This window comes from Ruditapes philippinarum, unplaced genomic scaffold (genome assembly GCF_026571515.1).
Source record: "Ruditapes philippinarum isolate M1 unplaced genomic scaffold, ASM2657151v2 ctg2402_1_1_1_1, whole genome shotgun sequence".
Classification (NCBI taxonomy): Eukaryota; Metazoa; Mollusca; class Bivalvia; order Venerida; family Veneridae; genus Ruditapes; species Ruditapes philippinarum.
This window is the reverse complement of record NW_026851700.1, coordinates 177,538-314,265: the sequence shown is the minus strand read 5'-3', so window position 1 is coordinate 314,265 and position 136,728 is coordinate 177,538. Positions and strand designations below refer to the sequence as shown.

Sequence of the window (136,728 nt, the reverse complement as noted above, 5' to 3'; positions counted from 1 at the left end):
ATAAGATTGTTTGAGAGAATATGGCACATATTCTAGACCAGGTATATTAGGTCTGGTATCAAAGAGATCCTTCAGGACTCGACAGGTGCCCGTCTTAATGACGTAAATCCAGTCGGTAGCATTACTGTCCTTACAAAGTAAAACACCACGCCTGAAAAATAAAACATCGTTAGACATTTTTCTGAATTTCACAGTAACATGGATACTAGGATTGCATAAAATTTAATGCATACTGTATCTAGTTAGCATACTGTCAAGAAACTGAAGTTCTAACAATGTCGATGCTAAAATAATTGAAACAAGATATTTATTTTTTGTGTACCTTTTGAAACAACCGTTACCTGAAAAAAGTGAAGAGACATATTCTAGGATTATTATGAGGTAATTTTTCCACGGGCCAGCCGCGGAATACGTCGATGTTACGTAGAAAACTGATGTGATCTGGTTCTTTGTCTTTCTCTATATGCATGAATATATCAATGAAGTCTTCTCTACTGACCGCTAGAAGTTCAACATTCGTCTGGCACGTGACTGTAGCGCTCCGTTTCGCTCCGTGCATTAAAGCGAGTTCCTGAAGAAATGTACAAAGGCACATTATCTAACGTAATCTTAGAGAGGTGGTGACATTGTGATTCGACGTTGCAGATGCGTTTTGCTTTTATATATAAAAAGTCGAGAATATGTTCACTTTATTCCTTTGGTCTGTAAATTAGGATCACTATTATTTCTCCATGTTGTAATATACTCTTTAGACACTTTATTATGTTATAGTTAAGGTCATATAGTGTGCTTACCCCAAAACTGTTACCTTTCCGTAGGAACGCTACTGTTCTGACTCCCTCTTCACCAGTATCCCTGTTTGTTTCTAGCAATGTGACAACGGCTGTAAATAACACAAAGTTGATATGTTTTGACACGCTAAACACCAAACTATATAGCATTTGTCACCAGTATAAAGCCAGCCGCTAGCACATTTCTGATAATTTGTTATTATTGACATCACTTAAAATTCGAATGGACTGTTCCAATTTCAAAATATGGGAAATCTTTTACACAAATTTAGCAATATTATTAATAGGTAAAAGTTTTAAATTATGTCAGTTATAAATGTTCATTCAACATACAAGGTATACACAATTTGTGATGAAACCTATCAAAAAAGGCAAGCAAATACCATACAAAATAATACCTAGTATTCTGTATAAAAGTTAAGCAGAATTAGAAAAAAAAAATTCTACCACATACCTGTCCCTGAGAGAATAAAGTAAAAATTATCAGCCATATGTCCCTGACGAATGATCACCCTCTTTGCCTCGAAACTGAAAGTAATAAAATAAGTCGTATAAATACTAGAAGGGATGGTATATAAGAGAAACTATTATTTTATTTTACTTTTTAGATACAGAAAAACAAACGAATATGTGTGCATTTGTATTCTGTAAAATAGAAATGCATATTTTATGAATCTAAATGATATTTAGAGTTCAGTTATTTTATATTTTTAAAAAGTTGTTCAATCATTATTTGTAGGGCTTCAAGCAAAATAATAATATATGAGACTGATTTTAAAATGTAATTTACATAATTACTAATTGCAAAAGACTTTGACAGTCATCGACAAGAACCAAATTTAACTACCAATTTCACTATGATTGTGTTATATTTGAGCTGCGACATGACAAAAACCAACATAATGGGTTTGCGATCAGCATGGCTCCAGACCAGCCTAAGCATCAACGAAGTCTGGTCAGGATCCATGCTGTTCGCTTACAAACCCTTTAACAAGAACATTAACTGACAGCGAACAGCATGGATCCTGATCAGATTGCGCGGATGCGCAGGCTGGTTTGGATCCATGCTGGTCGCAAACCCATTATGTTGGTTTTGTCATGGCGCGGCTCATTAGATATTTGTTGTGACTCACTTTTCATACCAGCCCACACTAGCTAGTGACTTTTGTAATTTGATTGGGAATTCTCCGAAAGCTTCTACAGTTTGATTGAGGGCAAGTAACGCTAGCTTCACCTGCTCGTCCGACCTGTCGCCTGGATACATTGACATTATCACCTTAGCCTCGTTACTTAAATACTTCTGTAAGGTTAAATTTGGTATCATATAAAATAAACGGATATATCAAATACACCACTCGTGTGTTGTTATTTATATACATAAATGCTGTTGTTAATGCAACTTATTATGTTTGTTTAAAACACGGTACTGCAATTTAACCAGTTAAATTCTCAATTAAATCAAAGTAAAAATAAATGCGCAGTATTATAAATACGATGCACGTTTTAAATACCATAGGCAGGTTATATGATCGTCCCTACACTAACAGTGTGTTGGAGCAATATAACCGTTTATATTTGGGTCATATAACCTTTCAAAATGTTTATTTCATATAACAGTCTTATGGTAGAGTATATGATGGCGAGACGGACGGGATCAGTAAGGATTCTATTTCTATTGTAAGAAAAAACAAAACACTACAATAGACCATTCATTTACAGAGTAGTATATCACCATCTGACTTCAAAAACATATTCTAGGTTAGTACAACAAACGACTTCAAGGTTCACCATCATTAACTAGCAAACAAAGTAATTCTTTAAATACTACGTTCACCGTAACGGTTAAAGTAAATGTATTCTTATAAAAATTCAGAATTTATCTTATGAAATCATGTATTGATGTTGTTAATAATAATTAGCATTGGAAGTAAGTAAATGACGTCTTTACCTCACGTTTTGCCTTGAACATGGATGGATCGAATGATATCCCAAACAGGTCGTACGTTCGTTTTGCTGTGCTCTGTTCTTCCGCAAGTTGTGACCAGGATTTGTGATCTTGATGACCTTGACTTGCATGTCTACAACAAGTAAATTTCTGGATAACAATGTCACGCACGACATGGTAAACTAATGTTACATGTTTTACTTTAACTGGAATTGATTTTACTTAGAAGGACATGTTTATTGGCTAAAATTTGTTTCCTTTTTTACATCAAAATCAAACTGTACGATAGAAGATGTATAGTCCAATTAATATAATTGAATGTAATACTAAGATCCAATCATTATGTAAGAATATATGTTGATTAAGAATAGTAGTTATATGAAATAACAAATAGATATTTCTGCTCAAAATTCTTTTCTTTTTTTCCATTAGATTGTTGTCATTCATTGTCTTATGTGAATAAATTGTTGCATTAATTGTAATTTTACCTGCTGCTTGCTGTTGCTTTCAGAAGAAGCAGAACGATTCTCGCGGCCCTTCGAAACTTCGCCAATGGCTGAAAATAAACAAAACATCATTTCTGTACATGATTGTCGGAGATTTATATATATTATGCTATATTCAGTAGCGTTTAAAACGCACGTTTTACATAGAGGATGTACAGACATGCCGTAAATCTTTTTCCATACCTCAATGTTTAGAAAACAAAAAGCTGAAACATGGAGAAAAAAAACTTACATAATGCTCCCTTTTACGAAGTACAGTTATATTTCAACACAAATTAATAAAATCAGGAGTCCTTAACACATGATAGCTTTAGATAGAGACATTTAGTTAATCGTTAGATACATAAGTTAAAGCAAAACTAATAGTTAAGTACACTTTGATCAAACGAAATTTGACAGTCACTCGCAATAAATTCGTAAATTGCTAACATTTATGTACAGGTAAACGGTATGATATAGAAAATATAACTAGTATAAATTATTACATGTTTAATTTAAAATTTTAATTAAAAATGTTTTTATTGTAAAGCCAGACATGGGTCCGTGTGTCAACAAAATAACATGTTAAAGACTGACTGAAGTGATTGAGTTTATACAAAAATATTTTTTCCATGTCCCTTTATTTTAAAAGCGTCCTCGTATCTACTTATATTACTAAAATATTACATTACTAACATATTACATTACTAACATATTACATTACTAACATATTACATTACTAACATATTACATTACTAACATATTACATTACTAACATATTACATTACTAACATATTGCATTACTAACCTATTGCATTACTAACATATTACATTACTAACATATTACATTACTAACATATTACATTACTAACCTATTACATTACTAACATATTACATTACTAACATATTACATTACTAACATATTACATTACTAACATATTACATTACTAACCTATTACATTACTAACATATTACTAACATATTGTAATACTAACGTTATACATTAATACATACACAAAGCTTTTCTTGCTTTTTATCTTTTTTATATTTAGGTATAATGCAAGTTGAAATGTTGGGTTCTTTTTAATTTCTTTTGCTATAAACAGTAGTCATAATATGATCTTCAAAAAAATACGAAGAAAAAAGAACAAAATAATGACCATAATCACTCTGGTTAGAATCATAGTTTATATCCTTATCGTATATCATTATCAGAATTAAATGAGATGATATATTACATATATAATTTACTCAGACAGTCTGTGTATTGTAACCGAACTATTGTTTTAGAAAGTATGGATTAACCATCATTACAGATGCACTAACAGGCTTATATGTTATGTTTTCGACAGAGTTCGACAGAAAAGAGTATTTCAGATTTATTCAGTATAAAACAAAATATATTTTGAATAGTTACAGTGTAACAAACTTGGATAGCTCCTTCAGTGACGAAGATGAAAATCAAAAGTAGTAAAATATTACTGTAAGTGGTAAGGCAAAACATTTTATTTCATTTTTTATAGTACTAATCAATTCAATTATTATAATTACCGGCAACATTTTCCTGGAGGTAACATTTGATAATTCCCTATTATTATCTCTCAGAAATGTTTCTATTGACCTAACACTTTTACTGACATGTGCACTGTTTGATTTTAAAGATGATTCAATTCGCGGGCTTTTATTCTCTCCTTTGTCACTGTTCTTTATATATTTAACGCTTGTATCATCATACACGGCACGTGCGCACGAGCCTCTAGTGTTACAATTTGTGCTTGTTTTCTCACCCTCAACACTCGAGATGCTCGAGTCAATTATTCGTGGTTTTATGTCATCTTCATGTTTTTGTTTTGTTAATCGATTCTTTTTTAGCACAACTTCACTCCCGTCCGGCCATTTTCTTGAAGACAGTATATCTTCCCAATCTTCCATAGTTTTATATCTTTGAATTTCTAATATGTCCCAAAACAATACCAACAAACCGAACGTTTTGCTAATGCAAAATGATACAATGGAAGCTTTAAAACGCAACAGAATTAAATAACTAATGTTTTAACTTTTTTCTTTTCCTTACGACTTTTTATTATTAGAACATTTCACATCAATCATTTTCACAATGTGTCTTATCCAGATCAAAATGAGCATGTTAAGAAATATTCTTATTTACATAGGTAGCCAAAGTAAGTGATTTACAATATCGTATAAAACATCTATATAGATGTATGCATTGCTGTATTTTGACAGTAGATAACTTCTTATGAAGTATTTTTGAAATTTATGTTATTATTGTATATTATGTCGACCTGGGTCAACCAGAAAGCAAACGGAACTATAAAACACTGGATACATGCCAGCAAAAGTATCAAAATAGAGTAAAATATTACGTGGTGTATTCCACATGAATTTCGTATAATAATTTATAACCATACTTTAAAAAGAAATTGCTTGTTTAAGTTTTTACCACTTTACACTTGTAAAGACGCGATGAAAAAAGTTAATCCAGTTTTGATTTATTAAAATTTCCCTTTTTGGAAACTAAATATACGACACATATTTTCCATTTCTGTCATGTTTTACGTGTGTTCGCTTCTAAAAATCCCCGACCGTTGATGCCACACAAAAATTGCGTCGTTTTAAGCGAAAAAAACAGGTCGCGTTTGGCTAATATTAATACATATAATGATGAAACAAATACATTAGCACGAGTTACAACACGTACCCCTGTAACATTTATATTTTCTGCGTTTCATGGAGAGTCATAAGTTAATCCTAAATCCTAGGACTTGTGACCAACTTTAGGATAAAAAGTTTTTCCACTTAAGACTGTTTCAAGTAACTGTCCTATCTTTTATAAAACAAACATTAGTTTAAAAGAAAAAGAAAAATACCAAACATTTTATATCTGCGAATATTACATTTGCTTAAATACGTGAGCCCTATGTAGATAAAGCAAGCTACACCCCTGTATGAAGTGTGCATTGACCAACTTTAAGCATAAATCAGATCAATTCATCGTTTTATTGTAAACATTTTACAATGTCAGATATTGAATCTGGTGTGAAAATAAAATAATTATATGATTTTATGGCTATGTATAGAAATGTCTAAAATATTTATTTACATAGGACATGTCAAAGTCATAAAAAGGTATAAAAATGATAAAATCGTAAAGAATGGAAGTACCGAATAACTACTTTTGAACAATTAATTTTCAAATTGGCTTACACGATTGTGGTAGGTGGGTTTTATTTAATTATACATAGCGATCGTGAATTTGATATTTACTAAAAAAAGTTGTTTCTATACTTTTTTGATGTTCAGTAAAATACAATACTATGATGTATGTTCTCTTTCTATATTGTGAACTAATTGTGAACTAATTGTGAACTACTGTATGATAAATCATGGCAGTAAATATTATCTCTACAAACATCGTTGTTCAATTACCACATTGGCACACAATAATCTCATTATAACATGCGACCTGTGTTCGATCATAAATAAAATGACTTTCAGATAGGATTTTGTAGAAACATCAATTAGCATCTTAATACACGTGTCACGTGCGGTTCAACCCATGACAAAATATTCTAGCGAGTGGATAATTACATACTGATGGAATTCTATAAATAAATACGCACATTGTGTAAAATGTGGTATGAATAATAATATCTGTCATATGTTGCGGCTCGGACCGGAAAATCCGTCCCGAGGCAAGCGACTCATTTGGCACCCCCATGCCAGATGAAATTTCCGGCATGGGTAAAACTCACGGAAACGCCAGTCTGATATGCAAGAAATACGCACACTCCCCTCCTTCCCCCCCCCCCCCCCAAAAAAATCTCTTATTTATAAAATGACGAAAGAATTTACACATCTGTTTTATTTTTTAAAATCTATTTATTTCAAAATCCTTTGATATTTCTCATAAGGTTTAAAAATTCGGACATGGAAACATTAAATTCACCAATGTTTTATAGTTATGTCTAATCTGAAGATTCCGCTTCAAAACCTAACTGATAAACAACAACAACAACAGCAGCAGCAACAACAACAATATTTACTTGAAACCCATTTGAGAACTGACATGAGCCTAAAAGGAAAAACATGACAATTTTTTCAAAGCGATTTGATGAGGACTAAACAATCTATCATATTATACAACATATTTTTCAACAGTGTTTTTTGTGTGAAAGAATCTGATAGAGTTGTTATTTTAAATGTTCTTATCTACTGATTAACGGTGATGATAAATATGTTCCTAATCGAACAACTCTGTTAACCCTAAATCAAACATCCCTTAATCGATACTTTTACTTAATGATCAACTTTGATCGCTTATTGACAGATCAATAATCAATAACATAGATAACAACTGATGTTTAATTATAGAGAGGTTAGTAAGATCTTCCAAATATCACTTATGGCTTTTTTTTTAACTTAAAATAAATATCATTTTTTTACAGATTATTATTTATTCCAAATTAAAAAATTTGTAACTACAACTTCATAATGTATTTTTCTTTGTTTTGTTTCAACCCAAAAACTATAATAAATTTTATTAATGTTTGTAGCTGTAATAATTTTAAGGAATCGTAAAAATCACAGGCAATTGTTCTAAATTGACATACAGTACATATTTTGTAATAAGGGAAAACTTAAAATTTAATTTTGAAAATCTTAATTGTTGTTATCCTGATTTTACGGAAGCGTCCTGGTGCCAATTTAACATCTTCTATAAAAAAGATAACTCCTACGTAGGACTTTGTAACTCCTACGTAGGAGATAAAAAAGCCTAATTAGGAGTTTATAACTCCTACGTAGGACTTTGTAAGTCCTACGTAGGACTTTATTAGTCCTACGTAGGACTTTATAACTCCTACGTAGGAGATATAAAAACCTTATTAGCAGTTTTAAAGTCCTACGTAGGACTTACAAACTCCTACGTAGGACTTTATAACTCCTACGTAGGAGATATAAAAACCTATTTAGCAGTTTTAAAGTCCTACGTAGGACTTACAAACTCCTACGAAGAACTTTATAACTCCTACGTAGGAGTTAAAAAAGCCTAATTAGAAGTTTATAACTCCTACGTATAGGACTATATAAGTCCTACGTAAGACTTTATAACTCCTATGTTAAAAAACCTAATTAGGAGTTTTAAAGTCCTACGTAGGAGTTTAATAGTCCTACGTAGGAGTTTATAACTCCTACGTAGGACTTTATAAGTGTTCCTCTACGTAGGAGTTATAAAGTCCTACGTAGAAGTTATAAACTCCTAATTAGGCTTTTTTTATCTCCTATGTAGGAGATTTTTTTATAGAACATTATGAATTGGCACCAGGACGCTTCCGTATGATTTACTCACCTAATTTTACATGCAATAGTTTTTTTGTTTATTTTTAAAGTAATGTACTTTAATTATAAATGTAATGAAATATTAGAAATATAATAAAATATTACGAACGGAATGAAATAATATACGTAAATGAAATATTAAAAATGTAATGAAATATTAGAAATTCAATAAAAAAAATGTAATAAAACAAAGAAACGTAACGAAATATAAAAAAGGTAATGAAATATTAGAAAGTTAAATGTAATAAAATATTAGAAAGTTAAATTAAATGAAATATTAGAAAGTTAAATGTAATAAAATATTAGAAAGTTAAATGTAATGAAATATTAGAAAACTAAACGTAATAAAATATTAGAAAGTTAAATGTAATGAAATATTAGAAAACTAAACGTAATAAAATATTAGAAAACTAAATGTGATGAAATATTAGAAACGTAATGACACATTAGATATGTAATGAAATATCCAAAATGTAATGAAATGTCAAAAATGTCAAAAATATTAGAAACGAAACTAAAATTTAATATTAGAGACGTGAAATAATGAAGAATTAGAACCGCTCATCATTTTCTTTGTACATCGGATCATAAACTGCTAGCTTTTGCCAATAAATATAGAGCATGGCCGTGCAGTATGACCAGCTTTACTGTCTGGCCAACCTAAACACTCGTACAGTCTGATCAGGTTTTACAGCCAGGTCAGCCTGAACAACCCGTAAAGTCTGACCAGGCAATGTATTGCTGGCTCAAATTTTGTAGTTTCATATTGTAACAATCAAAATTAACAAAATATTGTCCAACTTTAAAGCAGGACAAATCTGCAACAAAAATATATCAGCCGGTTAAGTCTTTAAACGTGAAGGGTTAGGGTTAGGGTTAGCCCTAGCCCTAACCCTAACCCTAACCCTCTCTTTAAACGTGAAAACATAACGAAAACTTACGTCAAAACGCCGTCTGCTCTGTCTGGCTTTTAAAACGCTGTCAAACGTCTGTAGGGATTTAATCTTTTTTAATAATTTCCGTCTTTTATTTAGGTTAATCTGACCTTTCGAATTTCTCTTCTGGTCATCGACCCTTGTAGATGACCCGTTGAAACTATTCAATGATTTCGTTTTCATAAAACGTTTCTCAAAGTTTGACAGAGTGTTAGTGTTATATTCTGAGCGAATGTCACGTGGTAAAATTTGAGATTTCTGTAGAGGTACTAAACTTGAAGACCTTTGTTTTTGTGCTATAACCGACGTCTGGCTGGACAAACTGAGATGACGTGATCTCCGTGAAAGTTGAGCACCAAGAGAATCTCGTGCAAGATATCTGCTGTTACTAAATACCAGATCAGATAGTGACCCTCGTCGACTTGTTATATAATCTGTGATTGATTCTCGTCGGTACATTTTATTGTTCTCTAACGGCAAGTCGGATTCACTGAGAAACTGTCGTCGGCTAAACATTGTCATAAAAATGTATTTTTCTCGATGAGTTATCCGTTGAATCCTATGTTCCGTGAATTTGTTAATTTTTCCAAAGGTAAAAACTTTATAAATTTCATCACCGGTGTCAATCTGTGCATTGTCATTATAAAGCCAGATTCGTCATGTATATATGATATAGCAGATACGGCAACAATTAATACCACCACAAACACTTTTAGAACACTGTTTTTTCATGACCTTTCATAATAACTAAGTATAAGACTATATATTTAATCAGATATGATTTATTACTTTCATAACATTAGAGTCTACAATAGCGTTTGATGCGGCGTTCATGCCGATGATAAGACCAGTAGATTATCGTTGCGGGTCTCCCAGGCATGATGACACGGGCGTTCATGGCAGACGACAGCAACGTTTGCTTTATGAGCGTTTCTATAATCTCAAGAAGACTACAAAGATTACTGTAATCCTAGTAAGATTATTGCAAATAAATCACACATTGAACTAATACTTTCCTTCTCTCCCAGTCGCGTTGTATGAATGTGATTTAGCATTATTTGAGTTGTTAAAGCCGTGTATCTTGATTGTTTTACACATGTTTCTGAAGTACCTTTTATAATGTTATTCGTTCCAAAGTACTTTTATTTTGTTTAGAGAAGTACATCAATAAAAAGATTTATGCAGGATAAAACAAAATAATTCGTAAAGAAGTACAGAGGGCAGCATGTACTATTTGTGGTTATCGACGGGTAATTTATCAACACTGTATGGATCAATACAGTTGCTCAAGAGTAATTTATTTCCCGTTGTTTCCTAACATCACCTCACAAGGTTTTAACGTACAAGTGTTTAGTAAACATGTCTTCCTTATGTTCAACAACGTCGTATTTATTATAGTTGTATTAGATGTGATAAATAATTTCAGTTGCATGACAACCCTGGACATCACATATTTAGCAACATTTAGGTAAAACGAAAAATGTCACTTTAAATGTGACTAAATGTTAATTCTTTAGGCTGCTTAAGTTACTTATAGGGGTGCTTATTGTAAATAATGAGGCGATTGTATGTTAATTATAAGGTACCCTAATGTTAATTATGAGTTTGGTTACATGATATTGTTATGATTCTTAATTTATTATAGATTTACTTTCAGGTTAAAGTGTCACCCTGAAGAAGGTATACTAAATGCAACACAATTTTCACACATTAAAGATTTGTGAAATAATAAAAAAAACTGTTGCTTGTATCATTTTATATTATACTGAAGGTTATTTGGATAAGAATTGAATTACAAGGGAAACAATTTTTATATTCATATATTAAATCCCGTTATTTAGACACTAACACGTTATTTGTAATTAAGTTAGTATAATTAATAACGAAAAATCGCACGATAAGATATGCCCCTAAATTCGAAACTACCACGAATGGCTACTTGTGTATAGACACAACGAAATGTCATGGTTACTGAAAATTTATGGTTTATTATATTGTTCTAAACTGTCACAAAATTGTTTTGCTACGTTACTTTTGGAATAAGGTTAAATTCCACATCTTTCAATAATAAATGATAATAGCAACAACTCTGCTATGACTATCACGTGTTACAGACAGCAACAAAATCGTCAAAAACCATCCATGGAAAGGTCATGCATACTATATTTTTAATCATAGAAATGACTAATAATAATAACTAATAATTAATTTCTAGGACTACACGTCTCATACATATCAATGCTAGCGAAAAGTTGTATAAAGGACTGATATAGACAGGTGTATTTATCTACAAGTTTCCCAAATGTTTTTGTGTGTTTCGGCTATGTCTGCGCTACCTTACCACTGGCACCCGAACCCTGGCTAGCGGAGAGTGACAGCATTCGTCTACAACACATTGCCAACACTTTTTGGGAACCAGCAGAAACGGCAAGATCTGAGCTAATCCAAACTGTAACTTGGTGTTCTTTGACGGAAGTCTGTACACTTTTAACATTTTTTAAAAAAATTCAATTTTTAAGTTCATGTTATATAATGCCGATATATAACAGAAATATTTGATGGAATCTTTGGTAATTCTTTTTCGCGTCAAAGCCTATATGACACAAGCGTGCGTTTTCAAATTCAAATTTTAAATTAATTTAAAATCGTAAAATCGTTCTTGTAGACACACTGTAACCTATACTTACTCTTAAAAAGTTACAAAAACATTGTTTTTGTGTGTCGATTTACCATCAGAACGTCAGGGCCAAATCGATCAAATATAAATGAGCCGCGTCACGACAAAACCAACGTAATGCGTTTGCGACCAGCATGTATCTAGACCAGCCTGCGCATCCGTGTAGTCTGATCAGGATCCATGCTGTTCGCTATCAGTTTCTCTACTTGTAATAGGGTTTGTAAGCGAACAGCATGGATCCTGATCAGACTGCGCGGATGCGCAGGCTGGTGTGGATCCATGCTGGTTGCAAACGCATTGTGTTGGTTTTGTCGTGACGCGGCTCATATAAGTATACTAGATAAACATACTTTATATGTCCTCCGTGTGCAATTTTAACAAGTTATTACAGAAATTTAGAAGGAACACAAAACATAATTTATAAAACTTGCAACTTTGGGTTTTCAAGTAATGTAGATTTGTGTAATATTGAATATGCTGTTTTATACAAAATTAAATGCGTTATAAGTTACATACTAACATTAAATTATGTCGCCAACAATGCTCTGGCCATTCTGTAAACCAATACCATCTGACTGGAACTTTATTCAGGTACATATATCAAATGTTCAATTGGTGATTTGTCTGTATGATTGTGATATTCAAATTTCATCGAAATACGCTGTTAAATCAGAATCTAGACGCCAAGTGTTTAATGCTTCAACTTTTTTTTAAATGTGAAGTTCGGTTTTCTTTCTCTTTCTTTTTCTTGTTTAATTATCACGTTTCTTTCACCACGTGTCGTTAATAGTTAAAATATATCATTGCACGTTTTTTAGAGTGTACACTCATTCAAAATTTATTTCAATGAAAAAACACAAGAAAACCACGCTTATCATCGATTATGGAATGTTCGTTTTCTTTTGTTTCTTTATTTTTTTCTTTTTGTTTTGTTGAATAACGGATAAAGCTATTGTTTTGCAACCCGCAGTCTGTACGTATATAGTAGGTATGATAGTTTTTATTGTTAAACATGCTGATATTAACCCTTTAACCCGCGTAGCTTGTGTAGTGAATTTTCCCTTTCTGAAATTATATGGATTTTAAAACCACAGTACACAATCAACAGTGTAGAACCTGGTCAGATACCACGGATGTGCAGGCGTAACACTGTACTGAAAGCAACTTCCGGTACCAGCAGGTAAAGGGCTAAATACCTACTAGAAAACATCTATAAACAATCTGCTCACTGATACGGTCTGGGGCGTATTTTTCTTGTCATATTTATCATCATGTACTTGATCTGATAGTTAATAATTTTTAGCTTGTACTGTTAATTAATTCTGTCGCCTATCATATCTAATACAACAATAATTATTAAGCACATAAATTACGGAATTCTTATAATTCTATTTCTGTATAGTATTGAATTAAACTCGAAGCAAAGCCCTTACCACTGAACATTCGTTGCCATGGTTTTCAAGAATGACCGGATGCGGCACCTTGTTTGCGTTCCCTCCCGTCGTTGCCATCTTCACCAGTCGAATAATGTCACACATATTTTCATATAATGAAGGCAAATTTCCTCACTTTAAATGTCGGATTATTTAAGATAATATTATAGTTGAGTACTAACTCATGATACATTGTTAGAACTTCAACAACTTTATCACATTCAACATCCAAATGCCATTTGATATTTTAGATGGTTCGGTATTTGACTTTTTACCATGTACATAATTAAATGTTTTACAGCACTAAAAAGTCAGTTAGATTTTAAAGCATGTTTTCCTTTTTTTCCAAATGCATCTACTCGACTTTGAGACCCCCTCACGCTTTACAAATAAAGTAGCCTAAAATAGACCGTGTAAATTATTTTTTGTGCTAAACACGCCTATAAAATCTTTGAAAGATCGCAAGTTGATTTATGACAATAAATCAGGTTTTTTTGTTGAAAAACAACAAAAACAAACAAACATATAACGTTTCGTAGTCAAACAAATCTTTAAAACTGTCTTTTTTTGTCATCGAAAAAAATTATTTATTTCCTATACGTCACTTTATATGAGCAATAAATTCAAGTGAATAGTAACTTTTGCCGTTAAAATACAGTCCTTCACAATTGAATAAATAAACATTTTGTTACGATTATCAATTTTGAAATAAGAAAGACACTCGAAACTTGATGTGAATGGTAACTACTAGACAATTGCAGAGCAAACTGTATGAATAAATGAATGTACATTCACAATACATAGATAGAAAAAGGTGTTATCAAAGTAAACACGAGTAATCTGTGACCCTAACATTTCTATTGTTGTCATACAAATGCCATCCTTACATTTATTAAAATTACGCGTTTATCTTGGATTTAAATAAAATCATCAAATGAATTTTGTGAAAAGTTTCGATCACTTTATCATTCACTTTGTCTACTGTTTCCAAAGTGTTGAGATCAGGAAAGGATTTCGAAATTAAAATACATCAAACAGAAAACTGGAAAACGCTTGATAAATGAACTTATATATGACAGTTTAATGTATTTAATGATATTGGATGGTAGTATGGTGAGGCGTGATGTGGTGCATGCGATGGGTCTTGTTGCAGTGTGGTGTAGTGAGGTGCGATGTGGTCCGGTGTAGTGAGGTTCTATGTTGTGTGGTGCCGTGAAGTGTGATAAGGTGCAATGTTTTGGATCGCGAGGTAGGGTGCGGTGATGTGTGGTGAGGTGATGTCCGATATATTGCGGTGCAGTGTCGAGTATAGTGCGGTGTGGTAAAGTGATGTGCGATGCGATGTGGTGTGTTGTTGCTTGATGAAGTGACGTGTAATGTCGTGTGGTAAGGCGATGCGGCGTTGTGCTATGTAGTGTGGTTGGAATATGCATATGCAAGGTTTGGAAGGCATGGTCAGGTCTGGTATTATTATGAACTATCCGGGACGGTTGAGGAATCGCCGTCGTTTATCATCGTCTGACAATGTACAGAGTTGCGCAATGTAGTACGAACAGTCATAATAAAAGCGTTCAACTGAAGTTTCATGTTTCCAAACAACCATTTGTAACATTTGTAATCTCAGATATTAAGAATGTTAAATATGTAAGAAGAAGATAAACATGTATCTTGAAAAAAACTGGCGTTCTTTTCTAACCATAGCCCTTATATTGAATGTACTGTTGTATTTGACAAAATGTTCGATTAGTCACACACCAATAAAACATTACAATATATATATAAACTCAAAAGGCAAGCTGACTCAAATACGACGAAAGAATTTCATTTATTTCGTAAGTTTCAGAAAGGAGGAATTCTTTTGTAAAGAAAAGTTTCCTTTACTCTCCTTAATTAAACTGACAGGATTACCATTTTATCATTTTTTCAACTTGTTTGAAATGTTCAACATGAACAGAATTAGGGTATACAATTTCTTTATCATAAAGTCTATGATATATTAAAAAAATTACAGCGTTAAACTTTTAAAAAGTCTATGATTATTTTTATATTCTAAGCGTTATATCTTCAAAATTTCTATGATTTTTTTTTTATTTCCAGTGTTAAATCTTTAAAAATTCTTTGATTTTTTTATATTTCCAGTGTTATTCTATGATTTTGTATGTTTCCAGCGTTAAATCTTTAAAATTCGACAATTACTATAATCTAATTCCCGAGCAGACGTTTGGTTATCTAGAGAGCATGTCTTTTATATTATAACTATCATCCTGTATTTGCTCACAGAAAAAGTGATACGTTAATATATTTACTACCATTTATTATTTACTTTTTACGACAAAACCAACATAATGGGTTTGCGACCAGCATGGATCCAGACCAGCCTGCGCATCCGCGCAGTCTGATCAGGATCCATGCTGTTTGCTTACCAATTCTATTACAAGTAGAGAAACTGACAGCGAACAGCATGGATCCTGATCAGACTGCGCGGATGCGCAGGCTGGTCTGGATCCATGCTGGTTGCAAACCCATTATGTTGGTTTTGTCGTGACACGGCTCATTTACTTTTTCCACGTAAAATAAATTCTACAACATGTATAGATGATCAATATAAATTTGATTACCTCACTCTTGTTATTACACGTCTGACGTTGACTTCTCCGACATAATTCTGGTAACCTTTTACCAAGTTGTTTGTCCGTCTGTGTGCGTTTTACAGGGTTCGCCGAGGGAGAACTACCTCGCGAAGTTTTGCTATGTAATCTCGGCTTTGTCCGTGCAAGAAACGTTAATATGTGGGCTGACGTAAACATCTTCTATAAGTTATGATGAACAGTTAAAATAAGTTTAAATACTTCAGTTACAGACTTTATCATGAACTATAGTATCCAAATATGAAAACATTCTCATCAAAAATCCTTTCATCAAAATCTCTGAAAGTTTGTCGCTTGAAAATGTTGTTTATAAATTGTCTGAAAATATCACCTTCACGCACATATACCCCGCAAAATTAGATAAGACATGCATTTTCCTTTTTTCAATATTTAACCTTTCACATTTTCCCTACCTACTGTGCTATTAACGAGAAAAGTGCGCATACTGTCATTTAGTAAATGTGAGAACAATAAGTCAATATTAGAAAATAACAGATAACGAGCTGATAAATTGTATCTTTATGAGTTTTCCCTTCAATAAAAATTATCACCAATTTGTCGTCATTATATATCATCAATAAATGTCCAAATGTTAAATGTTAACACGCGTCTTGTCAATGTTGCTGTCACGGTTGACTGCATAGCTCAATATTTTACTCGTGCGCGATACTGTAAAAAGAATTCTGAATATTGTCGCTTTAGCGTTTCTAAAAGTAAAATGTCTTTAAGATGAATGGAGTGGAATAGTTGGTGTACAAAATCACCTGTATAGGTTACAGCGATCAAAGGAATTCTCCAGATCAATTAGTTAGTACTTCTAATGGGAGTTTTCTATTCATGTAACACAGTATGAAATATATAACAGACTTCCGTGTAACATAAGTTATTCATCAGAAAAAAAACTGTTTTATAGAAAATAAGTAAAAGGAAACTGAGAACCGATATTTTCAAAGTTAAAAAATGTATAGTCATCTTTGTCGATATAAATACCTACAAAGTGATTGAGATAATATTTTTAACGCTTAATTCAAAAAGTGGAAATGAAATTACTAATTAAAGTTGTCTGATAATATTCTCCAACTATTTGTCTTTTACTTTCAATATATGCTTGCGTCACAATGCTTATAGACAGTCCATTGGTGATAAACACAATAATGCCAAACACACCCCCTATATATGGTCAAACACATGAAACAGTAATATTTTTGTATTCCTTTCCGATTTTTAAGTGATGATTATTTATTCATTTTAATCAGCTAATAACGATTAGCTGTCCAATGGACAGCTATATGGTACTTATGTTGTGAACTTGTAGTGAACTATAATATAGCATTGCAGAATTATGTATCGGTATCAAAGGGAGCCTCCTGCTATATCATCAAGTGACTTCTACTGCCGTTGGTTTATACAGAATTTATTTTAGTTTGATTGTGTAGGAAGCTATAAGCTTATAGACACACTTTCGAACCCGTTCCTGGAACCAACCATGCAGTACTTAGCAATGTGTGTAAAGTTTCTTGCTCAATGAAACAACGACTTGCCCCTGACAGGGTTTGAACTCATGCGGCTAGCGATCATTAGATTACTAGTCCGACGCGTTAACCACTCGGCCATGCCGCCACACTGCCGTTAATGTTTAAAAGATATCACACTAGTAAAATTTCATAATGAACATTTAACAGCCGAGTCATATCCAATGTCTCGTGCTGTACTGATCAGGGGAAGTAACCGTTGCGAGAAGTGAATTGTATCAACAACAGTTACTTCCCCTCATCAGTAGCAAGGTGCGAGAATATATTTACTGATATGAGATAAGAAATCGTTGATTTTATAAATTTAGGGTTAAATAAAAATGTTGAGTAGGATTAGAAAACATGTCATAAATTAAAGTGCACAACTATAATTACCTGAAGCATACCATAATTGGGTCTATATTGCGGCAATGTAAAACTTTGGGAAGATATTAAATTAATTAATGGGTATACAGTCGATCATTTATTTATACACACCGTATGGAGCGGTCGTTTAAGAGAATATTTCTAACAACCATGGATAGCTACAGATATTCTTATGAATTTCAACAGTTGATTATACTAGTTAACTTAAGTATCACATAATTATCTGTTTAACTTGATAAATTTTATGTTAATGCGGAATGTTTCGGACATATCCAGCTCATCATGTTAAGCCAACCACCATCCAGGAGCTTATACTGGCCCTCTTATAAGAGTGGGTTCGAATCCGACAAGACGCCATACATGGGTTTATCAGTAGCATGAGGAGACTGATATTGACAATATCTTTATACTTTAGGCTCACTTTTAAAATCATTCAACTTGTATCTCCCATGCAAAAAAAAACACTAAAAAGCCACCCTTATCCAGATTACACCGTTGTCACGCTTCAGTGATTCGTCAGAACATAACAAAAAACAACAAATTCATAACAAAATATCAAAATTAGCAAAATATTACTTTTAACTTATTAATTGTTGTATACCCATAAAAATACAGTATAAATTCCCTTAACTGGAAATGCTCTGGACCACCATAAATGTTGTTGATATAAACATATATATGTGTTTCACTACTTTGAAGTTATGGGCACATCTGATATACATTGTATATTTTATTCAAACATTAATGTTTCGTGCATATTCTAATATACTTGTATTTCAGCACTGCTATGCATAAACTGATCTATTTTGATACCAGCACTGTAATGTTTTGTGCATATTCTAAAATATTTGTATCCAACTTTATCTTAAATATTTATTGGTTAAAGTCAAAATGGCGATAATTTAAACTTACTAAACAAATATTAGATGAATACAATGTTGCGTTGTTTAAATTTTATCAAAAAATAAATTAGATAAAACTAATGACGAATAGCAACACATAAATATAAATATTTGCTGAAGACAAAATATCGACGCTTTTTTTTTATCTTTGTTATACAAATATTTGTTGAAGACAAGAAGACAAGATTAAATTGTTTTTAACTTTATCATAAAAACATTTCTTAACTACAATTTTTTTTTTTAAATTTATCATATCAATATGTGTTAACGACAAAATGGCAATGTTACCACGGTTTTCATGTTACGATGGTAGTTATAACGAGTTTTAAACAATAACTTAAATGTTATATAGTTCATGGTAAACAATTAATAATGACTAAATTTTGAAATTAAACAAATATTATAAACATAAACAAGTAAAATGGCAGGACTGAAGTAGTTCCAATGTGTTGCCTTATTACTGAGAAGCATAAAAGCCGAGGAGATTCGATTGAATGCGACTTGTTCTTTACAGGCTTTGGATCAAATGGTTCTCTAGTGTTTGAAGGGAAACTGATTTCACCAACTAGGTAACTGTGACATTAACGTTAGAGCAAACAAGCTCAAAGCAAGAGAGGTCTTATTATCAATGAGGATCATCATCCTATGAAGTTTGAAGGTTATTATTGAAAACATCGTCTATGTTTTAACCTTAACGAGTTTACTGCGATCTTAAACTATCTTCGAACAAAAAACAAAAGGTGCCTTTTCCTTAATGAGGGTGGTCAGTAGAGTCATTTGACCCATAGCCTTACAAAACCTTAAGGTCCACTTCTAAGGCTAGGTGTCCAATGGTTCTCTAGTGTTTGGGCTCAAACAAAGTGCTCTACTGACTAACATTTGGAAAGAAAAATACAAATAGTAACTGTTAAAGATACTTTATATCCTACATACATGGTAAATATGCACGCACCGATATGAGACAATTACAGGTGGTGGATTCACGCACGGATATCAGACAATTACAGGTGGTGGATGCACGCACGGATATGAGACAATTACAGGTGATAGATGCACGCACGGATATGAGACAATTACAGGTGGTAGATGCACGCACGGATATGAGACAATTACAGGTGGTGGATGCACGCACGGATATCAGACAATTACAGGTGGTAGATGCACGCACAGATATCAGACAATTACAGGTGGTTGATGCACGCACAGATATCAGACAATTACAGGTGGTAGATGCACGAACGGATATCAGACAATTACAGGTGGTAGATGCACGCACAGATATCAGACAATAACAGGTGGAAGATGCACGCACGGATATGAGACAATTACAGGTGGTAGATGCACGCACGGATATGAGACAATTACAGGTGGTGGATGCACGCACGGATATGAGACAATTTCAGGTGGTAGATGCACGCACGGATATCAGACAATTACAGGTGGTGGATGCACGCACGGATATGAGACAATTACAGGTGGTGGACGCTCTCACAGATATCAGACAATAACAGGTGGAAGATGCACGCACGGATATCAGACAAATACAGGTGGTAAACGCACGCACAATAATCAGACAACAACAGGAAGATGTACGTAAGGATATCAGACAATTACAGGTGGTGGATGCACGCACGGATATTCGTATGTGGAATACACACGCATGGATATCGGACAATTACATATGGGCGATGCACGCATATCAGACAATCACATGGGGCGATGTACACATGAAGGACGGATATAAGACAATCACATGGGGCGATGCACACATGAAGGACGGATATCAGACAATCACATGGGGCGATGCACACATGAAGGACGGATATAAGACAATCACATGGGGCGATGCACACATGAAAGACGGATATAAGACAATCACATGGGGCGATGCACACATGAAGGACGGATATAAGACAATCACATGGGGCGATGCACACATGAAGGACGGATATAAGACAATCACATGGGGCGATGCACACATGAAGGACGGATATAAGACAATCACATGTCTGAACACTTTATTTCACAAGATTCCATTCATAATTATAGTACAAGACTTAGTCAAAAGGGTGGATATTGTCTACCTAAGGTCAAAGGCCAGGGTTCTAAATCCTTTGCTTTCTCTGGTATTAAATTATGGAATGATTTACCTGTAAAGTTAACGGAGATCAACAGGTTACAAAATTTTAAGGTTGCCATCAAAGTCATCTTATGAACAGTATTCAAAAAAAAATTTTTAAACATGTTTTTACATATTTCGGCTCAGGATTTTAAATTGTCTGCTATTTATCTTATTAAAATTTTAGTAATGTGTTTTAAATCCTAGCTGTAAACAGGAGTATCATTAACTCAAGATTTGACTGTGATATACATTTTTATGATTTATTAGTTTTTTTTAAACATGATTATATTTAGGTTTGCCTCTCTATGTCATGCCGCCAATACAAAGGACCACAATGGAAATAAGAGCTTTTTTGCCCTTTTTTGTGTTATCCTTGGTTTTGGTGAGCATGTCATAGTTTTACTCGTATGTGATATAGTATTTAAAAATGCTCATTATTTTATCCTATGTTATATTGTCAACTATGTATATGCTTCCTTTGCCGAAATAAATCTATCTATCTATGTGGGCGATGCACGCATGGACGCTTTTCAGTCAATCACATGTGGGCGATGCACGCATGCAGGACGGATATCAGTCAATCACAGGTGTTGGATGCACGCATGGACGCTTATCAATCAATCACATGTGGGCGTTGCACGCATGGAGAACGGATATAAGACAATCACATGTGTGCGATGCACGCATGGACGTTCATCAGTCAATCACATGTGAGCGATGCACGCATTGACGCTTATCACTCAATCACATAAATGGCGATGCACGCATGGAGGACGGATATAAGTCAATCACAGGAGTTGGATGGATGCATGGAGGACGGATATCAGAATGTCACAGGTGGGCGATGCACGCATGGAGGACGGATATCAGTCAATCACATGTGGGCGATGCACGCATGGAGGACGGATATCAGTCAATCACAGGAGTTGGATGGATGCATGGAGGACGGATATCAGAATGTCACAGGTGGGCGATGCACGCATGGAGGACGGATATCAGACAATTACATGTGGGCGAATGCACGCATGGGGGACGGATATCAGTCAATTACATGTGGTGGATGCACGCATGAAGGACGGATATCAGTCAATTACATGCGGGCGATGCACGCATGGAGGACGGATATCAGACAATCACATGTGGGTGATGCACGCATGAAGGACGAATATCAGTCAATTACATGTGGTGGATGCAGGCATGGGGGACGGATATCAGTCAATTACATGTGGTGGATGCACGCATGAAGGACGGATATCAGACAATTACATGTGGTGGATGCACGCATGGGGGACGGATATCAGTCAATTACATGTGGTGGATGCACGCATGAAGGACGAATATCAGTCAATTACATGTGGTGGATGCACGCATGAAGGACGAATATCAGTCAATTACATGTGGTGGATGCACGCATGAAGGACGGATATCAGACAATCACAAGTGGTGGATGCACGCATGGGGGACGGATATCACACAATTACATGTGGGTGATGCACGCATGAAGGACGAATATCAGTCAATTACATGGGGCGATGCACGCATGGAGGACGGATTTCAGTCAATCACATGTGGGCGATGCACGCATGGACGGATATCAGACAATCACATGGGGTGATGCACAGATGAAGGACGGATATAAGACAATCACATGTGTGCGATGCACGCATGGACGTTTATCAGTCAATCACATGTGAGCGATGCACGCATGGACGCTTATCACTTAATCATATAAATTGCGATGCACGCTTGGAGGACGGATATCAGTCAATCACATTTGGGTGATGCACGCATGGAGGACGGATATCAGAAAGTCACAGGTGGGCGATGCACGCATGGACGCATATCAGTCAATCACATGTGGGCGATGCACGCATGGCGCATATCAGTCAATCACATGAGGGCGATGCACGCATGAAGGACAGATATCAGTCAATCACATGTGAGCGATGCACGCATGGCGCTTATCAGTCAATCACATGAGGGCGATGTACGCATGAAGGACGGATATAAGACAATCACATGTCTGAACACTTTATTTCACAAGATTCCATTCATAATTATAGTACAAGACAAGAGTCAATCACAGGTGTTGGATGCATGCATGGAGGACGGATATCAGACAATCACATGTGGGCGATGCACGCATGAAGGACGGATATCAGTCAATCACAGGTGTTGGATGCACGCATGGAGGACGTACGGATATAAGACAATCACATGTGGTTGATGCACGCATGGAGGACGGATATCAGTCAATCACATGTGTTGGATGCACGCATGATGGACGGATATCAGTCAATCACATGTGGTGGATGCACGCATGGAGGACGGATATCACACAATCACATGTGTGCGATGCACGCATGGAGGACGGATATCAGTCAATCACATGTGAGCGATGCACGCATGATGGACGGATATCAGTCAATCACAGGTGTTGGATGCACGCATGGAGGACGGATATCAGAAAACCACATGTGGGCGATGCACGCATGAAGGACGGATATTAGACAATCACATGTGGGTGATGCACGCATGGAGGACGGATATCACACAATCACATGGGGCGATGCACGCATGAAGGACGGATATCACACAATCACATGTGGGCGATGCACGCATGGAGGACGGATATCACACACTCACATATGGGTGATGCACGCATGGAGGACGGATATCAGACAATTACATGTGGGTGATGCACGCATGAAGGACGGATATCACACAATCACATATGGGTGATGCACACATGAAGGACGGATATCACACAATCACATGTGGGCGATGCACGCATGAAGGACGGATATCAGTCAATTACATGTGGTGGATGCACTCACGGAACACCAGGAAAGAAAAAGAAAATCTAGTCCGAATACCTTGATATAATTTATCATACATTGATAATACACTCATAACACTCATAACATACACATTCAAATACATAGCAAATAGGATTACTTTAAAGCGATGTCTACATCCCAATCTTGTGTCACTTGACCTGACTTATATCACTCTAGCAATGATAATCACGGCTAAAACATCATACATTAAAAAAGTAAACAGTTCAGGAAGTGATGTCACAAAGTTGAAGAAAAATAGAGTTATTGTGACTTTTTTATTCTTGCTGTCCATAGCATGTAGCTATGTGTCATCTGTCTTAGACAGATGGTCTCACTGAATTTCAAATAATATGTCATTCTTTGTTGATTTTCTTGGTTTGAAAATAAACTATATCACCGATACTTCAAGTATTTGTTTCTCACATACAACTGTAGTTCACATATTCATTTATTTATTTTATATTGAAGATGTGAATATAATTGTCACCATGGCAACCAACGATGAGTCGGTCCTTCTTCTGACTCACAGCAACAGCGAGTGGTTTTTCTATATCAGAGGCAATTTTCTTCAAACTGCCATAATCTTGAGCAGAGCTTTCATACACACATCTAAATGATGGTGAACAAGCGTATAAATTAGCGGCCTTGTCAACATAAAGTCCTCTTAGGTCAATGGAGCAATCTTTGTTAGCATTCAATGTTCGCACGACCTCAAGACTTTCAAAATTCGTCCTATGGTAGATGATAATCCCAACATATTTATTTGCTACTATTATCTCAGTTCCAATTGTGCAAATACTGAAATAATCATTTTCAAATTCGTCTTCTTCAGTTTTAAATATGTTTGCTTCAAGAAGAACCTTGCAATCATTGTCTCTTCTTATTTGTATATAGATTTGGCTTGCATTACTTCCGTCAGCCTTGCATAGAACTGCATAAAACTCTTCATCCTTAGTAATTGCTACATTACAAAATTTGGTTTTCCAGCTACGTTCAAGCTTTGCCGTTTTCCCATCGATTGTAAATCTCTCAATGAGTTTCACGTCTTTATAGACTAAAGAAAATGTCTTTGGGCCAACTTTGCATAAATCAACTGGTTCGGCTTCAAGCGCGTGAACAAAGATTAGTTTGAAATCACCAGAACTGAAAACCTTTATTTTTCTATTGACCTGGTCTATCACCACGAGTCTGCCATCTTGAAATATTATAATTCCACTAATACAACAATCATTTGCATCGTCAGGAGATCTTGCTGTAAAGATCTTTTTCGTCTTTTTCTTTCTTCGCGCTTTATTAGCGTCCTTTGTCGGTGGCTTTCCATTTGTCTTTCCGGCTTTGTCCCCCTTTTTGGAGACACACGTTTGCGAATCAATGATTTCATCGCTTGAGGCTTCGATACCGGCAATTTGTGTATCATTTGCTAAATCATTTTGGCAACATGTCAGGTGTCCGAGACTTTTCAATTTAAAAAGTGATTTATTTGGCTTGAATTTCAAATGCACGTCATCTTTTTGTTGTTGTTCATCAAGAACGTTGTTGATAACTGCAAGTTTCTGCTGTATATCGACCGTGACAATATCAAGGTCTGTACAGCTGAAATGTTCTTTGACAGTATTTAGGAGCTTTTCAAACACTTTTCGTTGGTTCTGCAGCTGTTCACAAATATCCACATCATTTTTCATAACAGCGAGCTGCGCATGCGTTAGATTCTCGGATCGAATTATAACATCTTGCTCAAGAAGTGTCAGGTTTTGCTGTAGCTGCTGAAGAAGAGAGGAAGTTTCTCTATGTATATCATTTTGCTCTTCGACTAAAACGTTCATGTTTTCTTTGCGTTTTTCGACAATTCGTTCAGATTTCTCTTTAATCTCCTCCAACACACCGGTTGTTTTCAGCCAGTCAGACTCACTGCCGCTCCGTTCTTTTTGTAATTCCGTAACATGATCACATTTCCTATGTGCCCCAGCAATGCACATGACACACACATACACCCGATGATCTTCACATTTATGAGATACTTGTATGTCCGGATGTTCTGTACAAGACGTCATTTCTTTAACTAATCTAAATACTGTAGCATCTTCAGGCAGATTGTCCTTTATAATCTTATGATCTCTAGTCACTTTACTTTTCTTGTGATCACGGCAACACCCTTGACATAGATATTCTACACAAACTACACAGAATCCGACTGCTGACTCCTTTGTGTCGTCGTATTGACATGGATCACAAAGATGTGTAGCATCATCCGTTTTCTCAGCATTGGGTAATACTGTGTTTCCAGTTGTCCGAGACATTACATCAAGTTCGTGTTGAAATGTGTGTGTGTTTCTTTTCTTCGTTTACGCGCAACGTTCTTTTATCCCTTTAAAACATAATAAAGTTTATAAACTGTGAATACATGTATTTTATTTAGTCGTCTAGCATGTAATCTAGTCGTGACACTAATGGGTTATTTGCAGTCCCGTGTTTGCACTGAGATAACAAAAGCATGTATACATGTACATTCCGTTGTATTGATAACAGATAAAGCCGAAATTATTCATAATATAAAATATTGTGTTGTATGAATGAGGCTCCAAAGGGAATTGAATATTTTACATTTTGAAAAAAGAAGTAACGAGTTCTAATTAAAATTAAACTGCTTGGGTTTAAACCAAGAGAAAAAACACTTTATACTGAACCCTCTACATCAAATTACAATAAAATGCAAATAATTTTCTTACCTGCATAAAAACCCCAGATATAGCCTCTTTTTTATTATTGATTACCGGAAGTCAACTCTAATAATGACGTTAATACAATAACATATATAAAGGCGCGTCACGACGCTAATATTGGCGCAATATCTCTATACATGCATATGTTGGCCACAATGCTTGTTCAAAATCATACTAAATAAAATAATAATTGTACAAACTGAAATTCAATGAAATGAAAAATTGTAACTTAAACTTTGAAATCAGATATATATCTTTTGAATATAATTAAACTGCAAGTTTGATCAGTCAAACCAGTCCTGAACTGTCTCTGATAGTAAATGACATTTACAGTATTTCATTATGTAAAGGTCTCTCAATTTAAACCACTATTGCAATTAGTTTCAAATCACTGTTATTATTCTCTTACTGTAATAAACCGGTAAAGGTTCACCATGAAATTACCATGGAAACTGCTGTCTTTAATAACACGGGGCCTGGTGTGGTAGTATGAGCAGAATGTAATACCGAAATGGAGATTTTTTTTCTCATTGTTGATAACAGGATACTTATCTGCAGATTTGACAGCTATTTCTACTCCACAAGTACTAGTAAGATGTCTGCGTGAGCATATTTTACATTTGAATTTAGACTTACAGTCTGTAATCTTGTGGTTTTCCAGACAATTAAAACATAGATTTCTTTCCTTCGCTATATTCATTCTCTGGTCACGATCTTTAAATTTTACACAGTCTATACAAGAGTGCTCTCCCTTACAAAACACGCATCTCTGTCTATGTTGTCGTAAATTGCCTGGTATGGATGTATTTTTATTTGTTTGGGTCGTCAGACCAAACAAATAATGGTAGCGAAATTTCAGAGCCGAATGTTGTTAATTGCAGATGCCTAAAGTAGTCCACTTTTTTGAAGCGGTTACTTCCCTTTATATGTACACTAACGCCGAAAAATTCAGGGGAGATCAATGCGTAAAGGTTGTCAAATGACAGGCGCATTAATTTTTCAAGCAAAGTAGTTCCCGAATGGTCGAAGATTTCTAATATTGTTTCATTCTTTATAGATATACATGCTTACAGTAAGCTCCATGATTATTTACATCTGTGTTTAGCGTCGAAATAATAAGAGTTATAAACTCTAATTTAGAATAATACGGTTTTCTTCGGGCCGTCAACATATAAATTCACCTTGGCCGAGGGGTTTGCACGCTCGCTTTTGAGTCAAGAGGTCTCGAGTTCAAATCCCAGTTGAAGCAACACATTTTTCTTTCTTTTTTTAAGTCAAATAAACATTGAATTGGCTATCAGTGTTGCAGTAAGTCTTTCAGCCAATTTACTACAGTTAAAACACTGGAAAGCATTGGTGGCACTATACAAAAACAAATTGGTTTATAATCTCACAACCTTCACCTTTCCGACATTCTGAGACCCAAACAAATTCAGCGCCTTCTGTGCTTTGATTTCTTTCCGGTTTACTTGAATCAGATTTTTTTTTAGAAAAGTTGCTGTAGGAACGAAGTCTTGAGGGGTATTCAGCAAATTTCCAGCGTCTAAAATATTGATTTCATTCGGTATACATTGCATCCATTCATGCAAAGACCGCGACTTTAACCCGTGCGCACGTGTAATGTTTGTTTTGACCTCTGGCGGTAGTTTTTGAAGGATAACGGGGGTAAGTATTGAACCATAGGTAGTCTCATTCTGATTCAATGAAGCTAATGCCTGATATATGTCTCTGTTGTATCATAGAATTTTCTAACACTTTGTACAGTGTACATGGGTGCTGGAACTTCTAGTAATGCTTTCATGTAAGTTTGTATACTTCTGTCTTTTTGACCATATCTCTCATATAATAATGAAATAGCCTGTTCGTAAGTGATATTCGTTAAGGCAAATCCAGCTATATTGTTTGCAAAGCCTCATTTTCAAGTAACTGAAATTCTGTACTCCGCTAAGTGAAACATTCGTGTGTATAGCGCGCAATATTGGCACAACACACTGTCTTACCGGTGCATGTAATGACAGATTGCTGCAGTGATAGAAAATGTACTTATTATCACAGGTAGGGTATAAATTTGGCTTGTATATATTGATGTTGTACAAATTTCACTGCTATGAAGTTTATAACTGTCCATTGATTATAGAGACTATCAGGTAAATCTGGATTTATTTTCTTGAATTTTCAAGATATTATAAGTGGGTTAAGAAGTGGGTTAAAAGTGACAGATTTGAAAATATATTTTTTTCAAGTTTGATATAGATAAAGGGATTCCGTTTTATATTTAAAAAAAAGCATTTATCACTGAGGTATCTATCCAGATTGTCTTTTCTTTTCAAAATGTAACAGGCGTGCTGTTGGAGGCCAAAATGTTATTTTCGAAGCTGCCGATGATGGCAGAAACGCCCTGAAAGAGGCTAACATTCTGTCAGAAAATCAAAAATACTCTTTGCTTAATTTCTTTACGTATTTTTTGTTTAAAACTGTTACATTTTTCTAAAAATAGAAAAGTAATGGATGCGGTAGTTGCATTTATAAGTTTTTTTATGACACGCCGTCGCCGTCAACTTTATTTGTTCTATTTCTTTTTATATACGCAAAATTTCTTTAAAAAAAATAGTGGTATTTTTCAGAAGAAGTGTCAGTCAGTAATTGAAACTGAAAAGGTTACACAAAATACATGTATTTAATGGAGTTCTACAGTGTTTCATTAGCACAATCGCGTTTTCTCTGAGAACGAAAATCGAAAAGCACGGCAGTACGATGGTGGAGTGCGACAGTACTATGGTGACAGTATATAAATAACACATGGGTTTGTGGGTAACAGTAAAAATATCATCCCGAGGAAAATACTGTTACCCGAGGCGTAGCAGAGGGTGTTTTCGCTGATAACTGAAAGCATGAAGTAGGACAGTGAGATGACGACAGTACGATCTCGTATTATTACCCCTCACTTTTTTGATCACAAATGACACTCTGGATAAGAAAATTTGGAATTTCAGGGTACATTGCATTGTCAGATACATCAAAATCAATGTATAACAACAAATCAAACACACGAAATCATTTTATTAACTAAATGTTCATTTTATATACATGGTGAAACAAATACTGGAAATAACAAGATACAGCAAATACACACTCCATTAAAATATAAAACTATAAGAAAAACTATAAGAAAAGAAAGTAAATTCACTTGAAATGAAAAACTATTTACAACTATTTACTAAGTACAAGAGCGATCAGTGATCACATGTGTCGCCTAATGATAGCCAGCTGCATGTTTCATCTACAGCGTTACAGTAGCAGAGGAAACAAACAAAACACGTTTGTATTCAAGGGCCATAACTCATCCAAAAGTTATTCAACCGGAAAACCCGCGCGCGAATTGAGCTACTGGTCATTCCTGTATAGATTAATTGAAATTGCAATAGTGATACAAGAGGAGTAGTCCGGACAAACTTTAAAAACAAAAATTATTAAAGGGCCATAACTCTGACAAAAAATCATTCGACAGGAGTTGCCGATTATATGCACAACTAGACTTGGTACTTATCATACCTATTATAAAGTTTGGATAAAATTGCATCAGAAGTTTTTGAGGAGTATTCCGGAAAATTTTAGTGACGGGCGGATCCTACGTACAGACGACGGAGAAGTAATCCCTGTATGTCGCCATTACTCTGTACTACTCTGTAGAGGCGACACAAAAATACTGCATTTCAGTAATATATCATCTTTAGTACGTTTTCACATAAAAAAGCAGCATGAAAAAATGCGTTGATATTTGTTGTAAATACTTTAACAAGAAAATTCCACATTTAAGTTGTGATAAGATTCAAATTGGAAAGGAAATATGATAAGAATAAATGCATTGAATAAATTTAAGGGAGAATTATTATGCCAAAGAGAATTTATTTATTCACCCTAGAAAGGAGAAAGACAGCAGATAAATTGTAGTTAAAACTCAAGTTGCGTTTTATAACATATTTCGTAATTAAACTTTTTTGGCCATCTTATGCACAGGGTAAAATCAGTTTTAGTTGACTTTCACACTTTTGTTACACACTTTCATCCGAAAGTTTCTAAACTCTCATAAAGGCATCACAAGTTAATACCATAGTAAGCCTTATGTCGTTTTTGTTAGTATTTCTACTGTTGCAAAACATCTACAGTATTACTTCCGAAACATCCGACTATAATCCTGTTTCTGTTGTGATCCCTTGCAACAGACAGTGGCACTGTAGCTTTTAAAACTACTGGCTTCTCCCGATCTGTTAAAAAATGATAGACACATCCTGAGGCTGGTGCGCATATATATATATTTCCGTTTGCATCGCTTGAAATGTGCCTTGTTACATCAATGTCGTCACCGAGTGCCATCACCGGAATAAGTGTATAAGTGTTGAATTTCGCCGGTACGAGAAGTGAAACGCCTATACTTCTCCCAATAATCACTAGGTTACATTCAATATAACATATACCGAATTCTTCCCGATTTGCAAAATGAAATGAATTATCAAGTGATATTTCGTGGATAATTTTTCCTCCAACATTTCGAATTTGAATATTATTTCTTGACGTGAAGCCCAAAGAATATAATAGAGCTATTTTCTGGTATTGTGGACTTGCTGTTATACGGCTAATTTCAAACTTTGTTGGCAGTTCACGGTAGTGTGAAATAACTCCAACGTTTATCTGCTTAAAGTCTATCCGTTTTGCGACCTTGTATATAATTGCAGCTGTGTTTATGTCTGTGATACAAATATCTATTGGTGGTGCTGTCAACAAATTTCCAGACAAAAATATGAAGTCGGAATCAAACACCTTGATCTTTCTGTTTTCTTCGTCAATAACAACAATAATACCGTCGTCTAAAATAACACAACCCGTAATGGAGCAGGAATAAAAGTCATCTCCAATTTTCACGGTGAATCTGTCTGGTTGAGCATTATTATCTTTCTCATTTGCGCAAGTTGATGATTCTCCTTTAGCTACCTCTTCAAGCACATAGCTGTTATCTTCGTCTTTGACTAAAACATTTTCATTTGCCAGGTTTCTTATTTGCAGTTTGCCGAAGTCACTCACGACAAAGCATTCTTTATTTTTAATGAAATTCAGGTGCATTGGTTCACGTTTTCGTAGTTTATCTTTTTCCTGGTCCATCAGATCAAGCTTTTCTTGTGTAATCATCAAAATTGTGTCTTTCTCGATCTCATTTCCGTACTGGTCTATCGTTTCAATAATTTCACAAAGGAGTTTGCATTCGTCTTCCAGTGCTTTGCATTTGGACACGTCATCTTTTAAAGCTTTAAGGTAAGATTCTCCTATCAGATCTGTTTCATTTACAAGTTCGGTTTTCTTTGCAACTAGTTCAGATGTACACTGTTTAACGATTTCGGAGGCTTCAACTTTGACATTGTTCTTTTCAGTCGTCAATTCTAGAACATTTAAACTTTTTGTTGAAGACATCTGCTGATTATCGACTTGGTGTTGCTTGATTTTCAAAAGAATCTGAGATACTGTGTTACCGGACGATGTAATTGCGTCCGAAATTCTGCAAACATTTTCACATTTTCTATGAGAATCGGCTAGACAAAAGCAACAGATATGTGTATTGTGATCGACACATTTATGCGTAACGTCTATGTCACTGTGAATCGGACAAGATACCATTCTTCGTATGTGCTTGAAAATTTTAGGATCATCTGGTATATTTTCCAACAATAGTTCATGATCTCTCGTTGTTTTATGTTTTCTATGATCTCTGCAGCAATTCTTACACAAATATTCAACACACACAATACAGAATGCACATGCAGTCACTTGTGTATTGTCAAGTAAACATGGATCGCACTGGCATGCCGCTTTTTCTGTCCCGCCTTCATTTGCATTACCTGCGTCATTTAAAACAGCTGGCTTCGTTACTTCCTCAGCATCAGCGCAATCGGAAGAAATATTTTCGGAAGACACAGGAAAATCCTTTTTAGTTTCTTCTAAATCACTGTCTGTAACAATTATTTCCGAATCCATGTTTAATATGCACTGGTTTTTAATTATGCAAGACTTAGATTATATGAAATACCGAAGTTTCAAATACAACTGATATATCTATTTTTCATCTAGTAATTGGTTGCCTTTGTTGGCAACAAGATACAAGATAACATTTCAAAGTGACAATTCAATAATGAAACGTATCAAATAACACGAAGCTACATAACGCCTCGACGGTTCAGCTTATATATATATATCTCATTTGTTAAAAACCGTCTGATTTATAGTTAACTATAGTTTAGCTACTATTAGTTATACGGTTATACGGTTGTAATACAATAATTATAATAGCTTACTAATACACACAGGGGCATATAAAGGCGCCATGAAAACTTGATCCACCATTGTCTGACAGTATTGACATGTGCATTTATTTTGTCAGTGCCTGAATCTTTTGTTTTATGGGAGTATGGTTTTCAATGTAACGAACATTAAACGGGATTTGGTGCTCTATGTGTAAATGTAGTGATTTCGTAAGGTATAAATCCTCTTTACAATAGGAAAATTTTATAATCTATAGATTTCAGTTTTCATATTTGCAGTGTTGTGTGAGCAGCTTTTCTTAACTCATTGACCCCTGATAGTAATTATCCAATTGCCCCCTGATAAGAACTGATAAGCCATCCCCTGTGTATGTTATTGATTTTATCTACACTGTCTCCCTGAGATTAATTTTATTGGTTCACTGTTTATTGGGGGTACTTTACTTGAATGGCTATGATTGACACATTTATGATCCAATTAACAATAAATTTGGCACACATGCTGACATTTGAATTAGCCACATGATGATATAATTTTAATGTATGAGATGTCAGATAAACCCACACAATTAAAGAGGAAAGAAGCAACTAACAGTTATTTTTTTATTATTATTAAATATCAACAATAATTAGTTTTAATTCATTGTAAACCTTTAATAAACAAAACTTTTTTTTAGAATTTTATAAAATGTTTTTCCACTTAAAGTGTTTAATTCATGGTATATAATAATTATAATTTAATCCATTATCATTGTAATCCTTGCAAAATATTTCACACCTACACCCAAATTTACGCTCTTTCCATTTTAGGTAGAATTCAAAACAAATATCTTTTAATTCTTTATAATGATAATAAATTAAAAATTTTCTCTGTTTTAAATAAATAAATTATATACAAGTTAAAAGTAATAAACTCCATTTTATTACAGTCATGCAAATAGTTCACAGGACTATTTAATTATTTTTAATTTTTTAGTTGGTGTACGGACATAATCCCCTTCAGTCAAAATCCCTACTTTCATTTTCTAAACTACTTTCTAATGTCAAATTCAAACTTATTTCATTATCAGAATCCAATGGATTATCCTTCGTATCGGTCTAAAATGTAAGCTCAAATACTGACGGCCGTTTTCGTCGTTTTCCATGATTTTTTAACTCAAATTAATGTTATAACCATTCAAGTTACAAATTTTTTTTCTTCTCTCCGTGATCATCAGTTTTTCGATTCAAAATGTAACACAATTTCTGATTGGCTAATATTTAAATACTCTTGGGGAATACCTTGAAAACAACCAATGATTTACGACGCTACAACGTGGCGACCGGGAAGTAAGGCAAGTCTTATCTAGCCGCATATATGTGGCATGCAGGACAGGTGTAAAGTCGATATTGACTCTTTATCGTGGCGTTAGGTATATGAGAGAAGTTTAAACCGACGCATTATCGTGGCGTTAGGGGTCAATGAGTTAAGTCTGTTTTTTTTTGGTTATTTTTTTTAACAAATTTAAAATCTGAAACAGTGTTATACTCCATGAGTGAATAAAACCAACACATACATTTTGTTTGCGAAATTGCATACCGTAAATATTATTTTAGTCTATTTGTACGAAGTATGGCGTAACACTGCATTAATAAATTATACATATCTTTCAACCAAAAGAGAATTGAAGCAACTACCTTATACGATAGGCTCACGGGCAAATATCAAGATAAGACCATAGTTGTGACCATAGTTACAGCGGGACCTTAATTGTTATTATTTCTGATGGTTCATTCGATAAAAATCTTGATATATCGTTCAAGGGAGATGACTCTACAGTTCACGAGTATCGAGCGTATTTCCATTCATCAGCAAAGTTGAAATTAAACTTATTTCCTAAAGTGAATTTCTATCAAACATATAACAATGCTAGTTGCATACAATTAAAGGAAAGTTTTCCATTAAGCATATAATGCCCTTTCTTTGCGTGTGTACGAGGGATGTTCGGAAAAAATAAAAGTTGCATTGAGGACAAACATTCTTTTAATCGCAGACCGAATTGATAACATAAAGAATAGCATGATTAAACACAACGAACTTAAGAACAAACTTGCTGAAGTTGAGAAAAATCTACAAAATATGTATAAGTTAGAAATAAAAGAAGAAATAAAAACGTTAAAAGATGACTCAACGGAATTGTTTAATACATTTTCTGAAAAGTTTGATGAATTCAAAGCACAACTAGAACAATCTGCTTCACAAAGAAGCGATGCACAAGATGGAGAAATTAATAATTTAAAAGTTAAATTAAATCAAATGAAAGATTTCCTTACTGATAATCTGCAGAAAGAAATTACCAGACTTGATATGGATGTTAAAAATTCAGTTACGATTCTGAAAAGTAAAATAGAAGCTCTCGAAAAGGTGCAAAATAAACGAGCTGATGACTTAGGTAAAAATAATACTTGATACAACCTCGGACCTCTCAGTAGTAAAAAAGGAGATTTCTGATATTATTAACAACAAAATATATCATGTTCCTTTATTTCATATGCGGAATGATTCTACTTCAAGAAGTTAAAGTTTTACCTACTACTTACGAAATCGGTAAAAATAATCGTTATATTAGAACTCATAACCTATTTGAGTTTTTTAAGACTCATTCTTCACCTGTTGTAAATTATAATGATTATATAGAAGAGGAACGTGAATTGAATATAGGTGACTTTAGAAACCGTGAGTGGTTTTACAACTAAAAAAAGAATGGAACATACTACATTAATATAAAACTTATAATAAAGGGTAAAAGCGACTTTTTATTGATATGGCAGGAAAATTACAGATCTGAAAACGAAGACAGGACTCATGAAGTACTTTTAAAAAGACCAACGGATGCAGATGTGTTTGAAGACGTTATAAAGCAACAGTTTTTAAAGAATACATCAATTGCAATTTTTCCAGTCTCGGTTACTGACCAATTATTTACTATTGAAAAAGGTAGTTACATTAGATTTAATTATTCTTGGGAATGATTTCTTTTAAATTGTATTCAAAAAATTCCCTTTAAAAATGAAGCCACCAACAGCTTCGGATCCTTTATATCCAGAATTACCAGTAGAAGATGGTCAAAATTATAGATTACAGAAGATATCAGAAATAGAAAAAAAATTAATTAATGAGAGGGATACTCGTAAATCATTATACAGGAAATATAAAACGCGGAATTAATATTACTGATGGTGTTGATACAACTCTCATTTCTGGGAGTGTGGTTATGGGTGGTATTGGAATCGTAGTACCGTTTATGTTGCCATTAGAAAATGTGGCAGCAGTTTGTGGTGTAGCGGGGTTATGTGTAAAGTTTTATTAGAAGGAGACTGCATTCAAAAGCAAAAGAAGCATGATGAGATTAAAACTATTGCTGATAGTAAATTAAATAGTATAAAAAAAGACTTAATTTCTAAGGCTTTGACAGATGGGCAGATATCTGAAAATGAATTTAAATTGATTTTAGATGAATTAGATAAATATAATAAACTAAAAGATAGTATTCGTTCAAAACAAACAGGATTGAGTGAGACAGAGAGAAAAAAACTTATTGAAGAGGGAAAAGCACAGGCTTTGAACGAGTTAAAAAAAAAAAAGGAAATGTATAATTTTATTTAATAAAGTTACTATAGTAAATGATCCACCGCCGAAATATAAAAGTTAACCAGACGTTTTATTATTTTTTTTTATTATTTTTTAACAATGAGTAAAATATAAATACATACACAAACTTTTAAAACGCATTTAAATACAAACTTTAAATTCACCCGGTTATGCATAACCGTTTCTAAATATAGCATTGAGAAATACAAACTTTAAATACACCCGGTTATGCATAACCGTTTCTAAATATAGCATTGAAAAATAGTCACTGGGAAGTACACCGGTTATGCATAACCGTTTCTGAATATAGCATTAACAAATAGTCCCGGTTATGCATAACCGTTTCTAAATATAGCATTGACAAATAGTCACTGTGGTTGTATGATTCAATTGTATCAATCCTACGACCCCATATTTTGATAGAATATTCTATGCTCATTAATCAATTGTTTTTCGGTAGAAGTCCATTGTTGTTCTTGTTGCTGTTCCTTATCTGTAAAATCACATATTTCACGTTCTAAAGAACTAAAATCCACTGTATCCTGAGACATTATGAAAGTTCTTCATTTTCTGGGAATGTCTGCTCTAGCCATGTCACAAACCCATTGAAGTCTTCTTGAAAGATTTTGAATGTTTCCTTATCCCTGAAAATAAGAATATCATAGATTATAGATATAGATTATAGCGATTATAGATTATTTCATGCTTTCTAGGTCGAAGGAATATTGGTTATATTGTATCTATAAAACTTCTCTCCATTAACAATATAGAACACAAAATATTAAATAAAATGCAGTACTTACATGGTTTAGCCCTTTGATTTGCCTTTTTTAGAAGTTAATTTAACGTGTTGTTGTAATGAATGCTGTTAACAAGAGGCAAGGTAAAAACGTCTTCTCACACTGATAATTTGAAATGAAAGACCGGACCCTTTACAAACCGGTTTTCAATGTAAAACCACAAATATCCACGCATTACTACACAATACGCTTGGCTTGTCAATGTGAATTTTACATCATTAAATTTTCGTTTTATATAATTTCCTATTTGTCATACCACAGATTTATTTTTTTTGGGGTGCGGGTTCGAGTCCCGCCGGGGATAAAAAAAATTTTTTTTTTAGGGATGTTGGAGAAGAAAATCTTTTTAAAAAAGTAGGTTATAAAAAAAGGGGTATAACTGGAATTTTTTTTTTTTTATGGTGGGATGGCCTAGACTCGCTCAGTTGAATTACTACTAACGTTGACACTCAATTTTATTAAGATAGATTATACAACGCTTACTCGTATTCATTTTTTGTGCAAAATTACGGAGCATCTTAATTAAAGTGAACACACTTAGGGAAAAATGCGGAAAAGATTTGGGATTAAAATTTCGTTTTTGTTTTAAAGACACAAAAAATAACCCAAATGCCATTTTTCGATTCCATATAATTTTTGAAAAAGTTGCCGTACGGCAGCCAATACAGTTGTGGGCCAAGGCTAAGTCCGTACCGTGACTCAACGTTACGGCTTTAGAACCCCTTTTTTGGCTTAGCCGTACCGGCTAGCCACTTCCCTTGACATTTTATGCCTTTAGTTATTTTTTAAAAATCCCCTTCGAGCATGACAAAGTTAAACAGATCCCGGACACAATTTAAAGTGGGAGAGTCTGGGGAAAACCCACAGACAGAAAGACGGACGGGTTTTGCGGCATTTTTTTTGCCACCCTTTTCAGGGGCATTAAAAAACCATAGGGAAAAAAAAAAAAATTCAAACACGCCGTTTTTTTTTTTAAAACAAAAACTTCATATGAAAAAACGGCATTTAACAAAAAGTCTACTATTTCCCCTCGAAACATTTCCCTCTATGTTATTCTAGGCTTTAATGAAAGTCCACCCGAATTTGCACACCAAAGGCTTGCACAAAATTGTTTAAACAATTCTCACTTATATCATTAAAAAATGCCCTTTACAGCGATGGTTTGGAGAATAGGAACATCCTGTTGTTGTATTTTCTTTTAAAACCTTCCCCCCGGATATCATTTGATTTCCAACACGAATTAAATACCGGTGCTTAGTATGGCATGGGGAGTTTGTCTCCAATCTTTTATCTGTAAATGAACAGAACTCATAAAAGTCTTGCAATGTTCACCTTTTTTTTAATTTCATTTCTTTCAGGAATCTTTTCCCCAATTTCCAGGTTTTTTTCTAATAAAGCCTTTAAACATTCAAACCCAAATATAATTACTTAAACTGGTGTGAAAAAAAAAACGAGAAACAAGAATATTGTAGGTTTCTAAAATGTTTTTAATGACTTTTACGGAATATTTACCAATTTCACATACAGATGGACAAGACGATAAATTATACATGTATAATAAAATTGGTCCACCAGATTACAACATTTAAATCATGTTTAAACTCCCCCACGATTCTTTGTAAACAAACACTATTATTAAATGTTTTTTACTAATTAAACATTTTGATCACTTTTTCTAAAAATTTCACTTCCGTAATCTGTCCAGTTGTAGTTGTTTTTTTAAATCAAATTAGAAGTCTTATGTAAGAGATTCTGGGTATTTTACTCAACCCTAATATGTTGCATTTAAAAAAATTTAAAAAAACTCCGCATGTCTCTTTTTTAATAAAACAATTCACAAAGGAAAGAAAAAAAAAAAAAATTTTTTTTTTTTTTTTTTTTTTTTGCCGGGGCAAAAAATTTCGAGGTTTTTGACTTTCCTGTAAAGCCCTTAATTTGTCTATTCGAGATTGGCCAATTTTAAAAGTTTTACTTTATTTCTTTTTTCTTCGACTTGGCCTCCACTTGCCTTGAAGGGGTGTCTGCCCTTACGTTTTAGCCCCGCCTGAAAAAATAGTTAAGCCAATATTTATTAATTTCTACATGTTTCTATAAACATTCTTACTTTCATATTAACAATCACAAAAACCATCAAAGCTGTATACATGTATATAAATACACAGGGGTGATGTAATAATGAATAAATTTCCTGATTCTTTACCAAAGAAACGACTGTTTAATATTAGAAACTGATATAGACTAAATCTGATTATTGACCATGTAATAGGACAGTGTATAAATGTTCGTATTTTTTGCTATAAAGGGTTCATAAAGTAAGTCCAGTACTGTTTAAACTTTAAATACTGGGCCATGTAGCTGTACACAATCTATAACTATTAATAAACCTGTTACTTGTATGAGAAGTTAAATGAATTAACCTACGAAAAACTACTCTTAAAATTATACTAATACTTTCAAAACAAGTATCACTAATCAATCAGTGTAGTATTTACCTTTTGTGCACTACCTCCAGCCTTGCCTTTACGTCTTCTCTCTGCCTTTTCTCTCTCTTCTAACTCCATGTTCTCTCTCTCTATCAGTGTAATCAACGTGTTACATCGTCTCTGTATCTCCTAGTAAATGTCAATATAATATGTACAAGAGCGATCAGTAATCACATGTGTCGCCTCATGATGGCCAATTTCATGTTTGGACAAGTTTTGTGACCAGAAAACGGACGTCCGGCCCGGAAATGGGAAATTTAAGGGGGGGCCCATTTCTTTTTGTTTATTTTCGTTATTTGTTTAAAATAGGAGGGCCAATGGCCCCGCTTACTCTTATTTGTTTTAAAGGAATGAACTCTATTTTTTCTCTTTTGTTTGCTTACAGTTTTTAGATGGGCCCCCCCGCGCCCCTATCCCTAATTCGGTTTAGTGGGCGGACCAGTCCAAACAACTAGAAAATTGGGGTACTGAATCATTCCGGTAAAAATTTGAAATAAATTTTTTGCAAACCAGTAGTTTTTTGAGGAGATAAGTTCTGGACAAACGCTTTTTGTGTATCTGGGCAATACACAGAAAAAAAAACACCTTTTGATCAAAGGGCCATAACTCAGCCAAAAAATCATTCAACCCGGAAAACCCGTGCAATTTGCGCAAGGACTTGAGCTACAGATCAATCCTGTAAAGTTTCATTGAAATTGCATTAGTGGTATAAGAAGAAGTAGTCCCGGACAAACTTTAAAAATAAAAAATTATTAAAGGGCCATAACTCTGACAAAAAATCATTGAACCGGGAAAAATGCTGACAATATGCACAACTAGACTTGGTACTGATCATTCCTGTAAAGTTTAGATGAAATTGCACCAGTATAGTTTATGAGGAGTAGTCCGGACAAGCTTTTGTGTATCTGGCAACACACAGAAAAAAAAACACCTTTTTAACAAAGGACCATAACTCGGCCAAAAAATCATTCTACCAGAAAACCCGTGCAATATGCGCAAGGACTTGAGCTACAGATCAATCCTGTAAAGTTTCAATGAAATTGCATTAGTGGTATAAGATAAGTAGTTCGGACAAACTTTAAAAATAAAAATTATTAAAGGGCCATAACTCTGACAAAAATCATTGAACCGGAAAATGCTGACAATATGCACAACTAGACTTGGTACTGATCATTCCTGTAAAGTTTGGATGAAATTGCACCAGTAGTTTATGAGGAGTAGTCCGGACAAGTTTTGTGACGGACGGACAGACAGACCACGGAGAAGTGGTCACTATATGTCGCCACTACTCCGTAGGCGACACAAAAATAAATGTTACAAATAATATTCATGTTATTGTTATAAAAGACTTACACCGTTATCATTATTTTATGATATATATCCCCAAACAAGTAAAAAGTGTTACCCTCATCATTTGTTTTAGTATTTAGAAATCTGTTTTTATTTGTTCATTCAATATAAAAAACTTGGGAGAGAAGTTTCATTCCTTTTCAATTACTGCTATGAATTTAGTCCCGAGACATTACAGATAAGCTACGTTTAAGATAGCATTCTATATACAGTTTGAAGAATTCAGTCTTACCACAAACAGGCAATGAAAAAGATTGGCATTTTATATACAGGTTGAGGAACTGATCATGAGGTATGAAAACCAATCACTGTGTATAAATTGCTCCTGTTAAGTATCAACAATAAATTACAATTAGTATGTACCATAGCTGTTCTAGATTTGATGAACCAGCCAAAAGTTTTTAGGGGAAAATATACTTATTTTGAGCTAGAGGAAACAGCCTTTATTCAGCTAAAAATATAGGGAAAAAAGTCACAGTCAATATGTACCATAGCTGTCCTAGATTTGATAAACCAGTCAAATCTGAATTGTGGAGCTTGTCTGATGGCAGTACGTAACTCATCGTAGACATTCTCCTTGTCAAAGCCAAGCTTGTGTAACATACAGATGAGAAACCGATCTTCCTCCTCGGTGTAGTTTTTGCCCTTGTTTGTACCATACTGTATACGGAGCTGGTGGAATGGAGCCTTATATCTCATCATTTTAGCATCTAGGGCACGCTTGATACTAATACGTCTCTGAATCTTTGCCTCTCCACGCTCTATTTGTGCCATTATTTTCTCAATGTCTTGTAATTCATTACATCTCTCCCAGAATACACGTGAATATTCAATCACCTGATTAAGAATACAATATTTTATCATAATGATACATTAACAGAATTATATATGCAAGTTTTAAAAAATGAAAAAATCAAAACAAGATTCACAGTTCAACAATTTGCGTTATTAAAACAAGATCATGACAGAATCTACTATTTCCATCACCATATTTTTTACCCTGTAACTAGCAGTGGAAGGGCTATTATGCATATATTGATACATTATAGATAATTCTGAGTTTAGGCAGAGCCTTGATATAGCTTAAATCACTTCATTTTTAACACTTGACAAAAGTTTTTTTATAAAAAAATAAACAATTACACAAAATTGAAAGTTGTTGGACTGATTTTTAAGGGACTTTTTACGCCTTTCATTTTAGAAATGACCAACTACTATATTAGATATTCCAAGCTAACCAAAAGTGGTTTAACACGTTAAGGGCTTAGTAATTTAAGGGATTGGCTTGACCCCTCGTTGGGGCAAGCCATTGTTTCCTTGAGCAAGAAACTTTACATTTATTGCCTTGTACTTGTTGGTTCCAGGAACGAATTCCAGAGTGTTTCAATAACCTTATAGGCTTTTTCCAAACACAATCAAAAATAAAAATAAATTTGTTTTTAACCTAAAATTGTTTTTAGATTTTACTTATGAACTTTAAAATGCCTTTCTTTGGATTTTAACAATGTGGGTAATTTTAAGGGGTTTACCAAAACCCCATTTTGGGGTTTTTTCCCTTTCCCCCTCCCGGGGTATTTTATCAAATTTTTCAATTTTCTACCCTATTTTTTCCCTTGGCTTTTATAAACTGGGGTTTTTTAAAATTTTTCCCCCTTGTTCCACTTTCCCTAAAAAACCCCCGAAAATATCATTTTTACCAAAAAGGGGCATGGTTTTTTAAGTGGAAATTTTGACTTAAAAAAAGGAATGGGTGTTTTTATGGTTTTCAAAATACAATAAATCTCCCTTTGCGAATTTTTAAGTGGTTTTTGGGAGCTATGATATTTCCTCCAAGGTTATTACACATAACAAAACAACAATGTTTAAAGTTTTACATATGACAAGCCAAAGTCAGTGATAAATATATCACTAGAGTGCTTAAGGTTATAGGAAAATTCTAAGAAACTAGAACTATCGCTGAATGCGATTTCATACCCCCCACCAATTGTCCTTGACAGAAGACGACTTGGAAAGGTGGTGTAAAGGGAATAACTTAAGTGGCGCAAATACATAAAAAGAAATTGTCTCTGGTGAAAAAAAAGGACTAATAGTACAGGTAAAAGTATAAATATTTATTATCAAATCATGTTTCGAAACAGTTACTAATAACCTTTCATTTTCCCAATACAGTCAACTATCGTTATCTCGACATCGCTTTTCTCGATATTTTCGTTATCTCGATTAAAATTTTGAAAGTCCCGATTTTTCTTCCGTCTTTATCTATATTGGAAATATTTGTTTATCTCGATATTTTTATTTTCGATATTTTCAGTATCTCGATGTAAAATTTCAGCCCCAAACAGTTATTTTCACACTATTATCCTTTGTTTATCTCGACTAAAAAGTTTTTTCTTTCATCTGTTTCCCTTCAGAACGTTGTGAAAAAAAAAAAACTAGACGATAATTGATCAATTAGCGCGTTTGTCATCAAGATTAATATGTTTTGTAACAAGTTTAGCTATTTTTATAAAAGTTAATCTATTTAGCATGTTGATTGACTTATGTCCAAAATGAGTGAATTTTACGTTCTTTATAAATATTTCGAACACTGTATCAATTCATTATGACTTTAAATGTAAATGAAATAGTGAAAGTATAGAAACGCTATCGTTTCAATATTTTTCACAACATCACCACCAAATTTCAAATCAGCGGTCGAACAATCTCGAGAAAAGACCCAATAACTAACCCGGGAGGATTATCCGGATCAACCACCCTGAAAACAATGATTTCACTATATTGGCGTATTACTGAGTAAACCTCACTATGTGTTTTTATCACAGATACCCGTATTTCCGCTGGTAAACATCCCGCTAAATGTTTACTTTGTTCAATATTGACTAGGCCTATGAAAACAAGACATGGGGCGATATCATAGTTTATTTTGACATAAGGTATGCACATGTCTTTTGTAAAAATCAGTTTCTGCCTTATTCAAACCCTAATATGTTATATCTCGACATTTCGTTATCTCGATATTTTTTGGACGGTCCCGATGACTTCGAGATAACGAGAGTCGACTGTATTAAACTTTTTATAAGTCAATTTTTGACCTTTAAGTGTGGCCTTGAGTTTCAGCTGGCACAAGGGTAAGATGGATTCTGCACATCGCCCAGTTGGGGTGAACATTTGAGTAAAGTTTGAAGAAAATCCTTCCATTTCCATTAGTAAAAAATTTATAGAGCGGACAAAACATATTGTCAAGTATTAATTGTATGTAAATTTTAAAGACTTAAAAAGGGGCATAACTTTGTCAAAATGCAATACAGAGTTATGAAACTTGACCTGCATATCGTAATTGTGACACCTCATATATCTTTTAAGTTTCAAGCAAATACCTGTGCTAGTTTCAGAAATATTCAAGTACATGTTAAAATTAAAGAACGTTTTCTAAGTCAATTTTTGACCTTCAAGTGTGACTTTGACTTTTAGCCTGCACAAAGGTGACATGGATTCTGCACATAACCTTGTTGAGGTGAACATTTGAGTAAAGTTTGAAGAAAATTCTTCGTTTATTGTAGGATTTTATAGAGCAGAAACAACATATTGCCTAATATTTGATTGTATGTAAATTTGAAGACTCAAAAAAAGGGGCATAAACTTTTGTTAAAAATGCAATACAGAGTTCTGAAACTTGACCCGCATACCTTAATTTGTGACCTTTCATATATATTCTTATATGTTTCAAGCAAACACCTTTTCTAGATTCAGAAAATATTCATATAAATGTTAAAATTTAAGAAAAAATTTACTATGTCAATTTTTGACCTTCAAGTGTGACCTTGACCTTAAGCCGGCAAAAGGGTGACATGGGTTCTGCACATTCCCTTGTTGAGGTGAACATTTGAGCCAAGATTGAAGAAAAAATCTTTTTCAATTAGTGTAGGACTTACAGAGCGGACACGACATACTGTCTAATATTTGTTTGTTTGATATTTGACCTTCAATTGTGACCTTGACCTTGAGATGACACATGGGTTCTGCACATTCTCTTGTTGAGGTGAACATTTGAGCCAAGTTTGAAGAAAATCCTTCAATTAGTGTAGGGCTTACAGAGTGGACACAACATATTGTGTAATATTTAATTATTAGTATTTGACCTTCAATTGTGACCTTGACCTTGAGCTGACACATGGGCAACATGGGCTCTGCACATCCCCTTGTTGAGGTGAACATTTGAGCAAAGTTTGAAGAAAATCCTTCAATTAGTGTAGGGCTTACAGAGCGGACACAACATATTGTGTAATATTTGATTATTGGTATTTGACCTTCAATTGTGACCTTGACCTTGAGCTGACACATGGGCAACATAGGTTCTGCACATCCCCTTGATAAGGTGAACATTTGAGCCAAGTTTGAATTAAATCTTTCAATAAGTGTAGGAGTTACAGAGCGGACACGACATACTGTTCTAATATTTGATTGTTTTGATATTTGACCTTCAATTGTGACCTTGACCTTCAGCTGACACATAGGCAACATGGCGTTCTGCACATCCCCTTTTTGAGGTGAACATTTTGAGCCAAGTTTGAAGAAAATCCTTCAATTATTGTAGGACTTACAGAGCGGACACGACATACTGTCTAATATTTGATTGTGTTTGATGAAGTCAATTTTTGACCTTCAAGTGTGACCTTGACCTTAGGCCGGCAAAAGGGCAACATGGGTTCTGCACATCCCCTTGTTGAGGTGAACATTTGAGCAAAGTTTGAAGAAAATCTTTCAATTAGTGTAGGACTTACAGAGCGGACACAACATATTGTGTAATATTTGATTGTTTGGTATTTGGTCTTCAATTGTGACCTTGACCTTCAGCTGACACATAGGCAACATGGGTTCTGCACATCCCCTTGTTGAGGTGAACATTTGAGCCAAGTTTGAAGTAAATCTTTCAAAAAGTGTAGGAGTTACAGAGTGGACACGACATACTATCTAATATTTGATTGTTTGATATTTGACCTTCAATTGTGACCTTGACCTTGAGCTGACACATGGGCAACATAGGTTCTGCACATCCCCTTGATAAGGTGAACATTTGAGCCAAGTTTGAATTAAATCTTTCAATAAGTGTAGGAGTTACAGAGCGGACACGACATACTGTCTAATATTTGATTGTGTTTGATATTTGACCTTCAATTGTGACCTTGACCTTGAGCTGACACATGGGCAACATGGGTTCTGCACATCCTCTTGTTGAGGTGAACATTTGAGCCAAGTTTGAAGAAAATCCTTCAATTGGTATAGGAGTTATAGAGCGGACACTAAAATGGAGACGGACCGACGGACCGACCGACGCGACAAAGCGAATCCATTATAGCCCCCCCCACATTTTGTGGTGGGGGTATAATAATCTTGCAGTTTGTCAGATAAACATCTCAACATGTTAACATATTAAACTAGCTAGTTTTGTCCGTGATATCACATTTGTTTAACATTTACTTTATAAATACTACTCTTGTATACAATTATTTTTATATAAATGTACATTCCAATAATTCCTAGAATATCATGTGATAGTTAGCTGTTACTTCTAACAGCCAGACAAGGATACAAAAAGAAATTCCTGACTCTGACAAAATGGAACAAATAAGATTAAAATGCACGATATTAACCTGTTTTAAAAGATCATCTTTTTCAGCATTTTCCTCGTCTGTAAGTAACTCAGCTTCATCAATCTTGGCTTGCTCTTCTCGTCTTACCCTTTCAGCATCATGACCTAATTCTGGATTCTTAGGCACCTAATCAACGTATAAATAGGTATATAAAATCAGTATTTGTCATTCCAGTATAGCTAGAATTTTTATTCAGGTAACTAAGACACTAGTGAGAGTATAAATATATGCTACATATAATGCGATAGTTAATTCTGGTCTCTGTATTCTTTTATGTCAGACAATGAAGGTAAAATATTTAATCTGCACTCTGAACTAGAACTAAATGGGACATATCTTTTCACAGGGAAACTGACAGCCATTTCATATGATGTCACATGGGAGTTTTTTTATCACAAATTTTATAAAATCTGGAAAAAACTATTATTATACCCCCATTGATATAGTAATGTATAACTCACCAAAATATTTCAACTACTTCTATAAATGTTTGAAAATTTTTTTTTTTAATGTAACCTTATCAAGGATAAGAACAGAAAGTTTAAAATTAATAATATAAATACTAATAATTACATTGTCTTCAAACAAAAAAGTTTTCAAAGACATAGATTTTTTTTTGAAAACATCTGAAGGGATAATAAAATCATTTGAACAAAAATATAAATGTTCATGTCCAATAGAGCACAAACATATCAGTTGAAAACATAGAAAATTTGATAATATTCATAGAAGATGACAAAAAATATATATTACCCGATAGCCTATACTTTTCCTGTAAAAATAAATTTCTTTGTCTAAAATTTCAAACAGTCTTGGTGGGAAGAACTGGAAATCTTGAACATTTGGTTGTTTAGGAGGTCTTGGAGCCTGTAAGATAAATCATGAGCATAAATATACAAGAGGTTGTATACAGGTAAAGCATTCCTTCTTACACATAATCTAGTAACTGATATTGATAATGTATAAATGCAGCAATGTATATTTAACCCGTGATTAATGCGCATAATTCTTCACAATAACCTTCACAACTAATAATAGCTATAATAATACATTTGTACTTTAATCAACTTAAAAACCACTAACAATATAAAACTGTTACAAGTATCAATCTTTCAAGAATGAGATATCTTATCCAGACCTGGGGTAATCATTAATCATTCATTTTTAATCGATAACATGATTACCTCAAATCATCATGTAATTGATTACCTTGCCCAAAATTGATTATAATAGTTATTATTAGTCAATTACAGCTTAAATTCAGCCAGTAATTCTGATTACAATTTGATTGACATTCATTGCTATCAGATTTAACAGGAAACTATTTAAATTCAAATGATACCTTTATTTCACATGATACAGTTTAACCTTTTTTTACGGTTATACATTGAATGTAATCAGTTATCAACCAATTATTCTCTTAAAGTAATTGTAATTTAATTGATTACAGAGGCAAGTCTGAGTAATCAATCATAATCAATTACAAAAAAAATCTGAAAGTAATCATATTCAAATCAATTTCTGATCAATGCAATCATCCCCAGGTCTGATCTTATATGATCTATGAGTATGTTACCTTTGGAGCTTTGGGTTCATTGACTCTAAGGGCCTCTCTGAAGTAAGCATCAACAGCATAGTTAGCTTTTCTCTCACGTTTGGGAGGTTCGATCCAGTTCATACCAATCTTCTGTTTCTCCCTGTAGTCCTCTCCTTCAAACTTGTAAACTGACCCGCGTTGTTCTGTTGTATCAAACGACAAACCCTGTAAACTACCCTCACCCAGCTTGTCCAGTTTGCCTTTAATTTCTTCAGTCTAAATCAAAAATATATTTATGTAGCGTTTAAAGAAAGAAATACTACATGCAACAGCATTTTGCCTCATACAAGATTTTTTAGGTATATCGGTTGTTGCTTTAATGGTTCAACAGAAGAAATGCAAAAGAACTGAAACCTTGAACACAATCAAAGATCTAAACAACTACTAAAACAAGATCTACATCAATAGCTATTTGGTTAAAAAAGGTTAACTTGAAAAAACACATACTCTTGGTGATTTTAAACTTTTACATTTTCATTGAAATACAAACAGCTCTTGTAAAGATATTGATTACAATCTTGAATTAGTTTACTGCGAATTCACTTATATTCGTGGGCATGAAAGTTCGTGGTTTTATCAAAACGGGCATTTTCGTGGGTTCTTAAATTCGTGGATTTTCGTTTTCTTGTAAAAAAAAATTCAGAAATCTAATGCAAAGTAATCTTAATCGCCGAACAATTTTACTTACAACATGTACATATCTTTACTTGTCACACAGCGGTTGTCAATACATTTAATCCTTGCCTCTGGGCATAACTCTAATACAGCACAGTTACTGCCGATAATTGACTGCAATTAACACATTTATGCGACATGATATGCACCTCCATTGGACACACTGCCCCTGTAATTCGCTGATGTAAACATCGCATAATTTATACGACACCTGGCACGTTTTAACCAGCGAGATTAAAAGTTTACACTTAACATATTTGACAGTAAGTAACTACACGCAACGTCATAGCGACTGTGTAAATTTACATGCATATAAATTATTCTCGGTAAGTAAAACGAGTATATGTGGATCTTGTAAAAGTCGGTGGCGTCTTTAATGTTTGCGGAATAGCATTCGCACAAATACTGATTAAAATTCATATTAACTGGAGCATTTAAAAACAACAAAAGAAAGAACAATAAATCTGTTTTAGCGATCGTATTTTTTTTATAGTTTTGTGTACTTACGACATTAATATCAAAGACTTTTTTTAATTAATAAGAGCAAACTGACAATTTTTATTAGCGCTAATTATTGCACTGCCTGGGTTCCAATATTTACTCGATTATGTCTAGTATTCTTGTTAACACAATCAAGTCCTAGTAGACTACAACGATCAAGTATGTATATGCGACATTTATGACGGTAAAATTGAGGACATATAATCGAGTTTTCTTTTAAGTTTCTTAAATATTGCAAACGGATTTGATTTGTCACTAACCTGGTTATCTGTCTGTACTTTCATCCATTTCATGAAATATCGGCCGGAAAAGAGCCGACGCATGTTTGTAATATATAGAACAGAGACAGGGTAAGAAGTATTTGTTGGGATAAAAGTTCCTCGGATCTTAAATTCGTGGATTGACCTACCCACGAAAACCACGAAAATTCGTGCCCCACGAATAATAATGATTTTACAGTATTAGTTTGGAATAATTATGTTGTATTGAATAAGAAAGAGTAACCATTTATACAACTTGCTAGTGTATAAAATACCAAAGTTCATTCACCTTACTATGTATTCATCAGGGGTGTTTCACAGTGAAAAATTATATGTGTCTTGTACAGTTAAGTACTTACTTTCTTCTCTCCCTTGGTAAGTATTTCATCAATGTTAGCATCAGTAATTTCGCTGTCTTTAGATGCAAATACATGACTAGCTCCATGTCTAATCATATTCAACACTTCATCTTTACCTAACTTTGTTGCTGCAGCATCTACCAGACGCCCTGTAAAAATAAATCAAATGATTATAGGCCAGGAAATAACCAACAAATTTTAACACAAAATGTTTCAATAGGACAGGGATGCCCTAACATTCCATTGTTTTGTCAGTCAACAGTTAGACAGTACAACACATCAAGACAGTTTGTTTGATTGGGTTTTAAGTCACACTGACACAGTATAGGTCATTTAGCGACGTCCAGCTTTACTGGTGAAGGAAGACTTCAGATGCCCTTCCGTGCATTATTTCAGGCACGAACGGGCACCTGAGTAGAACCACCGACCTTCCATAAGCTAGCTGGATAGCTTCCTTACATGAAAGAATCCGAAGTCCCTGTCGGGACTGAAACATCAAGACATAGGCCAGACAGTATGATGGATTGACAAGGGCAAATCTATATGTCCTCCTTAAACAGCACGCCTCCAGATTAATGTTTATTTTCATGAAAATTTTGGAAATGAAATTAAATGTATATTATTGTATAGTAACCAAAAGGAATCATTTCACCCATTATCAATGGCACTTACAACCCATGTTTATTACAAAAAGAGGTCAAAATATGCAAAAAAAAATGCCCTTACTGCGTTAGTAACGCAGTAGAAATATAGTTACACATAACGAAAGAAATCACCATTAATCACTCAAAACATGTAAATTATTACTTTAATCTTTCTACTTTGCACATTTTTCACAAGTTTGATTTATTGAAATATTTTCGCTCATCTGGACGTATGCTGCATAAAAAAAACAAGAAACAAAGCCATTGTATGATATAAACAGTATTTGCCAGTAAGACAGCACACTGGATTCTTATAAAGTATTTGATGGCACAATATATAATGCCCAAATAAAATAAGAATTTTTGCAAAAGAGAATAATTCAGTCAAATTTATACTAAATAATGGGGCTAAGTTGTTGACCAACAATTATAATCCTTAAGACAAACTTATGTGTAAGTAACTTCTGTGATTAAAAGTATTTGCAGGTAAAACAAATGCAAAGACAGACATTGACACATTGGCAGTGTTTCTGCCAGCTCTGATTTTCTGAGGGTCTTTTATGACCCCCTGTATGATATTTTAGGGGTCATTTCAAATTCATAAGGGTCATGCCAATAAATTTAACAAAAATGTAAAAAAAAAACCAGGTAACACTTTATAAGTTTTATTTACAATATTTTGTATATTTTTCGTGAAGAAATTGGTCAATCTCTGCTATTTTGGATTATTTGTCATCCAATAATAACGCTGTATTTCTTAAAAATTATGTGTGTTAATTTTCATAGAAGAAAGAAAGTCGATACTATATTGAAATTCGTTCATATTCGCCTTCTATTTTTTCATAGTGCTTCATAGTACCGCCTAGTGACGTAATCAAGGGCCAAATTAAAAGCTTGACACTAAATATTTAGTGTTCATCCTTAGCTGTTTTACAGAAATTAGAAACATTCTCCTGTCGCTATCGCTCCCTTCGAAGTTTCTAATTTCTGTAGAACAGCACAGATGAACACTAACATATACGCAGACTGCATTTTCCAGCAGACAGTTATTCGTTTGCAGAATATGACGACAACAAAATAAATAATTTTGTTCTGGGCGCTTTCAATATATGCAGTAACGTATAAATGCAAGCGTTTATTAACTAGTTTGAAATTGGCTAAATGCCGGACCACGGACCCGGTAAATTTCATTTCTCATTAAAATTATAGTGGAGCCCACGGTAAACATTCCGTACATTTTTATACTGAATTGACGGTTTATAGTCTGTATATCTGACTTGTGTTGAAATCAGCGACGGTGAAATTCTTGCGTCACAAGAATACGCACTAACTAAATTTCATTGCGTCATGGCTGAAAATAGTGCGCCAAAAACGCAAAAACGCGCTCTGGCAGAAACACTGCATTGGTGAACAGGATAGGCCTAACATTCTTCCATAAGTAGCTAAACAATTCAAAATAGTATAGAGAAACAGTAAATATTTATATCATTATTATGTATAACATAAGAGAGAAATTGTGGTAAAAATATTATATTTGAAATGTATTACTTTTGTTCATTTAGTGATGGTAAAAAATGGCTCTTTGTGAAGACAACTACTGAGAATCATATTTTATGGATATATAGTTAGTTACCTTGCTGTATAACAATATTATCTAGACGTAATTTCATTTCAGCCTTCTCCACAATTCTCTCCTCAACAGTGTTCTCTGTGATAAATCTAAACACACGCACCTGTTTCTTCTGTCCTATACGATGAGCACGATCCTAAAACATAATATACATAATTTATAGATCTGAAATATTCTAGAACAGTTGATCCTTAACATAACATATATTTACATACCATATACATATTCCAACAGTTCAAATCTGTCAATGTTGATTAATATTTCAAACTATTCTTTTCAGTAAATCTATACCTTTATAAAGCAGATATAGAAATCACTGCGAATTACAAATTGGGTATTTCATAACCTTGACATAATTCAATTTTTATGTTATGAATTGTTTCGAGATCTTATCATTCACTAGAAAATACATCTTTTTGATCAGCTATATCCTTTCTTATTGATTTTTTCATAATATTCTAAAGTAAACAATGTGTTATCATGATGAAAAGTTACTCCAGAATGTATCAACATTTTACTCAACATTTTCAGCTTCAAATATGGTTAAAAAAGGTTACAAAATCAACTTTTCAGCTTCAAATATGCTTACAAAGGTTACAAAATCAACTGTCATAAACACCCTTTCAAAAATAATGATAACGTATTAAGTATAAAATTGGGACTTGAATACACTTCTTCAGCATAAAAATATCAATGAGAACATACAGAACAAAACAGAAGTAAATCAACATTTTCTGAAGCTTTATAATTTATCATGAGCCTGAACTATACATACAGAGATTAGATAAAACATGATACAAACAATGAAAAGTTTTTTTCTCTCACCTGGGCTTGTAGATCCACCTGTGGGTTCCAGTCCGAGTCATAAAGAATGACAACATCTGCTGTAGCAAGGTTAATACCGAGACCTCCGGCACGTGTACTCAACATGAATATAAACTTTTTACTGTCTGGGGCATTGTAATCGTCTATAGATATCTGGAAAGAGAGATTATTTGTATTGTCAAAAACCTGGTTTGCATGAATATGTCAATTTAAGAAGACATCAACATATCAAATATGAGGGTCTATGAAAAACAGTAATATAGATCAACAAGGCAAAGGCAACGTTTACAGGACGCAGGACCTTGTCTGAAATTCTCAGAAAAAACTGACTTTACTTCACTTCAGTGTTGTTATATTTTTCTGGTCCTTCGGGATCATTGATTCCAGCACTTTTAAGTGTTGAGAATTGAGTACCGCTCAAGCCAGTGCTAGGGGGCGTGAGGGATGTTGCACGTATTCATTATCCCTCATGTACAGATTCAATCAAACAGAGTCTGCAATTCTCTTGTAATTTTGTTGTGATTAATGCTTCCGAGGGATCACTTTGTTTCCAGATTTTTTCACATGACATAAAAACATAGAATGATCCAGAGGGCTCCATGCATCAATTGATTATAAACAGATGGACTATCCGAAGTTAAGCCAGCAAACTTGATTTATTTTGAAATGATTTATATCAATATCTTGTATAACATTTACTAAATAGATGTCTGATTTATATCAATATCTTGTATAACATTTACTTAATAAATGACTGTCTTCAATTATTATACTGTGCAAGTGGTTAAGTTAGCGATGTGGAAATATTGGCGAATTTTGCGAAATGACGAAAATCGCTAGAATTTCCGCTAGCATAAATATCAATCAATATGTCATTAAGTTTTACCCTTGCACGATTCCCTAATATTTCCAAACCTGTAATGTCTGGAATTTTAAAATCACTAACTTTTCGACACAGGGAAATATCCACTTATGCAGTACTACATAAATTATAATTTCAATAATACAAATGACATACTGAAACCGTCATTGGAGAGTAGATAGGATATTTCTATGAGTTTATACTTATCAAAGTTTTACCTGTCTCTCTGAATGTGGCGTAGATCCATCAAGTCGACAATATTGGTAATTCCTCCAGAAACAATAATCTTCCAGGATATCTAATACTCTAGTCATCTGACTGAATATAAGAACTCGTGAACCTGATGATATATAAATAATTATTATACTATATTATTACTTTAATAATAATATCTGACGTGTTGCCGTTCAGAATATCCGTCACAAGGGGACCTGCCCATGTTCCTGAAGGACGGATATTCCGATTCGAACCGCAAAAATGTCAGATATTTTTTCTTGCAAATTCAACCATATTCAATTATATTTCGAAATCCTTTACCTTGATAAAACAATTTTCAATGGAAATTTATGTCATTACATCCATTACATTACTTTTTTCTTACAACAGTGTATGAAATTAAAACTTCATTCATAACGGCAAAATAACGTCATCCTAAGGATGACATTGTATAGCATGCAACTCAATTTCAGATTTTCAAATTCTCAGATTTTCTTAACCGTTGGACTTTCACCGTTGAATAAAACTCATAAAATACCTTCTGACTGGAGTCTTGGGAGAAGTTTATCCAAGATAACCAATTTACCACAGTTATCAACTAAATGCTTGTCTGTAGTGTATGGTGGTCCTAAAATAAATAATATATATGTATAACCTTACATAATGTAAACATCTTAGAAATGCTTGTATAATATGAAGTCTACATTTTCTAGAACTTATCCAGTTTTTCCTTACATTCATCAAAAATAAAATTAAATCATCTTTAAATCTTAATCACAATCAAAATAAATGTAAATGGATTGCAAACCAATGTTTTTAGCTCAAAATGACTGAACAAAATAATTTTGCAGTAGATATGACACACATACTAATCCTTTAAAGCTATCATTAAATCAAATGTTTGTAAGAACAACAAATTGTGTGACATAATTAACATAAGAGGGATTTTTCTAAAATTTTGTGACGAGACGAACCAATAATAATGTTGGATATTAGGAAAATTAAAACAAACATACCAAAGAAATGTTTAGTCATACTATATTGGTATTGTAATATTAATATACCTCTATAGAAACATTTTATTTAAAAGGCTATAAAGCTATATCTTATGGAATATTGTTGTAAAATTTATCAACAGTAAAATAATATTGGTTCAATTATTATATGGTGGATTCCCAAAAAAGTTGTAACATAGAATGTCTCTGTTTTTTTAACACACATGAATAATGTATATAAACAGGATAAATGTTCCGGAACAAAATATTATTTGCTATATTGAGTAGCGTTTTATTTGCTTAGCATGCATCATTTGCTTTAAAGGCAATTATCTACCATATTTATTTCATACAAGCATTTTGGAAGTAATCTTTTTTAAATTCAAACCATAATTATTGTAGCAGATATATAGCTTTATACACTTTAAGGACATACCTGGTTCAGCTCCATCAAACAGATAGGGATGATTACAACATTTCCTCAGCTGCATGAGAATGTTGAGTAATCTCACCTTCTCTGATTTACCAGCACCATTCACTACATCTATATCCTTCATTAAAATCTTTGTATACCTGATGACATCAATATATCATATATAAGAAAAAAATATATCTAAGAATTGATTAACAAGTACAGGGTTTTCATTTCTATATGAGGCAACAGATGAGCCAACGAAAACATCCACTTTGGCCAGGGGTCAAGGATGATATTTTAATCTGCAGGCTGAAAATACAACCAATTTTAACAACATTTCAACTGATTATATGGATCGCCAATCTGTTTATAATGAAAACCCTGCAAGAACAGTAACTGGAAATGGAAATAAAATAAATTTTGATATCAAGCATCACTATTTTTCAATTCAACAATTCTTACCGAGGTTTTAATGGATACATTTATCAAGTAAATAAAGGAAACATTATAAAGTATCAGGATTTAAATATTCACCTCTTGCCGCCAGCAGGTAGTGAGAATAACTGACCTTTGCCACTAATATACACTAATACTAGACTTAAATATACATCATTTTCAATACATGAATTTTGACAAGCTAAAGCCTTAAAGAATAAAATAGTTCTTACCATTCTCTCTGCATTTTACTAAGACCAACAAAGATTTTTGTTTCCTTTTTTGGTAGTAATCTTTTCTCTACTTCCGACTTCAAACGTCTCAGTAAAAATGGTCTCAATACCTATCATGATAACATAGCAAAAATAAAATTATTTTTATATTTTTGGTTGGGTTTTACGCTGCTTTATGTCATACCAACACAGTAGGTCATATGGCCAATTTGGAGTTTTACTGTTGGAGGAAGACGTCAAGTGCCCTATCCCAAAAGGGACACCTGAGTAGAACTGCACTCGAGTTATCTACTTTGACTCAGTCTAAGCCATAAAGGTCATGTTTGTTCTTGCTGTTATTAATAAACATGTATGATGTATAACCTATTCCTCCCTGCAATAATACAAATACTGTTAGACAACAAAGCCAGTATGAAATTATCTCAATAATAATATATTTTAAGATATAGAGCTATGTTTGTATGACACATGTATATAAAATAATTATACTTACACCATGTAATCTCTCCACAAGCTCCTTGTTCATCTCGGATGCATTAAACCAGGAATCAAAGTCCTACAATCATATTATTAGAGTATTGAAACAACATTATAACACAAGTAGGGAAAAAATCACACATCAAGTACTATTTGAGACTATAGATTAGGAAATAAGATGCTAAAATGCCTAGATGTTACATAAATGCACATTTCAGAGTATAAATTAAACTTAACACAAGGTCAGCATATTTTTTTTCCCCTTCCATGACCATTATCTTTTAACAGCTTTAGAAAAGAAAGACAACTCTTACAGGTTTATTCTTTCATTTATTTTCATTTAAAGTCTAGGTTATTTGTGATAATCTCCCTTTAGATAGAAAGTAGACTATATTAAAGTAACACTTTGTAAAATAAGCATTTTGTATATAAAAGAAATACAAACATCAGCAGAATTGAACACATCTGGTAGGAGGAAGTTAAGCAAGGCCCACAACTCATGTAGATTATTCTGTAGTGGAGTACCAGTCAGTAGTAGTCTATTAGCTGTCTTAAACTCTCGTACTATCTCAGATAACTGTAAACAAACCACAAACAATGAGCTATATAATATATAATATACCATAATAAACTAAACATTACAACAGAGTAGGTTTCCAGGTAAATATCTGAATAACTTTCCATGGATACAGTCTTAACTGATGGAACTACATACTGTGCTTAAAGATCCTACATGTTGTAATTATCGTTGTTATCACACTTTTATGAAATTTTATATATGTATATAACTATTCATCTAAAACAATTTTCAAACATCCAAGAATATGTTTAATATGTACTGCAAATATATAAATGCATTTTATATAACAATTAAAATATATATGCATTCATTTCCTATTGAAACATTTGGCTTAGACTTTATAGAAAATAAATTTCTATTTACCTCCCTTTATTTACATTAATGTAATATCTTTACAAATAATGCTTTTGGAACTTACAATATTGATAAATCTTCAGCATCATATCATTGATATAAACCCATAAAAATTGAGTTACAGGATCTTTAACTGACATACAGAATACAAAGATATACAAACATGTATATAGTTTGACTATGCATTATAAAAGAAACACTTTGATCCATTTATTTAAATAAGCTAAAAATGTAAGAAAGAAATTCAAAAACAAAATTAGTTATACAATTACTTTATTTTTCCATAATCAAGTTAGAAAAGAACGAAATATAACATTTTCATTTAGGTAGATCAAGACAAACCTTTGACTTTTCATTTTTGATTCTATGGGCTTCATCAATGACCATGTATCTCCAGTTAAACTTTTTAAAGACAGATTTCTCCTTGATTATCATTTCGTATGATGTTATACACACATCCCATTCCCCAGGCATCATTATATCTCGGATAATTTCGGCCTGAAAATTGAAATATACACACACATTTATATGCTGTTTTTCTGTAACTGAAAAAAAAATTTCTTGTTAAAATATAATTATAAAACAATAATGAAATGATAAAAGAATATTGTTACCATTAAGTTGCTTTTTGTATTCAGTTTAATAACAGTTTATGTTAATGAATAACGAATGTTATGTCATTCTTTGATAAGTTTTAAAACAAATTTATTTTAAGAAGTCATTTTTTTTTTTTAAAAAGCAGTACATTAATTACTTAGGCAGGTTAATATACCATTTTAGAGTACAATAAAGAAATACCTATACATTCTGGGGAATTGAGTTAACTCAGGGAAAATATGACATTGTGATAAACAAACCACTAACCATATGGTGCATGATAAGATTATACAGAATACAAATGATATTTTAATGCAGCGAAAAATAATTCTAAAGAAGGTACTTATATTTGTCATAACTAGTGATTTTTTATCATATATATTCTAACATATAAATGGTTGGTACCCTTTGTTCCTGTGATCCTATAAGACAGACAGTACGTAGACTGGGGCACCAGCGCTTGTGTTCATTACTCCAGTTAGAGAGTGTAGATTTAGGACAGATGACAAGATGAGGACCTGGTATATGTCTGTAATGTTTCATGTAGCCTAGCAACGAGATTGTTTGTAATGTCTTACCCAAACCCTGAAATGAGACGCAATACAAGATATCAATATTACACTGCATTACCTTTAACAACACCTGAAATATGACTTATATTATATGTACATGTGTATTATGTAATATGTGTTTGAATTTGAAATACAAATGTACCACATATATATTTGTGAATAATTTTCGTGTAATTATTTAATTTTCTTTCAATTCTCAGACATAAAAGTTTGTAAAATTATTAAATGTACAGTAACTTTGTATGACTAATACTATCAAGAAATGTTCAATCAGAGATTATCTGGCTACTATATAGGAAAAACCTTTTGTATTTATTTTATTATTTTTTGTTAAGTCAGATGAACATTATCTAGTAAATAATGAGATATTGTAATGTTGGACATCAGTGGAGCAACTGCAGGTACTAGCAGTGAATCTGGTATTGTATAATGCTGCAAGTTTTACATGTAGAACATTTTTTATGTTTTTTTCCAAAAAACATAATATCCCCTTTTCTAAAGATATTCAAATAACTGTTAACATAGACACTACTTATTTTCATGAAAGAGAAAGATTGATTATAAAAGTAAATCTCTGTCTAATGCACAACTAGTGTTTTAAAGTATATAAAGCTATATATCTGCTGAAAAAAATTATTGTTTGAATTTCAAGAAAGGAATACTTCCAAAATACTTGTACGAAATAAATATGGTCGCTAACTGCCTTTAAAGCAAGTGGCACATACATGAAATCATTGCTAAAAGGATTAAACCCTATTTAAAATAGATAAACGATATTTTGTTCTTGAACATTTTATTCTGTTTATGTACAATATCCATGTGTGTTAAATAACAGAAACATTCTACATTTCCACTCTTTCATATATTGACCTTAACGTTATGGAATCATTATATTTTTACTGTTGATAAATTTTATGAAACTATTTCATAAGATATACCCTTTAGATATTGAGTATGACATAAAATGATTTACCATTTCATCAGCTAATATACCATTGATACCATTTTCATACAAGTTGATCATCCAATTAAGACCCCTGACCTGGTAATCTCTCATCTCACCACCCTTGATGTCTGAAATATATATATCCAAATATATATACTTAGAAAATAACGATATATTACACTGACATATACTGTATATTACATTATTCAATAATAATTATCAAAAAAATTGACCCACAGATTAAAACTTGCATCATAATTTGTTAAATGTGTCACGGGTCATTTTATTTGTTATGTTAATTGTTCATTTTGCCGTGCGCTGTTATCGTCTGCTATTGTATTGAACAGACGCCACGGAGACAAACGATAATCGACGCATGCGCAGACATTAAGAATATTTTTCCCCCGACTGAATGAGGAACAGTGCACTGCAAAATGAACAGTTAATATAACAAATAAAATGACCCGTGACAAATGCTTATAACAATAAATTTCATATTTTCACATTTCTACTGTTGACTGTTGTTTTGAAATTAGCAATGGTTTTGTCAAATTTATTTTTTGTATAAATGATATCACATACACCGAGGCACAGGAGTTTAATAAAGCCATTTAATGAAAATGATATTACACTAGTGTAATAACACTTTGACATAGTCTCATTTTTATATAAACACAGTTTATCGTTCGTTTTTTATATATGTGATAAATAGAATATTATATTCATGTAGATTCAATACTAAATTTATTGAATTGTTGGAGAAAACAATATTATGATCATCAGAGCCTCGCATAATATGATTTTTATTCTACTCGTTCAATTAAATCAGTATTAAATCTACACTTATTCAATATCCTCTATTAATTCTTACATGAAGGGCTTTCCTCAAATCTGGTTACAACAGCAGTAGACTTCTTGGCTTGTGAAATCAGTTCTTCATCTTCCTCTGTCTCAGTACGTCTATGTCTATGACTGAAATAGTTAACATATATATTAGTTAACTAGTTATACATGTACAATAAAGTGACTGAAACAGCCACAGAATTAGAATGCAGTTTACAATAAACTAGCTGTAGATACACTTTGCTAACTTGATAAGCAGGTGAATTTATTAGCCAATTCATAGTCAGCATCCAGTTAACCAGATATAGATGCACTATGATAATCAAAAGACTGAAATAGGTAATATATACTAGTTAACCAGCTATAAATGTACTATGATAATCAAAAGTCTGAAATAGTCAACATACATGTATATACCAGTTAACCAGCTATAAATGTACTATGTAAAACCAAGTCTGAAATAGTCAACATACATGTATATACCAGTTAACCAGCTATAAATGTACTATGTAAAACCAAGTCTGAAATAGTCAACATACATGTATATACCAGTTAACCAGCTATAAATGTACTATGTAAAACCAAGCCTGAAATAGTCAACATACATGTATACACCAGTTAACTAGCTATAAATGTACTATGTAAAACCAAGTCTGAAATAGTCAACATACATGTATATACCAGTTAACTAGCTATAAATGTACTATGTAAAACCAAGTCTGAAATAGTCAACATACATGTATATACCAGTTAACTAGCTATAAATGTACTATGTAAAACCAAGTCTGAAATAGTCAACATACATGTATATACCAGTTAACCAGCTATAAATGTACTATGTAAAACCAAGCCTGAAATAGTCAACATACATGTATACACCAGTTAAGCAGCTATAAATGTACTATGTAAAACCAAGCCTGAAATAGTCAACATACATGTATATACCAGTTAACCAGCTATAGAGGTTCTACAGATAATGCAGGGTCAACATGTATAGAACGATGTACGACTGCCAAGGACAACAATTAATTAGATTAATCAGTTGATCAGTCACAAGGACAGACTACATAAATTACCCACAACTGCATCATATTAAATGGTTCTTTAAAACAATCAATATGCTAGTCAATTGACTGGCTACAGAAACATGACAATCAGGTAAATGAAACATATTCTCTTAGTCGGACATTGATGCACCACTGATTCACTATCATTAATTCACTGTAGATATTAAAAATACATATACCTTTCCCAGTTAAGATAAAGTAAAATGGTAACCATAGACTGTAACAAATTTCATATAATAAAAGCAATCAATAAACCTGTCAGCTTCAGCTTACAATTTAGTTTTGACACAGCTTATGTACAAGTTCATTACTGCATCAGATATAGTCATATAACAACAGCATCTTATCTTTTATCACATTTGAAAAGCTTCATTTAATTCTTTCAATAACAGTATCATCAAAATAAGTATATCAACAACAAAAGCATTCCAAAGACGTTGGAAATGATTTCTGAACAGGCAGATCATGAAGTTTGTAAAGAAAACGCATGCACTCAAAATTAGTAAGAAATAGTAGTAAGAAAGCATAAAGTGTGCAAAAAAAGTAAAAACAAAAATAACATGGTGTGGTTACTTACAAGTTTGATTATAAAAACATAACTACAACTTGAAATTGACTTACTATGTTGTAAATACTATTTAACTGCTTCAATCAAGTAACAATTTTATGTGAGTGTGGAATTCAAGATTTGTTTTTGTAACTTTGACCTTGACATGAGGATGCAATTTTTCAGGCAATTTAGTAAAACCATCATCTTACCATTGAAACTTACTAAATGTATTTGTTACATCGATTAATGCACAGAATAAATACATGAAAATATCTTCATACGATATAAATCAGCATACGGCATTTTGGCCTTTCAATAACATGTTAATCAAACAATATAACAGGTTTAGTTTTAACCTTATACCTAGAACATTCTTACCTAGCAGCACCTTTAACTGGAGATCTTATAACAAACCAAGCAAATATTAAAACTATATCTAAGCTATCAAACAAAAATACTACAAATCAATTAAAAGCATGCATACCATTCATTTATATTGTCTCCAAGGTGTGATATATTGTACTTTTTAGAAAGTTACAACAACATAGGTAAGATGGAAAATACAAGGCTGGGAACATGTACACAAGTAAAATAGTCAAATTGATGAGTTACAATCTACCAAAAGTTCTAGATCAATGGTAAAAACAGTAACTGATAAAAACTAACTGTATATAATAAATATTCTAATATGACTGCAGTTACTTCATTACTAAACAATCAAAGGCCTTATGTGCACAAATGTATATATATATATTCTAACATGCTTACATTATTTCCCTGTCAATCAGATACAGCTGTTGAATGCATTATTATTACACTACAGTATATATGCATGTAATATGATGTCTATAAACCAAATGACATCAGGGAAATTATTTCTACACTCAAATATAGTTAAACATATTTTAATCAATTCTCTTTTTTATTAGCATGTTAGAATGGAAATAGATATTAACTTTTCTTGTGTTGTAGTGTAACAATGCAAGATCTATCAAGCAAATGCCTTTTAATCATTTACTCAGGCATATCAGCCTTTGCTATTATATTCCTGTGCATCTGAACTCCGACCGTGCACTATTCTACAACATCATATTCAAAATTGATATCTATTTCCTAAATATAAACACTGTTTGTGTAAGAAAGGAAAATTGACTGACTGTTGTATGACATAAGGTAAATTTACTTTGATGATGAACAATGTTTGATAAATTTCCACTGATTATTTTGTGCGAGTAACTTAGAATGGAAACAGATTGATGATAAATAATTCTCTTCACAATTTATTACCTAAGAGAGATTTATATGAAACAAGTCAGAAATATCTTAGATTTTCCTGAACAAGGATAAGTGAACTATTAGAATAAAGTTATACTCCAAGGCAATGACCATATATTTCCTTACTGTCGCCAATACTCTATATGATGAAACGGATACTTTTTTTCAGAAAGCAAAAGCATTAGAAGTTTTCCTATAAAATTTATAGAACTCATCTGGAGATGAACTTTGTCAATTTTTTACAGATTGTGCCAATTTATAATTTAGATTACCCCTTCATAAAATGAGATACACACAACCTAATTTCCAAAGATAGAATTTGCAAATTGTTAAAAGAGTTATCTTTTAAACACAGGGCTCCAGTAACTTTATACGAAACTGGGGCCAGGATGCTTGAGCAGGGGTATTTTTGGGTGTTTTGAGGAAACAATGAGAATTTTTCCTGTCAAAATCATTACTCTTGATGTTAAGTATCATATATTTTACTTTACAAAAAGCAAATTGCAGTATGATATTTGAATAAAGGGTTAAGGGTCTCAAATATTTACATTTTTAGGTGTATTCTATTCTCAAAAATAAAGAAAAATGTATATATTCAATGGGAAGGTGACTGGGGCCAAATATCAGCCCCAGAAATCTGAAATTAAGGAACTACCTAGACATACACAAAACTGTCACTTATAAAATTTAGTAAATAACAAATTTTTATTGGCCCAAAAAATCGTAAAATGAGGGCCCTGTTACATATAAATATAATTGTCACTCTTAATTTATAGTAAATTACAATTTTTTATTGGTCTGAAAAATCGTAAAATGAGGACACTGGTAAATGTAACTGCCATTCAAAGAAATCTATCTTAATTAGAAAATTACAAATTTTATGCTTGAAAATTCACCTATTCAATAAAATCTACTATCAAATTTTAATGAGGATGTTCAGAAGATTATTAGAAGACACGTTGTTCGCAACAAGTAAGGACATAGGGACGTACAATATATGGTACAAATGAAGAAAAAAATAGCTTTAGTAAGACGCTAGATATATTGTAAAGAGAATTCATAGACTGTTGTTGGAAATTTATGTAATAGCAAACTTGAAAATCAGAACATATTACCTCAAATACTGACCACATAAGGGGGAGTGGCAGGCTAGTGGTTAAGGTGTCTGCCTCTCAACCCAAATATCATGGGTTCAAGTTCTACTCAGGTCACGATCATGTTTTTTCATATGACACCAGTACTGGTTGGTTCCAGGAAGCGGACTTGAAAGTGATTAATATAAGTTGCAAGAACTTGTTTCGCAATCGAGCTTAAATAAATATGTTCAAACTAAACACTGTCGATTTCACTTGTCATTGTAAATATAATATTATAACTAAATCAGAGGCTAACTAGTCCTATCACTCCAGTCATAGAAACAACAAAACAACACTGGCATACAAGCTTGTGTACAAATACTGAGTTTATTCTACAAGGGTTATTGAAAATAACTACTTACTCTCCTGGATCACCTGATTTTGAACGCCTGAATTGAAATATTTCTTTTTGTTATTTGATGGAAATACAGTACTGAACATTTACCATTGGTAGCTGTTTCAGCGGAAATGTGTAAACAGTTTTTTATTGATGCTAATTCAAATAACCCAGAGCTTTCTCAATTCTCAAATCACTGCCACAAAATGTATAAAATATAGATTGCTAACAAAATTAGATATTTTGGTCTTTGTGTTTTGAGACAATGGTCGAGACATTGGTCGTGTAATTTTGTTTTTCATTTTTGTCTATTAATTTCATAATAAAATTAATTTATTAATAAAAGTTCTTCAAAGCTTACGTTTTATATAATGATAATAAGAAGAGATAACAAGAGCTGTTGGAAGGACAGCATGTTCCCTTTTCTTCAAATAGTCAAACTTCAAATTTTTATGTCAACTACAATCACTATTATGATTGTAGAAGACAAACTGTGACCTGGAGATGATACCATAAAAATCATCAGAAATTTAGTTAATATATCTACCATGCATGTACATGTTGCAAACAGGACTCTAAAAACATTCCTTTAAATTTTAAGCTTATTTTAATATGATCAACTTCAACATAACTGCCTGCATACATTTAACTTGTTAATTATGTAACTGGAGGGCAACATGACAGTCTATTTCATACATACAGATCAACAATGGTATGAAAGACTTTCCTGCATATTGGTTTGATGTCAATCATGTTTTTAACTTTTTTCAATCTGCAGTTATCACATCTGTCTTACTTTCTGTTCAATTTTTAGCAAATTAAAAACCTTAAATAACTGTTTGACAGGAAGTACTACAATTATTGTACCAATGGCAGGAAAGTACTTACAACCATGCATAACCTCTACACGAGCATTTATTTGCAAGATTCTTTATTAATCAGAAACAGAATAATACTTACTCTCCTGCCTCCACCAGTTTTGCCTTCTCTGCAAGTTTACTTTTGGACTTTTTCATCTTGAGGGGGCTGGAAGGTGATTTTGTGTTACTATTCATGCCAGTCATCATAAAGTGAGCAAAGATCTCAGTCTGTTTAAGCAGGTATTCAAACCTATTACCTCTATCAGATTCCTACAAAGAAAATTACAAATATTAATCAAAATTTGTTACATTTACCTCAGCTCACGACTTCCATTGTAAATACTTCCCTATTCCCTACTTCTGTTTGTTTGTTAGACGCTTCCTTATATTACAGATAAGTATTGATTTTGATTTATATTTCTAGTATTACAAACCAACAATGAATAACTTTAGGTTTGATTAAGTTCCTAACAAACAATGTATCACAACATGCAAGTTTTAACAGTTCAACTATGTACCCATCTATGAAGGGTTGATTATTTTTTCTATTCAATTTTTTTGCATGATACAAATTACTAGAGTAAGTAAGCAACCTATATCTAAGAACATTTTTACATCTGATCAATATCGACAAGGTAAATATAGTTGTTTAAACGTATTTTAATTTATTTAAGCTTGATTGCGAAACAAGTTCTTTTAAGTTATATTAATCACTTTCGAGTCCACTTCCTGGAACCAACCAGTTCTGGTGTCATATGAAGAAACATGGTCGTAACCCTAGTAGGTGTTTAAAACTGCCTATAAAGATTTCAAAACTAGTCCCTAGGTTTTAGGGAAAATAAAATATGATAGGTAGAAGTAACTCTTACTGATATCTTCGCAATCTTCTAACTACAAAACTGACATTTCTGTTAGTCTCTGCATTTGTTGTTAAAAAAATTAATCAAGAGCTATAGTCAAATGTGGCGCACTTACAATTTTAGCATCATAGTCCTCTTCTTCTTCCTCTTCTCCTTCAGCATTTTTACCTTTTGGTGGAGCCTTTAATAGCACAGACGGACCTGGTACCTGAAATATGACAAACCAATCTAATGTTACAGATAATTGTTATGTTCGTATTTCCATTGAAGACAAAATATTCTGAATTGAGTTTTAGATTCAGTAATTAACAATTATCTCAGTGTACCCGGTTCCTCACATTTTCCCTTTTTTTCTCTCTCTCTCTTTTTTTTTAAATTAAAGTGAATTAAATCAGTTTTCCTTTGTGTTTCAATGAACTGGGATATTTTATACAGGATAAGAAGGTGTCTTATCCTGTATAAAATATCCCAGTTCATTGAAACACAATACCGCAACAAAAAGAAACAAAATGATTACTACAAACGTGTTTGTATATCAGGGCCCACACTGGCTCAAATAAAATAATAGCCAATATTTTTTACTTAAGAATACACCCATAAACAGTTTCAATCAGAGCTACGTAAACAACTGAGGTATATCAAGTGAAAAAATACCAGTTGTTTCCCTTATCTTCGAGTAAAATCGATATCTCTTATAAATGCTAAAAATATACAAATTAAACCATTTGTAAACCACTAGTTTGTTGTGATTTAATGTCCGATTTTAAAATCTATTACACCAATGGAAAGCTTTGGATCTTAGCTTTGTCACAGGATATACTTCAACACATCTTTTGACACCAAAGTATTTAAATTAACTGTTTAACCTATGGTACATATATCAGACCATTTTACATGATTTATACAGTGAGATACGCAACGGGTTATCGTTATTCTCAAAACTACTGATAAGAATAGCCTGTTGTCTGCTAGTTCTGAAACTGTTTATTGGTGTATTGTCAGAACAGGATTCGAGTGGACTGGAACATTGTTCTGGACTACTTTTTTCTGTCCTGACAAAGGAGGTGGTGTAACGGGAACACTGACAATGGGTCTGCGCGAATTATGGTCCAGAACAGTCAAATCCAAATTTGTGTGGACTGGAACATAGACAATTTCTTTATGTCCCTACGAAGGTGGTGGTGTAGCTGAAACTGTGATGTAACACTTCCTGTCTAGAACCAGTCCGGAACTACTCGGATTACGTTTTAGAAAAAAAAACATGAACATGTCTTGAAGTTGAACACATGATTCGTGCAGACTAGTCCTAGAAAAAGTAAAATGCATATCAATCATTCAAAGTCATGAGAGAGTAATAAAGTTGTGAAAAAATATGACAATTTAAAGATGAAAAAATCTACTGAGCTATTCATGACAGTATCATAATTCTAAGCATTCGTAAAATCTAAATATTTTTCCACATACTGCCAGTTTTCAATCACAACCACTTTTCAATCATCCCCGGAAATTCTTTATTTTCGACCTTATTTGTCATGTAACCAAACTGTAAGCACATCTTGTATTTACCTTGACTACATTTATCAGCAGCAATGTCAATTATGGCGTTAATAAAGAAAATAACAGTATTTTAGTTCAAAATATGTAAAATTTGTGTTTTCCACTAATCCTTTATTTACCCAGTTACAAATCGCAATAATTTTCTAAAAATAATTGATTTTTGTCAGTCTGCAAAAATGGATATTAAGTTAGACAACTGTTTCAATATCATTAAGTCATAATGTATACTGCACTTCAAAAGCTATAATTTTAATATGTACATATTTTACCTTACAATTCTTAATTGGAAGGTTATACGTCAGTAAACTAACAGTCACTTAACCAAGGATAACATTCTCTCTGATAACTTTTCAGAAAGCTGTCACTAGAATGGGGTCATATAGACCCCAAGATCCTAAAAATTTCACAAGAACATGCTTTTTCTGTTATGCACATTGAGATGTACATCCATACCCCAAATGTGACAGCTTTACTACTGCAAAAAGAAATCAAGATTGAAAAATGTCATTATAAATAGGTTAAAATTTTACCTGAATTATTATTATGAATAGAGGACAAATCATTAAAATTAGTAATGATTTGTCCTCTATTCATAATAATAATTCAGGTAAAATTTTAAAAAGTTGTTGCATTTATCAGCTGAAATGATAATATTTGCAAAATTGTAAGAGAAATTTTATTTTTATAATTTCACTGTCAGTTATTATAGAAAAATCTGTTAGCTGATCGGAAAGTGGCAGTACGGGGATATATCCTTGTGCCTTTGTGGCTTTGTTCGCTAACAAATTGTTAGACCAATTTCAAAAATGAGCATGAAGCTTTAATAAAACGACAAAAGGAATGTTCAAGTTTATTTCATCTTACGGACTCTTCCATTTGCTCGTCACTTGTACTTTCTGACTCTGAATCAGACATGTTTGTATAAAAAAAATGCCGATTTTACAACAACAAAAATTGCCGGCCTTTTTGGCGCAGGTTACGGTCTCGCAAAGTCTCGAATGCGAATAAAGTCTGTGATGAAACGTACCTAATCCTGATTACCTAGGTACAAGGATACTAAATATTTAGCTGTTAATCAAGTAAAAAAAATACATGTATAAGTAGCTGAAAATATTAGCTTTTATTTTAGGAGAAAGAAACATGCACCTGTTACCGCGCACTATGTGAGGCATTTTCGTTTCCTAAAATCTTTTTATTATCGATTATTTGGCAGAATTACTTTTTGTCTAAGATTAGTAAATTTTAGCAGGCTTTGTATATAAAATTGAATCTATTAATTTTCCTGATTTATTTGTTCGTTTAATTTGTCTTTTTTTCCCAGTATGACATATATTTTGGTTTCAATCAGTTATCTATCTTTTTCTAAAATTCTACGTTGATATTGCAAAAACAAAGAAATCAGTCAGAAAGTTAATTAAGGCCTCAGATCAAGTAAATTAAACTTTGATGGTTATGAAATTCCTATCAATACTCGTATTTATACAGATTTTATGAATCGTATGCTTGTGGGGTATTTTGATGATTAATGAATTTTTGATTGAAGTTAAAGATAATTGTAAAGAAATTCCATTTTGTTCTGTTTTGTAAATCATCCACTATTTCAAACACACAAGCATTTTCTGGTAAAATGCTGAATTCTGCTTCAATATAAAGTTCGATTCTTTGTTTAGTTATTAATGAGCCAATGTTTCTTATTTTACTTTAAATTGATGGAGATACACTTGTGAAAATCAATTTTAGGCTCGGGTGTTATATTTTTGTTTTACAGCCATTGTCCACTACTTTGTGGGACAGCCATCGTATACGACAAGGATTGTAAACTTAAAATCCAAGCGGGGTGGTTTGAAATTTTAAATATGATCGTTTTTATAATGATATTCACAATTTCTTTGTTTAGACTGATAACTAATACAAAAGTATTAATCTTGACAAGATAGATACATAAAAAACTCATTTTTTCAAAACATTACAATACGCACAAACAACTTCAAAGACAACCCATTACATTGAAATTACCTTTATGGAAATCAGTTGTTTGAGTTTAGTAATAAAAAAGCGTGTCATGTTCAATAGATAGCTTTTGTCTGGTAACTTAACGGTCATGGATACTATTACATTATTTTCTAAAACTAGAAAAAGTCAGTCCTTAAGATGTGAATGATCCTTTTTTATTTTTTTCAAGACAAACATTGTTTTAAACGTCGCAATAAAAAAATATTTTCTTTTTTCATAAAAACGTATACATTTGTCAATAGCAGCACTGAAGAAATTCAATCCAAGGTTTATCTTTGTATAACGTTGAAACGTTGTATTTATATAAAATTGAGTAATGATTGTCAAATTTCTATGTAATTTAAACATTTAGAGGGACCTCGACCTGATCATGCTTCTGATCGATAATACAGGCCAAAATGCTTAAATTGCTGAGATTGCATTATTTGAGGAAAATGGGTGAATGTTTAACAGGTTGCAACGAAAACATGGATTTTTGTTTATTAGATAAATTGTAGTCAAGATGAATTAATAATAACTCTTGTCTTGACTTCAAATATGAATCATGAAAGTAAAACATTCTTTTGGTTTAGTAATTGCTCAATTTTACTGAGCACGTGTGTATCCACTAATTCTCAACCTTTTTATATGTTATAAACGATATGATATGTCAGTGGCTACGTTCCGTGTACACTTAAATTTTGTAATTCCGCATATAAATTTAAGAATAACATGATCATTAAGCAAGGGAAGCATTCAATGAACATTGCAGTCCAGATAATTTTCTTGAAGGAAATTGTCATGTTTTCTTTAATGTCATGTCAGTATGATGTTGCCAGTGTCGTGATTCAATAAGAGATTAACAGATATTGCGAAATCTTGAACTAAATCATTCATCAAAATGTTGATTAAATAAATACGAAGCCGGTGTTTGGGTGCGTGGGAAATAATATTGCTATCAAACTTTGTAAATCTTAGCTGCTGCACAAAATATAGCCAACATTTCAGGCCAGGTTTTACTCATAAATGAGAAACAGATTGAAACGACATTGATTGTTTATTCGTATCTTTTTATGACTAACTATTCTAGAGCTATAAAATATCATATAAGCTATGATTATAAATCATCTAAAACATATGAGCTACGATAAATGTATTTCCATAATTTAAATCTGTAAAAAAATTGCGAACCCTCCTGGGCCCGCGCCTGTACAAATAATGAGTAATTTAAAGCGATGGTTAAAATATAATCAACCAAACAATATGTACTCCATATTAATTCATACATTTAGTCATAAATAAAAACTAATGTCTTATGTCTTTGCATATTGGGTGTGTCACACCGACAGATTTGTGATTTGTTGTAGCCTTTCTTCGGGTAAGCCGTTCCAAACATCTAATACAAATAAACACAATTTCTCTTCGCATTCCAAGCAAATCATTTCGGCATGTGCTGTCCTGTTTGATATTTATTGTATTTTTTTTTCAAGTATCTGGTGGCATACAGTTAAGTGGCAATATAGGTGAAGGAATTCAAGAATGGCTGGGAGTGCGTTTAAGATACCCATCGAGCACGTAGAATTGTGACGAATACAGACCAGTTAAAAAGTTTGTTGCGATGTGATCGTAGAATTACGTGCGAAATAATAGCTGTGTATGAAATTAGTGTAGGTTCAGTCCATACTTTTTTTGCGCAATCGTATCCGTTAGGTGGGTGCCATATTGTTTGACGCCGGGTAAAGCGGAACGTTGTTTGGAAGTTACCACCAATATGCTTCGGAAGGGTAAGACATATCAAGAATCGTTGCTGTCGATGAAACGTTGATGGGGTCTTATGAACTGGCAATGGAAAGACAATCAGCCGATTGGCACACACCAAGCTCCTCAAAAGATAGGAGAACTCAATCAAACCTCAAAATGTTGATGACTTTTGCCTACGGTAGACTTGGAATTCAAACAAGTCACAAGGTTGAGAGTGGAAAAACCATTTATGAGAAACACTAAGAGAAGTATATTAAGAAAGCACGTTGGCAGGCAATCCACAGAAAGAAACCTGATTAGCAGACTGTCCAATACTTCTACATGACAACGCAACATCGCACGGCGCACACAATGGCAGAGCGTTATGAATTGGAAACACTGCACAATCGCCCTCATTTTCCGGACATGAGTCCCTGTGACTGTCACCTTGTTCCCAAACTGAAGGAGAACATGAAAGGTATTCGTTGTAACGTTTTAGAGGAAATCGAATTTGCCGTGGCCGCTAAAGTGAATTAAGGTGCTTGAGAATGGTTGTCCAGCAACGCCAACGGCATAGATGACCTGCCAAAGAGTTGGAAATCCGTCATTGATCAGAAGAGATATTATTTTGAAGGAATGTAGAGAGGTAGCAACTTTAGATTATTTATGTGCATCTGTTTATAGTGAAGCAATGACCCTGTGGACTGTGTATGGGGAAATTCATAAGCAAAATCATGATTGATTGAAAACGGACAAATTTATTTTGCCGAAAACAACATAATTATATACATATAAAATAATTTTCCCATAACTGGGTGAACAAATACCAGATCATTTATTTAATTATTTCACAGATAGCATCATATAATGAATAATAATGATATTTTATTGATAAGAGCAAATTAAAGGAAACCTAAAAGATTGGATTATGTATAGGATAGTTGCAGAGCTGAAGTTGTTTCTTTGTCTCTGCTGTTGAAATTATTGTAGTCATTTAATACATATCTAGCAAATGAACTTTGGACTGAATATACTTTAAAAATGAGATATTTGTTTGCTAATAAATGCAGTTTTTGTTACAAATTTGTTTGCGGTTATGAAATTCCTTTTATATAAATCTAATTAAGTTGATGGCTTTGACTGTCATATTTATGTGAATTGTTCAGGGTAGAACTTATTGGTGCACCTAAATGCAAAATGTCTCGGAGGAATTTAGTTTTCTACCATGACTATTATAAAGACATGTTACAATATATTTCTTGCAGTTTTCTAAGGGTTTTACATTTATCCGCATTAAATTCCTGGGACAAATTGGATTCCTAGTTTTGTTTCAAGCATCGTGGATGAATTTGATTATAAGATATTTCTATATCAACTTTACCATTAACATTTGTATAAGAGAGCAAGGAGCAGACCCTGAGGGACCCCAGACAAGACCTGTATATTTTTTATTTTTTGACAGTTGGCGAGAGCCTGCTGACTACAATATATAAGATTGATTTTGTTCGCAAAACAACCCAGGATTTACACCTGGTATGTATCGTTTAACGTGAAGTTTTTTTTATGATCGACTTTTTCTGGTTTGTTAGACTTTTCTAATTTCATTTTGGATTTGGCCTCTAAGCTTTTTTAAGTTGTTTAATAGACAGAGATAGTAGGTGTTAAACTGTTTAATATATATATATATATATATATATATATATATATATATATATATATATATATATATATATATATATATATATATATATATATATATATATATATATATATATATATATATATATAATTCAAATCGAATTGCATATACAAAGCAAATCACAGTCTGATTTGACGTTTGGCTTTTCATTTCTCACAATAGATGTTGGAATGGTTTACAAGGTCCACTAACCTGACTCCTTAACCTATTACCTCAATTTATGTGGACAGTAAGGTTGTTTTGGAATTAAAGTGCTACAAGCTACATATAAAAATATATATAGGACATGTACAATGCCAATAAATCAATAAATTACATGACATTATTTAACAACATCTTTAATAAGGTTGTCATTGATTCATTATTCTGTATGTTAATGTTGTTGTCAGTAAATCAAGTTTAAACGAGCCTAATCTGATGAATATGTCTTCAATTGTACCGTCCTTTGCTGTAAGCAAGTGATGATATGACACATCCTAGATAAAGCCTTGATAGATTAATTATTTGCATGTTTTTATCAAAAATGCTTCATTTTCACTCTTATTCGCAGTTAATTTGATACGGTATTGAAGAGCACATATGGTGGCTCATTTGTGTCATTCGTGTTTTCGCCCCGCGACCCCGTCAAGCGAAAAGTCGAGAATTAACAAGTTAGAATGGCGGGGGCGCGGAGCGAAAAGTCACTAATTAGCAGGGGCGCGGGGCGAAGTTTAATAAATAAAACTTTGCCCCGTGGAGCGAGATTTAAAGGCCCGGTCACACAGCCCTCCACGGGCGTATCGCGGTCGAATAACGGCCAAAATTTTCTGCCCGTGAAGGAGACGCTGTTGGACGCTTTGAGGTCGCGATAAAGACGCGATACAGCCGTACTTTACCCGTCGTTACACGCGGCAAGAAATTCACACGCGGTTGACCGCGCGAAAAAGTTTTGGGCTGCCCAAAAATTTAGACCGCGGGTAATCGCGGGCGGTACACGTGGTACACACGCGGTAAAGACGCGGTACAGACGCGGAACGAACGTGCTAGGACGTGCTTCGGCCGCGGTTAAGACGTGGTTACACGCGGTAGGACGCAAAATTTTAGCAGGTAATCGAGGATGGAGCACGGTCATAGCACGTTTGTTCCGCGTCTCTACCGCGTTGTTATCACGTGCATTAGCGTGTGTACCGCGTGTAAGCACGGACAAACGCCTTTCTCCGCGTAAACAGCGCGGCCCAATATCGGCCTAATCACGTTCAATTGCGTCTTGTACACGTCCCAAATACGATTGTCCACGGCCTAATCGCGTCCGTTCAACGTCAGATGTTAGGTATATAAAAAGCGCGATTTGCCGAGCATTCGTCAGTTGTGCTCCAGACGTCAAGGGCTGAATATGGATCCCCGTCACTGTAATGACCTCGTCTTGCTGCTCCAGCAGCATCAGAACCAAGTGGTACAGCTCCATCAGCTCCTCATTGACAGAAGAAGACGAAGGAGGAGGAGGAGGGTGGTCCGGAACATCTGGGTGCGCGACTAGATTGGCAGGAGACCTGAGCTGGGACTGTACGATCGTCTCATCGTGGAGCTCCGTAATGAAGATCCAAGGGCCTTCCAGAACTTCATGAGAATGCCACCTGCCATGTTCGATGAAATTGTGCAGAGACTGACACCAGCCCTTACCAAGGAGACCACTAAATGGCGAGCACCCCTTGATCAAGGCCTGAAGGTTACCCTCACCCTGAGGCACCTTGCTTCTGGCGCCAAGTACCGTGAGATGCAGTATGGCTGGAGGGTCCCTCACAACACCATCGGTCTGGTGTTGCGCGAAGTGTGTGCGGCAATCGTCGAGGAGTTACGTGATGAGCTGCTCGCGCCACCATAGACTGCTGCAGAGTGGCGTCAGATTTGTGACAATTGGATGAACAGTTGGAACTTTCCGCATGTCATTGGTGCAATAGACGGCAAGCACATCCACTGTGACTCCTGCCTTGGGCTTCTTGGCGGCCTCCACCGGCACTGGACTGCCTTCATGTGCTGCCTTCGCCCTCGGCTTCTTGCTCGCACGCTGCTTCTTCTTCTTGGCCGGGGAACTCGACGTGGGCTTCTTCTTCGGTGCCATAGCTTGATCTTCACGGGACTGTGTCTTGAGCGGTTTTGATTTCTTCAGCCCGGTTCGGCTGCTTTATGATACCCGTGGTAGGCCGCGGTACCGCCGCGCTTCACCCGCGATAAGGACGCGGAACAGTCGCCGGCGTCTGTTCCGCGGGAATACCACGGGTAAACCGCGGGTAAGCCAATTTTGCACATTTTCCACCATGGGCAACCGCGGGCAAAAAAAATCGCGAAATTTTACCCGCGATACAGACGCGAAAGGCTGTGTGACCGGAAATAAAACGGCGGGGACGCGAAGCGAAAACAAGCTGATGAGATTGAACGCCGCTATTCCTTATTGATCATGTTTTTCATATTTTATGCTCAAGACCAGTTGTATGTGCCGTGTGGCGGCCGTAAAAAATTCTACTGTACTTAATGCATAGTTTAAGTAATAATTACGTATCAGAAATATTGACAAAAAGCTTGTCTTACCCTATGGGATGATTAATAGAATGGTTTTTTTAGCTTTATAGACATTATATTCTCCAGTATATAATAATAATAGTTACGGCGGTGATCCAGAAATGAATAAGAGTAGCTTAATTACAAAAAAATACTATTAGTGTTATTCATACAATCTCTTCATAGTTCCCAAATATAATCTACCGCGGAGGTTAAGGTCGAATCCCATCTATTTGGCAGATCCTGAACTCCCGTTGCTTGGCAATTTTTGTTGATGTCTCTAACGACCGCGTGCACGGCGACACAATTATTGGTCATTCAACTCGTCAGATATCAGATAAAATGGTAATTTAAGTATTGGAAACAGGTCGTAGTCAGGCAGACTCAAGTTTGGAGAATATGGCGGGTTTTTAAGAACTTTCCAGTGGTACCGCTCGAACATGTTCGTAACATCGCCGGACTTGTGAGACGTGGCGGTATCATGCAAAATAAATAGCGCCTACTGTAGAAGTTACGGCGGCGGTTCGCCGGTTAAGGGTTTTTTAGTCAAGTACCACTCAAAGTATTCTTAATTAACCGTATTCCATGTGGAACTCCAAACGTGTGTTGTCCAAAAGCCTTTAATATCATAATCATAGATCATTACCATATTTGGACAGTGCATATTTCGGCGATATTTTACAGGTCTAATAAAGCGAGTTTGGGGTATGCCATTCAGAGCATTAGCGTTCCAATTCTGACTAAAATGACCAGATCAATGTTTTGTCGATAGCAATCACTCTATTCTGCACCATTTCACTCTCCTCTGAACATCTTTTCAACAATTCAGTGAAAATTTGAACACGTTTTTCATTTTGTTTGTGAGAGTGCATGCGGCACCAACCATGCGCCTATCTTTCTTATGTCTAAATTCTGCGTCAGAATAACATGAACGGAGCACTTACTTATCCCAGTTTCATAAACAATTTCCTCGTATGTAAATCATCATCGGTTTAGACTTTGAGCAACAATTATTTCGTTGTTATAAGCGTGTGTGACTGCCACCGGACTACAGGAGTGGGGTGCTTCTTTTACGACCCTTTCCGTACATTACTGAAGGTCGGAACAACATCCCAGAGCGAATTAAATATTTCAGTCGCTTTTTTCCGCGCATACTCTCTATCTTGATATATGCATACATTTATTCGCATTAATCAGATAGAAAAATCCGCAATGTTACTAGAAATAGCGGTGTTGGTAAATCTTATCTCACATGGGCTTATTTATCTATGCGTATTCATACACATACGCGATAAAGATTCGCGAATTTCACTTGAATTGATTTTCATTTAATAATTCGACACATAAAGTGGATCAGAAGATTTTTTGCGGACAGTAAAATGCTATTTGTCAACCATAGAAAGTCAGACGCCTAAGTCCAGCTCCGCCTTTCAAACTAGGATGTAATGCGCATAAAATAATCAATCATTGGGTTAGATAGAGGATAGAGAAATCCCTACCCTCGCGCAATCGGTTCCATCGGAAACTCACCAAGGCTCGTTCCCGATTGAACCGATCACCCTCGGGTTTGGATTTCCCCATCCTCTATCTGACTCCATTATCGATTCTATTATTCTCGCGTCAAGGCGACCGCTTCGTCCGTATGACTTTGTTTTAACGCATGACTTTGTTTGAAATGACGTCTTCAAAAGTGATGTTATATGATGACTTTAAAAGTTGTTTTTTGTGTATTCTCCAGGAACTCATTTGTTGGCGGAAGGATTAAAGATGTACTACTCACCAGCAGTTAGGAGTTTTTAAAGTGGTGAATTTAAAGAGTGTTACAACAGAATGAAGATTTCTGAAAAAAGTAGATGGCTAACCTATTATATTTGGGCCTAATGTTCAAGAACAGTGGAATCCAGAATTAAGCCTCAAATGTGACTGATTTACTATAGAACAAAGAATACGAAAATTCACCGGGCCGAGTCCTAATCTGAAGCCGGTGTCGACCATTATACATATATCATATTCCGTTCAATTACAGAATTCATCAAATATCTCTGCTGCACTCTTATCTTTTTGCAGTAAGCCGACCAAATCAGCCCATGTTTATACATAATGAAAAACATTTTTTCTGATCTTTCATATCTTTTATTTTGTACGGTTAAAAAAACTTGAGCCAGTGCTAGAAACATAATATAAACATAATACGAACTATAAAATTTAGTTTTCTCAAATATAGTATGTGTACATAAGAACTGTAAATCTATTAATATAAAAACATATATGAATGCGTAACCATGTTTCGTGTTCTATAAGTTGATAAGTCTATTTGATATAAATGTTATATTTACTCCATAAGCACACAATGTCTGTACATATTACAAAGGTAAAATATTTGTTTAAGACTGTCCGAGTTTGAATTAATTGCCTGTATTTAGATCAACATGTATCTTAATCATGCACATACTAGCTATTATAACATTTTGTTCCGTAAGTTCATGTCCTGCAGTTTTATCACTGACAGTTATGATGATGATACATTAATTAGTGCTGCTATTGATAGCTTTCTTCAAATAACTGTAACCAATTTAAAAAAATACATGCAACAATTTAACCCTATTAATCTTATGCCACAGACTAACACTTAAACAAATATTACATTTGCCTTAACTGATTTAAAGTAAATAATTAAATGAGTTTGTTTACGTCTTCTCTAAATCGATTAAAACTTTCTTGCAATTCAGCACGTTTCTGTATTTCTTTCAGCATCGACATTCTTTCCAAAAATCCCTCCCTTCTTTCAAGTTTCTCACTTTGTAATAACACCTCTATGTGATCTTTAATAACTATTGAATGATTTACTTGCAAACCTATTTCACCCAATATATTCGTACATGTCTGTAATTTATCTATGAGAGCGTTTGCCTCATTAAATATCTGTCTTACGTCCTTGGTAAGTTTTCCAACAATTCTTTCTTTCAAAATTAATTTGTGAGATTGTTCGAAATATTTTTGTTGCTTTTCTTGAAGGATTTTCTTCACCTTTACCGGAACAACTTCAAATATATAAGGAGTATGTGCATGTTGTTGCCAGTAACATTTGCTTGGACAAATTGTGCAGTAACCATTGTAGTTCATTACCCTACATTTAGATTTATCATCTGGAGAACAATTACAATTAACATGACAAGATATATTACAATTTAAGCAATTCGTTACATGCTGTCCCCTTGGCAAATCCCTCTTTCTTTGTTGCATTTCACTTTCATACATTTCAAAATCTTTGTTACTTTCTGCTACTGTTTTGATTTCAGCTATTTCCTTTTTAACTTGTTGCAGTTCTCCAGTTTTGCAAAGCCCATTATCGATTTTCGGTTGCAGTTGTTTTTCAATGGCATCGATCGTCAATCTGACTTTTAACACTTCTCTTGTTCTGTCGAGACTGCAAGAAGTAGAAGAATCAAGATGGTCAAAGAAAGAACGAAACCCCCTTACGCTAATTTCCCAGAACATCGGTGCTAGACTAGCAGCATCAATCTTTTTATTGTTTACATATAGCGAGCAGTTATTGAATGAAAATGTACAGCCAAATGGAAGCCTTGATTCTTTCATTCCAGCAAAAACCGGTGGATCTTTGCCATCTGCGAAAGTAATCAAAGAACATATATTGTTCTTAACGTCATTTCCAAAGATTGACAAAACCGACTGAAATATATACTGTTGATGTAAAGTTAACCTGGCGTCAGGTGCTTTAAGAACAAAACATATAGCATCTATATTTGTTAAACAATTTGTTATGTTTTCAGAGAATAACATTTGAATTTGTTCTATCATATCTTGGTCTTTCCCAACACCACGTGTATCACCAAAACCTGGCGTGTCTATAATTTGCAGCGGGTAGTGAAGGCGACTTCCTGTCTCGGGATGTAACGTGTAGATGGTTATCCAATCTTCATGACTAATGGCCTGTAGGAAATGAAAGATATTTCAACTGTTTCATAAAGAATATATACTGGTAAATGGCATTTTGTTTACAATAAAATTTTTATAAATTTTCAAAAGGGAATGTTTGGAACTAAACCATACTATAAAATGTGACGACACTGCTGTTACCAAACTGAACATAATAGGACTTCTTGATTAGAGATATACAATTATAATTAATCAAAATAGTTAATTACAATGCTAATTTCAGTCACAAAACACCAACCAATAAGATTCGGCTCAATTAACCGACGAAGAAAATGCATGAACGGCTTATACGTTATATTATATAGGTAAAGTGTGACTATATACATCATTTAGTGCACTATCATATGTATATTATATGCTATAAGAAAATCACCGAACTACAAAAGATTCATGTTTACATGACCTTGTTCATATTTCCATTAACTTTTGATGCATCATTGACAGTAAATCTAAATGGATCATTCCAATTTACTCCGAAAACATAATTAATGAAACCGTCAACTAAGGTACTTTTTCCACTTCCCGTGGCCCCAAGAAGCATTATGGTTTTATTTTCACCAATGTGTCTTGCATTCCATTCGCCTGAATTGACAAATATAAACATGTAAATGTGACAAATCAAAATGAGTGGAACTTTGAATAGGAACCAAATGTATGTTTTGTAATGATTTGGATATTTTCTTTCTATAATTTCAGGTATTTTAAAGATGTGAATTATCAGAAAGAGAAAATGTATGTGCACAACAGTACAGACAATATTCTTATAGCATGTTACATGACACATTAAGCTTAATTACCCTTTGATATATAAGTCATGCATTATATTTTATGCTCGATTTATCATTACAGTTATAAAATACATTTCATGTTTACAAACCAATATGAAATTCTCGTATATTCTTTATATCTTGTCTTGTTATTTGCGTGATTGGTACCGGCAGTATATGTGGTGATTGATCAACATTTTCAGAATTGCCTATAATATTCGCTATACGAAATGCCCGAGACTGACAGGTAGTCACTGTAGCACTTTCTGAACTGTATGTTCCCTCTCCTTCTTCATAGACAGCTCTGACACGGAACACGTAAGACGTGTTCGATTTTAACCCGTTTAATACAACACTTGATTTCTTGAATTCACCAGGAAAATATCGCCATCTCCTATCATGATCAATCTCCTTAAAGCTGATTTGATAATAACCATTTTTTCCTAATTCTAATATTGGAGGTTCCCATGTAAGTGTTACCTCATCTGAGAAGACGTTTGATAATCTGGGCCTCCCTACCTGTTTGGAATTATACAATACAGAACACTTAAAACACTAAATGCGATAGAAAACTAGCAAATGCTTAAAATACTCTAATGTTAAACGTTTTGACTTTAAACAGTAGGATTTCTAAAAACAGGAATTGGATCATCAAGTTATGTATACTGGTATACTTTACTGTCATCTTTCTTTCGTAGTTCGTTACTTTTCAGCATTTTAAACATTTTTATACTTTATCTAGATTTGTATGAAAGTTTGCACAAAGTACAACGTTTTTAGATAACAAATACTTCAAAATAACTTTTTTGAACAAATATGAAATGCAGCCTACAAGGTATATAATTTCTCTGTTCGATTAAAGTCTATGTCTTATCAATATTATATCTAATTCTAATAAAATCGTATAATAAACTGATGGTTCAAATGTTTATTTCACGCATTTTAACAGACATATTGATAAGCAAGGAATAAGATCTCAAATTATTACATTTACTAATAATGTAAATATTTAATTGATACTTGATACTTGGAGGTGTCCAAACTTTCAGATAATAACTCGTTTCTTTCCAGATTGATAACTTGTGAAAATAGGCGTTGCAACGCTTTTCATTTTATTCGTACTTAGAAAACATAAAATACGATTTTCAATGTGTTACTGAGTATATTTTCTAATTCTTTCTGTTGCTTGTCTTGCTGTTGTACGTGCCACAGATGATTTATGTAAGAAAATCAAATTTTATGGGTTTTTTTTATTTTTTTTTTGGACCGCATTGTAGTTCCTTAAATTGATTGTATCTTTGTAAATCATACATAGGACCATCATAAATGTTTCTCCTTAAATTAACACAAATATAGAAGGAATAGAGCTGTGTTCATAACAAATAAACTAATTATTACAAAACCTTTCTCGTGTCTATGAAATCAGGACGTGATATTAAGGTCGGTTTATGACGTGCTGTAGCCTTTCTTCGTACATGCCTCTCCACACATTTCAAACAGAGTCTCTCCTCACATTCAAAGCAAATGTATTCAGCATGTGCTGTCCTGTTTGATATCTGACAAGGATCACAATTGTTGGATGACTGCATTTTTCCTGTAACCTAGAAAAATAGACGGTTATCTCAAAATGTATTAAGCATGTAATATGTTGTCCCTCTTTCATTTTTAAAGAGTTCGACCCATACATTGTCTAAGTTATGAGAGTTGTTATAAATGTCCACTAGTTTATATTTCTAAATATTTTAAGCAGTATACGTGCTAAAATTCATGCAATGTCGTAAAAATAATATTATTTCCATTAAGTACCGCTACTGTCTTCTGTTTCGACAATCGTAACCTTTTTTTCTCTAGACCACGCTGCCCGATGGTTCGATGTGTCATCCTACCATCGCGCTTTCACCATCGTGCTATTGCGATTTCACCATCATGATTATACCATCTTGAAATCAGCCGTCGCGATTTCACCAGTGTACAATCGCGGTTACACCATTACCCATCCAATTTTCTAAATCGTGCTATTGAATTGAAGAATAAACAAATAAATGTTCAAATTTATGTCAGTTGTCGTACAACTGCACCATGTCATGATAAGCAAGTTCATTCCCAGTTTAAAATTATGTCTTTACCTTTTAAAATGTTTAAATAATCGGATACTTTAAGCAAGACGACGACGACACTGAAATCATAATAGCTCGACTGTTCTTTTTCCTTTGATCACATTATAATTGTATGCGTTTACCACTGACTGGTTAATGGAATGATGCGTGTTACGGTGCTTCCATCCAAGATGGGGGGAACAAAAAAAAACAAGGAGTTACCTGCCTTTTTATTATCTATGTATTTAGACAAATGGTTTATATAGTAAAAAATATAGTTGCATATAACGTAAAAATACATTCTTATAAGATCGAAATGTTTAATATTTATGTGACATATGACTTATATGAATTATTTACCAAAAGGTTTAGTGAATCAACGCACGCTTGGTCATAACAATATAAGTATAAAATCATCGTTTTTGTCAATTTGTTTCGTCGAAATCTGCCTATTTTTTGTTTCGTCTCTAAAAGTATTTTGATCACGCTAAGGCTGCGTGATAGCTGAGTGAACAATTTATAACCTTTACTGGAGGAATTTGCGAAACCGAAACTAACAATAACCAGTGTCACCTGTCTTCAAACTGGATCATCAAGATCGAATATCTAAATGAAATAACTGAATCATTTCTGGATGACAACTTAATCTTCTATTTGTCCCTATATAATCGAGTTTTTTTCTAATTTTTAAGCATGTCTGAACATATTCTTTGTATAGGTTAATGTTTGCCACAATAATCATTAACATAATTAAATTGATTAATAACGTCGAATGCTTACTATTGAATACTTATCAATTTAGTATTTGAAATCGTTTTTATAAACAATTGATTGACTACTATAGACTTTTGAATTGTCTGCGAATTATAATAGAAAATGTGTTACGATTCATTTGAAATACTGCAGTCTAGTTGAAAAAAAATTCCAAACATTAAGTACGTTTATGTTAAAAAAACTACTGCATTGTAATTATACTTCTTTTCTTGTCTGAAAGTTTGGGCATAAACATGCTGTCTAATTCTACAACACTTCGCTTTCTTTCATTTACACTATATCAGTTTTGTCGCCCATGTAATAGTGCTGGTTAAAAAAACAACAACTATAATATAAATATGGGTGTCGAAAAATATCTGTACATTTATGAAATGTCTTCTTGTTCCGTAAATATGATTATTGCTCTAAAATAAAGACAACAGTACGACTGAAAATTAAATAGACTTGACACCGTCATTTGTTTTTGAGTATTTGATCGCATTTCTCTGTCTCGTGTAAACGTGATGTAAGATCAAAGATATCAAATGTAAATAATAATTCAAATCAGAAAGTACGAAAGACATAACCACTTACGGATTGCCATTATTGAATTTCAATAATAATATTTTAGAAATACACCTTAAAACAATAAGTTAATCTCTTACTTATAATGCAATGATAACTCTCTCTCTCTCATTTTTTTTGTACATCAGAAGTCACAATGTTTTAAATGGCCGAGCTGTTACGGTGGTTTAAATATCCTATGATTCACCAATTTTCTATAAATGATTTTCGTAAAATATAAATGATCATCGTTGAATTCTTTGAAAACCTGGTTTCAGTTTCCATAACTTATGTGTTTCTTATTATAGAAACTGATGATTCATTTTATGCAGAAGTAACATCTGCAATATTAAACGTGCATGAGGGTTGTCAAAAAAGTTTGCATTAAAGTTCAATAATGAAAAATATAACGAACCATTTAAAAAATGTATTTAATATCGGAATATTTAACCACAGGGGTACGGCTCATTGAATGTTCACAAGATATGTGTTTGATAGAAGAAAACATTCATCCTTACGCCGCGTCTACACCTATCCAAGTCTTGAATGCAAGTATCATATCCTCTTGTATTGGATAATGTAGACACCCTACTTGAATGGTTTTTAAAGAGAAATTATGTGACATCCAAGAAGATAATTTCTTGCAAGAAAATTAGAACAGGTTCTATTTTTCTACAAGTTTTTGGCTGTCAAGACACTGATAACACCGGTTTGACACAAAACATGTGCCCAAATGTGTGATAGTGCTGTTAATTTTATTATTTTTTTACTTATTCAGTGTACATGACGTGTGAATTTCAGTAAAATTATTATGTTTTCAATGTATTGGTCAAAGGAACAAATCAATACGCTGATACACAGATTCAGAAGAGCAAAAATTAATTAATTAATTGATTACTTAAAAAAGAAATAAAAAAGATCTGTTTTTCAAAGAGAGTCAAAATGGATTTTAAATGATCTTGTTCATTTAGTGAATAATTTTCATCATATAAAGAATTTGCATCAAAATTTATTTTTTCTCACATTTTCCATTTTTTAAAGAATGTACGCATTTCATTTACTCCATTGTTTTAGCTAATTGCATCATTTTTCCGCTTTTTTATTCACATATTTTACAGAAAGATGATAGTATTGCAAAGACAAAGGTATAAATCCTGGACAATCTTAATGAGACATTTCAGTAAAAGTTGTGCCTGATTATTTGTTGTAAGGGCCTTTTATTTAGCTTATCTAAAATGACATGTAAGAAACTTGAATAGGTGTAGACACGGCCTTAGTCAGAAATGAATTCTAAGTCCATTCCCATTAAACAATATACCAATATATAGACAAGGGTAACAACTCCCATAGGAAGGTATATGCCCAATCCGAGTTTTCGCCTCGCAGTTTTTTTAAACCATACAGCATGGTTAAAGGTAATTATGCCATTTCCTCGTTAAAAATTCTTTAAAAGAACGCCATCGTGGCGAGTATAAATAACATCTGATTAATACATTTTTTTATACATTAACGTGCTCTTACTGCATGCATGATTAACTAAACTAGTTTCAAAAACAATAAAAGAAAATGAAGTAATATGACAATCACTAACAAATGAAATAACAATGGTTTGAGTGCATCTTTAGTCTCTTCAAATGAGATAATCAAAATTATAAAAAGCAATAGAGAAGGACGAATTGATATGTACGGTTTGCAAAGTCACGGACGTTAAATGTGGAGGCTATTTTCGAGCGGATAAACCATGCCTAATTCAAAGCGGCAATGACTTATTCAAAACGGTATTTTGGCATCAGTTACTGATATACTAGGAGGAGACAGACGGGCAAAAGTGTCCAAAAAATCATACTTTACCGATCCGATTTTTAATGCTACTATTCAACTCAGTGAGGTCGTAAATTAAAACAATTTTTGTCTCCAGTTTGAACTGCATAATAGTTACACGAATACCATTGCTAAACGGGAACACTTAATGATAATAAATGAAAAATCTGTGTCACTTGTCTGTTAACCGTTTCAAGGCCGATCGAATATTTGCGAAACCGAAACCAACCAGGAGAAAATGAAAAATTCTGTATCGTCTGCCCACTTGTTCATTTCGATTAAATTTTAAACAATGCTTAACCGAAACCAACCAGCAAGGAATAAACAATATGTCGACCTCGGTCGACACAAGGTCGACATATTTGAAATATAAAGCCTTGTTGATCATACCTATTATATACAAACTTAATCTGCCGTTTATCCTTAAAATAATATGTTTGAGCAGATATATAAATTATTACAATATATTCCATTTCGACGCGTATAATGAATATGAAGTAAAAGTTGAACATAATAGAGCAAATTCCACAACATTTTACTTTTCATTTTCATTTAAAATCATTTATGTATTAGGCTTTTTTTTTAAAAATAAAACGAGGTAATTGCTACGGCTATCGAAAACAAACTTTAAATTTATGTATTAATTATTTTATCAACATTCTGCTATCTTTTCTTTACACTGAACTTTCACCTTATTTGACACGGTCTTTTATAACCGAAAAGGTCAACATTTTGGTTATTTCTGACAAATTTTGGATAAGGACCCGAATGCACCGATCGAATACGCCTAAAGGGTATGCTACTACTGGATTTAGATAAATAGACAGGGTAAGGATTACTATACTGCATTTTTGGCGTCCGCGCCGAAGCGCGGCGCCTTTTATGTAATGAAATCAGATTTTGTGAAAGGGCGACAGCAACTTCTCGAGCCTTTTAGTCGGACATTATAAAAGCCGATCATTCCGATCGGTAAGAGGGTGCTTGATTATAATGTCGCGATATATACAATTAAATAGCGAACTGGAGAATTTCGCAATGCAAACATTTTCAAATGAAATAACCTTTTCCGTCAATAAATCGCGCTCTTCGGGGTATTTTTATTTATCATTTTGTAGTACACAGTGGGTTATTATGGTATGTTATTGTTATACATGTATCCTTAAGCTGATGACCTAAATATTCCGAAAATCTATTTATAGAGGGATGTACTCCTATCGGTAATTCCCGGTCTCGGCTGTTCTATTTTGACCGGGATTTACTAGTGACCGGCGAATAGTACCACACGTTTATTGTCCGGTCTCTCCCGGTTTTGCAGTAGATGTTTGATATCGTTACAGAACAGAACAAATATTTTACAGATAAATAAGCTTTTTTCAAAATGAATGTTTGTCACTTAGTTTGGTTACAATAATTATTAAACACAGATCAACTCTCAAATTTATTGATTATTATTATACATAAACATACAATTCGAAAAAAAAAAAAACAACAACAATTGCATGTTTTATTTTATCTATATGAGATGAAAACAATTAATATGTACAATAAAAAGGTACATTTTTATGGTATTAATATGACACTATCAACTTTGAAACATTTTATTTAATTTGTTATTCGTGTTTAGTAAAGATGCCGAGGAATTATTCAAAGTTACAAATTAGATAAGTGATTGATAATTTAAAAAATGATAAAGAAAAATACAAATGTACATGTATATGTTTTAAGAATAAACAATATTATATATTGAAAGATTAACCATAATTTACTGACTTTTTCCAGAGACATAGATATCTAAGTCTCTGCTTTTTCCAGTTAAGTTTTGACTTATAATCGTCGGTCAATATGACAATTGAATTCTTAAAATAATAGTAAACGTAAAAACTCAGTATTAAAAAAGCACATAAAACACAAAAAAGAAAAGAAAACTATATTTATAAAGTCTGTAATTTTTTTTATTAAAATAGATTTTACAATTATTGTATAATAAACAATTATGCTCAACATGATCAACATGGTAATATAACCATGATAACCAGTGTCATATTGTTAGTAAGTGTGAACAGATACCTTTAGAGGGGTCTTCGCTAATAGCGATAACATAATAACAATTACACAAGTGTGGTGTTGATCATGCGTTACACATATGGATTATAAATGATTGTATACATGTAAATCCGTTGCTCATAAAGAAATTACAAGTAATATTCTAATCTCTAGCATGCCAATCAAAGTTAATAATGAACAATGTCTTTCGTCCGTTCATTCATAAGTGGTAAAAACCAATTATTCATTGAAAAGTTTATAAGAATATCTTGTCATCATATATCTACTAGTTTATCTTCACCTGCTGCATTTCTTGCTTGGACGCCCTTTGATGCTTTGCATCAATGCTTTTCTTGTTTTGCTATTAGAATAGAATTACAGGAGCATTTCAAGCTAGAATTTTCGAGCTCGTTTTCGAGTACTAGTAACCCATTTTCCAAGTACAGACAGTTGCGTATTTCGGATATTTTTGGAAGTGACTTATATTTCTCCTTTTAGTGTACATGACTTCCTTTTCAGCGATTGAAGTGATTTCAGCAAATTTCAAGAATGAGTAAATAGCAGCTTATTTTTTACTCAACTATTTATTAAAAAATGATTTTTTAGATAAGTCTTAATCTGAATAAACGACAGACAAATATAAATCCAGTTCCATAAATATTTGTCATCATGACAAAAGATAAAATGGAAAACAATCATAAACCAATTATTATAGTAAATGGATGTTCTTAAGATTGATATTTAAGTTATCTCCCCTTAGAATGAATAGCAAGTTATGTAAGTCCCGACCATGAGCTTATGAGCTTGTAATACAAATTATGACATGATTCTCTCGAATAGGTATTTCTTTTATTATAATCTAAGATTATACAAAGTTTAAATCACTTCTAATTGTTTTCAAATAGCCTATATATGTAAGTTCAGTAGATACATTTATCAAATTAAACATGTAAACGAGTCACCAGGTAGAAATAATTTAAATGAGTGATGATGCATCTTGCCGATTTCCATAATCATTCTTATCCGACGTGACCAAACTAAAACGCGATTAATAAGCCTAAATATAACTTACAAATTAACTGTTTTCTGAAAATGAAAATATTGAACGTCCTAGTTGAGTTCGTGCACAATCTGCTTTCAGTTTCGAAAGGATAAAGTACTTCGCAGAAATAGAATGATTCATTTTACATCGAACAAATGTATATATGCCCGCGACACACCATATAAAGAGCAGGCGTCTACATAAGAAACAATAGTTGCATTACCATTGCGCAAGTGATAATTTGTTTGCAGGATAAAGGGATATTCAGATCTGTATGTTTTGTTAATCTCCTTGTTGCTTACACAGTTTGAATGAAATGTTTTGATATATAAATCTTTATATGATATTTCTTTTTAATTTTTAAAAATAACTTAAATATAAAAATTTAACGGTAGTAGTATGCAGATATTAATCATTGCTTTGAAAATATTAAAATAATCATCGATTTGTTGACAGTTCTGATTTTTTACATTTAATAATGTAATAGATATTCATTTTCACGGCTACGGATATCGAAAACAAGATTTATAGATATCAATTCATTTATTTATAAACATTCTGCTATTTTTTCTTAGACTAAATCTAGTAATAATATCCAAAGCAGATATTTCAAACGCGAGCAGGTGACAACAATCATGTCAATGTTCTCTCGGTTAAAATGTTTATTTTATCATATTTTAAAATTGTTAAAAGAAATTGCATCTGCCATTGATGTGCTTTATAAGACCGGAATATAACACAATTGATCTGTCTTATCAGTAGCCAATTTGCCTTTTTCTGAAAATGAAAATATTGAATGTCCTTGACGAGTTCGTCCAAAACCTGGTTTCAGTTTCGAGCTGTAATGATTCATTTACATAGAAAAACACTTAATGTATCTCAATCATTGAAGAACAAAATTTCTAGTTCGGAGATAATTTATCTAATTATGTCATTCACTGTAAAATTGTTTCAAGTGTTCTTATTTTTAAAAGGCACATGTTTGAGAACTTGTACATCGTGTCCAGGTCATGATCAGACGTTTACATTAAACAAGCCAGTAATATTACAAAGTGCGCAAACGATAATGTGTTTATAGGATAAAAAGAGCTGTCAGGTCTGTAAGTGTTTTTTTTAATAACTTAGTTGCTTACACAGTTTGAATAAAATGTTCTGATATATAAATCCAGACTCTAAATGGGAAATATAAATATGAAAGTGACCTAAAATGCTGTATTGTTTATCTTAATAAAGTTATTAATGCATCAACCTTTCACAGAAGTAGACTGTAGATATTAATTATTGCTTTGAAAAAATATAATTAAATCTGAATAAGAACACAAATTTCTTGACGGTGCCAATTTCTAATATTAGTTTTAATAAATTTTTATTTACATATTCCACAATTTGCTTGTTGAAGCACGAAATGGTCATACAAATACTGTTGTTGCGTGACATGTGTAAAGGCACTTAATATCATGATACTATGTAAATGATGATTTCGTTTAGGGTATAGATATGGCAGAAAAAACGGAGATGGAAGTTTCATCATGTGTTCAAGACGAATCTATCACAGAGCCTCCTCTTCATGGATTGAACGAAACAGACCAATGCCATCCATGCAAACTTATGAGTAAATTAGTTTGTGCAAGCAAGTATTGCGATGAATGTGAAGAACTGTTGTGCGAAGAGTGTGTGACTAACCATGCAAAAAGAAAAGCCACATCGTCACACAAACCGGTACCAATTGACAAAGAGAAGAGTGTTATTCCATGCAGTCCGTGTACAGATGACGGTAACATGGTACAGGCAACCACTTACTGTGAAGAATGCGAGGAATACCTTTGCAATGACTGCACACTTTCTCATGGGAAGAGAAAAGCAACAAAGACACACAAACCAATAGAAATCAATAGAAAAGATTTAGATGATAAGCTTTTAAACAAAGATGAAACAATTCCATTATGCGAACCGTGCAAGGATAATGACAAAGAAACACGTTCCCTTAATTATTGCAAAGATTGTGACGAATACCTTTGCGAACCATGCACAAAAAGTCACATGAAAAGAAAGGCTACACAGACCCATCATCCGGTACCAGTTTCCGTGCTAAAAATGGGGGAGAAGGAAAAAGATTTTCAAAAAAGAAAGATGTGCGATCCATGTAAGTTTCAAGAAATTAAAAAAGAGGCAAAATCTTTTTGTGATGAATGCGAGGAGTTGCTTTGTGCTGATTGTACGAACAAACATCGGTCGAAAAAGATCACAAAATCGCATGCACTTGAAAACCCTGATTGTGTGGAATATATCATCATCGAATGCGAAATATGCGAAATAAAAGATAAAGAAGCTGCCATGTTTTGTAATACATGTGAAGAAGCTCTCTGCGAAACATGTGGTCAGAGACATAAAAAGCAAAATGCGACTAAATCCCATTCTATTGAGGCAATACAAGGCAGGAAGCTTCAAAGAATAGTAAAATGTGACTCCTGTATCGAAGATATAGTAAAGGCAGAAAAGTATTGTACAGAATGCAAAGAGCATTTCTGTTGCACTTGTGTACGCGTTCATCAAAAACAAAAGAAGACAAAAGAACACACACTCATAAGTCCTGTTTCAGCCACAAAAAACAAAGGAGCCCAATTAAAAGCAGTTGCTATTTGTAAGGGATGTAGCAAAAGTAAAATCCTAGCGAAATATTGTAACGAATGTCAGCTTTGTATGTGCGAGGATTGCTGCGAAATACACAGGCGTAGTAAGTTTACCAGATCCCACATGCTCCTGGAACGTGATGAGATTGAAGATGTAAACAAACAAGATTGTGACTCCTGTATGTCACCTGGATCAGCAGATTCATACTGCGAGCGATGTGGTGAATTCTTTTGTACAATTTGCAATAAGCAGCACCAAAGTTTAAAGGAAACAAGAGATCACGAAGTAGTTTCAGTTCAGGATGGTTTACTTAAAAGGAAAGCTCTTAAACAAGGCATTAGTGAAACCATGCAATTACGGTATGTTTCCAAATGTATTTCTATCTATTTCAGTTTTATATTATTGTTGTTGTTGTTGTACTCATACGAAGAACAAACATTTGCTGTTCTAGTCAAACGAACTATTGCAGAAGAAATACCGAACATTATCTTTCCTAATGTACTCTCCATGTATTACAAGCTTGCAAATAAATGAGAATTTTTTTGAAAGTAAATACTTAGAAAAAAAGAATGAAAAGATTATTCATAATTAAGCGTGATAATCTTTGTTACTAATGATTGAATTGTGTATGCTTTTTTGTTTCCAGACAAGAAGGAGGAACACCAGATAAAAAAATTGAAAACGAAATTCAATTTACCAAACAGGTGAGAAAATCAGATATATAGAATAAAATTAATTCATTACTTTTATCATCATAATAAACAATGACTGCTTGTACAAATATTCAGGCATAAGTAAATGAGATACAATTTTGCCTATTATTTAGACAATAATAATTCTTATTTTGATTTAAATTTGCAGAATTGCCCAGGAAAACCAAGATCGTCAGATGTACTAGCAGATACAATAACGCTGACATGGGATCCTCCGCCAAAATTTGGGGATGATGACTATTATCAAATCAGTTATAAAGAAATTGATCATGACAAAAAATGGAAGTTTTTTTACGGCGAATTTAGGTCATCAACTGTCGTTCTTAGCGATTTAAAGTCAAATACAGCGTTTATATTCCGGGTTCGTGTAGTCTATGAGGATGGTGAAGGCTCTTACAGCGAGGAAAGTGATGAAATATCTACATCATCATCTCCAGCTTCAAGAATCGTACAAGCTTCTATTTTGAAAGAAAAGGGAACTCCGTCACCTTCAAAGTATGCGTTGCCCATTACTGAAATAAGGCAAGCCAGGAATGAAAGAGCAAAGACAAAAAAATTCGAGCTCGGTATAATGTTTTCTGATTTGTTTTTTAATTAAAAGTGAAGATGTTGAAACTCTTGTAGCAATATTTAATAAATATCATAAATGGAGAAAATTTACGTTCATGCAATGCTTATGCCATCGTCAAAAGTGTCTGGCATGTATTACAAACAACACATAATAAAATGTTCTGTTGGTGTGTATTGTAGAGCATCATAATTGAACCCTTTAATTGAACATTCTACATACACATTCATCTAGATGATTTATTTTGTGTCAAATAAGAAAGAGAAGTTTGTTATACACTTTCTTCTTTCTTGCACTGTACAAAAACATGTATGTCTTAAATAAGCAAATCAGCTGTTTATAAGGTACATGTTTGTGTCTTACAGCGGAATATTTTTTTAACATTTTCTCTCCTTAAAAAGATTTTAATATTTTACGTAATTATATTGAAGCAATACTTTTTAAATATTATCATTTTGATTAACGTTTGTCATTTATAATAGGTGCTCCACCACCATTGCAAAGTGAAAAATCAAAGACAATTATGCTGGTAGGTGCCACTGGCACGGGAAAGAGCACATTAGTGGATGGAATGGTAAACTATGTATTAGGTACAAATTGGGATGATCCTTTCAGATTTACGGTAATCGATTTAGAGCAAGAGGAAAAAGACAGAGAAAAAAATCAAGTAAGTTTTTATGATGCTCTTCGATTAGTTTTTTATTCGCATCACCATAAATGGTGTTAATATGATTTTCTTAATTATACTCATAAAGTCAATGTATCAAGATGTACGAATATAAATCATATTGTACGAATATAAATCATATTGATGTTTTTCTTTACTTTAAGGCACTCAGTCAGACAGAATGGATTACATGTTACACACTTAATCCTGAAGAGGGAAGCCGTCTAAAATATCCATTACACATCATAGATACCCCAGGTTTTGGAGATACAAGAGGTCTGAAAAGAGATCAGGAAATTGTACAACAAATCAGAGAACTATTTTCAGAAAAAGAGCCAAAGGGTGTAACATTCATAGATGCAGTCTGTTTTCTTATAAAAGCCCCAGATGCTCGTCTCACAGCTATCCAAAGCTATATTTTCCAATCGATAATGTCACTTTTTGGCAAAGATATTGAAAAGAACATTTGTTCTCTTGTAACATTTGCTGACGGTATTGACCCACCTGTTCTAGCTGCTTTGAAACAATCGGGATTGCCTTTTGGTAAGAGTTTCACATTCAATAACTCGGGTCTTTTTGCCAAGAATTCTGAAATCAGTACTTCTAGCTTATCCCCGATGTTTTGGGACATGGGAGTAAAAAGTTTTCGAGCTTTTTTTAATCACCTGGAGCAGGTAGAAACAAAAAGTCTCCAATTGACTAAAGATGTTCTTGATGAACGTTCACGACTGGAAGCGACAATTAAAAACTTGCAACCACAACTTGACGCTGGGCTTACCAAAGTTAATGGTATGAAGCAGGAGATACAGATTATTGAGCAAAACAAATCGGCGATAAAAGATAACAAAAATTTCGAATATGAGGTTGAAGAAACACAACAAAAGAAGAAAGAGTTACCCCGTGGCCAGCATGTAACCAACTGTACCCATTGTCATTTTACTTGTCATGATAATTGTGCATATGGTAACGACGACGACAAGCGCTACTGTGGTGCAATGGGAGGCGACGGAAATTGTAGGTATTGTCCAGACAAATGCCACTGGACAAAACATGCTAACACACCGTATATATTTGAGTATGTTTCTGTCAAAATAAAGAAAACATATGCAGATATGCAACAGAAATATAAAGAGGCCACAGGAAAACTTCTGTCACAAGAACAAATAGTAGAAAAGCTTGGAGAAGAACTAAATGACTTACTAGACGATATTGAAGATATGATGGTTGCCATAAAAATGTGCAATGAGCGGTTGAAGGAAATTGCACTGAGACCAAACCCATTAACAATGACAGAGCATATTGATTTGATGATAGAAAACGAGAAGCTTGAAAAGAAAGATGGATTCATGCAGCGGATAAATATCCTAAATGACTTCAGGAAAAGGGCTCAGATTTCTGTTGATGTAGAAAACTTTAGCAAAGATGCTCTGTCGACTCTAGGAGCTGTTGGAAAGAAGAGGGACCGGGACACAAAATCGCTGTTAACAAGGTTCGGGGCATGGCTTTCGAATAAGTTACCGTAGACAATAATATCAAATATTTAATCAAACACATAATTGTATAGAATGCAATAGTAAATAGCATAATGGTTTTTTATGTCTTCTTATACGATGATGAGACATTAGTTAAATATTCCTAACGTCTTATCCAAAAGTTTATAAAAAAACACTATCAATATCAATAACAACACATATCGGTTTATAACACTCTGCACTACGATTCAGTATAATATTTAGATTCAAGAAGATGACTGGCTCAACTGGGAACGAGCCTTGGCCGAATAAGACTCATCAAAGCGTGAAAGTTATTATCAAGTAATTTCGGCTCCTTGGAAACTCTCATATTTCAATACATTTGGTCCTACTATAGTATCATTGTTATTAACAGAGTGGTTTTCGCGTTTTTGTAGGAACACTTTAAGAAGTGTTGCACGTGGGTTGTGAGATAAGCCCATGTGAGATAAGATTTTCGAACACCACTATTTTTAGTACTATGAATAAATTTTTAATGAATGATAATATTATGTTCTAAAACAATTTACTATCTGCTAATAAATATATATAATATCGGATTATGTATCTCACACTTGCCAACAACATCCAATAAGCTGTTTTTTATATTCATCGATATGCGTCATGCTGATGACAACGTTTAATTTATCAGTTATCAACAAGTTCTATATGTAATTCTCATGCGATGCATGTTGGTAGTCATTTATGGAAAGAGCTTATACTATATGGCGTCTATCTTAACACGTTTCGTAAAAAACAAGTTAAGGGTTGTCCATGGCAATGTTGTTAAGGTCATGAAAGGAAACTTTCTTGCTCACTAACACAACGTTGGTGGTTCAATTTTGGTGTCCATTCTTGCCTAAAACAATACACGGATGGGCAGCTGAGGTATTCCTTCACCAGTAGTATCAATACCGTTTATCCTGTAAATTTTAGAGCTTAAAAAGTATAGAATTAAAAGTTATTTTTTCTCATACTGTATATATGGTGTATATTTAAATTTGATCTATTTTAGTTTCGTGAAGAAATATCAAGATTGATTTTGTACCATATTTGATTTAATAATTGTATATGAAATTGCGTTGCATATTCGCTTATTCCAATCACAGTTATAACAAGTATATAACCAGAAAATAATCGGACATTGTACATTTATTTATATTCTTCATTCTCGCACGATGTATATTTGTATTTCATGACTTTATCCATGAAATATCTCCACGCTTATGACAGGATTAAACTGTAAAAGTTAGAAGGAAATGGTGTTTAGAAATGTTAAAATTAAATAAATATGTATATATTTACTTAAGATCTACAAAAGTGAAAAAAGTCCTATTTTTAGTTTTACTCATTTAATGTTTAAAGATTTTGTTGATTTTACTATTAGTTAAGTGTTAAGTTTGTCTAGTTTTTATTCAGATATTTTACAAATTACATAAATAATTGTTTCAACGTTAATATGTATATTTTTCTTTGATATAGTTATATTACATAAAATTGTTTTGTGTTTTGCTTCCATTGCGTGAAATTGCTTTATATGATTTATTTTTGTAAAAAAAAAACATTCATACATCACATACTTCATTTTATTGTCAATATTGTCATTTTGCAGATTGAAGAGTTATCTTCTATCATATGGCTATACATGTATATTCATTCCTTGTATAACAATGTATATTTCTTTCAAGATTTTGTAAATGCTGTTGTGAAGTGTGTAATGTGAGATTCTATGACTCACATATGTACGTCTGATAAAAAATATAGTGTATTGATGATATTAATGTTAATAATATCGCATATTTATGTACATACAATATTGTTATGAAATGTAATTGATAATAAACGTTTAGTGTTTAATTTTAATATCAAGTGGTTAATTTTGTCACAAACTCAATACTATGATTTGAATAGTAATGATTTAACAGAGTATACATCATGTTGCAGCAAAAAATGGAACAATTTAAATATCATTTACAGTAAAAGAAACATAAGCAACGATATGTAATCATGTGTTCGTGTGTAGAAGATTCAAACAATTGTTGCATTTCAAGAAGAGGACAAAGGCAAAAAATCTATTTGCTCTATGTACAGTGTATTTTTTTATATATTAATTATTCTAAGAACACGTTACAATGTCACACTGTGTAAACTTATTATCTACACAATAGTTAAACAAATTCACAGGGATTAAATATCGACTTTACATGTATTGACCTCTGTCATTCTGTTCCAACACGAGTAAGTTTTTATTTGCATGCGACTTATTTAACAATTTTTATTGATCGTAATATTATAGCCATATTAAATAGCAATAGTTCATGTCATTGTTATGTTGTTTTTTCCTTTCCCGAAAAATTAAAGTCGAGAGAAAGTTTATCCGAGAAAAAACGCTGAGACAGATAGCTATCTCCGCTTTGTGCATTTCACTATTAGATGGTAAATATAAGTGCCGATTTCTCTTTCTTATATATGCTACTTTCGCTAAGCTTTTATTAACGCCAATCTATGGAACAAAACTATGTTCATCCGTAATTTGCGATTAAATGATATCGTTTATGAGCACTGACCACTGCTCTTTGAAATTATATAGAAAATTCAATATACGTGTTTCATAATATTTCCCGTCGAAAAAGAATACGTTGTTGTTCAAAATAAGTTGTAACGAGTTTTTATAAAACTATGCTGAAATCATTTGTCTATCTTAATGGGTATCTTTTCCCTCTAGAACGTCACTGATTTTCGTTCGTTATCGTGATTAATATTGGAATATAAATTAACTGCATTAAAATAACCTATTTTAGACTCATGATCTTCGATGTGTTCTGGTATATCAGTAAATCTTAAACAAGAAACACATTTACATAGAGGTTTAAGAATTATGTCTTATAGACGGCTGAGTCTTTGTGATATACTACTAGGCCCTATTTTACCATTTTATTCAGTAAAAAGGCGCAGATATGAGTACTATTATCGCTGCAATTTCTGCTACCGTAGTCTTAAGATATTTAGAGGAAACTTTTTATGACAGAATGCAATGAAAATACAACTTTGAATTTCCAAACAGCGATATTATTGAGCGATAAAATCACAGTTTGGGATATATTATTTCTTAAACAAAAAAGTAATAGAATAAAGAACGTATTGCAAAATAAAAAACAGTAAAACAACAGTCAAAAATATAAAATAAACATGATTTTGTCTTCATCTAGATTTGATATAAAAGTAGACACCCCGTTGCTTACAAAATGTAACAGAAGCAGATGTAAGACATATTCATCAATGATAGAAGGAAATATAATTCAGTTCACAGACGGTAAAAATATTACAGTAAAGCAACTTATGAACTGTGTAACTAAACGTGTTATATATAGTATTATATGTCCAAAGTATCAAGAATTTTATATCGGGCAAACAAGAAAAAAAGTCAAGTTTGATAGTGAATTTGCATAGACAACAAACTGATATAAAGGCATATCAACATCTACATAAGCGTTAGTTACTTGTGCAATTTTCTGCAAAGTAACAAAAATGACATATGTCATGTCTTGATAGAAAAAAATCTAGATTACTTGAACAGTGTACATACTGGAAATTCAAGCTATTATCCTGATTTTCTTCTCCGTTCGAAAAGATATGATGGCAACGGCAGCATTGCTCTGTTTTGGAAAAAAGAGATTAATGAGCGCGTTTTACCTGTTTAACTAAGCATGTATCAGATTATTGATTTTCAACTACTTGAACGTTTAGGTATATATTTTTATATTATGCCAATATATGTTCTATGTAAAGAACCATTGTAGTTAGATAGACAAGGACTATTTAGATTATATAGAAAAGAATTTATGTACATTTCTTGATAAACTCACTAGACTTTTACACAGAAGTTCTTACCCATCGAGACAGCACACAAATTATGCTAGACTCCAGAGGCAAATTATAAACTATAAGTCGTGAACGTACTTAATATGAACTCTTTGTATACATAAGGCATTTCTCAGGGTCAAGTTTTCTGTAATGGGCCTTATAATATTTCTAGAAATACTCTTATAGATCATGCGTTTGTCCTCACTATATACTGAAAATATAAAATATTGCAAAATATTAGCGGACAATGCATTTAATGTATCTACTCATAGACCTATCATTTTCTAGAAAAAAACTCTTAATATATAGGAAATATTTGTCAAACTGACACAAATCATAAAAAATGTTATTAATTTCCACAACGTGAAAGACTCTGACATATCATATGATATGTATGGAGAAAAAAGTTACTTGTTGAAAACCACTCTCGACGTACCAATATAAGACAGTTGTGGTATAGATGACCTATATTTTTCCATAGTGTTAATCATTGATATCACGACAGATCTTAATATACCAAAAGTACGTTATAAACAATATAATTATACAACTATACTGAAATAACCCCGTGTCACAGCTACATTGGGATATGAAAGGTAAGAGATTTGTATAGATAAACAACCACAAACCTCGTGAAAATTACTTTTATCACTTTAAGTCATGCAAACATGCAAACAAAATATTCGAGCAGTGCATGGAACAGCAGTCCAGTCGTTTATCAATAAACAAGAAGAAGACATTGATTAAGCTGCTGGATAAATTCTGAATTCAGAAAATTCATAAATAAAAGACGCAATAAGCAAAACAACGACCTGGCCTTTGAAATGTAATTTGATGGTATTATTGTGACTGCCTCGGTGGCCATTATTTCGAACTTGAAACTCTATTTTAGTGATCTATACATACCAAGTTCCCGTCCATAATTTAAAGTAAGCTAAAGCACTAAAATACTGACAAAGCTCGGTGACATAAACAGTAACATTAGTGCAATAAATTTTCGGAATTTTATTATATCAGAAAACATGAAAGGAGAAGCGTTGAAAAGCTGTAAAACACGCAAAGCTTGTGTCGTAGATAAATTGTACTATACACATTGTATGCACGGCTGTTCGGTTATTAATCAAAGTGATAAGTAAACTCGTTAACTAAATAATGAACTCATAACAAGCTCCAGTTTATACGAAAAGGGGTGTCAACGCTGTTTTGTCCAAGGGAGGTAACAAGAAAAAGACAAGCCCAAAATAATTAAAGAGCATTTACATTATGATCAAACCTACTTAAATTGTATAGGCAAATTGTACCAGTGTTTGTTCAGAATGGAGGAGCAGCAGTTCCAGCTTCTCCAAATTCAGAGCAGAAAGAAAATCAAAAATAAAGTACCGTAATTTAACAATTGTATTTTTTTAAAGACAAAGTGTTCAACGATTCAAAACATATTTCTTAGATGCAATACAGGTCATCTTGGACAACCCTTTCACTTGTTGAATTATACAAATCTTTTATTAACGTAACGATTTACAAAACTATCAATCTCGTATTTTCCGAAGATTGTTTTGGCTGCGTATAAACACATCACATCAAAATACAACAGGACATTCGCCAATGCCAATGTACCAGTCATCACCTATATTTTGTTTTTATTAATGATTAAATGAATCAATTAGAGAGTTTAAACAAAATAATATGATCAATAGTGATACTGTTAAATGTTAAAAATGGTTGAGAATTTAAGTCTGTGTTATTAAAATGCAACAAAACAACATTGTTTTACAATTCATCGAAATGTAAAGTAGTAGTCTTTAATGAATTTTTTTCATTTTACAGAAAATGGTCAATTATCAATTAAGGATGTCAAACGACTAGAAAATATAAAAAGCTTCAATGCAATAACTTACGAAAAGCTATGACAACAGCCTTAAGCAATTAACAATAAAGTGTACGAACTTTATGTCCTCCCTAAATACATAGACTGATGGGAGTAATGGATCGGTATTACAGAAAACAAGCTTATAAGCGCTATCTAGAGCTAGCACACAAGCAGTGTATACATCAAAACTATCTAGTCAGTAATACAGATACAAATTTAAAGCTCTTTAGGGATTGTAATAGATCAAAGAACACTTATATTTTTGTCTCAACTCTGTCAAGTGAATACAATATTAAAGGTAAAAGAGATGTTTATTAATATATATGTATTTTGAAGCACCTTTCAAACCTCAAGACTATTTTTCAGATATATTTAGGTCCTTGGCAAATATTATCTCTCAAAAGGTTTGTTAGAATTTTATAAAAAAAAATAAAAACGCGTTGAAAAGAATAGTCAAAAGAGTCATCCATAAAATAGTGGGAAGAGCATTGTCTGCAAGGACAGCTAACGATAGTACAACAAAAAGTATATATCAATACATTCAAAACATGAACCTAGTAGCCACTTGATATTTTCTCGAAAAATACACAAATAATTCAGTACAGTGTTTTCGGCATTTAAATTGGTGTGGCTTTTTTCACAAGACAATGCGACAAATGACCATACGACAAAACATGCTTTAAGTGCAAGCTAGTTGTTAAAAGCTACGCAACGCGTGCTGTATTTTACTTTGGAAATTACGAGAACAAAATATACCAATTATGAGTAAAACTATATGAATGACTTGGAATAAATAATAATATAAAGTTGTTTACGTGTAGCGCAGACAATCAGTTACTTGCAATGTTCAGAGGCTTTTGATTTCTTTAATGTGGTTGATGAAAGAATTATTAAATCTTACAACTCCTTTATGAAATTCACAGATACACTATTTAATCGATCTACCATATAATGATATTTATTTTGACTTTATTCAAATGTTCAATATATATATATTTACATGCGTGTAAAATATTTTTATACATATCTGTCTATACTAATATTTCTATAATGTCACTAGATATTTTGTGGTCATATTCTATTAGTTCATAAATATTTCATCGTTTTACGTAATCATTCGGTATATGTACACACATTAAACCATGCATCATCAAATATGCCGTCTATCTTTACATCAAGGGGAGCTGATTCCGCCGAGTTTTTTTTCATATTCCATAACATGCCATACCATACCATACCATACCATACCATACCGTCAAGTATCAAGTTACTGGAATACCAATAATTAATATTTTAAACTTGTCAAGTATCAAGTTTACTATTAAAGCGACATTCAATGTACTGCTCATATTTTCATAGTCAAGTTGAGCTGAACTGACTATATGTTTCAAAATATTGACTGTTAAAATGGTCATTATTGGCCAATAGATCATATTAGAAAATGTTTAAGATAAAATTTAAATATGCCTAATTCATAAAAAGTCTGCCCCACTCTTTTTATGAACTGAACGTTACAGATAAATTCTAAAGGAAATTTACGAAAAAATCATTTGGATCCATGCGCTGTTTACAGTTAATGTGAAATATTCTTTTTATATTGAAAGGAATTATGGCAAAAAGAAAACTTATTTTGACTTTCAATTGTTCGCTCTTTGATACACTTGGATGGGCATAATGTCTTTTTAACATTTTAAACAAAGGCATTAAACAGAGAGAAATATAATCTTTTGATCAATATGTAAAGTATCAAAATGTCGCTTTTTCATTTGTTGTTAACAACGCAAGTTAAAGCATGAATAATCAACGGATAAATTTGTAAATACATTGAGTGAGTATTTTCATGATTTATTTTGCTTTGCTATATATTTGTTTAATTTTATGTATGCAGGTACTTATTACTACATGTGATAATTTACCTCGTTTTTTTCTTCCTAAAGTAAAACTTTAAAAGTTGATTTGTCTTTTATTTAACGCGTGTATTTTACGTCTTTGCCCGACTATGTCATGACTTTACAGGTTATGAACAAAACATTATAGATGCAGATTTATTTTTAAGTATAAGTTGGAAACTGCATGTTGGTGTCTACCCCTAGCTTGATTTATTCTATGACTTCCCGTTTTATGCAGACAGGTACAAGGGACATAACCACAAAACAAATTTGCTTTGTACATACAACGGTTATTTCATCTTAGAAATAGTATTAATTGTCATTCACTTTTAACAAATATCTATCTATTTTTATTTACATTTATAAGTATTTTATGTAATATTTCGTTAACGTAAAGTACCATATTCACATTTGTTAATTTACAAATCTGTTATATAGGTCATAACCTTGATATGCGTGTCAACAAAACTTCTCAGCATACATAAAATGCTACTTTGTAACACTTTATACCGCATAACATTTGCACTGTATGACTATAAATTGTATGTATTTTATTTTATGTTGAATAAAATATATGTTATGTTATCCTATGATAATTATGTAAATTCATTAAGATTAAAATACCATCGTTATGTAACGAAAATAGCATTTATATTGTAAATGGTCGTCTTTAAAATTGTATGTTGTAGTTTAAATCGTGTCCATAGGGCAGCAAGTGTCGTTGATTATTTGTGAATCACTAATAGTATTTTTTGCATCTATTTCTATTTTGTTCGATTAAACTATGTCGATCTGGTATGTCAATGTTAAAATATTTAGATGTTATTATTTTTGTCTTACCTTATATGATGTTATCTTATATACGACTGACAGCTTTCCATACAAACTTTATTGTATCTATTAATACCCTTTTTAAATTGATGCTTAACATAAATACCAAAGTATGTGTTTGAAAAGAAAAAAAAATGTTATTCTTTTGATCGGTCTATAAATGTTGAGAAGTTAGGCAATGTAGATACATTGATTGATTGATTGATTGATTGATTGATTGATTGATTGATTTATTGATTTATTTATTTAGGATGTTAACATTTACACTGGAAATATGAAAAAATACTGTTATTAAAGGTGCTCTCTGATCAAGCCCTCAAAGCAACCAATTGTCTTCTGTCATTATTTAAAAATGAAAATCGCTATATTAAAACTTTCTATTTTATTACACACTGCTGAGATTTGAGGCGTGTATCAATTTAAGGAAATTGATACACTACATCTAAAACATTGTAAGCATATTCTTGGGTTTCAAACTAAATCTTCAAATTAAGTGGCAGTAGGTGAATGAGGTCGTCTCATAGAAAGATACAAATGTTGCAATTTATTGTTGTTTTTTATATATAAATTCAATGCAAAAGCAAGAAAACCACATTAAGCATTTTACTTCTTTTTCACTAATTATATGTTACACTACAGTGTTTGCTTTTATTCAAATGGCACATAATGCCACATAAGATTGACCTTTATGGCTGGCCTCTCTAAATAGTATGCGTAGTATTTAGCCCTCCTCCAACGAATTCAGATATTTTATTGCTAGGTAATTCATCTGTTAAATCCCCAAAGAAGTCACATAAAGGGGTCCCATTGACCCTGAAAAGATGGGTTCAACACAACAGAATCGGTGTCACAATACAGAACTCTATCTCAAATTGTTTGTTAATGACTATATAGAGCTTTAATAAGGCCTGTACTGTTGTAAACGCAGCTTCTGTAAGTTGCTATGAAAACACCGATACAAGCCCAGTCAAGCTGTTCTGTTTCATCATTATTGAAACGTTGGTCCGATATCATTATATCAATGAACTGAACTGGATCAATAAAATTTGTTTGAGAAAAATTAGAATGTTGGCCAAATTTTCCTCAAATGTGTTCAATATTATTTTTGTAAGCGGACTTTGACCAGGTTTGTTCTCATATTTATCATACTCTTACAAATACCGTCCCTTTCAAAATATCTTGAATATATTTTTGCTTGTTTGTTTCTGTTTTACACCAGTGTTGCAAAAAAACAAGAATAAAATTCAACAAGGCAAAACCACTCGCTTCTAGCAGAAATGAGTTCAAATATTCGGTAAAGTGGTCCTCCGGTTTGGTGTGTTTGTGGTCATATAATGCCTATCTATCATAATCATTGAGTAGTCTGTAACCCTAGGATAAATCCATTTTAACACATCAGTACCCCAAATGCCTGCAATTGCCCTGTCATTGTAATCGTGGAGACATTTATTATTTTCATAGGTTTCACTTCGCCTACGACAGAGAGTGAACTGTCTGTTTCCGTTATATTTTGTAGTTAAGATGGGAATATACAGTTTTCATGGTGGCAGAATCTTGCATGTGAATAAACCATAAACATTATAAAAGTCCTTCGGAATATTCTGTAACTATATTAATTTTGGGTGACAAAGAGGAATTTGTCCTGTTTATATATATATATATATATATATATATATATATATATATTGTGATGTGCCACTCCCCACCCCATTTTTATGAACTGTTGTTTAAATAAACAGTGTGTTTATCAATAAAAACTCTTTTTATTAAGTTCAAAGTTTATCATAAAGTCAAAGAGATACATTAACTTTATAATTCAAGAGTAATTTTACCGTTAGATTTATTAATTATTCCTCTATTCAAAGAAGAACATTCTAACTTGTAACCATTGTATTGATATTCCGCCATTTTGTTTGCTTACAAATATGACGTCACACATTAGTTGATTTATGACATCATCATCTTGTGAAAAACTTTTCTTTACCTGTGGGGTACAAAGTGGGGTTACATTTAATTTATTAATCTTAAAATTTCATATCTCTACACATAATAACGATATTTCATTTGTTTCATGTTTTATTAATTCCAATAATTAATAGCTTAATGTAATATGTGTTTAAATATATTGTTTTATGTTGTATTTTTATCTTTAATGTAAGTTGTGGGAGGTGTTGGATCTGTAGGAAATCCTTTAGGAGCCTTTCCTACACTTTTCTTAAAGTCTCCCACAGTGTGGGACAGTGTAGGAATCTTGACTATAAAAGAGCAGTTTTCCTGTCGGAAGTCACTCCGCTCAGATCAAAACATTAGAAGCAGAAGCTCATTCAGATATTATTAAGAACTTATTTACAAGTTATATCTTTGGTAATTTTGATAGCATATTTTCTTAAATACTTAAGCATTATTAATAAAGATTAAAGTAATAATTTTTGTTCTAAAAGAGTATTTGTTGCATAAAGTTAAGCATAGAAACTTCAGAGTTCTTTGAAAGTTTAAACAGTTGTTATAGATTTATTTTGCAAAGAGTACATGAGTATAGTATATTAAAGATGAAATTTCCATTATAAGTAATATTTTTATTGTGAATTTTATTGTATTAAGTTGCCGACACCTCCCAACGTACGCACACAGATCTATATTCTATTTTATAAAGTTGTCGCGGTAAAGTCGATATTTGAAATATTAATTGATGCTATTTTAACAGCCGTCACTGGTAGAGCTATATACATCATTTTACCGAAGTAATATAAATTCGGATAATTATATATAGATTGTTGATAATACTATATATAAGTAGCAGACTTTAATTATTTAATATAATTATACAACATTTGTTCAAGATTAAATAATATATATATAGTTCATTACGGTGAGTCCGTAAATAAACATCGTTAACTTGAAATTGTCTTGGTTGTTACTTGAGAAGTTTTATATTAAATACCCTTTATATATCATCCAAAAATAAAACAATAAACTGATGCGGAGTCATCCTCTGATAGCCCAATCTGAGGAATTTTTGTGATCGCTTGGTGTCCGTCCGAGTCCGTCATATAAATATATGAAATACAGAAGCTCTATACCAAGAAGAACTATTCTTCTGAGTTAGCGAATACATGCTAGTAGAATAAAAGACATACAAGAGACAGCGGTACGCAACATTTGTGGTGGCAGCGGTGGGATCCGTTTCTTTATAGCGGATCCAGAGATACGAACTTTCATGAGAAATATAGTACCGCGGAACAATCGCCGATCATCTTTACAAAAGAGAAAATTTGTCATTACAAATTATAAATCTGCATGAATTATGACGGACATTGAAGACAGTGAAACAGAAATAATTTTCAATCACAATATGAGCTCTCCAAAAGTAAATGAAAATGCGCACATCGAGCCCCATTTCGAAACAAATAGCGAAGATGGACACGATAACAGCCGTAATCCGTCCCCTATAATAAACGGTAATTATCGGCGAAACAGCGTTGGTCAATGTGATTTACAAGTTGAAGATGGGATGTCGGAAACTTCAAGCATGCAAAGTGAGGAAGATCAACAGGAAAATTTAACATTAAATGAATGTATTAACGACCTAAGACTGCAACAAAAGGAAATAACTTCCGTTCTTAAACAGATGATGAATTTAGTATCAAATCAAAGTACAGCTACATGTACGTCCAATGCAGGCAATGAAACATTAAACAAGTTGTCTGAACATGATAATCATTATACACATCATGATATAGATAGTCACAGAACTATGGAAGATCATAGTCGTCAAATTTCAAATACAATACAACATAGAGATTATCAGAATGAGCCGAATAGCCGTGAATCACATAATCACATATCAAGAAGTATGGAAGGCCACAGTCAAAATAATTTTCGGACAGGGTTAGAGAATCAACATAGGGTGGTGAATGGTTACAATGACAACTGTCGTGTTGCACGTAATATCCAACAAGAAGTCAATCTCAGACAGGTGTGCAAGGTAATACAGAAGTGTACACAAGTAATGTACGCGTTCAAGGTGTCCACCTAGTCAAGCGCGCCCAAACGATGAATTTCAGAACCATACAGGCAGTGATGGATATTGGAGAGGAAATTTGAACATAAATTCAAGAACAGCTAACTTGAGTTTGACACCTTTTGATGGCAAAGATGAGTGGGACATTTGGATCAGTCGATTTGAAGCCATTGCAAAACGATATAACTGGGATACTGAAGAAAAGCTAGATCAACTTCTACCTCGCTTACAGGGTTCTGCAGGCCAATTTGTTTTCGGACAGTTGCCTCAAGATATAATTGAGAATTACCACTTGTTAATCAGGGAACTAGATAGTAGGTTCAGGGTCATACGCACTTCAAGGTCATATGCTGCTAAATTCAGCAAACGACAACAATTAGAACACGAAACTCCAGAAGAGTATGCAGCAGAACTTAAGATGTTATATGATAAAGCTCATGGATACAGAGATAGAAGAACAAGGCAAGAAGATCTCGTGAGAAAATTTCTAGACGGCTTACAGGATGAAGAAGTTAGGTTTGCTGTAGAGTATCAGAAGGAACCAGAGGATATAGATGAGGCCGTATTTCATGTTGCAAATTATGTTCAAACAAAAGTTTGTAGGAGACAAGAAGAAGGTGACAAACGAACCAAGAAAACAAGAAGAGCAAGTTATGATAGAGAAGATGATGGTAATGACTCAAATGAAATAAGACAACTGAAAAGAGGAAATGATAAGATGTTGGCTAGGAATACAAAACATATGACTCGGTGCTCAGGCACAGAAACAGATGAAAATACTAGAAATGAAGAAAATTTGAGTAAGGTCCTAGAACAAATTCTAACAGAAGTAACTAAGTTTAATCATACAAATAATATGAGTGCAAATAAAGATAAGACAAAAGACAAGAAAAGCATTGTATGCTTTAACTGTGGAAAACAAGGTCACATAGCTAGGGAGTGCAGAAAGAATAGACGTGGACCTGAAACAGATGGAAACCAACGACAAAAATATTCGTATAATTATGCAACTTATCGTGAGGCAAATGTCAGCACGAATCCTTTAAACATGACAGGACCGGCTCTTGGGGCCAAAGAGCGGTCCCAGACCCAGTAAGAGGCCAACAGTCTGAGACTGATGACTGCGAAGAGCAAGAAGAACAAAAGGAAAGTAACATTACAGTAAAGCAAAGACCAATAAGAAGGAAACGTGAGTTATGTCCAGGTATTTATATTAAAGGAGAAGTCGAAAATATACCGGTTACATTTACAGCAGACACAGGGGCATCAGCTACAGTATTAGCAACAAAAGTTTATAATAAACTTGAGGAAAATAAAAAACCAACACTGCGGAAATCAGCATGCTTATCAGGAGCAGGAGGCTTACCACTTAATGAATTGGGAAAAGCAGAGTTTAACTTCAAGCTAGATACGCTTGAACTTAAAGGTGAAATGATAGTTGCAGATATTGAAGATGAGTGTTTGGTTGGAGTCGATATATTACAGAATAGCGAGAAGGGCCCCGCAGATCTATTGTTAAGCAAAGGACTCATAGTTTTCGATAAACATAAGATACGCTGCTCTCAAATAGGTCTACCAGAAAGCATAAGGAAGGTTACAACTGCAGATGATTTTACAATACCAGCCATGTCAGAAGCCGTTTTAGATGTATTTTTCAAAAGAGATGAAAGCGACGACGATGACAAAAACGCAAATTATATTATAGAGCCTACTGAATGCTTTAAAGAAACTTATCCTTTACAAATGGCAGCAACATTAGTTAACTTAAATTCTTCAGCTACACAGAAGGTGAGACTCCTGAATCCCTTCTCATCAGAGTTCACAATAAAACAAGATGCAGTTACAGGAGCAGCCGAAAAGATTGTTCATATTGCTAGGTATTAGCTACAAGTGAAGGAGTTGTTGATGATGAAAACAACTGTTGTATTAGAAAGATCCAATTGAGTGAGCATAAAGGAAGATGTCTCACAGATTTTTGAAACAAACATCGGAGCAAACATTGCTGTACCAAAACATGTTAAAGAATTATTCGAAAGAGCTAGTAAAGGTAGGTCTGACACTGAGATAGCACTGCTTGCAAAACTTTTAAATAAATATGCAGATACATTTTCAAAAGACGAATGGGATATTGGCTTAACAAATCTCACTGAACATTCTGTTAACACCGGTAACGCACTGCCAATAAAACAACCTCCAAGAAGAGTACCTCTTGCATATGCTGCAGAAGAAAAGAAAGCTATAGAAGATATGTTAGCAAAAGGTGTGATACGTAAGAGTACTTCCCCCTGGGCCTCGCCTATTGTACTTGTCAAAAAGAAGTCAGGTGCAGTTAGACCATGTGTAGACTACAGACGTCTAAATGAGTTGGTTAAACCGGATGGCTTTCCAATGCCTCGAATACAAGATTGTCTTGACTCCGTGTCCGGTGCTTGTTTGTTCTCGACGTTTGATTTAACAAGTGGGTATTTCCAAATACCGCTGAAAGAAGAAGATATACCGAAGAGCGCATTCGCATGTAAATATGGGCATTATGAGATGACTCGTATGCCCTTCGGGTTAAATAATTCAGCAAGCACATTTCAACGAACCATAGAATTGGCGTTACAGGGTCTGCAATGGGAAATTTGTTTGATATACATAGACGACATTATTGTATTCGGTTCAACATTTGAAGAACACATTTACAGAGTAGAACAAGTTTTGGAAAGGATAAAAGTTGCAGGACTTAAACTCAAGCCAGAAAAGTGTGAAATGCTACAACAGGAAGTTGTTTTCCTAGGACATATAATATCTAATGAGGGTGTTCGACCAAATCCTGCCAACATTTCGAAAGTTATAGCATGGCCCAGACCTAAAACAGCCAAACAAATTAAAAGTTTTGTAGCATTAGGCTCTTATTTTAGAAGGTTTATAAGAAATTATGCTCAAATTGCAAGGCCTTTAGTAGAACTGACAAAAAAGGGTCAGAAATTTATGTGGTCAGAGGCGTGTGAGAAATCATTTAATGACATAAAAGAGGCACTTATAAGCTCAGAGATAATGGGTTATCCGAAGAATGGGGGCGGAGAATTTATTTTAGATGTCGATGGATGTGACACAGGCATAGGAGGGGTCCTATTACAAATGCAAGACGGAAGAGAACGGGTTATTGCATATGCAAGTAGAGCATTAAACAGAGCTGAATCAAATTATTGTATCACAGAAAAGGAATTGCTGGCAGTAAGATACTTTGTTGAGTACTTCAGGCAGTATTTGCTGGGAAGAAGATTTAAAGTCAGAACCGATCATCAAGCCTTGGTTTGGCTATTTAAGTTACGTGAACCACGAGGGAAAATCGCAAGGTGGATTGAGATCTTATCGCAATACGATTTTTCGATCGAGTATCGGCCAGGGGCGAAACAAGGACATTGCGATGCTCTTTCGAGATGCGAAAACCCAAAAGATTGCGATTGCCCTCTTGTTGATATGTGCGAATCTCTGAAGTGCGGACCATGCAAAAAGTGCATGAAAAGAGCCGAGTCCATGGAACTGAGGTGGGAAATTGAAAATGGGCCTGAGCAGAAAGAAAGTGTACAAACTGCAAGTCCCGAGTGTAACAACAAGGTAAAAGGAACTGATTCTCTTAATCCAGAATGTTGTCCAGTAAAAATGGTCAATGTCTCTGATGAGGAGATGCCATCAACAAGCAGCGATGTTGTCGTTGATAAAACCATTACCAGAAATGATGACCATATGCGAGCAGCACAATTGCAAGACGTTGATGTAAGCCTAATCTTAAAGGCTAAAGAAGAAAATTCAAAGCCATCGAGCAAAGAAATGGTTGGTAAAAGTGCGATATCAAGACATTACTGGATTTATTGGGATTCTTTGTTAGTACACAATGGCATTCTGATGAAAAACTTTAAGAAAAAAGATGGAACAGGAGAATTTAAACAAGTAATTATTCCTACATGTATGAAAAAAGACGTGCTTTATCAGATGCATGACTCCCTATTATCTGGTCATATGGGAGTTAAGAAAACTAAAGAGAAATTGGCACAAAGGTTTTATTGGTTTAATATGAAAGAAGATGTAAAAATGTATGTTAAGCAATGCGACATTTGTGCGAGTAACAAGAGGCCAATTAAAGTACCAAAAGCTCCGCTGGGATCGCTTAAGGCTGGTGAACCTTGGGACGTGTTGGCGACAGATTATGTAGGACCGCTTCCACTTTCGCCAAGAGGAAACAGATATATATTGGTGTTAACCGATCACTTTACTAAGTTTGTTGAGGTAATTGCTGTCCCCGATCAGTCAGCAGAAGTTTGCGCTTCAAAAATTTTAAATGAATTTGTTGCGCGATGGGGGTGTCCTCTCAGCATACATAGCGATCAAGGCAGAAATTACGAGAGTAAGGTTTTCAAAGAACTATGTCGAATGCTGGAGATAAAGAAAACACGTACAAGTGCAAGGAATCCAAAATGCAATGGCGTTTGTGAAAAAATTAATGCAACTATAATAAAAATGATTAAAGCTTACCTCTGTAATGAACAAGAAAATTGGGATTTAAATTTAGGTTGTATTGCTGGTGCATACAGGGCAACTCCCAACGAAACAACTAAACTTAGCCCCAACCTACTTACAATGGGAAGAGAAATAAGACTACCAGCAGAGTTGGTCTATGGGAGTTTGACCACAAAAGGAAAAGAGGTCACCTCATATGGTGATTACATAGATAATCTTCGCGAAAAGATGCAGCATGCACACGAAATTGCGAGGAAACATATAGGCGAATCTGCTGATAGAAGTAAGGACATCTATGATGCGAAGTTGATGGTAAATGCGTACTCTGAAGGTGATGTCATATGGTGTTTACTGGAAAACAGAAAAGTCGGTGTAAGTCATAAATTAGAGCCGATGTATGATGGTCCTTTTTTGGTGAAGAAGAAAATGTCTGATATCAATTTTGTTATTCAAATGGATAAACATGGTAAGAAAAAGGTGGTTCACCATAACAAGCTAAAACCATATGAAGGAAACAACGCTCCAAGATGGATAGCTAAAGCTCGTAAAAAGATATCAGATGATCAGAATGCGTAGAAGGAAAGTTTCATTGATACATTGCTTGAACATATTGTTATAAATGTATTATTGTTTCTTCATATGATTAAACTGAGAAAAGATAATCAAATTTTTCTATTTTTTTTTTCTATCAAGATTCTCCCAACTTTTCGTTATTCGGGTCAAGCGTTTAATCTCTACTACGTAAAAAGTTTTATTGAGGAAGGCGCCGCGTTTGAAAAGAGAAAACCCTCTATCTTCCGAAGCAAATGTCGAATTAGAAGTCATTTTGAGATGTCAATTATGCGAAGTTTATATATGGTCATTGATTCGCAATACGATAGAAAACAACATTTCACGCGAAAGAGGTGTCGGTGACTTTAATGGCAACGTATTATAAATGTTTGCTTATCATTGCCATTATTTTTTTTTAGTATCATGGAGAAAGCAAGTCATAGAGGTAGAGCATATAGATGCAGACATTGCCAGAAGAAAGGAAAGACAGAGATCAACACCAAGCAGCGTCTGGAAGACCATGTTTATAAGTATCATGTCTCTAATGATGAGCAGCCGCACTGGTGTAGGCTTTGTCTGTTCAGAAGTCGAACTCGGGATGGTTTGTTGGCACACGTCGATAGTTATGCTAGGCATAGGAATGTTATGATAGAGAAAGGCGTTAAACATTCCAGACCGTTCCTAGTATCATCTATGAACCCCTACATTGTATCGGAGAAAGACATAGAAATGTTGTCTAAGGATGAAAGTATGAACTGGTGGGTGAAGAAAGAGTTCCCTAGGGATAGAGAGAATATATTAGAAATAGCAATGCAAGAGGCAGATATAGTCGCTTCACCAGAAATTCAGATTTTTGAGAATGAGACAGAGAGAGCAGTGGAGGGCTTGTTGGGAGAGGTACCTGTGGTTAATGATGATAATGATACGTGGGTAGAGACAGGAGCGCTTGATTTAACGGTAAGCAGGAAGATGGAAGAGAAGAAAGATGAGGTGGTGGAGGCAGTTATAAGAGTTGAAACGAGCGAAGAGCAGGCATTAGATCTGAGGATAGTTAGAAGGAGAGATGTAGAAGTAGTCGAAAAAGTTGAGAATGAGGCAGATGATAGTAATAGAAATGAGATGATTGATAATGAAGTAGTACCTGGTGATATAGAGAGAAGTTCAGAAGTGCATAGAGAGGAATTAGAGGAGCAGAATGCAGAAGAATCCAACATAGTTAGTAAGCCGAGATCAAGAGAAAGAGTAAGACATTCTTTAAAACGAAACAGATCGGTAAGCTCGTCATCATCTAGCTCATCATCTAGTGACGAGTCATCATCAAGTGAAGACGAGAGGGAAAAAAGGGAAAACAAATTCTGCAAGATAATGTGCGACATGGTAAAGAGAACAGGGAACATTATTGGTAGCCAAATTATATCCAATGCCGAAATGATTAACAAATTACAAAGAACAGTTGATGAACTTAGAAAAGAAGTTGCCGAACTAAAGAAAGAGAAAGATAGTAGAGATGGAAAGGAGGTAAAGAGTGATGTAGAAAAAAGGAGTGATGTAGGAGAAAAGAGTGTTACAGGAGTTAAGAAGAGTAAGGAAGAAAATGGTGAAAAAAATGAAAAAAGGAGTCTAGGAGAGAGGAAAGGAGTAGTGTCGAAAGAACAGAGTAATATAAAGGATAAGAGAAACGAGGAAAAGGAAAACAGAGGGGAGAACAGAGGGGAGAACAGAGAAGCCGGTAGACGCCAACACTTTAACGTAAAGGGTCAACACAACAACTCGAGATACTACAGTGGTTGGAATAGGCGCAGAGAGTGGATGCCGTACAATAAGAAATATTGACAAACTTTGAACTAGGGGATACTTAAACGTGTTATTTTTATTCCTGATGTATTGACTTGAGGCAGTTGGAACTTTGCCTCTCTGAGGCGGGGGTAATGTGATGTGCCACTCCCCACCCCATTTTTATGAACTGTTGTTTAAATAAACTGTGTGTTTATCAATAAAAACTCTTTTAACTAAGTTCAAAGTTTATCATAAAGTCAAAGAGATACATTAACTTTATAATTCACAAGTAATTTTACCGTTAGATTTATTAACTATTCCTCTATTCAAAGAAGAACATTCTAACTTTTAACCATTGTATTGATATTCCGCCATTTTGTTTGCTTACAAATATGACGTCACACATTAGGTGATTTATGACATCATCATCTTGTGCAAAACTTTTCTTTACCTGTGGGGTACAAAGTGGGGTTACATTTAATTCATTAATATTAAAATTTCATATCTCTACACACAATAACAGTATTTCACTTGTTTCATGTTTTATTAATTCCAATAATTAATAGCTTAATGTAATATGTGTTTAAATATATTGTTCTATGTTGTATTTTCATCTTTAATGTAAGTTGTGGGAGGTGTTGGATCTGTAGGAAATCCTTTAGGAGCCTTTCCTACACTTTTCTTAAAGTCTCCCACAGTGTGGGACAGTGTAGGAATCTTGACTATAAAAGAGCAGTTTTCCTGTCGGAAGTCACTCCGCTCAGATCAAAACATTAGAAGCAGAAGCTCATTCAGATATTATTAAGAAATTATTTACAAGTTATATCTTTGGTAATTTTGATAGCATATTTTCTTAAATACTTAAGCATTATTAATAAAGATTAAAGTAATAATTTTTGTTCTAAAAGAGTATTTGTTGCATAAAGTTAAGCATAGAAACTTCAGAGTTCTTTGAAAGTTTAAACAGTTGTTATAGATTTATTTTGCAAAGAGCACATGAGTATAGTATATTAAAGTTGAAATTTCCATTAAAGTAATATTTTTTATTGTTAATTTTATTGTATTAAGTTGCCGACACCTCCCAACGTACGCACACAGATCTATATTCTATTTTATAAAGTTGTCGCGGTAAAGTCGATATTTGAAATATTAATTGATGCTATTTTAACAGCCGTCACTGGTAGAGATATACATCATTTTACCGAAGTAATATAAATTCGGATAATTATATTTAGATTGTTGATAATACTATATAAGTAGCAGACTTTAATTATTTAATATAATTATACAGCATTTGTTCAAGATTAAATAATATATATAGTTCATTACGGTGAGTCCGTAAATAAACATCGTTAACTTGAAATTGTCTTGGTTGTTACTTGAGAAGTTTTATATTAAATACCCTTTATATATCATCCAAAAATAAAACAATAAACTTGATGCGGAGTCATCCTCTGATAGCCCAATCTGAGGAATTTTTGTGATCGCTTGGTGTCCGTCCGAGTCCGTCATATAAATATATGAAATACAGAAGCTCTATACCAAGAAGAACTATTCTTCTGAGTTAGCGAATACATGCTAGTAGAATAAAAGACATACAAGAGACAGCGGTACGCAACAATATATATATATATATAGAAATGAGAGAATATATACACCCATACCACCACATCGATATGCCAGTCCAATTACGGCACAGCGCCTAGCAGAACAGTCATGAAAGCATAGCCACTGCTCATCCACCATCACAAAAATGATGGTTTCAGAACAGCTTTATATACAGTCACAAACTGCACTACACATTGAAACAAGCTCAACATTCTCATATATAGAGTTTGTTCTCTGTTATCATGTCTCACAAATCAACGATGACATTTTTATTGTCTTCTTCACTGATTGGGACCAGAGAACTATATATCTATTTCCGAAAGTCAACTGGATCCCGTAAGATCAAGTAGATCCGTAGGATACAATGAATTTAGACAGATAAAGTATATATAAAGGGAGATAATTAAATTCAATACAGTTATACTTTCCCCTGCGTGGGATCACTTAAGATACAAGTGTGCAGATAAATTGTTATAGAAATGAGAGAATATATACACCCATACCACCACATCGATATGCCAGTCCAATTACGGCACAGCGCCTAGCAGAACTTATAGAAATGAGAGAATATATACACCCATACCACCACATCGATATGCCAGTCCAATTACGGCACAGCGCCGTATCTATATATATATATATATATATATATATATATATAATATATATATATATATATTATAATATATATATTATATATATATATATATATATATATATATATATATATATATATATATATTTAAGGATATAGAGCCATAGCTAAGTTAAATCCTTGGTCGGTTTAACGAGCAAAACCCATTACATTCGAAAATTTACTACAGATTTATGTTGAATTAGATATTTCAGTGTCAGATGATATTGATAACTGGTGTCTTTTACTTTTGCCTTTTTCCTTTGCGCTCGTAAATCTAATTAGAGCCCTCGTCCGATTCTGATATTGTGAACGGCGGCAATACTTTTAGTAGGGATTCTGTGCAGCATTTTGGTTATTATATGGATTTGGATTGGTCCGATAAATTGTTTGTTTTCAGTTGATTGTTTATTGTTTTGTTTTACTACCTTTAACTAGGTTATTGCTCCCTCTTTTTCTCCTTTATTGTGTAATTACAGTCACTGCGGTTCATATTTTAACAGATTCCATTACCAAGGGTGTTGATAATATTTGGTACAGTAAAGTGATTGCTTAGCCATCGTTTGTCAGAATCGTATAAATAACAATAATAATAACAAGGGTATTATCAGTTATTACAATAACTTAATAACTTTAATAAAGAGGATTAACTTTAGAACTCACATTGTATTTCCTTCAATTTTACCACTTCTTTGTGAATACGAGCAGAAAAAGGATAAGGTTAAGCAGTTCAATTCATCATTAGAGGCCAAATCATCAGAGAGGCATTGTCAGTTTATCAAATCTTTTAGATACTTTTTTTCCAATGTGGTAAACCCATTCGGGATATTTATGCAGTAACAGATAGGGATTTACACTTGAATTCAGATGGTACTCATCTTTTGCGCCGTTGTTTTATTCATGTGGTTTCAAACTTGATTAAGAAGTAGCTGAATTCTTACAGATAATTGTTTTGATAACTCTTCCATGAGTATGATCCATGCGTATTATTTTGTTTATTAGCTTAATTTGCGTCTTTTGACACAGTTTCATCTGTATTAGCTATAAGTTTCAGTATTGAACTTGATTTCATGTTATTGTTGTCTTGATACAGTTATCATGAAATTAAAAGTTTATATAATCAAATTTGCCATTTTTCTGCTTTAAAGATAATTTACTTAAAAGTCCTTGTTCCTTATAATGGTTTAAACATATTAGTATTTATTTAAGCTCGATTGGGAAACTCATATTAATCACCTTCGAGTCCACTTCCTTGGACCAACCAGTACTGGTGTTCTATGAAGATACATGGTCGTGACCAATTATGACTCGAACCCATGATGATGTCGAGAGGCAGACTTGAACTGCTCCTTACCGATCCCAAAAATAACATTAGTAGTGAGAAAGCGCTTTTCAATATTTCAATATTATTTTGCAAAAACATTTCTCTACATATAGTAAACATGAGTATATATGTGTAGGTCTGAAAATACATCCATAATATCACAATAAATATATGCTCATGTTATCAACAAAAAAGCTTTAAGCATACTACTTTTATATAACTTGTTGTCAGGCTCAATGTAATCAATGTTCTGGGTGACCAAACGATCACAAAAATATAAGAAAGATTAATTCTCATGGCTCAGAAGATTTTTATAAATGTTGCGATATAAAGATGTTGGAACAATTAAATTCAATTTAAATCAATGCTTTTAATATTTTGAGAAGTTCTGAATAGATTGAAGAATCATACTAATAAATAAATTTTTATTAAGAAACCCCCTAATTATCATTTATTCTATATTATTATTTAATTCAGATTTTTTTTATTTTAGGTATGTTAAGTAAACAATAATCGTTTGATTAGGACTAAGTCCAGTAAGGTTTCAAGGCTGTCTGTAGTCTACATTTAATGAGGCCCATCTGCCTGTTAAGGCACATTAAGCAGCTTTCGAGGTCGAGTACGGACATCGGACATGTCACCAGTCATGGCCTTAAAGGGTTGATTTTAAAGCACAAAATGTAATGATTTACATCCATGCAATTTCCAGTATTCGCCAAATATATGTATTTTGAGCCTTAAGTAGGTCATTGCACGGCGTCCAAAAATAACCTATATGTGCATTTACCTGAGACAATTTGAAAAGGAGGTATCTCTGGAAAAGGCTGTTGGTTCCAAGCAAAGGGTCTGTATTTCAAGCCGTCACTCTGTTCTAGGACTGGTGCTAGCACATTTTCCTCGTCGTTGCTGCCTACTTTGTAGGACCACTCCCAATTACTTTTGTCAGGGCATCAGAGGCTGGTACGTAGGTACCATTCCCGAACTTACATTTTTGCGATCACTATTTGTTCTATCAAACATAATTGCAATGTATCATTCATAAAACACAAACTTCACTATTTGACAAAAGCTAGACCTTAAAACGTCTGAATCGGGATAAATGCAGACAGTTAAAGGTTATCTATCGCTTCTGCAAAATACTTCTGCAGTCTCAAACTATAATTACATTTTGCTCTCCAGTCTTGGCAACTCAGTAGTCAAACAGTTTTGTCTTTGATTTGATGACCCACGTCGGAAAATATATTCTAAATTCCGGAGTTATTTTAAATTGAACAGACCTCAACGGGAGCACACTGTCAAATAGGGTTAGATGATTTTATTTATGCGGTTTCTTACACAAACCATCTGTATATATACTGTGTTTATTCGTTTTAAACCTATTGGTAATCATATGAAAATGTTTTTGAATGACATTTGCGGCCTTCTTCATCTGTTTATATGGTAGAATTGACATATCTTAACGGCTTGTTTATACAGCAAATATAGGCAGTAAGAGCTTTTAAAAAGTTTAGTTTAAATTACATGACTTTAATTTGAAGCCTTGTTGAAAAATTCTCGCTAAGACTGATTGGCGACGATTAAAATGTTCCTCAAATAAATAAGGAAAACGTGTTTGATATCATCTAAGAATATAAGATAGCCACTAAGGTAACGGTCATCCAGCACTTATCAATGACGCGCTGAAACATTATAAAGAAAAAAATGAGTCTAAATCATATCCTATTTTGTTCCGACCGTGAAAGTGCAATTATCCAACAGTGTTTGCTTTTTATTCTTCATTCAATTTTTCCAGAAATATTTAAACTATGTCATCGAAGCGGGACAACATTAAGATGTCTCCAATCAATGAAAAAGATAAGAACTACATAATCTGAGACAAGGGACTCACTATCTCTAAACAGTAATATCGGTCCAGCATCCAGCATCTTCCTTATGTGTGCTGTCTCATCTCTTCACACATGGCAGGTGTAATCCTTCTGCTAGGATATTTCAAAAAGAATTGGGCCCTCAACTACAATTACTGGAACAAGGTCGATATTGCTAAAATCGGTAGGCCATGTAGGTTAGTGACCTGAGACTTGAGGCAGGAAAGTTAGTCCTCAGATAGATTACTTAATCTCTGTAAGTTTACATACGTTGGACTCCGGTCTATAGACTTGGTGGTCATGCATATAATTATACAAGTATTTCATTAATATTTAAAAGGTTTGAAAATAATATTTTGAAGTAAATTAAATTTAAATATTATAAAAATAAATAATCATTTGTAGTTACTTCTCAATCAAATCATCATACATACGAAACTACAACAATTTTTTTCCGTTGTGTCAAATTCTTAGTAAATGGTGCAGCACATTGTTCCCGTTTATTTTCGTATGGATTATTTTCATTGGTTATGTGAAAACCTCAGACCAATGAAAATACTCCATTCGAAAATAAAGGGGAACAATCAGCTGCGCCAGTTACTTTTATTTTGGATGGAGAATATGACACAACTGAAAAAAGGTTTGTTATAGTTCCACATAATAATTTGATTGAAAAATTATTACAAAAATTATCTAATGTGTATCATTTTTAAATGCGAAATACAAAGAATTATTCATTCATTTCGAATGAACTGCCGTTCAGTCGGGACATTTTCGCAAAAAAAAAATAACACAGCGGTCACATCTATGTAGTGACACCCTTATTTCCTTTACGAAAGAACTACATTGAATTGAACAATTATCAGTTACCTACAATTTGGTATCAAGATTTTGAAATTTGGTGAATAAAATGTTGAAGTTATGGAGTTCACATTAGGATGAATGCTGAAAATATGAGCGGCGAGCGAGTTTTATACCTTTATTAAATATATTTGTATCATTTTTTGTTGTTTTAAGGGGGAATGAAGAAAAACATTAAAAATATCAAAACATATTCCAAATGAAAAAATTCTGCAGTTTACATTGTTTTGAAGAAAAGGAGGGTGGTATAGTGGGAAAATGGGAGGAGGGACATTTGGTTAGTAACCAATAAACGCACCGAACGCCTGTGTGTCACAACGCAGTAATAATTTTCAATTTTCTACTAAGAATTCACTTTAATCACACATAATTCATTTACTTAAAAAAAAGTATCAACATATCGTTCCTCAAAACGACCAAGGCTTGACCTCATTAAATCTGCATTATTTTCTTGAAATTTTATAGCAAAGCAGAATATTATGACATAATTGTCTGACCAAGTTACACCGATATTTTTTCACAAAACGCGTGTCATTGCACAAAACACGTGTCGCTAACAGCTAACAAACTAACTTTTCAAATATCACACCAATTAGGTGATTAGACAAAATTAGATCAAATACTAAAACAATTATAACAAGAATTTGTAACAGAGTTACCAACGTCCCCCGCCTCGGGAAGTTTTATATAAAGCATAAAATTGTGCTATTTCAAAAGATTGAGGTATGGATCTCAGGACATTCAGTCCAAAATTATGATCAATGCAAGATCTGCTAATGCAACAATAAATTTGTTAAAAAAATAAAATGAAACACCGAATTTAAATATCTATCATGTTAAACTTTGACCTCTAAGTGTGACCTTGACCTTGAAGGTAAGGGAGCAGGTGTTGTGCATGACATAACGTCTTATTATTGAGACTTTGTGTGCCAAGTATTTTCAAAATCCCTTGAACTATGAAGAAGTTATAGATTGGACACAAAATATACCCTATAACAGACTGTGTAAATCTTTGACCTCTAAGTGTGACCTTGACCTTGGAGGTAGGGACACAGATGTTACGCATGACATATCATCTAATCATTGTGACTATTTGTGCGGGTTATGGACGGGACACAAAATGTACCAAATATCAGACTCTGTTAACCTTTGACCTCTAAGTGTGACCTTGACCTTTGAAATAGGGGTGCGGGTGTTGTACTTAACATATCGTCTTATTATTGTGACTATTTGTGCCAAGTTATTTCAAAATCCCTTGAACCATGAAAAAGTTCTAGATCCGACACAAAATATACCCTATCACAGACTATGTTAATCTTTTACCTCTTAGTGTGACCTTGACCTTGGAGGTAGGGATGCAGGTGTTGCGCATGACAAATCCTCTTATTATAGTGACTATTTGTGCGAAGTTTTTTCAAAATCCTTTGATCTATGAAAAAGTTATGGACTGGACACAAAATATACCCTGAAACAAACTATGTAAGTCTTTGACCTCCAAGTGTGACCTTGACCTTGGAGGTAGGTGACCGATTTTTGCGCATGAGACATCGTCTGTTTATTGTGAACAATTGTGGCAAGTATTTACAAAATTCTTCATAGATAAGAAAGTTATGGACCGGACACAACCTATACCCTCAAATAGACAATGTTGACATTGAATGAGCGAGTGCGACCTTGACCCTGAATGTAGGGGACTGGTTGTTGCGCATGACACATCGTCTTATTATAACAAACATTTGTGTCAAGTTATTTTAAATTCCTTTGAAAAATGACAAAGTTATGGACCGGACTCGAAATATATCCTGTAACAGACTATGTTAATATTTGACCTCGAAGTGTGACCTTGACCTTGACGGTAGGTGACTGGTTATTGCGCATGACACATGGTCTGATTATTGTGAACAATTATGGCAAGTATTTACAAAATCCCTTCACAGATAAGAAAGTTATGGACCGGACACGACATATACCCTCAAATACACAATGTTGACCTTGAATGAGCAAGTGCGACCTTGACCCTGGAGGTAGGGGTTTGGTTGTTGCACATGACACATCGTCTTATTATATTAAACATTTGTGCCAAGTTATTTCAAATTCCTTTCATAAATGACAAAGTTATGGACAGGACACGAAAGTGTGACGGACGGACGGACAGACGTACGGACAGACGGACAGACGGAGCCTATTTCTATATCCCCCTTTTTTCTTCGAAAAGGCGGGGGACAACAAGGTATGGCAAGAGGCAGTTACACATTTTGACAGATTATTTTATTTCTTCTTTTTCTTGTTTTACATTAAAGGGATATTCAGCCGAAATAATGACAAAAATATTAAAATGATCGTATGTACTCAAATCAGGCTAAAATGACGGTTCTTGAAGTTTCAGCATGAATTTCTGTTTGAATTGTTGTATATTTTGGGTTTGAAACGTAAATGCATCTGCACATGTTGAACAAAATTTAGACGCAAATAGAATCACCAAATAGTTTTAAGGTGACTTGAACCAACTCTTTAAGTTACAATAATAGATATTTTGGAAATTGTATGATTGTGGCAAGTATTTACATTTACATTTACAAGGTATGACATACAATGTCTATGTCATTCATTTGAAATGTTCTTTAACGTTTCCAGAGTTCACTTTGACAAATATTGCGAAATAATAGCGCTCTAACCTGACCCACGCGGGTCAAGTTAGGAAGAGACCATTTTATTCTTTATATGGAAAAAAGTTTTGTTCCATTGACTGTCATATATATTCATTTTAAATGCATTTACAGAATAATGAATGAAAAATTCAAAACTAAGGAATGAAAATTTTGCCTGTGTCTCCCTTTAAGTAATTATGGAAATACCTAAATATAATTTAAATTTACATTTATATATTCATAATATATATATTCATTCAGTGTTGCCCGCACATGTTCACGTGACTGTTTAATATTATTTATTATTACAATTGTATTCGTCTCATGTTTTTTCTACTGTAAATATACAAACTGGGATATATATTCAATAAACTTGAACAATAATGAATAGTTTCAATACATTTTTTATGACAACGCCATTGAAAATAGAGATCATCTTTAAATAATTACCAAGCATCAAATATCACTATTTTTAACGAAGCTTTTAAACGTTTTGTTTTACTGCTTCATAAGTTGTAAAGCATACAACTTTATTGGATATTTGGTGATAAAACAACTAAGGAATGTACATAAACAACGGTTAATTTTTAATACATTCAGTAAGTATTTCAAAGTTATTTTTGATTTGACATATTGTTACCTCTTTAAAAGTATGCGTATGCTGCTACTTTTTCTGTCTGTTGTAAAACTATTTTCGTTGCCATGTCATGATTTTACAGTATTTATTTTACCAAAATCACTATATACACTTTTAAAACAATATAAGAAGTATAACATATGTTGATTTATTTTTAAAGTAAAAGTGGGAAACTGCTTGTTGCTGCCTATCTCTAACTTAATTTCTTTTATGATGTCATTTATTTTTGTAAGTAAGTAAAGTAATTGCATTTTATAATCTAAGTTTCATGCTAACGCACGTTCACCGACTTTACAGCTGTAATATTACCCCTGGTCATCGGGCTAATGGTATCTATCTATCAATCTCCCTGGGGAGTCTTTTAACTCCGCTTAGTGCAGCCGACACTTTGGCGCAACGGAATTATACCACCCTCGCAGGTACACATTTACACCTGGGTGAAGTGAAGCAATCGCATGTAAATTTCTTGCTCAAGGAAATTAGCAGTGCCCCTGGTGGGGTTCGAACCCGGGACCTCTCGATCCCTAAGCGCGCGTCCTACCACTGGACTACTGCTCCGAGCGCTGATTTGTACTGATTTTATTACTGTAAACGTAGGCATCCAATTTAATGTTTAAGTATTAAAATAAAAATGTTCTATCTACTGTAAATAAATATCTTGTATTAAGCATTGCAACACATACTCAGATTTTGTTTTAAATTTAAATTGGTCTACGTTCATTCTAAGCCTTTAACATGTGTTTAAAAATTGATCAAGCGGCTTGACCAGTTCGCTAGGTACTAACCCAAATTATCTAACGATGCTATATACGTCATCAACAATTAGGTAGGGAATATTCGGTGCAAAAAGAAATCAATGCCATATTTGGAAAGAATCTCTCGCTGTAGAAAATATCAAGTAGCCAGGCCTAAAAAGTATTATGTGTTTTTGGTAATCTGCTCTATTTAGAGAAACCTTGGCAACCTTTGATTTTTGTGACGATCATTTACTGTGAAGTCCTGCTCATACACAAAGGAGATGAATAAATATACGTTAAAAATTAAAACATATCCAATAAAACCCTTATATTAGCTTTATCCTTAACGCAAGTTTACATTTGATGATCTTTCAACTTGGCATTAAAAGAAACAGAAAAAGCAAAGGGAAAATGTTGAGAATAAATAAATACAATTGTGAGGAATGTTGTACATTTTTAAGTTTTTAATAAGCTAGATGGTCAAAACTTGAACACTGACCTCTTAAAATGATTGATTGATTGATTTTCTTTAGACCTGGCGGTCAAGGATAACGTACGAAAGTGCAAGCACTTATTTCCAGTAGGGTCCTTACTTCAGCAGACTGTAGAGACAGCTATGAGATACAAGAGAGTCCGGGAACCAGTCCCTAGCTTTTATTGAATAGATCCCTTGGTTCTTTGACATGCCGAGTGTATAGCACTAATACATGCGAGGATTACCTGGGTTTCGGACCAGTAAGCCTCTAGGTAGGTGGGAAACACTGAAATGTGTTTCTGAAATATCCCAAGGGTGTTACCCAGGATCGAACCCGGAACCTCAGGAGTGACAGTCAGTGGTCTAACCAACTGACCTATCGCGCCACCTGAAAACGTACATTTATCATCAATAACAATCGGTTCTAACATAAGAAATACTAGCATTTATTTACTCCCTTCTAATACATGATTTATATTAGTTAATGAAATTATTTTGTCACATATGATTGCGGTGTTTGAAATGAATTTTAATTATTAGGTAAGTCATCATTAAAGTCGTGATCTTTAAATTGGTCACTAAATATCGACAGTTTTATAAATTCTTTTTGCGCATTTTTATGCACAGACGAAGGCGTTGCTTCGAGACATGACCTTCTATATTGATAATTATATGGAGATATATTAAGGCCGAAAAATAAATCCCCTAAATGACCTTACAAATATAAGATTCATTTTTGATTACTAACTAGAAAAAAGATATAACTAATATCGCACACAGCTATGAAATTAACATAAAAAATGAAAGACCACTAAAAATGACAATGGCCTCTTATTAAACAAATAATATTTTTAGGCCTGCCTAATTGATATTTTTACACAGCGAGAGAGTCTTAGATTTGTTTGCACTGAACTACGCCCAACCTAACTGTTAGTGACGTAAATTGCATAATAAAACGTCTGTTGTAGATTTGGCGCGACATCACGTAATGTCGGATTGCGCGAAATATTTAGGTTATTATCGTAACGTCAATTCCTATGTACGATATTCGTATGTAAAGATTCCGTTTTAATAAAAGAAACAAACTGTAGACGACGCCTAGTTAACTGACGATCACGTCCTCACATTTTATGGTGCCGTGGACCAAAACAACCATGTTCCTTTATAAACTACAAGCCATGACAGAGGGTCATAAAGCGGATTTAGCAGAAGAATTGCAGCAAATCGGAGTAATTAAAGAAATAATGCAGAAGTTGTTCAACTTTTCATCAAAACAATCGAAGACATAATACTTTCAATGTTTTAATCAATATTGATGTAAAAAAAACAGCAGTTGAAGTAAAGAAGACTGCTATACACACCTATCGTCTAAACCGTCAACTACAGAAATATAAGAAATTCCAGGTTTTATCGTGATCCGTCAAAGACGTACACATAGACAATATATACCTACATATCACGACAAGCAGTTGGACAATATTGTAGACGGAACCAGCATACTGCTGTCAAATTCATTTCATCATAAGTTGCCAAAATATCTCCTGATATTTGGTGGGAATCTCTTAACATAACAGATATTTTGGACTCATTTGAATCATCAGTGAAAAGGTCTCGGTTAAATAGACGTGCAGACATTTAGTTACCTGAAGTCATTGCAAGAGGAAAATGCGGCAAGAAAGGCTAACACATGCAAACTTCAGCCAAGCTATGAGAGCTACGGTTAGAAAAAAATCCCCTCCGCATATATGCATACATTGTTACAGTTATTAACACCAGTAGGCGATATTCAAGAATTACGTCAATTTTACGATATGCCCGAGACAAACAGCCGGGGTTTAGAATAATTAAGTAAACTACATGGAAATGTAGTTTCCACCGGAAATCAGATGTAATCTTGCTTAGGAGCATGGTATCGGAAGTTGGACTTTCGCAAATCACTAAACAAAGAGATTGTAATTAGTTCAGAAGGAAATATTTATACCAACAGCATCATTATATACCGCTGCACGGAATAGAAAAAAATTGGGAGTCATCATACCAGACTGAGCATTCAAAGGAAAACTGTGTTTTCTATGATTGAACTTACATGGAAAACTGGTAAGAAAGAAAATAATTATAAATCACGCATTCAAATCTTCAAGTTAAAACATGTTTTAATGCCTGAGTTAAAAACACCAAGTGTTTATAGTCCGCCTAAGGCTTGTTTGCGGCCAGTGTAATGGTTAACATGATACTGGTACATGAAACCATCCATAATCGAACATTTCCAAGAACTACCTACGCCTGCTACAGAAAGGCTTGGAACACAACAGTCTAACGTAACCTAAGTTATAGAAACTGGAACTCTTATTTTGAAGCCCGTGGCACAAATATATTATATTCAAAAGAACTCATCACTCTGGTATTTTATTAAAACTTGCGACCGCCTCTGTTTGTGCTGATTGAAAATATGCAGAAGCAAAAATTTTCATTGATGGAGCTAAAAGATCTTTTATCTCCCAAAAACAAAGAACTGATAAACTTCAACTGAAATAAGATTGGACAGATACATATATTATAAATTTGTCAACTTTCGGCGACCCAACGCACAGCGTTAACATCTTAATAAGACAACTGTAGATATAGTAGCAGACACAGAAATGTTAATATTCATCGAAGTATTGGTTGTTCTCGTGATAGCAAAGCCCATCAACATTGTGTATCGCAACTATACCTAACACTTGACATATATTAAGGACACAAACTTGCTAACTCTGTTGCCATGGACACAACATTTAATATATCATTATTAGATTGCGCTTATTTTACTGGAAGATAGTTGGCAATATTATCAGGGGTGATGGACCCACTGCTGTAAGCTCCCGCATTGGTAACTTCTTGTCCGGCCCACATCATGAAGAGATCAGTTATCCCCCTTCCTATGTTATGGACGTCATATAAACCCATGTATCTGAAATGACAGACCTAAGTAGATTTTAGGATATAGAAAATGTAGGTGTTTTAAAAGGAGACTGTGAAGATAGCAATGCCTTTTCCTTTCTACGACAGTAACAAAATCGTGTATTTAATTCTCAGACGGACGAATATTCCAAAGCGATGCTGTCAAGGAAACAGTGCAGTCATCCCCCATTTCAAAAACTATGACATCACAAAGAAAACAAAGTGTACAATAAAACTTTTAAGTCTGAAGCTGATGAAATATAACGATATTATACAAGAACAGGACAATAGGGGTTTTATTGAAAGAGTAGATTAAAGTATCAAACGCACAGGCACACACACACGCACACGCACACACACACACACACGCGCACACACGCACGCACGTGCACACACACATATATCTTGCTTTCTCTCGGTCTTTAAGACAAATATTTACAGTAGAGTAATTTTCTTACTACAGTTAAATATAATACAGTTTTTTCCTTTTTTCTTTGTCTGTAACTGCCGCCAATCAGAAAGAAGTTTTGACTTGTTCAGCACCACATTATTGTTGTATTTGTGGTACTTTTGATTATTACTTTTCGGCAATTCATAGTTGTGTGTTTCCCAATATTCCTTCTTGAATAATGTTGGATCACCCTTAGGATATATTGCCTACTATTTATATTTGTCTCTTGACGTCTTATCTGTGATATGCAGGCTTCATTTTATCTGATCCCGTTTCAAATTTTCATTTTATTAGTCTGCCCATTGTTTTCTTGTTTAGGGCACACACATTCTTTTACTCGGGGACCAAATGTCGCTTTTCACTTGAAGGCTCCATGATAACCGCCACAAGAACACTTGCTGATGCTTCTAAATTCACAATTGCACCATTATCATGATTAAAATTAATGTTAAATTCTGCTTAAGCCAGTGCTTGGGACATGGACGGTTATTTGCATTTTACTGTACCGTCAGTGAACAGGCACAATCAAACCGAGCCTGCAACATTTTTATTTAAGGATGCTCATTTTCTATTTTTGGTAGATATGTATTTTAAACTGACATTCAGAAAGCCTTTCTAAATGTAAGTTTACATAAAGATAACAAAGAACCAGATTTTTTTAAATATCAGACCAAAGAACCAGCTTGTGACATACAGATTTAAAGTTTTAGAGCCACATGGTCCTTGTTTATTCTCAATGGTACGTTGCTAAATCACATATCTCTGAATGTTAGTAACGCTGTCATTGATTTAATTTCCAGAAACCTATGTCGACAATGATATTTCAAGTTTTTAACCAGACCATGATTCTCTTACCGTTTTTTTTTTCTCTGGTACGCACGTGATCTTATGTCCGAAGCAGGATTCAATCTTCGATCGTGTTCTTCAAACTCTTGGTCGAACATCTACCCTTGAATTCGCAAAGAACAGAGTTTCACTGGTAAAAGAAATAACTTTACACGGTCTAGAAATGATGGCATTACTCATCGGTGAAAATATCACGCACCCTTGTCCACTGCGGCCACGTGCAAGTAAATCACATTTGGACCGAAAGACAAATAGTGTTATGTTGGCTGAAATCTACAAAGATACTAAAACGCTTCATTTTCAAAATTTGAAAAAAAAAACAAGAATATACCTTTGATATTGAATGGCGATATTGTCCAACAGAACAAAATCCTGCTGATCTACAAACCAGAGGTCTTATTGCGACCCAGTTAAAATCCAGCACATTACGGAAAAAGTTGCCTTCTTTGTTAATTGACAACAATAAATGGCTGACTTTGGAACAAACAAGGGCAATCAGTTTCACTACGTTGACAGAGCAAATTTCAGAGGCAGAAATTATAATTGACAAGAGAGATAACTTAGTTTTACGTCAAATTTTAGAGTTAAATAGCTATATAGCAGCTATCACAAGTTCCTCAGTGTTACAGCATACGTTAAACGTTTCACAAAGAACAGCAGAGTGAATTCATCACCAACATAGTCCATTAACTACATATTAGCTTAGTTTTACAGAAAGAAAACTGATTGAAACTTAGCAATATAATATGTCCAAGAAGTAAAACACCCTAGAACAAAAAAGAAGTCCTTGGCAGCTGAGGGTATTTTAGACAAAAAAAGTTGAATTCGTTGTTGGGGAAGAATACATAACGCACAGTTCTCAGAGACTATAAGATTCCAGTACCTAATGTCCCCAAAAATTCATGTGACTAGGCTGATAAACGAAGACACTTGTAGGTGTCGCCAATACTGTTACCCATCTACTCGATACCGTCAATTTCGTCAGCACAAGTGTCGATTTCACAACAGCAGCGATCAAGAAAATCCTGGGAAACCCCTCCATTCATCTACGATCGCGGCATACGAATTAAAGGCAATGATGAACGACCGACCAATTACCTAGGTTTCATTTGCTAAAGATGAAGTAATTTAATTACTTTATGTTTTTGTATCATAACGATTTCTTTAAGCATTTTTTGGGGCCCGGAGAATGTTGTAGATTTTGCACGACGATACATAACGTCATGTTGTGCGAAATGTTAATGTTATTAACGTATTGTCACTTCCTGTGTATTAAAAAATTCAGTATTAATAAAGGAAACGAACCGTACACAACGTTAAGTTTACTTCGATCACGTCCAAGGTATTTGGCGGGGAACAATAAAAGAATAATTCTAAACATTTAACTGTTTAGTATTATTTGTTTCGTGAATTCCAAGAAATATTCGTTGATTTGTCACATTAATGCTCTTATTTGTGTTACTGTTGACATTGCTCCATAATACTAAACTGCTCCAAATGTTTCATATATAACTCTCTCTATATAGTTTTGACTGGTAAATATTACTATTCATGTTGACTTTAAATCATTGTTTCCATACTTTTTGGCGATAACAATTTGGTATAAAAATATGCTTTGATTTGTAAGTTTTTGGACAGTATAGTAAAGTGTACTAGTGATACAACCTAAAATATGAAAAAATAAAAATAACATATGTGGATTTAAACGTTCTATTTCGTCTTGTATTCTTATGTGGTAGAAAATTGAAAGCGTACAAGCGTAAAATAAAAAGTGTTTAAAAATTCTGCCACATTGATTGACGCCGGAAGCCGGGAAAAATCGAGGATTCTGTATAAGGACATGAACGTTGGGCTAAATGAAAGGTATTTCACTAATGTATTTATTCCTCTGACAAAGTTCTTATTGCAAACATTTTGTAAAAGTGTAAAGTAAATCTACGAAATATGGCCAAAAGCAACCTTCTGTACACGAAAGGGGTTCGAACGCGGTTTTTCAATACATCAGAAAGAGAAATGAATCATGGCTCAACGTGGATAGATACAGACACTGACTACCTGTCTCCAGAAGATTCACTATCTTACGACAAAAGTTAATTGAATATAAATACATGATCAATATTTACACTGAGAAACTTAACATCCAGTAAAAAAAGTAGCACAGAAGCAAGGAGATTCTGATGGTGATTTAACAGAGAGTATAATCAAGAATGACTCAGACTTGTGAGATAAAGCTTGGTCCATGGATTGAAAGCTTCAGAATCTTAATAAGTCGCTGGAGGAAACAATGAAGTAGACAAGTTGACTTATGATATCACAAGCTACCAGAAGTAGAAAAAGAGCAAATATTTGTATGCATTACTTAGCAGAAGAATGTTTAAATTATAATTTAACTTTTTTATATGCAGAACGATTTTGTAGATTTCTATATCATTTGAAAGTTCTCTCTATTAATATTATTAAAATATAAGGGGATTTTCATTATTTCTTCCTTATTCATTAAATGGTTATCTCCAAGATAGAACCCGGTGTTTATCTGTTTTCGAGGTATTTATCAATATGGTTAATTCCTTTATTTCATACTCTGGATGTTCAAGTTTGTTTGTGAACGATGCAGCCTACTGTAAGTTAATATGTTGATCTGCATTTTAAATCTGTATACGAGTTTTTACGAAATAAGTATAACATACTTCCTATACATGTCCCATAAAGTCATTGTGGAGCCCGTGGAGTATCTGTGAGGTGTCTGCCAATGAAAAAACTGTGGATCGTTGTTTCCCACGAAAGTTGTAAATAGTGTGGGAACTTTAGCATATAAAACGCATCTTTCCCCAATTTGGGAGCTTTGGCATTTATTCGAAATTATTTTGGTGCAAAACGTTTTTATTGATTGTGATTTTACAATTTTATTAAAGAAATCAACATTTATTTGTGTGAAGTTCAACGTTTATTTTGTAACTTAAAACAGTTTTTGATATAAAACACATGTTTATTACATAAATAGATAGTTTAAAAATCTAGGGGTTTTTAGATTAAGAAACCGGTTCTGATTAATAAAACTTTAGAAACGTTTCAAGAGCATTTGTTATTCTTCCCTTATTAATTTTTCAACCATAATGGTATCCTTTCGGACACTCAAATAGCAGACGACGTTTAAAGTAATCACGGAGAGCAGTCAGAAAAGATTATTGTTGTCTACATATGAACTGAGTTTAGTTACATAGAGCAGTCAGAAAGGGTAGGTACCGTCAACATAAAACTGAACTTTGTCACGGAAAGCTGTCACAACAAATAGCCAGGGTCTACAGAAGAACGGAGCACAACCACGGAGAGAAGACTGGGGGAAAGAACATTGCAGTATACAGAGGAACAGACTGGCATACATACAGAGGAGAGCAGTCTGGACGTAAGGCAGCAGCCTACGGAAGACCTGCAGACAGACATTGACAGTCACCTTGAATAGCTTAAGTCTATTATATAGCCTATATCTGAGTCATCTCAGAAAGTAAGCATGTTGGTCATTCATATCCCATAGGGTATCTATTTCAGAAAATATGTGAGTGTCATTACAGGAAGCAAGTACAGATTCGCGGGTATCTGCACACGACTTATCTATCGAAACATTCCTCCCAAATTAAATTCTGCAAATCGTGTAAGATCCGACAACCGAAAACTAAATCCATGTTCGTTTCGCGTATTTGTTCTTTAAAGATATAAGAATAAAATATTATTCTTGAGTACTTTATTACTAAATCTTTGGTAATCTTTAGTAATCCTAAACTTATCTTCAAATTTAAGGGGTGTCCGTGGCCGAGTTATTAAGGTCGATCGTTACTCTCAAACCACTTGCCCCATAGCAATGTGGGTTCCAATCGCGACATGGACTTTGGATTATTTCATCTGAGGAAGTTATTCAGCTAGCTTACTGTGCTTTTACTCAGTTGCCTGTTCGTGCCTGAAATGATGGTAGGAAAAGCAACTGAGGTCTTCCTCCACCAGTAGAGCTGGAACATCGTCATTTGACATATAAGTTTCGGTCTGACGTTAACCCATAACCAGATATACACGCCTCTCTACGCCCTTTTCATCCCCCTTTTTGTTGTCTCAATTGGCCCCCAACACTTTTTTGTTTGAGAAATGTTGTTTAAAAATGACCACTTTTTCGGCGCGGCCCCCTATACAAAAGACACATCAAGGTCTTGCCAGAAGGGGGAGGTGCCCCTTCTGTTTGGGGCTTTTAAGGGGGCACCAACAGATTTTTGGACTTGTAAGAGGTTAAACATGACCCCAGGTCGATCAAAAGGTAACGTGTAGTCAACGTTGAAAAGCCTTTGACTCTATCTCAATCCATTTAGAAGTTGCAGCACTTTGAAATCAATTTTGATGGAAAAAAAACCGCAAAATAGTTATGTTTGGCAATTATGAGATGTCCCTCGTTGCCATGATAACGCGAAGTTTAAGACTGAAGTTGTTACAAAGGCAATGGTCCAGCCAACATTTGTGCCAAGTTTGATTAGTATTAAAGCAGTCCTGTAAGAAAATCTTTCTTTAATGGTAGACTAAATGTATAAATTCCTCATGTCCCATTCTTATGTTATCAGTTTAGTTTATTTATAGACCAAATGTTTTATGCTCCTCTGATCAAAAAACATGTCAACTGTTTGCATTCATATAATTCATATTTGTTCATAACCTACAACACTAAAAACTATGCTTAATCAATTCTTTTGTTACAAAACTTGCAATATAACATTGTCTTCATAAAAAAGAAGATTAAGTTAAGTCCTATTCGCCTTCCTCATAAATTCATTTTGGAGTCAAACATTTCTCACTTTATTAGCTTATTTTCCATAGGCTTCAACATATCTACATAACCAAACAAACTAACATTTTAAGTGTTTGTTGAAATCAAATTCTTTTTGTCTTTTGTTTTTATATTTAATGCAACGGATTTAACTGGCATATTAACAGAGGAGCGCGATTTTTGAAATAAAGTGTTAACACTGTTATGATGAAATTTTCTGTTTAGGAATCTGAAGGTTAATTTATAAGGTAAAGTGAAAAAGCTGACTACAGAACTATGCATGTTATCCCTTATAAAATATTTAAATTAAGAACTATCTAACATTTACTTGTTTACACACATCCTCCAAATGAAAAATTTAATATAGTTTTAAAAATAAATCTCTTAAAATTACACTTTTTAGATTGTTGGGGACATTAATTTAGATAATAATAAAACAATCATATACTTTTAGATCAGAAACACCATGCACATACCTGCATAGAAGGGAACCAGTATGAACCAGCAATGGATGCGGTAATGTTGACATTTTATACTTTATTATATACACCGCGGCACAGAATTGTAATAAAGCCATTATTTAAAAACAACGATATTAATCTTGTGTAAAAACACTTTCACGTGACGTTATATGCATTATATATAAACATAGCGTTAAAGTGCACTTATGTTAGCGTTACAATAAGGAGCGTCACAGAATATTATATTTGTGTAGATTCAAAACTTAATTTATTGAACTTGTTGAATAAAACGATATAATGCTCGCCAGATTAATATGATTTATGTTCAACTCGTTCAATAAATCTAGTAAAAAAACTACACTCATTGAATATCCTCTATTTATTCCGGGTTTGTAAAGCATTTACATTAATTTGTTATTTTTAATCTGTTCAAAAATTTTGCCTTTTAGCTTTTAAAGTATATTCTTTATTATATTTTGTACTCTTTTTTTCTACAGTGGCACAAAGGTGACATGTGTGTGTTTTTATTTATCTTGTGCGCACGAGATACTATGTTGTGGCCGCAAGTTACTGTGTCGTGGCCACGAGATAGTTAAGTCGTGGGAACGAGATACTATGTCGTTGCCACGAGTAACTAAGTCGTGGCCACGAGATAATAAAGTCGTGGCCAGGAGATACTATGTCGTGGCCACGAGAGACTATATCATGGCCACGAGATACTCAGTTGTGGGCGCGATATAGTTAAGTCGTGGCAACGAGTTACTATGTCGTGGCCACGAGTTACTAAGTCGTGGGCACGAGATTATTAAGTCGTCGGTACGAGATACTATGTCGTGGCTACGAGTTACTAAGTCGTGGCCACGAGATAGTTGAGTCATGGCCACGAGATAAATAACCAATCTGATATCACTATTAACATGAATTGTCCTAATTAACTATACATGTGCTTTACTACAAGGATGCCTCTACTTCAACTGCCTGTTAAAAAGTCTTTCATACAAGTTATTTCTTTGTCACTGTTTTTATTTTTAGCGTCATTGTGACCCTGATTTTGGACCCAATAGCACGTGTCATCTACTGATAAGGTGCAATGATCTTTCTAGGTTATAAAAAACATGGCTTGTTCCTTCTAAATCATTCATTAGACAAGGATACAAGGATTTTACATGAAGTTCCATGTTAACCTTGACCTCAAACATCCTTATATGTTATCTACTCTCCATGGGCAATGTCTCTACCAAATAAAACAAACTAGGGCTAATTCCTTCTTAAGTTATCGTATAAACAAGGTTAACATTACGTTGTTCATACAAACTGACCAATTCTATCATAGAATTGTCTCCAAAATGAGCTATAACTTAGTTAAAATTAATGTCTGATTTATTAGCCTTAGAAGGTACTTT

General features: G+C 33.5%; 6 protein-coding genes across 9 annotated transcripts; 1 reads left to right on the top strand and 5 right to left on the bottom strand.

The window, feature by feature from the left end:
• Positions 1-10,713, bottom strand: LOC132737561 (uncharacterized; the record flags this gene model as incomplete). Its single annotated transcript, XM_060724865.1, is given in 8 exon segments — positions 1-151; positions 342-571; positions 795-883; positions 1,246-1,319; positions 1,925-2,091; positions 2,740-2,869; positions 3,225-3,292; positions 9,521-10,713. Coding segments are annotated over 8 exon segments (1,425 nt in total), but the record flags the coding sequence as incomplete, so codon positions are not given.
• A 13,348-nt stretch (positions 10,714-24,061) lies between these two features.
• LOC132737551 (uncharacterized) lies at positions 24,062-26,832 on the bottom strand. Its single transcript, XM_060724854.1, has 2 exons — positions 26,761-26,832; positions 24,062-26,399 (listed from the first exon to the last, which is right to left on the bottom strand). The coding sequence occupies exon 2, from the start codon at positions 26,329-26,331 to the stop codon at positions 24,487-24,489; it is 1,845 nt and encodes a 614-aa protein (XP_060580837.1). The 5' UTR covers positions 26,332-26,399; positions 26,761-26,832; the 3' UTR covers positions 24,062-24,486.
• Positions 26,833-29,799: 2,967 nt separating this feature from the next.
• On the bottom strand, positions 29,800-32,878 carry LOC132737442 (uncharacterized). The gene has a single exon (XM_060724736.1). The coding sequence runs from the start codon at positions 32,776-32,778 to the stop codon at positions 30,898-30,900; it is 1,881 nt and encodes a 626-aa protein (XP_060580719.1). The 5' UTR covers positions 32,779-32,878; the 3' UTR covers positions 29,800-30,897.
• Positions 32,879-39,946: 7,068 nt separating this feature from the next.
• LOC132737434 (SWI/SNF-related matrix-associated actin-dependent regulator of chromatin subfamily A member 5-like) lies at positions 39,947-69,650 on the bottom strand. Its single transcript, XM_060724724.1, has 23 exons — positions 69,500-69,650; positions 67,194-67,286; positions 66,319-66,488; positions 65,384-65,410; positions 62,989-63,012; positions 61,022-61,122; positions 60,178-60,278; positions 59,038-59,217; positions 58,378-58,533; positions 57,547-57,678; positions 57,118-57,180; positions 56,625-56,734; positions 55,978-56,114; positions 55,085-55,174; positions 54,549-54,670; positions 53,469-53,621; positions 52,647-52,779; positions 50,370-50,518; positions 48,554-48,790; positions 47,731-47,844; positions 46,978-47,103; positions 41,816-42,190; positions 39,947-40,105 (listed from the first exon to the last, which is right to left on the bottom strand). The coding sequence occupies exons 1-23, from the start codon at positions 69,548-69,550 to the stop codon at positions 39,962-39,964; spliced, it is 2,988 nt and encodes a 995-aa protein (XP_060580707.1). The 5' UTR covers positions 69,551-69,650; the 3' UTR covers positions 39,947-39,961.
• A 9,427-nt stretch (positions 69,651-79,077) lies between these two features.
• Positions 79,078-84,987, bottom strand: LOC132737527 (uncharacterized). 3 transcript variants are annotated; one of them, XM_060724829.1, is made up of 6 exons: positions 84,840-84,965; positions 83,132-83,340; positions 82,729-82,926; positions 81,436-81,844; positions 80,962-81,140; positions 79,078-80,552 (listed from the first exon to the last, which is right to left on the bottom strand). In XM_060724829.1, the coding sequence occupies exons 2-6, from the start codon at positions 83,204-83,206 to the stop codon at positions 79,275-79,277; spliced, it is 2,139 nt and encodes a 712-aa protein (XP_060580812.1). In that variant the 5' UTR covers positions 83,207-83,340; positions 84,840-84,965; the 3' UTR covers positions 79,078-79,274. The 3 variants fall into 3 exon arrangements, with proteins under 3 accessions (XP_060580812.1, XP_060580827.1, XP_060580819.1); XM_060724844.1 differs by lacking the exon at positions 83,132-83,340 and having other exon boundaries at positions 84,840-84,987; XM_060724836.1 differs by lacking the exon at positions 84,840-84,965 and having other exon boundaries at positions 83,132-84,833.
• Positions 84,988-89,759: 4,772 nt separating this feature from the next.
• On the top strand, positions 89,760-98,053 carry LOC132737511 (uncharacterized). 2 transcript variants are annotated; one of them, XM_060724818.1, is made up of 7 exons: positions 89,760-89,916; positions 90,619-90,740; positions 91,133-92,634; positions 92,922-92,979; positions 93,137-93,554; positions 94,039-94,223; positions 94,388-98,053. In XM_060724818.1, exons 3-7 carry the CDS (start codon positions 91,142-91,144, stop codon positions 95,744-95,746), a joined length of 3,513 nt encoding a protein of 1,170 aa, XP_060580801.1. In that variant the 5' UTR covers positions 89,760-89,916; positions 90,619-90,740; positions 91,133-91,141; the 3' UTR covers positions 95,747-98,053. The 2 variants fall into 2 exon arrangements, with proteins under 2 accessions (XP_060580801.1, XP_060580793.1); XM_060724810.1 differs by having other exon boundaries at positions 90,619-90,744.
• Positions 98,054-136,728: the final 38,675 nt, after the last annotated feature.

Excerpts from the sequence above, each read along its gene's own strand:
- LOC132737551 (XM_060724854.1), bottom strand. The coding sequence starts at position 26,331 with ATGTCTCGGACAACTGGAAACACAGTATTACCCAATGCTGAGAAAACG.
- LOC132737442 (XM_060724736.1), bottom strand. The coding sequence starts at position 32,778 with ATGGATTCGGAAATAATTGTTACAGACAGTGATTTAGAAGAAACTAAA.
- LOC132737434 (XM_060724724.1), bottom strand. The coding sequence starts at position 69,550 with ATGTCTGATTCAGAGTCAGAAAGTACAAGTGACGAGCAAATGGAAGAG. Across the intron at positions 55,175-55,977 it reads GTTTGATGGAGCTGAACCAG|GACCACCATACACTACAGAC; the intron begins GTATGTCCTTAA and ends TATTTATTTTAG. Across the intron at positions 54,671-55,084 it reads CCCAAGACTCCAGTCAGAAG|GTTCACGAGTTCTTATATTC; the intron begins GTATTTTATGAG and ends ATATATCATCAG.
- LOC132737527 (XM_060724829.1), bottom strand. The coding sequence starts at position 83,206 with ATGACACATCGAACCATCGGGCAGCGTGGTCTAGAGAAAAAAAGGTTA. Across the intron at positions 81,845-82,728 it reads ATTTCATAGACACGAGAAAG|GTAGGGAGGCCCAGATTATC; the intron begins GTTTTGTAATAA and ends AATTCCAAACAG. Across the intron at positions 80,553-80,961 it reads TTAATGGAAATATGAACAAG|GCCATTAGTCATGAAGATTG; the intron begins GTCATGTAAACA and ends CATTTCCTACAG.
- LOC132737511 (XM_060724818.1), top strand. The coding sequence starts at position 91,142 with ATGGCAGAAAAAACGGAGATGGAAGTTTCATCATGTGTTCAAGACGAA. Across the intron at positions 92,980-93,136 it reads AAATTCAATTTACCAAACAG|AATTGCCCAGGAAAACCAAG; the intron begins GTGAGAAAATCA and ends TTAAATTTGCAG. Across the intron at positions 93,555-94,038 it reads GACAAAAAAATTCGAGCTCG|GTGCTCCACCACCATTGCAA; the intron begins GTATAATGTTTT and ends CATTTATAATAG.